Here is a 144,179-nt window from a genome sequence, read left to right on the forward strand (position 1 = left end):
CAGGTAGAAAGCAAAAAGCAGAATGGCAGACATAAACCCAACTATGTCAACATTAACATCAAATGTGAATGGGTTAAACAGTCCAATCAAAAGACAGAGACTGTCAGGCTGGATGGAAAAACAAGATCCAACTAGAAGCTGTTTACAGGAGACAAACTTTAGATTCGAAAATCAAACAGACTGAAAGCAAAAAGATGGAAAAAGATATGCCATGCAAACAGCAGCCATAAGGAAGCTGGAGCAGCTATAATAATGTCATACAAAGTGTATAGTGTTTAAATAAATAAAGCAAAAATGTTGCTAGAGATAGAGAGAGACATTTTATAAAGGTAAAAGGATAACTCCATCAGATATACATGTAACAACAGAGCCCCAAGATACAGGAAGAAAAACTGACAAAACTGAAGCAAGAAACAGGTAATTCAACAGTAATTGCTGGAGACTTCACTATCCCATTTTCAGTAACAGATAGAAATAGGCAGATCAGCGAGCCCTAACAGGACACACCACCACCAGCAGCACAATACACATTCTTCTTAAGTACACATGGAACATTCTCCAGGATAAACCGTATGCTAGACCATAAAACATGCCTCAATAAATTGAAATCCCACAAAGTATGTTATGACAGAGATTATAAATCAATAACAACGATTTGGGAATTCATAAATACGTGGAAATTAAGCAACAACACACTTCTAAAACACCATTGGGTCAAAGAAGAAATCACAGAGCAAATTAGAAAATACTTTGGGATGAAATAAAACAAAAACATAACAAACAAAACTTACAGGATGCAGCTAAAGCAATGCTTAGAGGAAAATTTATAACTATAAATGCCTTTATTTAAAAAGTTCAAACCAATAGCCTAAACTTCCACCTTAAGATACTGGAAAAAGTACAAAATAAATCCAAAACAAGCAGAAGGAAGGAAATAATAAAGATTATATAGAAACACAGTAGAGAAAACCAACAGAATCAAATGTTGGTTCCTTGAGAGAAAAAACAAAATCAGCAAGTCTTTTAGCCAAACTGACCAACAAAAAGGCTCAAATTATCTTAACTAACAAACTAACAAATCAGTATTACTTTACACACCATCAGCTACATTAATTACCATGAATTAGGGGTGCTTATATATGTGTTAACTATGTGATAAAAAACCCGTTTGCCTTTTTTTTCCCCTATGTTAAATAAACAAAACCCACCCTAAATTAAATTTTAAGGTCTGTGAAATTTGTCCCATATCCCTAGTTAACCCCCTACACACACTTTGCCTTAGGGGAGGCTCCTTCCTCAATTGATGGGCCCATCACATACCTTTAACTTTTCTTTCCCACGCCACCATCAGAACTGCATAGACTTGTGATCAGTCATTTGCGCTTTTGCTGATTGGCAAATTACTCTCTCAGCTTCACTCCTACAAAAGCATCACTACAACCAGCATTCATAGTCTGAGTCTCAGGTACCTATTTCGGGGATGAAGGGGTTTCCCAAAATTAAAGGCTGAGATCCACACAGTCCCACCCATGGAGACCCACAAGCTAAACCAAGTAGTTCATTTGTCTTTTGATTCAGAAAATATACAGTAAATAAACTTGATGCTTCAATTAAAATATATATATATTTTGGAAGGGAAACATGAGCTACTAGATATTACCCTGAAAGCCGTTTGAATTAGCTTTGGTGTTACTTTGGTTTATTTTGTATTTTTCAGGGACGACTTGTTGGAGACTGCAGGAACCACCACAAGCTGAGTCTAAAAGAGTCCCTGGCTATTCAGGACCAACCTTTCAGGGGTGAAGAATGTGGGCGCCTGGTACTGCTCACTTCCAGGGCCTGAGCTCAGGGTCTACCAGAGGGGCGCCAGCCACCCACAGCCTCTCACCCATGGGGATACAACTGCAGCCAATGTGGGCAAGTGTGGTATCAAGTTAAGTAAGATATGTGTTTAAATACGTCAAGTTTTTGCAGTCATTTCCTCATTTTTGTGTACAAGAAACCACAGAAAAGAGGAACCCAGGGCTGCCTTTGCCTCTCAGAGGCTCTGCCTGAAGCCACCCTAACGTGGTCCAGGGCTGTGACGCATCCTGACCCTCCATCAGCCTCCGCTTCCTCTCTCTCCCCGCCCAAGGCTCCACCACGAGCCTTCTCTGCTTCCACTTTCAGGGATTCTTGGTGTGATTTTTATTTGTATTTAACACTTTCGTTACTACAACCTCTACCCAAGACATCCAAAATCTCTCCACACACACTTATTCCATCTGTATTATTTCTAACTTAGATATTTTGCATCACAAAACCCCTCCAAAGGGGTCTATGGTATTAAAGTCTTTAGTTTTACAACAATAATTATAACAACAAGAAGTAACATTTATTAAGTATGTGTCATACGCCCGGCCCTCTACTGCTTTACATAAATCATCTCATTCTGTCACATTCAACCACATCTAAGCATATGCTTAAATTTGCCAGTTGCACTTAAATTAATTAAAATAAGGATATTGTTGGTCATCTGTAAAAGAAACGTCTCAATATACTGAAGTGGAATTTATAGAATAATATATTCTAAAGTCTTACAAAATGTACAACACTAAATTATGATAGAAGACCATGAAATTTCTGTTTCTATCATGGAAAATAAAAAATAAAGTATCCACTTTCGTTTTACCCTATTTGCTTCTCATACCTTTCTCAAATTCCTAGAAATGACAGCTTCTAATACATCAAATAAATATGATTAGATTCATATATTCAATTAAATCCCTTAACTAAGAAAGTAATATACAAAGTGAGTATTATGTTCTTGCATGAACTCCCATATTGTGTTCTATAACAAATCACCCTGACATTAATCATGGAATGAGGGTTGAAAAGTAACATGACTTTTACTAACCCTTAACATTCCATTGTGAAGCTGTATGCTGTTCTTGATCAAAACTCTCATTTTATTATCGAGAATTACATTATTCTCCAAATGAGTGAACTTTCTGTTGGGGACAGGAAATGAAGGACTGCTAACGCTGGAAATGTATTTTTCCAGTCTCAGTATTAATACACGATATACATTCATATTAATAGTAACTCTGAGAACTAGTTTCACTTCTTCTACACATAAGCAATGAACAGTCTGTGCAGAAATATGGATATTAGCAGCAGTGATGTGGATATAATAATATGGGGTTTCCTTTAATGTACAGCCATTTCTAATATTTTGTAAGAGCACGTGTACAGGCAGCTGTCACAGATGTCCATCAGAGCTGGATTAGATGAAGGCAAACAATGCAGGCTTCAAGGATAAACTGAAGCTGTAGCTCAGATTTTCCGCCTCTCATCCAAGGGCGCTATAGGACCACTGTCTTCCTCCTTTAGGCAAAAAAGAGGGAACTGATTATGCACGGGCATTTCTCCCCAGCTGACTGAGACGTCTTCTTACCGTCCAACAAGAGACAGTAGAAACTAGAAATTTCATAAGAAAATGTGGAAATTTCAAAAATATCTCCATCCTCAAGTTTGTCATCTTTGCAATTCTTCCACAAAGTCTACCATAGTGGTATTTCTACGGCAGAATCTATTAGCTCAAAATTTTACCAAAACACGTATTTCTCAACCAAAAAAGGAAGTGAATGCCTGAACTGTTTTCTAAACAAAAATTTTATATGTCATGCACAATAATAAAGTTTTTAATTACTGCCATTAATTTCATGTGTAACAACTGCAAATTTCATGTGTGCAAAAGACTCCTTCTTCCAAGTCCCCGAATAACTTTATAATTGTATTAAATTTATGAAGAAATAATAAATACAGAATAACGCAAGGATGAATGGTACTTTCTAAGGTAATGAATAATCTTTCCATTCAGCTAGGATTTTAGTTCAATATATCTACTCATGGTGCCAGAGATGGGACTGGGGAAACCGACACTTTCATACAGTTGCTAAACATAAACCAGTCCAATCTTTTGGGCAAAAAAAAAAAAAAAAACCTAATAAAATTTAGAATGCATATACTTTTGACCCAGAATTATACTTCTTGGACTTATGATAGAGATACAGTCATCTAATCATGCAAAGATCTTATGTGTAAGGATATTCACGACAACAAAAGGCTGGAAAAAACTTAATTTCCTTTCTTAATAAATTATGATACAAAGGAATACTTTTAAATTGTTCACACACGGTGTATGTATGGATTTGCTTGTACACATGGACGTACACGTGTCCACACACGTATGCACATGTTTATATAAATATGTATACTTTCTAGAACAATTTGTTAGACAACATGAATAATGCTAGGATACATATTTCCAAACTAGATTTCAAGTAAGAGTGAGTCATGACCAAATCTTTAAGATTATGCCTCAAAGAAATGATTTCAAAGGTAGAACAGGACCTTGTTTATGTATGTATTTGACAACTATAACACAACAAATTATAAATCAAAAGGATCAACGTAAAACTGACTGACGATGCCTGACCCTGTTCACTGCAAGATACCAGGTTACCTGGAAAAATGTTTCAACTGATCACGGTCTAGGGTGTGGATGTGCAACCAGAAAGACTCAAGTTCAAATCCTAGCTCTGCCACCAAACTCCTGTAAGATTTTAAGCAATCTGCTGACCCCTTCGGAGCCTCAGATAACAGTACCTCCTTTGTAGGGTTTGTGTGAGAATGGAATATGATGACAGTTATAATGTGACAACAGTGCCTCCCAGGCACATAACTGAGCTCCTAGTGACAATTTGACTTTACAGATACCTCACTAGCTGAAAACTGAACTATAGCACGGCCTATTATTTTCCATATCAAGTATTTGAAATTTACTTACAGCATATCAGAGAACGTTTTCATGAGACGGAATCATACTTGATTCCACCTGCACTGTGTTTCCAAAGCCCAACACAACATCTGGCCTCAAGCAAACACTCCAAGGAAATGCATGTGTGTACGTGTGTGTGTGCACACAATATATGCATACAAACACTGAGAAGTGTAACAAAATGACGGTAGCAATTGCTCCTATTTGATTTAACTTTTTATATCAAAATTATACATGCACCCAGTTTAAAGAGTTAACTAGTCCTAAAGGGTTTGTTACAAAAACTATCAGTCCCTTGTCCCAAACGTCACCCACCTTCTCCTCCTCAATTCTTTTAGCTGATTATTTTATTGACAACCATAATTGGTGCGATTGTATTATTCCTTTTCAGTTTTCTGTTTTAGTATTGCCTGTCAACTTTCCCCATGGAGAATGACAATGTGACCCTTTCCTTTCCTCCTGCCAGCCTGTCAGCCCCCTACACACACACACACACACACACACACACATCACCCATACACTGTAAACCCTTCTCTTCACTCCACGCTCCCAAGACAATTATAGAGTAATTGTGGTTGGATCAATATTCAACTCAATCAATAATATTCTATTATTGTGATGATGTAAATGTAAACAAATGAGTTCCATGTATTAATATATCATGAATTTTCCTTTCCTGTACAACTTTTTGTTTTCTCTAGAATGAATAAATACCTTGAGGGTTTTTTTTTTTCTACTTTAGTCTTCTATGGATTCCATCCAAAATGGCCTACAGTTGTCTGACTCTCTTCTCAAGAAGTTAAGACATCATGCAGTCTATCAACTTCATCTTCCAGAAGCTGTTCTGGAACCTTCTCATCTGCTCGCATCTGGACTCACACCCTCTATGCCAACAGCCTCACTTCACCATCATTCTGGGAACCTCCCTTGTCCTTCTCCGTTGTCGGGTTCCCTGTTTCCTGAATCCCACGTATGTTTTCTTGGCTGACTCCATTTTGGTGAAGCACATCTTGCAGTCACTCCCTGGGAAGTAAATTTTCAATGACCTTGGTACCTGGCCATGACTATTGAAAGCATGCCTGGGTCAGGGACTGCAGGTGGGTTGCAAGTTTCCCTCAGAATTCTTAAGATCGTGCTTCCCTGACTTGTAACTTCCAGTATGCTGTTGAGAAATCCGATGATCAAATTCCAAAGCGTGACTGGGACATTGAGCTGCACACTGGAGACTGACACGCTGGAATGGACTGTACTTCAATTTAAAAAATTAACAAATAAATTCCAGGTTCTTTATTTCTGACGTTTTTTCTCCCTGTAATTTCTCCCTCGCTGTTCAGAAGTTTCACAATGATAGTGCCTTGGTGTGGGTATATTCTGACCTACGACACTAGAAGTTCAGGGGATCTTTCCAACTTGTAAATTTATGTCTGAGCTCTGAGAAAATGCTCTGAAAGGCTTTGTTGCTGGTCCTCTTCCAAACCTCCTCTGCTGCCTCTACGGATTTCCTATTATTTAGGTAACAGACCTCCTAGATTGTCCTCCAATTTTCTTATTTTATTCTCTCCTGTTTTTGCCTGAGAGCTCTTATGAGAAATTTCTTCAATTCTGCCTTCTGATTCTGCTATACATTTTTTCATTTTTGCTATAATGTTTCCAATTTCCAAACGCTCTTGTTTCTTTTCCCCTGATATTCCTTTTTTAAATAGCATCCTCGTCCTGTCTCAGGGTTACCATTTCTTTCCTTACCTCTCTGAAGATAGGAATGATTACCTTTTTGAAGTTTTTCTTTTCCTCAGTATTTATTTTTTATCCCTTGCCTTCTTCTGTTTATTTTGGGGTTTTATATGTAATAGGCCTTTTTCAAATACCTTTAACTGTTCATCCCTGCAAATGGGAACAGCTGCTCCAAGAGAACCAGAGCGGAGGCTCTGAGCACCTGGGGAGGCTTACCTGTCCTGCCCTCACCCCAGGGTGAGCCGGCAGGGCTGTTTCATTAGAGAAGTTCCTGGGCTTGTTCAGATCTTCCAGAAAGATACTTCCGGCCCCTACCTGAGTAGAGGTCTTTCTGCCAGGACGCTGATGGCCGGGTCGGGGAGGAGGAGCACGTGAGGTGTGCGGATGTCATTTAATCACTACTTTTGATGAAATACTCTGATCCTCAGTCGTGCCTCTGTCCTCTGAGGGAGAGACCCTCTCTCTGCCACAGCATAACGACCTCCAGGATCCACCACAGACTGGGAGGGGACTTGGAAATGTAAATGATTCTCAAACAGCTATTCACAAATCCAGACAACGTCAGCCTCCTTTCACTCCAACATCCAGAGCTGTCTTGCCACCAGCTCCCGACACTCTGAGTCTGCCACGTAAGCAGCCTGGCCCCTCACATCTGCTCCCTCCATCACCACACAACCACCTGCTTCCAGCTTCCAAAACATTGTTGCTGCTGCCTCCTATTTTGTTTTCTCTACTCTTGTAGGTTTTTGAACTTAAAAAAAAAAGTCTCCTTCCTGTTATTTTAATGCACTTTGTGGTGGAAACGAAATTGCCTTTTTGTTTAATTGATTATCATAATTTGATAAAAAAGTTTCTTTTTGATACCATTGTATATTTTCTAAACTTCCTATAATAAATCTACTTACTTGGTACTCAGGATATAAATTTATTTGGTAAAACAATCTAAAGAAATGACACCTTGAATATACAAAGGTAATTAGGCTGACTCTCTCCCCTTTGGGACTTCCTCCAAATATCCATTTATCTACATATAAAAAGAAAGCTTAACTATAAAAAGGACTTTTCTATTATACAATGATCATTGTTCATAATGAGACCTTGAAGTATGGCCATAATCCTCAGAAGCTGTCTAAATCATCAGCTATTTCAGCATAATTATAACAGACGCTACCTTTCCTATGACTATTTCTGAACCTTAAATTATCTCCTGTGAAGAAATCCTAGGGAATGAGTGCAAATCGAATCACCATTGGAGAATTTCCCAAAAAGCTATCAAAAATAAAAAAGCACCTGTACACACGTGTCCTTCCCAGAGGCCACTGCAGGTCCCAGAGGGGCTGACTTCGCTTCTACTGAGCTGGCTCAGCTAACGGATAACCCACTAACACGACCCTCTTTAAGTGAGATGATTCAGCATAAAACCTCCAAAAGAAGAACCCTTTAAGAAACAGCTGGACATGAAGGCTGCCTTTTGGAAGGCTCTCCTTCCCCTGTCCGCTAGGACAACACTCTGGGGCAGTCTTCTTGTGCTGCTCGGGTTTGGAGTTAGCTGTGTCCCCTGACTCACTCCCAGTGCTAGGCTGTACCCTGATAATGTTGATATTTGCACACAGTCCCTAGAACACTGCCACATATGACACAGAAGGTTAAAAATAAATGTCTTTCTGTTACAAGCAAGGGCAGATAGTCACCTACTTTTTCAATGCACTGATTAATAGCAGTATGCGGTCAGGAGGAAGGAAAATAAAGAGAATAAGAAGAAAGGGAAAGGAAGAGGCTAACAATGTCAACTGCTTCTGAAGCTCTGAAGGACAGAAGATGGAAAAGATGCCACAGGATTTGGAAATGGAAAGCCAGGCAAATCAGAAATAAGAAGGCGGTACCAGATGTCACTGCTAATTATTTAACATTATTCTGTGTGCTCTGGATGGTACAATAAATACGAACAATTAAAATTAGAAAGGAAAAGATGAAATTCTCATTATTCACAGATGTGATCAGGGTCTATTTAGGAAACTCAAAGCAGTCAGCTAAAAATGTTATTGGAAACTATATGAAAGGTTGGTAAGGAAGCCAAGGACAAACTTAAGCAATTATTTTTTTCCCATGGAAAAATACCAACCAGTATAAAAATGTAATGGGAAATGGCACCAGTCAAAATTGACGATGGTAACAAAACAACAATAATGAGAGTCAGAGCCCACATGGATTGAGTGCCAACCCCCTGCTAAGCACCATGCTATGCATTTTACCTTATTTCACTTAATCCTCACATCTCTAGGAGATACGACTCTCCGTACCCCCACTTCATAGATGAGGAAACTGACGCTGAAAGAATGGCAATAATTGGCCCACACTGTGGAGCAGCAGGTGGAAATGTCAGGTTCCCCATCAAGCCACACCCCAGGCTGACCCCGGAGCCCAAATGCGCATCCTGTAGTAAATCTACTGACAGGAGAGAACTGTACAACATCTGAACAACGTAAAATCTTTAGTAAACACAGACCTATGCATTGTTCCTTGATAGAAAAATTCAACGCTGTAAAGACACCAATTCTCCTTAAATCACTCTACATCTTCAACGCAATCCAAGTAGAACATTCACCAAGATGCTTCTTCTCTCGTCCTCTTTCTCTCTCCTTTCCTCACCCTCTCTTTTATTCTTTGTTTCAGTCCTTCTGATAAAATGATGCTACAGCTTATCTGGAAGAACAAAGCACGTGGAAATAGGAAGATCCTGCAGAAGAGATTAGTGAGGGACCTTGTGCTACCAAACACTGGAATACACAACAACGCCACAGATGCGGTCGTCGGTGCCCACGAGTAGACAGGTTAATGCAACACAACAGGGAATTCAGGAATGAAACCAAGTGTTCACCAAAATACTTACTATGTATGTAACAAAGTCATGTTTAATCAGATTGGCAAGGCGTTAAAAAAAAAAAAGTAAAAATACTCAATGTTGGAGAAGGTGAAGAAAATCGTGCAGTTTGGACAGATGGTCAGTGGGAACATAAAGTAATACAATTCGCATATAGACAGTATTACAATGAAAACTCTGACCCAGTAACCTCATTACTAAGACGTTTTTAAGAAAACAGAGGCATATCTTAACCACAGTACCGCTGATTACAGCAAAGTACTGGAAATGACTTAGAATGGACAATGACAGAGGAACAGCTCAATAAATTTCAGTACATAATTAAAGGCAACTTACATACAGTCATTAAAAGTATGACATATCTCTACTGAATGACATGAAAAGATATATCAGACAGAAAAATATCCTGCATAATATAATTCCATAAGGGACATTATATGTCTACATGTGCTAATAAGATAGATGCCCAGAGAGAAATCACAAGAACAAAAATAGTGATGAAGGTAACGTTTATTAAATACTTACACGTGGACCAAAAATATGTCAAGCACTTTAACTGCATTATCCCTTAGTGTTGCCACAACCACCCTATGAGGTCGGTACTACTATGGCCTTCCTTTATGTGATGAAAATAGAGACTTAGAGACGATAGCAACTTTTTCAAGGTCACACACAGCCAATGAGTGGTGGAGTCAGGATGGTACCCAAACCACCCCCCACTGCGCCATGGGGGGGGAGCCTCCGTGTCCACCCAGCGCTGGAGACGGCGGCCCCAGAGAGGAGGGTCTGAGGGATGCTGGCTGCTTCTTCATTTTGTTCTGTATTATTTGAATCTTCTGCCAGGAACATGTATTATATTTTGAGACAGAGGAACAGAGAACAAAAAGAGAAATTAAAGCAATTGCCTCAGCAATTTTAGTAGGCTGATGGAGATGAACACATTTCAGGAAAGCGAGGAGTGAAAAGGAGACGGGAAAGAAGTGGAAAGTACACAGAGTGGGATTGAAAGAGGGCAAAAGCCCCTCCCATCCATGGTGTAAGTATAAACTAGCATGACCCTTCGGCAGGGTGTCGCAGCGGTGAGCCACCAAAAATGAAAGCACGCGTGTCCTTTTCCCCCAGAAATCTCCTTCCCAGGGACCTCCCTAAAGAGATGAGGAGGCAGAGTTACACGGGGACTTCGTAACTGTCTGCCTTTCGTTATCCGAAATGCAGTCTAGTGAAAAGGGCTCCGGGCTTGCAGTTCAGCCTCCCTGGGAGTGAATCCCTGCTTTGCACTATGCTGGCTGTGACCTTGAGGAAGCTACTCAACCCCTCTCAGCCTCAGTGTCTTTATCTCTAAAATGAAAACAAAAACACACGCCTCACAGGATGGCTGTGAGGATGACGAGAGATAAAATACAGCCCAGTGTCTGAAACGTGAAAAAGTATCCGTTATCTCCCCTTCACCGCCCACTAGTATGTGCAACTCAGAGTGGGTCTGTAAACGTGAACCAAAACTCTAGGATACGCCATTCTGCTTGGAGTATTCCACCTCACTCTGCGTCCAAGTACCATAAAACAGTAAATCTGGCTTTTAAAGTCATTCGGAAGCAAACCTACGCTACGATACTTTTGACACTTTCTCAATCTCAATTAGCACTAAACTAATTAACCAAACTGTTGGCTACACTAGAGTGAGTCACATTTTTCTTCCTTCTCCGCCATCCCTGGTGTGTTGTAAGGGTGATTGAGTATCTAATTACTTCTTAATTGAATGCACATATTATACATTTTTCTCTAGTTCGAACTTAATGCTTTTAGTCCAGAAATCCAAGTCAATGATATTAAGCTGGATTGGGATTTGCGTAACTATTACAATGAGAGAAGGTTTGTATTCTGCCTAATTATAAGTAAATGTGGGTTTTAGCATTATTTCCTATGGAAATATTTCAGGTACAGGAATCTGCCATAAATGACCAATTTAGATGATTAGTAACATTGTTATTCTTATTTACAATCTTTTATTCCTCATTACAGTGATTTTATTGCTAGGACTCACTAAGTACAATCATTCTTTAAAGAAAAGATACCATTAGGGAACCATTGGTTCTACTCATACTAAAATCAGAACGAACATTCGTATCTGTGAAAAATTACATGAGTTTCTCTGCACCATAAAGGTTACAGGAACTCTCACATGGTGTAAACAAGAAAAACATAAACCTGGGACTCCTTGGAATGCAACCAGTTACGTTAATCAGAAATACTCATTTACGGCAAACCATAAAAAATATTACTATCAAAATGGTGTTCTGATTCAGTGAATACTTTACCAGGAGAGTATTTCACGAGGCTTTTTTTTTTTTCCTTCTGCAGTATGCAGGAGTCAAAAGCCCTCTGAAGCAGGAATCCCACACAACAAAGATCTGTCTGCTTGCTTGTTTCTAGATATGGAGCAACCATCTGTAATAATTTAAAGATCTCTTCAAGCAGAAGCTTAGATTAAATGCCTTTTGGGATCCAATTCAACTCCATGCTTCTAAGATGCCTATGAAAACAGTCTCTGCAGACAATCCCTAAAAACCTTTATGAGTTTGTAACCACCAAAAGCACAAGAATTCAGAAATTCTGCAGGAGTTTAAAGAAACACTGGAATAGAAAACAGACCCATCCAAAGCCAAGGTGGTCTTATTCTCTTAACAATTAATTTCCTTTGATAATGGTGTTATGCAGAGGCAACAATCTTGATTGGAGAAACCTCCATATTATCCAACAAGTATTTCAGATTCTGTCCAAGATATGAGCCCTTGTCTAGACTATTTTAGCCTGGTATGCCACCAAAACGAGTTTTAACTGGCATGTTTGCTTAATTAAAATGAAAGGAGCCAAAAAAAAAGAATAAGGCAAATCCATTTGTTCTAACATAGAAATATTCCCAAGACCTATGCAGCTGAATTGACAATCTTTCAGTGCAGCGTATTTTTAAAAAATATTTTTTAAAATATTTATCACCCTTGTCAGGGGCATGTCAGTAGCTATCTTTCTTACATGGTTTCTTCTTTCACTTATCCTCTTCCCCTCTTCGAGCGATGGCTTCTATCCCTAACAAAGGGTTGGGGCAGGTAAGTCCCTCTCCAATCTCACGCCATGACCCCATCATCACCCTCAGATCACTCCATTTCTGTGCTGAGATTTCAGATTTCCTAGGTTTTGCTCTATATGTGAGCTCTCTGCTATATATGTTCATCAGAGCATAACTGTCACAAAATAAAGTGAAAATAGCTTTTTTTTTAAAAGGTAGGTCAGGGGACGTCAGTCTTTTGATCACGTCTCTGTATTTCCTTGGTAACTGCTAACATCCAGGTACGGATCAATAGATCTAATGCAGGTAAATTTTCCAAAGCCCACTTTCAAAAGAGTCTTCACCTTCATAGCTGAGACATTTAAATCAGATGCCAGTAAACCTGCCTCCCACTGTGGATGGAAATAACAAACCACAGTACCGCTACCTGCCCCCAACAGATGGCACCGATGAGTCATGTCACTCTTTCCCACTGTGCTCAGCTGTGGATGCAGAATCCTCCTTAACACTCTCGAGACAGTTCACACCAATCAGAGCTGACACACAAGGCTGAGTGCACTAAGTCCTCTGTGTCTTTTATTTTTATAAATCTTTCTCCGTCAATCCTACGTGGAAGAGAGGGAGGGTGTTCCTGCAACAGCCTAAGGGACAGCCGATTTATGGTTTCTGGTTTGTGATGGCAGAGATGGAGACACGGGTGGATGTGGGAGCTTCCAGAAGGCGACTCTGCAAAACTGGATGACAGGTTGGAAACGTGAGGTGAGGCGGGGAAGAGAAGTGTCAACCATGACTTGAATTTCTAAGAAAACTGGAAGAAAGTCAAGTCTGGGAAGGAAGATCACAGATTCAGTCTTTCACATGGTGAGTGTCAGATGTCTCTGACACATCTGAAAGGAAAGCTGTGCAAACAGTTGCGCATCCAATTCTAGAACTTAACAGAGGGACCCGGGGTCGGGGTATAACTGAGCGGCTCCTCTGCATTCAGTGCCAACAGCAGCCGTGAGTGTGGATGCTTCACCCGCAAAGAGAGCAGCCCCGCAGGCTGAGGGGTGAGGACTCCAGCGGCAGGTGGGCTCCTGGGAGGCCCCCGGGAGTGCTGGGCTTCCACTGTTCCCTAGTTCTAGGATGAAGATGCTCTCTTAGTCTCTGCGAACGTCATCATGGAAAAGAGAAACCAGAAAGAACAGGCTGTAAATGAGGAGGACGCTGAAGTGAATGCTTCTTCGTGAATAATGTTTTCTAAACACGTCTCAAACTGGAAAAATAAAATTTAAAAATTGATTTGAGGAAATTACCGGAAATGAGCACCCATGGGGAAAAAGACATAATACAACATGTTTAGATGAGATAATCTGGTCCCAGTAATTTTCTTATGAAAAACATATTAAGTTTAAAGTCATGAAATCTACTGTATTTAAGATATCATAGTATATTAATGTTCAACAGACAAGCTGGCCCATGACTGCAAAATGTTCTCTTTTCTTCGTCCCAAACACAATTCTGTTTGAATTCATCGAGGGGGAGGGCAGAAAAAAAAAATCTTTCAGGGATTTTTATCTACAGTAAATTATTAACATTCCTAATACATAAAAAAGAAGCAAGGACTACTTTCCTTCTTTAGTAATCTCGAAGAAATGTCTATACAGCTTTGATATTTTTGATTCTTGGGTTAGTAACAATTTTTATATCACACAAAGCATAATAGATCGGTTGAGCACCCCTGGTATTTTGGCCTTTTCCTGAAATCATTTTGAAATCCTCAAGGAAATCCATTCCATTGTCAGGAAATTCTATATAAGACAGTAAACAGAAAACAGCTATATCCACTGAGCTTTCATTTCCCACCCTAACGCTGCGCATCGTGTTAAACTATCAGAGTGCGGCGAGTCCAAGTTCTGTTGACTGAAAATATGGCTTTGAGCCTTCCATTCATCCTGGAAGAGTCATAGCTTTTACCTACTTGGTCGTTCAGAGTTGGCATTATCCCTTCCCCACACAGCCCCTCCTTTTCCATCATGTCTTAGCCTTTTCTAACCTGTAACTCTGTTAGGTTAGAAAAGAAACCTGATCTGAAGTTGATGCCAGCTACAGCTTTATTAACGCTAAGAAGACAACATTATTAATTGCACGAATATACTTGGGGAAGACTTCAGTGCAGTCTCCAATGTGACTTCAAAGACCCAGGAAAGGTCTTTGCCTAAAAACGTGGACAAGTTTGACAAAAGGATCATTCAGAGATATTTATTTAATAATCCTTATTTTTTTCTTCTTCCTTTTTTCTGTTTTTTTTTTTCCCCTAATCTATTTAGGACACTTATATTTTCCCCTCTGAAGGGGGAAAGGGAGACTATTTAAAGAGCTTTGTGGCACTGTTTTTTACAGGAAACAAATAATTATAATTAATTACAGTTACTGTAAACATGTGTTTACAATATCTCAGTTTAACAATATTTGAGTCGCAGTAGAAACAGGCAAGTCTTTGAACAGCCAGAACAGCTTTTTAAGATGGGTTCCTGGGGGAACAGCATAGTTCAAATGATAGAGCATGTGCTTAGCATGCACGAGGTGCTGGGTTCACCCCAGCACCTCATCCAAAAATAAACAAACCTAATTATCCCAAAAAAATAAATAATAAATAAATGAAAATAGGCTACTACTTAATGAAACAAACAGAAAAATAATCATTTCATTGGAAGATTAGTACCAATATTAGCAAGTAAGCTGGACATAAAGCTGGGTCTTATTTTGGTTTACTGTTACTAAGATTTGGTTCTCCTATGTCAATCAGAAAGTTCAATTCAAATTGGCTCCCAGAAATCTGAACTAGCCCTGCACCTGGGTGAGTTATATGCTAATTCTTTAAACAAGTACAAAACCATAGTTCAATCTTCCTAAATGGTGATACAAAAAGTCACAGATTATTCATGGGAATAATAAGTCTTGGTTATCAAAACCCTCCAGATGTCTAGACATGTCATGCAAAAAAAAATGTCATTTTAAGTCCAAAAACTAAAGTTATTTTAGTAACACACAGCTGAAATAAATCTGAATTATTTTGAACATTTTTTAGAGAACCATCAGGAAAAAAGGGTTTTTTTCCTTTTCAGTTCCAAGAGCTTAAATGAAACATTCATGCATTAAATTCAAAGTCTGACTGTCAAATCATTTCACTTTAATAAAAATTTGAATTACCTGCCTTAGGGCATTATTAAATATCAAATAAAAAGCACACATCCATAAGTCTGATTTCCCAATATAATTTTTATGTAGAAGTATGACTAGATTTGTATTACACATTTCAAGATAAAAGGTTCAAAAATGTATTCATAAAAGGGTGAAGACAGAATTGAAGTCGCCTTTGAAAGAATTTCTGCACCATTCTTAGGAATTTTTTTAAAAAATGACCCCCTTTTAAGTAATCTCAGCCACGAAAATAGGGAAATAAATCCATCCTCTTTCTTAAAATATCTAAACTATAATTATTAAGACTTTGAAAATTATACATTATCTTCCTGTCATATAATGAAATATGAAGTATGTGAAATATATGTTATCTTCCCATAAACATTTCAGAGAGTGTGTGTCTGTGTGTGTGTGTGTGTGTGTGTGTGTGTGTGTGTGTGTGTGTGTGTAAGAGAGGGATAAAATAGTGAAGGCTATTTAGTTATTTAGAGAGGGGCAACTCTGGTGTAAGGCCAGACATGGATCAAAAATTCAAGGCAATAATCTTATTTCATAAAAAGTATCATTTTCATATTACTCAGCCATAAAAAAAGAATAAAATAATGCCATCTGCAGCAACGTGGATGGACCTAGAGATCGTCATTCTAATTGAAGTAAGCCAGAAAGAAAAATACCATATGGTATCACTCATATGTGGAATCTAAAAAAAAAAAAGGAAAAGAAAAAAAGGACATTATGAACTAACCTACAAAACAGAAACAGACTCGTAGACATAGTAAACAATCTTATGTTTACTGGAGAAAGGGGGTAGGAAGTGATAAATTTGGGAGTTTCAGATCTGCAAATGTTAGCCACTATATATAAAAATACATTTAAAAAAACAAGTTTCTTCTGTATAGCACAGGGAACTATATTCAATATCTTGTAATAACCTTTAATGAAAATGAATATATGTATGTATATGCATGGCTGGAACACTGCTGTACACCAGAAATTGACACGTTGTAACTGACTGTACACCAATAAAAAATAAAATAAAATAAATTTTTAAAAAGTAAGAAGTGTCACTTCCAGTTACCGCCCCAGCAAGCAGGCACACCAAACCTGCCGGCGCAACCCATAAACTCATGTTCAGCAAACCTCACCGCGCCTCACTGCCTGCCCCTCTTACTGCGTCGTGCCTGTGAGCCCCTTCCACCCTCCCTCTGCTTCAATCTCCCACCCTCCCTCTGCTCTCACCATTTTTACCCCATTTTGCCTCAAACAGTAGAGTCATGAATCACTATCTATAAACCACCCCCTCCAGCCTTCATATTACAACACAGAAAGTGTCCTTTCTCTTAGCCAAAGTCAGTCTCTATGTCTGTTTAGGATCCTGCTCAGTTTTTCAGAGACTTTCCTGCTGGGATTAGCCCCTCTGAGAAACAGCAACTTCAGCTCCTCCCGTCCATCGGCTCGTTCCCCTCACAGAGAAAAGTTCTGGTACTTCTTAGCACAGGGAACTACATTCAGTACCTACAATAGCCTACAATGAGAAAGAATATGAACAGGAATATATGTGTATGTATAACTGAATCACTATGCTGTACACCAGAAATTAATACAACATTGTAAACTGACTACATTTCAACAAAAAAAAATTTTTTTAATAAAATTAAAAAGTCTCATTCTCACCTCAAAAAAAGAAATGATATATATGCAACATGATAGAGCTGTCAGTCCACACTAAGGCAGTAATCAAATTGTAATAGAAAAATGTATCAAATCAATACACATCCTATACCTTAAACTTACACAATGTTATATGCCAATTATATCTCGGCTGGAAAAGAAGACTCCTTCAGTCCCACCCCCTCTCTGTTGCTGCAGCCTTCTGCTCCTTCCCCACCCAGCTTATCAAGAGCTGCCATCACAAGGTGTCCCCACCTCCTCCCTTCACGCTGGACGTCTGGCTCACGCAACACGCAGCCCCCATCGGCCTGCCATCCTGACCACCAGCGTGGGAACGCTCTGCCAGCCAGGCTGCCTGCGTCCAGCTTCCAGTTCCGATGCTCAGTGACTGAGTTACTTTGGGCAAATGACCTAACCTCTCTGTCTTTGGTTACCTTGTCCTAAAGTATCACCTAAGATGTTATGAACGCCTGAGGTCAACCCTAGGTAGCGTTAGAACTTTATACGTACACATCGGTGTATAATTTCTATGCCAACGACTCCCCCATTCACTTCAGACCTTTTTTGATCTCCACTCTCGAAAATTCCAGCTGCCTTCATGACAGGTCCACTACTGTGGCTGACAAGTCTTGCCCCTCTCTCCATCTCAGACAGAGCCTCCTCCAGCTTTCCTGTTGTCACGCAATGACACTCTGTTCACACAGTTTCTAAAGCCCCAAGCTCCAGAAGTTTCCTCTGGTGTTTCCCTCTCCCTCTGCCCTTGTCCAATTTATCACCAGATGTCACCTGCAATGGCTTTTTCACGCATGTTAACCTCTCTCCATCTGCACTGCTCCTATTCGAGCATCCAGCCGCCATGCCTTCACCAGGCTACCCAGTGGACTTCTACAATTCCCTTCTACTCCTGGCCTGGCCCACAGGAATCCAATCCACTCATCCTCCAGCCACTGTGATCTCCTGACAACACACATGGATCAGGTCACACCCCTGAGAACCCTTAGGGGGTCTCCACATGATGAAACAAAGATGTCTTAACTTGGCTGACAAGGCCGTCTGACAGGGGCCCTGCCTGACTTCCCCTTTGATTTCCATCCTCCAGACTCTCCGGGCTTCTTCCAGGTACCTCGGTGCTTCAGATTCTCCCCACCTCCACAGGGAGTGGCCCCTCGGGTCTTGGCAAAAGATATTCCCTCTGTCTGAAATCCCTTTCACTCCCTTTCCTTGTTCTTTTCATTTATGGAATTCATCACAGTGTGTTTATGTGTATTTTTGAAGTGTTTGTTCTGCCATCATCAGACTCCCTAGCTGAGACTTTTAGGAGGGAGGGTGGAGACCATATCTGTTCTTTTCAGCTCTGGATACGCAGAACCAATTCCAAAGTCGATGTTCAATAATTTTTTGATTGAATATTATTTAATATTATTTAGTTCATCCACTGTTAAGACCTCGCTTAAAGCGCTCTGGGATTTTCTCCATCTCACCATGGATGAGTTACTGAAAGTTCCTTCTCATTCCCGCCACGGGTGACTTTGCCTGGCCCTCACCATCCCCACAATTAGAAGAAGAGAGAGGCGAAGGGTACTGGCTAACAGAGAAACAGAGAATGAAGGAGCAACTGGCACAGAGCTGGCTGGCACAGGACACAGAGTTCCAAGGAATTTCTGATTTCCCTAAAGACATTCCAGACCCAAAGCGCCACGTGCCATGATGGAGTCAAAGTAACATCAACAGGTTTCAACTCTTAAGCAGCTTGAAGTCTAGCAGAGGAAATAAGAGATACACGAGCAGTTACATGGAAGGAAAAAAGTGAAACAAGAGGCCCAATTTAAGGGACAGGCAGAGCATTTGTGCGGAGGGCGGAGGCTGGGGCCTGTGGGCGCTAGGATTTCAATGGGCAGAAGAAAGGGGGAGGAGGACTTGGGTAAGCAAAGCACATTCACAGAAGAAAAAAGACAGGGAGCACAGGGCGCATCAGTCCAGTAATAACAGAGGCGCGAGGAAGTGGACAGGGAAGCACGTGGACAAAATGATCCATCACCCTTTAAAATTCCTATGCTGACTATCTAGCTCGTGAGACTGCAAGCTCGAGGCAGAGATGTCTGTCCCTTTGTGACTCCCTGGTCCACTGTGCCACTCACAGGGGATGAGAGGCCCGACTCCCAGTGGTCCATTAAACAGCCAAAGCTCTGTCCTGCACACAGAGGAAACTTGCAACAAACGCTTCCCTCCCACGGGAAGCAGTGGTTTGCCAGCAACGCACACTGACCCAGGTACGCGCTCCTGGGCCAACGACAAGGTGAAGAAGTCATCCAGTACACAGGCGTTTATGTACATTTTATCTTTTCCACGTGTATGTTTTATTTTGTCAGTCCTTAAGGGTAAGGAATACATACATTGAATTCAGTATATTAAAATGTATAATTCTGTTTCGGTCAATAAAGAAACATACCATACTCAGAGGATGAGGAAGTGTTTCTTGACCTAGCAAACAAAAGCACTTCCATGGAACAAGCATTTCCACTGGTGCCAGCTCTGCCCTCACCCACCCACCCAGGTAAGCAAGACGGCCAAATCTGCACTGGACAACAAGGGCCAGCCTGGAGGCTCATCCCCTCCTCCAGTCCCTTCTTTTATGTTCCCCGGTCATCAGGAGGTGACAGCTGCACTTTCAAGGGTGCAGCCACAGAGGAAAGCACTAAAGAGGCATGGTGTTATCACTGCTTCTCTGCCTGGGGCGCCTTCTCTTATGAGAGCCAATATTAAAGCGAAAGTAGGATGAAAGGCTGCTCTGCTGGGAAAACATAAGGACTGTTTTTTTTTTTTCAACACAGCATGAAATTTTTTAAAAACCACCTGACTCATAATTAACAGGGCTTGAGAATGTGTCCCAAATTTAAACGCAGTGCGTTTGTATTGCTAAATTATCAGGACCATCACAAGAGCAGCTTTGGTGGAACAAGGCTTAACCGTGCGCCGCATTTTCCTTACTTAATCCGCACGTACCCAGACGAAGACGCCCTGGTTCCGGTTCTCTTTGGCTACTGAAATGCAGCTCTTATGACTCTGTCACTCAGTGGCTGAGTGGGTCTAAAATTGTCTCCCAAAATCCCATCACAGCCTTCCACAAGCTCCGCCCCCTTCACATGTGTCCTCAGCCTTCGGAATTCTTCAATCTGGAAATAAAAGCAGAACAAAACAGATTAATCACTGACCAGGCGTTAACGAGACTGGGGCTTCATAAATGACAGAATGTGCACCAATTACAAGAATTTAAAAAGAGAAAAGTGAGATTAAACGTCAAAGAGACAAAAACACTTCGTTCTTGCAGACCTAAGACATTAGACAAGACTCTTGCAAGAGGAATGAAGACACCAGGAGTAGAGCTGTGAAGCCCAGCCATCAAAACCTGCTGGATTTGTGAACACGTCTCTCAGAAAGCTTACCTTTGCGTAGAACATAAGAAAGAGCAGACAAATGAGTAAGTGTTCTGAAATGCTCCCCACGCACGTCTTTAATGAATGAATGCTGATGCTACGGTATGCTAACTTTGATTAGACGTTAAATCTATTAGGTGGAGGTTTCTCCACCAAAAGGGTCTTTTTGTGGCTTGTCTAGCCCTTTGGAGAGCACAGATCCAAAGACTGCCTCGGGTTCTCCAAAAGTTTAAGCCCACCTTCCTCCCTTGGCAACGTCGATTTTCAAATTCATCGCCCTTTCTCAGATGGCCTTCCCAGATCGCATGGTTTCCCATGACCCACAAAGAGGTCCCCACAGACCTGAGGGACCATTTCCATCAGCTGCACAGTATCTCTGACCTGCCAGGTCGGCCCCTCCGAAGACCCTAAGTCTGCCAGACATGACCCTCTGAGAAGTATTTAAGCAACAAGCAAACATGTGATGAACATTCACCAGGCCTGTTTCCATCTGCAACTGGTTTGCCTATAGGTCTCATCATCTGTTACCTCATTTAAATGCCACATGAAATCACATTGCACACAGTCTTCATCCCTTACACAAAAGGAGAAACTGAGGCCAGACAGGTTGGGTTTCCAAATTAGCTAGGTCTGACAATTCCAAGTCCACCTGCTCTTCTCCCAGCTCTGCAGCCACCTCTGCAGAAATCCCGGTCAAGTCAATGGACCCGACAACCTGCAGCAACCCCAGGAGGCTGAGCAAACGCGCTCTGACCAGCGCCAATCCACCAGAAGTCCACCGTCCACGAGCCACAGGCTTGGATCTACGAAGGTTCACTTAGCCCAGCTGTAGACATCTCCCAACCAGGAGGCCCCAGAAATGCAAGAGACTAAGTAATTCAAGGGCTCTGGCAAGAGTCTAGAAACCCCTAGGCTTTAGAGGACCCATGACACTCCTGCAGGACCTGTGACATCTCACCTGTGCGTTTACCTAAGACACTCCCTGACTCCAAAGAGCTGAATTCCATAAGATTCTAATTCTGTCCACCTTCAGACATGTTGGAAAGCAGAGCTGGGGACAACTCAGTGGCTTGCTAGATCAGAACCCAGGTTAGAAATCTGACTCCTAATGTTTTATTTTTCCATGTCTTTAAATACCATCTGATTTCCCTAAATGGGATAAAATATGCACATGCTGTATGTATACAGAAGTGCCAAGCCATGAGCGGTTTAATCTACATGAGGGTTGTTCACCAGACCTTCTTAGGGTCTTAGCGGGGGGAACACGGGCAGCATCGATCGCTTGCTGCATCAGAAAAACTTCTAGAGCCAAGGCTGCATAGGAACCACCTGTAAGCATTTCTGGAAAGTATTTTTACTTAGTTTTCCCTAAGAAAGGACTGCTCAGTCAGAGGAGCCCCTGCTTTTTTCAAAAAGAAGATGACGAAGGCCATAGACTCTGCATCAAAAAGCCGGTTCTCGTCCAGGCTCTGCCACCTAAGAGCCAAATGACCAAATCACTCCACCTTTGCAAGCCTCAGCTTCCACCCATGTATCACAGCAGTGATGATCCCAGTTTTCCCGAGGCTGGTGTCAGAAATAAACGAGATAATTCATGAAAATCACTCTGCAGCGTTCCAAGCACATGGGAAACGTTCACTAAATAGTCTCACAACTTCTCCTGAAGTCTAACTTTCATCATTTTAAGACAATTATTGAGCTACAACTTGATATGCAAAAAGGAGACCAGAAATGATAAGGCCGCCGACAGAGAAGACAGAAGGTCCTCTCTCCCCCGTCCCCTTCGCTTGTCCTCCCGTGGGAAGCTGTGACCAGACTCTGTGGACCACGGACAGGGTCACTGACAAGCACTGTCACCAGGGACTTGGCCGCCTTGACGCGCCGCAAGGAATACTCCACTTTTAAGTGACTTTGAAGCTTATTTTAAAGCTAGGTTAACTTTATATTTACGCATTCTGCACTGAAGATGAATCTTTCAAGCCCCAGGTCTCGGCCTGGAAGCACAGTCTCTGAGAGCAGCTGCTCCTAGAAGGGGCGACCTGAAGCAGCCGGCCTCAAACCGCCGCGTCCTCGGCGAGAACCAGCTCCCGGGAAAGTGCTTCTCTCATTAGAGCGACGCTTTGAAGACTTCAAACGCCAGCAGAGATCGAGGGGAAACACCATCGCTCTGAAATGCCAATTTTTCTGGAGCAACCACTCCTCAGGGCTTTAGTCACTTCAAATGGTTTTGGGGCGCACACGGCGGCAGCCCACAGAAACGAGAGAGCGTGAGAAGTGAACAGAACAATGTTCCGGGATAAAAGCCTCCCACAAAATTCAAATGTCAGGGGCCGCACAGAGACTGTCCCCATCACAGGTACCAGCACGTACGGTCTCACCGACTTTGACGACTACTCCACTTACACATAGTATTTGTTTTATTCAATTGAAAAGAGAGGGGTGGAAAGGACAGAGATCCAACACTTCAGAGTCAAACCTTCATCCCATGAAGGCGGAGCTGAGAAGCCCCTGGTCTCTGAACCCGGCTTGCGCTTCAGTTGGTCTAAGACCTTTATTCCAACCATCACTGACACAGGAACCAGATTATTCACCCAAAGTTCAGCTTTAACACTGCTTTCTCCATGAGTGCATTTAAAGGGCTAATTCCCAGGGCTTAAGGTTTGGAACGCGTTCCTTTTATAGTCCTTGAGGATCTATGTGCATCCTCTCGTGGACCAACTGGACGTACCTCTCACGTGGCATCAAGTTAGAAAAATAACACGTAAAGGTCAGTGTTCTCGTCTTATTTTCTTCTATCAGCAGGTAATGATAACACACGCATCAGAGTAATGTTTCCTCCCACAAGGGCTGCTCATGTCATGCTTCCATCGGACAGGGCAGGTCTAATGCTGCCCATCACCCTGGCCTTCAGAAACTCAGCATCCCGGTGTTCGAGTGCTGACCTCACTTAGCCATGGAGGTCAGTGCAAGCTGATGAGAAACAGCGGTTCTCAGGGTGTGCTTCCTGGAATAAGTACCCAGACCTACCAAATCAGCACCCCCAGGTGGAGCCCAGCCGTCTGGGTTTTAACACCCCCTCCAGGAGATTCTCTGGTGCGCTCAAATCTGAGAACCACGGATACCGAAGAAAATATACCACATCTGTTCCAAATCACTTGGAAACATTTTCACACACGATCGTGTTGTGGTTAGTCCCGTAGCATCCGGGTCCTTAGGGGTAACGGCCCCTCAGCCCCACACAGAGCAGAGGGAAAGCCAGCTTCTCAGCCGTCCAGGACCAGACACGCTCCAGACCCCACAAGCCTCACACGCAGCACCTGAACTCGGGCGGCCAGGGCTCGGAAGAGTCCACTTTTCAACCCACAGAAAATAAGGGTTGGAGAAGGATGACAAAGAGGCCAGACTGCGAAGAAACAAAATTAAAAGTGGCTTTCCATTTCTAACAGGTGCACATCCACACAACGAAAACCAATAAAAACACCCATGTTCCTCTGTTCCACTGGTGTTACTTGACTTTGAAAGAGAAAGAAATAAACAAAGACAGACACATCTAACTGAGACAGTAGGTCAGTTAAATAGAAATAGATAAATAAGAGGGAAATGCAGAATCAGAGGGGCGGGGAAAAAGCAGGAAAAGGAGAGTAACACTGAATGCTCTGTCACTTCTGTGTGTGTGTGTGTGCGCACACATATTTGCAAATAAGCCATTTTATCAAAATACCACATTTGATCAGTTCTGAATATCATTCACATTTTAATGCCTCTGTGCAGTCAGAATGTGTCTTAGGATTTCGGTTGTCAGATCTAATGAAATTTGGTATTTTGATTCTGTTCTGGGAGTCCCATTTCCAAACATTACAATCCAGCTGAAAAAAATTTTTTTTTTAATTTCAGCTTCCTAATGCTTAGAACCACTGTTGATCTTAAAGTAATTTAATGGTTACAGATCACTTTTTAAAATGGTTTAAATTACACTCATTCAAACCCATCCAGTTGTGCAGGTTTTTTCCCCCAGCAGCTGGTGTGATAACCAGGAGAAATGTGAAAAATTCAACCAATCAGGGGCTTCCAGCCTCCAGATGCTCGGTGCTCAGGGTGACGTCAAGGCTCCACGTTAGGCTTAGCTGTCAATGCTACTCTTCAGCCCAGGACTCCGCCTCCTTGACTGAGCTTCTGGGCATTTCCGAGGAAAGCATTATGATCCAGAGCTTCCTCCTTAATTAAGTTGCCAGCGCAAGCATTATCACCCAGAAGAAAAGCAGATGATGCATTTCAAGATACCAGTTGTTTCCATAAGAATCCCCAGCAGCTTAATTACATATGTTATCCCTCTAAGAGGAAACATTTTTTCCTTCAACCCAAAGTTTTGTATTTTTCAATATAATCAGCTTTGCAGCGGCAGCACCGGCCACCGGCTATTCCTTTTGTTACTTTCTGTATCAATCCTCTCCCTCTCTCTCTCTCTCTCTCTCTCTGCCTCTGTGTTTTTCTGCTCCTCTTTCAGGGCAACAAGAGGAGGCTTCCCAATTTTTCTTGGTTTGATTCTAGAATCACATCCTCTCCCTTCAGTTTCTCTCGTTTTTACTGCCCTCTCTGGACCATCTCTATTTTTCGCTCTGCCTTCTCTGAAATTATATGAGTGGCAACAGTGAAACCTTCAAGTCAAGGACAGACTGATTTATATTCTCCTAAGATTATAATTTTTTCCTAAATCACTCTAAATTGCTTTTTAATATACATGCGTGTGTACATTGTAACATTCCAGCTCTCAGAACAGAAGCTGGTAATGGAGCTCTGCGCTAAAAGCACCTACATCTTTTTCCTCGAAAAGCCACAGCTAACGGGAAGGTCATCACCTTCAGGAGCAGCTGGGAGTATTCCTTCCGATACACACTCCTTTGGCTTTGGCTCCTTTTTTAGGAAGATAAGGCTTACTTCCCAATAATCGAGGAGCATGATTTAGTGAGTTTGGGCTCTACTGGAAGGGACAATACAAAGAAAGGTTCCCTTGGAAGCCGGTGAGACCCAAAGACGTGATGGTTTGTCTCCTGGCTTTACTGTAACATTCTGGTCAACGTGGTAACATTCCCCATCAAGCCTGTTCGTCCTTGTTTATTCCCTGTTATAGTAAAGAGCAACATCTTACACGCACCAGTCACCCAAGCTGGAATCCAGGGGTAATATGTGGGTCCTCCCCCCATGAAACCCCTCCAGGTCTCCGGATCCTACTTCTTTATTATCTCTAAGGCCATTCCCTTCCTCTCGTCCCACTGCCACAATCTTGACACAGACCCACATCTCCATGCTGTTTCGATCATGCCTCTTTCTTTCTTTTAATTTTTATCTTTCATTGAAGTGTATTCGATTTACATGTTAGTTTCAGGTGTACAGCAAAGCAGTCCAGTTACACATATCCACATATATATATTTATATTCAGATTCTTTTCTATTACAATGCATTATAAGATCACGATAAGAAATTGAATGTGTCTCCTTCTCACTACATTCCGGGGACTCCTTGCTGCCTTCAGGAGAAAGTCTGCCTTCCAGGACACGGCACCATGGCCCTCTGATGAAGGTCAGGCCCGTGTGCCCCTCTCCAACCTCGCTCAGTCACTGGCTGTTTACACTGACCTCCTGCACTGCCAGAAACAAGGTGCTTTCTCTTGCCTCTGCGCTTCTGCAGACGCCTCTCCCCCTGTTGACCCTTAATACCCATGCCACACCCCTCTACCTGTTTGGGAAAGGCTACCAGATGGCTCAATCTCGTTGGGGTACTTTTCCTATGTGATACCACAGGACCATGTTCATGCTGTACCAAAGCACTGTGCTCACGAAATTATTGGTTTTTAAATGTGAACCTATTTGCCTTTCCTCTTAAATGGTTAATTCCTAGAGGACAGGGCCACATCTTATTTATCCTCCGTTATCAGGGCCTGTGGTGTCTGGCACATATCAAATGTCAAGTAATAACCAAATGAACCAATGCACGAATTAATAAATAAATTATCTAGCTCAGTCTCAAAGGAGCAACTCCACATGCACGTCAAGGATAAAAGAAACGATAGGGTTATGACATATATTACCTTATTTTACCAGTAAATTCCTTGTATTAATAGGGTCAATGACAAGTAAAGGCCAGTGAATGTGTCCCCAGCATCGTAAGACATTCTGAACATTAAGCCTCTGCTTTGGAAACTCGTCATCTAAGATTGTGTGCTACCTGCCACAACATAAGGAAATGTCTATCATCGTCCTAGCATCCAACTGGAGGAAACATACACGGAGAGGGATTTTTGATCTTTTACATCTGTCATCCCCAGAACAACAGCCAAGGCGCCAGCCCAGCTCTGACAGCTCTGACCACAGCTTCTCACAGTCTGACCTGGACGGGGCAGCCACCAGCAAGCATGGCCTTCACATGCCACCTGCTAACCCCAGACCTTCTTCCTGCTTTAGAAATATGATGCCAGTGGGAGGAGTGACCTGGAATCGGCAGATAAGTTCCATGGGACCCTACCAGCTAGGAATAGCTTTCTTATAAAAGAAAGGGCACCCTTGGGAAATGTCCCAGGAGAGCATCTGTGTTTATCCCTGGTCCCCTCCCCCTTCACCTCAGCATTCCACGGAAGCACCTCACTTTAGTTAACAACTCAGTTAACTGGTGACGAGAGTCCTTCTCATGAATCTTGCTTGCATGATGGCAGCTCTGATGTGAAATGAAAGCTTTCTCCATGGTTGGAGCCCAAAGCAAACTGGCTGGAGGGGGTGTTCACCTGGAGCAACCAGGGCAGCATGGTGGAAGGGATCGGGGGACAATGGCACTGAAGAAGACAGCCAACGCTCGGCAGCAGAGAAGTACCAACACCAGGATCCACCAGTGAGCACGCATGACCACGAAACAAGAGTGAAAGGTGAGCACCGGGAAGCGGCGCCTGGACACGTTTTTATGAGGCGTAGTTACTTTCCACTCAAATGGGCAGCACTCATCCTACTTAGATGTTGTCACTATTAACCTCCCTTCTCTGCATCTTGGAAATACTCCCTCTTGTCTCTGGATCCCAGGACCTCACTCCCTCCCCAGGTCCCTGCATGGTGTGTCCTCTACCTGCTCTGAGGCTATGCACTCAGCTGGGTACCATGCCTCCTCCTCAACTTGAGCTGATCTGATCATCAAATTCATTTCTTCTTCTTGGACATGAAGCCAGAATTCAGTTCTCAGCCTCCCGTGCAACCAGGTGTGGCCATGTGACTGAGGTCTGGCCAACAGAAAGGAAGCAAAGGTGCTGCTGGCCATTCCCAGGACCAGTCCTTCAAAGGAAACCCCCTTGAGAACTTCCACCTCCTCCCCTTCCTGCTGGCTGGAAATCAGTCTCTACTGTCATCAGCCACTGAAGTTTTGAGGTGGATCTGTTACAGCGGCTATCATCTTCGCTGTTAAATTCCAAACCTATCTCATTCGTCTGAAGCTCTATTCTTAACATTAGACGCAAATTTCTAATTTCTTCCCTCTCCTTTACTAGACTAACTCCTAACACTTTTCAGGAGTTGTTCCCTGGACATTGCAGTCTGGGTCGGGTTGTTTTCTCCCTGCATGTTACAGGAGCACCTTCCTTACCACCATTAACACAGCCGTCTGCCTAATCACCTCCCCAAATCTACGGTGGGCCTCCTGAGGGTCGAGGCTGGGCTTCAGCCTCTACGTCCCTTGTGCCCGGTTGGGGCTCAGGAATAGTGTCTCCTCTGAATGAATAAATAAAGGAACTGGGATTTGCCATATTAAAAACACGAAGGCCCAAAGGTGGCGTGATCAAGGTTTATAAAATAATGCAACGGCAGAGATGCTGAATGGGGAACTTTTAAAAATAATCCTTAGGAAAAGAGAAATAAGAAGAGATTGTTAAAGGTTGAAAGAGGGGTTTTAACGATTTAAGGACAAACAAAAGAAGGCTTCCCTGGGTAGTCGGTAAACTGGAACTGCTTATAAAATGATAGGGGATATAATAAAAGTTTATAAAGAGTTACTAAAGGAGACGTGGCTTATTTGTTGAGAGTATTACCCAAACCTTTTCAGACTGATCATGAAGAGAAAATACAGCCTTCCAGAACACATTCTTAAACAGATCTCTGGGGTATAGGAGACGTTTAAAGCACCTTTTTTTTTTTTTTTTGTAGTAAATGTATCAAAATCATTGTTTAAACACGTTATAGTGATACTGCCGTACCATCTGACATCCCAGGGACACGTCACCTCGGTGCCCCACACACTGTGCATCAGCATTTAGAGCACCTATTCCACACCCACGGTGGGAGGCAGGTAACCAAAAGTGCGGCAAGAGAACAATCCAGAACCTTCCAGAGCATTCCTTCAAGCTCCCACCCCCTCTACAGACAGAATTTTCCTGTGCAAGCCAAGGAGGAACTATAAAACCCGCATGTGGCATGCAGAAACAACCAGCATTCTCACTCTACTTCCAGGAACTTTCTCCTCTCCGATGCCTGGGAAAACCCACGTGAAGGAATAACTAACCGGAAGTTTGACTATCTCGGTGACTTCTATTTACTCTATAAAAACTGACTTTAACAATACAGCTCAGAAATGATAGCTGGGTCCTCTTCACCCTTTGACCTTGCAATTGCTTTCACTGGCTTGAGACATTTAGCTTCCCTCTGAAAAGGTGTGACCGATCGAACGGACCCCAAGGGGGCCAAAACACAGAACAGACATTGCCCTTCTACAGAAACAGCACGTAACCTTGAACTCAGAATTCCTCTCCCGAACATTCAAAGCACCGCACTCACCTGCAGCTGGGATATGGTTAAAGGGTACCGGAAGAGAATCCAGGTGACCCCCTCGCTGCAGGGCGGGACGGTCAGAGAGCCTTCGTACACCCAGTAATCCCGCAGCAGCGGGTCTGCGTGGCCACACGGACGCGTCGTGGAAAAGCAAGTCAGTTAAATGCAGTTTTGAAGAGTTCAACAACTATTTTCAAAGTTACAAACTGTCCAAAACACACTTCTTCTCAGATTGAGGCCACTTTTAAAGTAGAGCCTCACCTATGTATTTTTAAACTTATCAGATGGAGAAAAATAATCAATAGAAAAATATAACTAATCTTACTATTATTTATAGTGATTTCTATCAATGGATCACCATGCGTATTTAAATATGGTTATATGAACTGGATATATATAAACTTGATACACTCTGCTATATATAGGTATACACTTGATGTATATACAGTAAGTTAATTAACTTATTTAACCCTTGCGGCAAACCAATGAGATAGGCCCTACTGTTTGCCCCATTTTTCAGATGGGGAAATGGAGTCACAGAGGGTTACCTGACATGCCCAAGGTCACTGGGATAGTAACTGGCAAAGCCAGGACTCGAACCACAGCAGTCTGGCTTCAAAGTCTGTGTGTTTATATTATCTTTTAAAAATTCATTTCTATAAATATTTTTGTAAAATGCAAAAAAAAAAGTCAATAATTTGTAACTACTGAGATTTAAGGAAGAGACTGCTTAAGTTGTTCCTGGGTGTGATTATTTAGAGCTTTTGATTCTTTAAAGAATGTTAAATCATGTATCTGATTTTCATAATAAAAATGAGAGATAAAGTCTGTGTGTTAACCATTCTGTTCAACTACTTCTATATTGTTCTTCACCAGCAAAATATTAAAATCGTCTTATGATGGAATGAAAGAAATCATTCTTATGAGATCCTTTACTCCTGTGTTTAGAAGAATTTGTGATTAAATATGATGGGTAAACATTTAACACATGGCAAAAACTTGTTTGTTGTAGAGCAATTAAATGTAGAAAGTAGAAGATATAATGCATTTGTTTTGTTAAGAAGATACAACGCTTTGTTTGAAACACTAAAATATTTCACCTAATTTAGGCAGAGAAATGTGAAGACCAGAATTTTGCACAAAACAACCTTTATCTACAAATTATATTCTAAGTATTTTATACACAATTCTTACCTGTTCAGGCATACCTAAATTTTTAGAATAATCGCTAAATAACATCATTGCAACACAGTATCACTGCAGTAGCTACATAACAGTATCATTGCAAATAATATCTAATTTCAAAATTAGATACAGAGTTTATTTCATGCCAGAGATTAATAAGAACTTCACTGACCAATCATAGATGGTTATTATGCTCACACTTTACAAAGAGGTAGCAATTTGTACAAATGAAAACCCAAAGGAAACTCTTCACGGATTAAGGGAACTAGTGGCAAAGTGTTTATTGTTTCAAAAGATTTACTCCCACGTTTCGAGCCATCTGAAACTGGGACCAGCTACAGAGAATACAAACTGTAAAGAAACTTTACTAACTGATACTACATAGTTGTGTATCTTCTGAGGAAAACAAAGCAGGCATAGCCACAGTCAAAACGCATCTCAGGCAACCTGGTAAATGCTTACCTGGCAATAAAGTGTTAGGATTAAAGCAGGGTATTATTTTGGACTTCCCCTGAAAATTGAAGAAAAAATAAAAGTTACCCCATAAGATTAACATAAACCTCTAAATTTTAGAATAAAAAATTTCATTATCACTAAAACTCCAGGTTGAAGTCATTTCTGGATGGCAGTATCAGAACCCATGGATGTGTGGTGTGTCAATCAACGTCTCCCCATCGGAGCCACCGTGGCCGGTTCCAACAAGACAGCCCTGCTCCGAGTCTGTCGCGGTTTTCTTTGCTGTGGCAGCTCAAACTGCCCTGCAGTCCCTGGTGTGAAACTTAAAACTGCCCCATGTTTGTCCGTCCCATGTCACTACCTTTCCTGCCGCGGGCACACCCCGACCGGAGACCTGGGCCTTGGCTCAGGGAGTTCTTCTGCAGCGACTTTCCTCCCGGTACTCGGATCTCAGTCCCTAACCTTCTCGGCAGCACAAGCTGCCTCCCAAGTTCTCGTTCACCCCGAGTGGGTTCGGGAGCTCAGCTCCAGGCTCTGGTCTACACGCTCTCCTCTCCCCGAGAGAGAGGACTGACACTCAAATGAAAATACTACATTTCAACATACATTGACCAAAACTAGATTTAAATTTCAATAAAATATGTATGCCATTATTCAACAATTCACACTTCTGGCCAATGGTTGGAAGAGTCCCATTTAAATTGTCAGGACCCGGACGTACCATGGCAGGTGGACGTCTCCTACAAGGTCGCCCTATTAACACAGACATAACAGGGAAGAATAATGCATAACCTCTTAGCATCTTCCTTACTTCTCGGGACGACTGGACACACGAAAGAATCCAACATACTTGCCTCCCACCACCCTCCTATAGTCCACAGTGACTGACGTCATACGGATCAGCTGAAGCAACAGAGGAAAACTTCTCCATGTATTCCTATCGGACAAATGTCAGTGAAAATGTGTCCTTGTCCCCTTTTTACCAGCTTCTGTGGCCAGTCTGTGCTTTCCCTTGGGAGCTGGATTCCCTGTGAGCCTGCTCAGGGCACCTTCTGCAGAGGTTCTTGCCCAGTTCAAGACGCTCGGGGCTCGCGCTGGTGTAGAGCTAATCAGACTTCATTCCCAGATGGGCTTTAGGATTGTACCTTGGGTCTTGGGGTCCCTGTGCTGTTCCGGCAGCCATATAGGATTGAACTACTCCCCCCTCGAAAGCCACTCGGATTCTACTGGCTCAAGGTGAGCATACAAGGCACTGTTCGTGATAGAACTTGGCTTCCCTACATCACCAGGCTGAATCACTACAGGGTCCAGTCAACCCACATCACCCTCTCTGGGATATACTGTCTTACGGCTTATGTGGACTTGCCCTTTTTCCTTTTTACATAAACACTTCAAAGTGTGGTTGCCACAATTTTTGTTTCATTTACACTACTTTCTTACAACCAATGGGTGGAAAGGGTTAACTCAGCAGGGCTGGATTGCTCAAAACCTGCACAATCCAAAAAAAAAAGGCCTGTCTTCAAGACTGGGCATCCACCTTTTTCACTGTGCTGACTTCTGATCTAGGTCCCTCCACTGGAATAAACCACAACCAGGGGAATGGCAGCTTGTCTCTGAGCCCTTCTCGTGAGTCCTTAAGCCTGACGGCGGACTTGGAAAGCCCTTACACAACCTGTACCTCTATTTTCTCTTAAATAATGACCTACCTTATACTGGATGTCTTGGAGGATTTCAGTCACAGCCTTCAGGCCTACGTGTTCTTTCCCTATCTGAAATGTATAGAGCATAAACCATAACCGTAACACTTTTAAATATTTTCAATATGTAGCTTTTACTCAAAAAGTTCACCCAAACGTCCTTCTTAGGGAATAAACGACCTTTTTATTTTTTTAATTTTTTAAATCTTCAACCAGTTTTTTATTTATTTATGTATTTATTTTACAATATCATATTTTTAAACCATAGGTGATGCACAGTATTACGTTATAGGTGTACAACATAGTGATTCACAAATTTTTAAAGGTTATACTCCACTTATAGTTATTATAAAATACTGGCCGTATTCCCCACAGCGCACAACACACCCTTGTAGCTTATCTCATACCTGACAGTTTGTGCCTCTTTTGCTCCTCCCCCCTTCCCTCTCCCCACGACAACCATTAGCTCCTTCTCCACCTCTGTGAGTCTGTTTCTTTTCTGTTACATTCACTGGTTGTATGTTTTTAGATTCCACAGGTAAGTAATATCTTACAGCATTTGTCTTTCTCTAGAACGACCTTTTTATGAGTAACCAGAACAATGTCTACTAAAGGCGATTAAAGTTGTAACAGAAGCCAGCACAAGCAAGTATTATATATGTTCCCGGACATTTCCAAGAATCCGTTCTGACTTCACCTTGCTAGGTCAGGTTTCACCCACTGTGCTACATACATATATGTGTATATCAAATCATATAGCTATATATATATATATATATATATAAAATCATATAATACTGCAATGTAAAAACTTGGAGGGTATTTCTGAGTGAAAATTATTCATCACATGCCCAAAGCCTTCCATTTTCCCTTTTGGCATTTCTAGGTCATTGCTATAAAGATTTTACCAAAGTTGAAAAAATGTTATTAACTCAGAAAAATGAGTTCGTGATTTCATATGTTAAAGATCACCAAAATCAGAACAACATTCCCTGATTACCACCGGCAATAGTTCTACAATCGCTTTTTATTCTTAAATAAATAAGAAAATGCTGTCCGTAGCTGTCTATTTTAAAGCATCCTACACCATTCGTTGCAGTTTTCATGTATAAAGTGTTCCAAAGAATTTGAGACTTTAAACAGAATATGATATTAAGTATCCTTGATTTTAAAAATTCTAAGTGCAATCTGATTTCCACTTTTTAGCCAAGTTTCAATGCTCTAGGACAAAGGAGGACAGAGACAATTTATAACATCAGATAAACCACCCTTGTTACCGTTCGCCTTTTCTCTTCCACATGAATTTTGGAGAATGACCTACAAGGAGCTAGAAGAGCTGTCAGTCACCGTGTTCACATCCCCTGTTTCTCTCCACGTGAACCAACCGGGAAACGTACTGGGTGAAAAAGGCATTAGAAAGGAAATAAACGTACATAACCTAAAATGAGCCAATCAGTTCAAAATAATCAAGACTTTATTTCCCAAGTGTTTGCAATTCCTGAGATAGGTTCTAAAAACAGAAAATGAATTTTCTGTAGTTAGAGAAAAAAAAAAGATGTCTTAGGGGAATGTATTCCTGAGCGGTAAAGCCTGGACCTGCAGGCAGACCCCTCTGCCCAGTCTTTAGGGGAAGGACCCTCTGTTGTGCTGGTTCAACCACGATGTCTGTGCCTACAGTTGGCGTCTGTTCTCGCTTCCTGCGTCTCTTGTCAGATCGTAGCTCCGAAGAGTCCACGTCTGAACGCTGTAAGGCCGCGTAACGTAGTGGCTCAGGGGAGCACTCCCACTGGACGCTGGGTTCGGATCCTGACTCACTTTTTAGCCCTGAGCTAGTTTCCTTAACCTCTGTGTCCTTCAGCCTCCTCGTCTGTCCAGAGGGGAGGATAAAAGTGATGGGGTCGAAGATAGGACTTAATCAAGCAAACACCTTAGCCCAGGGCACAGTGCATCGTAATTCAGGGAAAATCACCCGTATCACTCTTGATCAGAATGCCACACAGCACCCGATCCAGTTTCCACATAAAGCAGCACTTCATTACTGGCTCCTCCTATATTTGTATCTAACTATAAAATTCTCTACTTTATGGGCAAAACTCTCAATCTTGCCCCCAACTCCAGCTGTCGCTCCATCTCTTTCCTTTCGTTCCGTGTCAAATTTTTGAATGAAGAGGTTACAACTACTCCCAAAAGAAAATGTAGCTGACACTCTGCATATCCCAGCCCCTAAAATCCTACAGCGGTCCGGGTGACCACAACCCGGTGCCAAGCGTCCCCCAGGAACCAGGCAACGTCTGACCTCTCCCTTTTGCCATCGTTCACCGCCACCCAACATGCCAGCCCTCTGGTCAGCTTCCTGTCCTAGACCCTCAGCCCCCCACAGCTCTGCATTTTTCCACTTCTAACTCTAGTCTCCTCTCATCTTCCACTGTGCCTTCTGAAACAGGACGATGCCACGTCTCTGACAAGCTCTCCATCACCTCCTGGTCTACGCCAAGCCCTCAGGTGTGCTCAAGGTCACAGCCCTCCCATGCCTTTTGAGGGGACACTGCACAGTCTCCCTCAGAGACAGGACTGAGAACCTTCAGGTGGGTACTCAGACTCTCAAGCACAGGGCCATCCTCCTCTGAGTGGACTGTCTTCCTCTGATGCTGACCTGCTCCGCTTGTCATTTACTGACCCCTGGTCACTCCCTGCAGTCATCACCTCCGGCCACCACTCTGGAGGACTTCAACATCCACGTGGGTGACCTGTCCCCTCCCCGGTCTCTCTTCACCCCTCAGTCCATGCCTCTCAGTTCCATTCCCCCTCAGCCAACCAGTCCTGAGAACACACCCTGGATCTGTTTTCACTCTGAGAACTGCAACTCCAAAGGCCGTCCCCTCTGACCGTAACGGCTCATCCATCCAGCCCTCTCCTCTTTTCTCTCTCTTCCCATTCACTGAGCCGGGGAAGCCAAGCCCCCCGCAGGTCCCTCTTGGCTTCGTCTCGCCCCCTTCCTGCCTGAATGACATCTCCTCAACCATTCTTGATTCCCTAATCCCCTTGTCCTCCCATGCCCTCTCCTCTGCAATGATGGATCGATGCAGCAATTTGCTAGAATTCTCTCCTCCTCTACCTGGATAGAGAACTGCCCACGATACACTCTGTGATGTCCAACATCAGGCGGGTCTCCCACACTGACTGTCAAGTTTATTGTCATTCCCCTCCTGCGCTATTTCAGAACCCAATCCCACACCCACATTTCCTTTGCTCTATAAATAAGCTTGCTTTGCATGTCTCAGAGATAATAAAGGTCATCAGGCCTGAACCCTCCTAATTTCCTGGCTTTCTTCACCTACAAGTTCACCCCATTTGTGCCCACCCTTTCCTCTTGGCCCTCTATTTTGGAGAAAGGGTGGGTCCCCTCCTGTCTAAGGTTAGTCCATCCAGATGCGTGCTCCATCCTGTGCCCTCTTCCCTCCTCTGGGACTTCCCTGCATCAGTTATCCCCTTTCTGGCTGATATTTTTAAACTGTATCTGCACAAGTTCATTTTGCTCAGAGTGAAAACACAGACCCATCTCAGATCTCAAAATGAAACAAACAGAAGCTCGTTGGTGTCTCACCACCAGGAACCCCCCATCTGTCTTTCCTGAGACAGGCTTCTTGAAAGGGGAGTCCACACGCACCGCTCCGACCCCCTCCCCTCCAATTCTCCCAGCCCTCTGGCCAGAGAGCAAGCCCCCGGGATGCGGGTCCTTTCCTCTGCGCCTCAGCCGACACTCCTGAGAAACCCTTCCTTCCTCCGTGAACGTCTGCTCTCGTAGTTTCTGTAACTTCGCTCTCTCCTGAGAAAGGCGTTTTCACGTGGACACCCTGAATTGTCCCTCTAATGGGAAGTCAGAACCGTGTGCAAGCGTCTCTTGCCTCCAGGAACGAGTTTGTTCCAAGAAACAGGGATGTTGGTTCCAAGAGACTTGGCTTCCAATCCAGGGCTTGATTACGCCAGTCAGCTGGTCTACGCTGAGAGGCAGTAAGGGAACATATCACGTTATCATTCTTAATTCCACTCACAAGTATTTATCGAGTGCCCCCTCCAAAGATGGAACTAACCTGTTCCTTTCCCTTCTATACATGACTGTTTGGTTATTTGTATTCTTATTTTTATTTGTATTCCTATTTTACTCTAATTTTTTTAATAATAAGATATTAATTTCTACTGCCTCACGTTGTGAAATTTGGATGCTCTGTTAATTTTTTCAGGTTACAAAAAATGGATTTTAACAGTTATTACTAAAATATGCTAAAGATTATCCAAATACATATGTAGGGTAATTTAAAACGTTTTTCAAGAATATTTTGTTATTCCATTCTATTTATACAATGTGGTCATAAAATAGAAGGAATATAGGGCCCTTATCTGTGAAGAAGCCATGAAATAAACAGTGAGAAGAAGATTCATTTTAAAATGTAAGTGTTTCACCAGAAACTAACACAACACTGTAAGTCAACTACACGTCAATTAAAAAATTAAAATAAAAATAAATAAAAAGTAAGGATTTGTTTTTAAATTTGAGGGCATGTCTCACACTTTCAATTTTAAAATATTAAAAGGCTAAAATTGAGTATCAAAAAAAAAAACTCCACAAACAATCCAATCAAAAAATGGGCATAAAACCTAAATAGACATTTCTCTGAAGAAGACATACAGATGGTCAGCAAGCCCATGAAAACATGCTCAACATCACTAATAATTGTAGAGAAATGCAAATCAAAACCACAATAAGGTGACACCTCACACCAGTCAGAATGGCCATCAGAAAGGTCTACAAATAATATATGATGGAGAGGGTGTGGAGAAAAAGGAACTTTCCTACACTGTTGTGGAAATGTAAATTGGTTCAACCACTGTGGAGGACACTATGGAGGTTCCTTAAAAAAACTAAAAATAGAGCTACCATATAATCCAGCAATCCCATGCCCGGGCATATATCCAGAGAAAACTCTAATTAAAAAAGATACATGCACCTCCTAATGTTCATAGTAGCACTATTTACCACAGCCAAGACATGGAAGCAACCTAAGTGTCCATCAAAAGATGACTGGATAAAGAAGATGTGGTACATCTATACCATGGAATATTACTCAGCCATAAAAAAGGAATGAAATAATGCCATCTGCAGCAACATGGATGGACCTAGAGGTTATCATACTAAGTGAAGTAAGTCAGACAAAGACAAATATCGCATGATATCACTTATGTGGAATCAAAAAAATGCTAAAAATGAGCTTATTTATAAAACAGAAATAGACTCACAGACATAAAAATTGAACTTATGGTTATCAAAGGGGAAAGGTGGGAGGGGACAAATTAGGAGTTTGGGATTAACATATACACACTATCATATATAAAAAAGATAAACAGCAAGGTCCTACTGTATAGCACAGGGAACTATGTTCAGTATCGTGTAATAATCTATAATGGGAAAGAATTTGAAAAAGAATATATATATATATAATCTGAATCACTTTGCTGTACACCTGAAACTAACACAACATTGTAAATCAACCAAACTTCAATTTAAAAAATAAAAGGTTAAAACTATAAGGCTACTTTCAAATATCAACAGAGAAATATCTTAGAGGTATCTATAAGAGGAAATTATTATAATTAAAATTATTGAAATTATATGCCAGCTAAAAAAAAGCAGGTTTCAAAAGGCCCCTTCCTCAACTCTCTTTGGAAAATCCAGCTACTAAGGACCACTATGCTAACGTTGCTGTTCCAATCCCAGGTAATCCAAAGGCAGCCCAGGACCAGACAGCGTGGGCAACGGTTTCTGGCCCTGACTGGCGACAGTAAATCCCTGTGTTACTATGAACAATGACTCGGTCTCTCCAGCCCTTGGTTTCTTTCCTGTAAGAGCGGGAAGAGGAAGCCTAAAATTTCCAGGGCCTGTTTCACCTCTACATCTTTCATTACATCAAGCAGATGATAAGACAAAGTTTAAAAGATTCACCTTAGGAACTGGATTGAATTCTTACCTTTGAAAGCGTACGGCCTGCTTTTGTACATTTCACTAAACTTATATACTACTCTTTGCCCACCAAGGGGCTCAGATCTAAACTTTATATTGTCTATATCTGCCAAGGTCTTTGCTGGTCTTATTTTATCAGTGTTTTCTACGAGGCACTTCGAATCACCTTAGAGTGAAAATTATAATAATAGATAGCGAAAAGAATCTACTACATGATTATAGTATTGATTTTTCTTAGATTTTTGCAGTAAGCCAGGGTCCAAAAATATTCTCCAAAATTCTTTCTCATTAATAAAATGAACTCTGTCTTCAGAAGACATTTTCTAAATCATTTCTCTAAAGACCCTGAATGTCACTCTGCAGAAAAGTTTCCAATAAGCAAATGAACCATTTTCTACCGATGAATGTGGCTGCTCAGACGTGACCCCGTAACGGTCAAGTTTTCTATTTTTAAGGTATCAACAGTTCCCTGTAAAAGTGTTTAATGTCACCTCTAGGTAGTAAAACGGAGAGAGAACAAGAAGCATTTTTGCAAAGTGAGTTAGAAATGAGCATCTCTGAACAACATAACAAGCACTGCCGGGGGCCACTTACCTGAACAAACAGAGCGATGATGGCGATTCCATGGGTCTTCCCCACAGCCTCATCAATACTGCCGAACAGGGTGGCGTTCCAGTGGATCAGGTGGAGCTGGGTGAGCAAGGACAGACACGTGAGCTTGTCACTTCATGTAAAGATGCATCAGCTTCCCTTTGACCTTGACCTTGACCTTGACCGTATCAACATGGTACCAGACGCAACAGGAGTATCACAAATAGACACAGAGGGACTGCTGGTTCAGCACTGGTTCTCTGCATGAATTCCTTCCTTCTCGTTTCTGAGCAGAAGCAGGGCTTAAGGGATCACGTCCTCTCAAGGCCTGCCTTAGCGTTCATCAGGAGCACATCACAGGGGGCTCATCAGGAGCACATCACAGGGGGCTCTCAGGTTTCACACTGTGTCAGTCGCCCTTCCTTAAACGCCACCCCCTCTGGCTCACTCACGCAGAGGCTAAGGACCCGCATACTCCAGGACCCTGTGGCCCAGTGCTTCCATCAAGGATAATACAAAGCCAGTCTCGAATTCTGTGAACGATTTCAACTCAGAACTATCCAGAGATAGCATCCTAGAAAAAGTGCTGCACCTTCTTACAGCAGGGTAATATAGTGGGTGCCGATGCAGCGCTCTTCCTGCCCTGGAGATAAAATGCTATCTGTGAAGGAATGACGAACAATGCTCTAGAGAACTCGCTCACGCCAGCCGCGTAAAACTCCGCAGCTTTCAAGTTTATCTGGAATATGCACTTGCTCCCACAGCGCTGATAAAACACTCGCAAGAAGCCAAATTCAATTGCCTGGTTAAAATCAGACGGCCACGGAGGGTCTCAGTGTAACGACAGCCAGGTAAACCTGCCTAGAACACTCATCTTCACCACTTCAGCTTTAATCAAGTCATCATGACACACCACCTTAAAACACAGCCTCACTTAAAAATTAGTTTTAATCCAAAAGGACATACTAAAATTCAATCACCCTGTCATTTTAGCATCCGTATTAAAATATTAAGGAAAATTGTCATGAGGATTGCCACATATTTGAAATTTCTCCTGCTGAATTTGTCCAACTGGAATTGAAGATTCTGAAGCTGGCCACTAGAGGGAGGTAATGAGAGCTCTGCCTATACCAGAAACCCTAACCCGGGGTAGGTCAGGCTGTGAAAAGCCCACGTGGACTCTGACCGCCCAGTAAATGCAACTGTCAAGGCACTGCCTTTAAGGAAGCGATGTTCTGTTACCTCTCAATTAATAATGAAAGACAGATCCATTTAATCTTTCCTTTTCTGGCTGCAACAATCGCTGTGGAGTCCCAGTGGTACAGATAAGTGTACAATGGTACAGATAAGAATGGATGCCTTAATGAAATCAACAACAAAAGCCCAAGGTCGAAATCTATTTTTATTTGACAAATTACAAAGTTCAAATCAACACTTTGCTTGCTTCTCATAGTGACAGTATGGAGTTTTGTTCTTTTTCTTTCTTTTTTTCTTTTTCTGTGAAACAAGCCAAAAAAGCATATTTGGGGCTTTTGGTGGGTTTTTTTGGCCCCTCCTTGTAATTCAGCAACATCCCTGATCACACCTGCTCTTCAGAAGTTACTTCACATGTTTTTGTGTTTAAAAAATTGAGGGTCCCGGAGCTTCCCAGCTGGTGAACACGTGGAGATTTGGGGAGAGCGGTGCACTCGGAGAGGGCCTGGGAGCCTCACAACTTTTCCCCATGCCTTGCCCTGGCTCTCCTCCATCTGGCTGCTCCTGAGATGTATTCTTTCACTATAAAGTGGTGATATAGGAAGTACAGTGTTTCTCTGAGCTCTGTGAGCTGCACTAGCCAGTTACTCTAACCCAAGGAGGGGGTCTTTGTAACCTTCAGTCTATGATGGGTCCCTCAGAAGCACAGGTGACAACCAGGACTTGTGACTGGCTTCTGAAGTAGGGGGAGGAGGGCAGTCTTGTAGCACTGAGCCTTGAGCCCGTGGGGCCTGATGCCGCCTCTAGGTAGACTGTGAGAACTGAGTTGAACGGCAGGACACACAGCCGGTGTCGGAGAACTTCTCGGTGGTGTGGAACCCCCGCTACCCCACGTCGGAACTGGGCATGTAACCACAGAGCCATGCCATCTGTGGGAAAGTAAAAGTAAAGAGGAATGTCTGTCCCTTTATCAGATCCATTCCTAACCGCCTGGAATGCACCACAAGAGGAGGTTGGAAGGATGGAGAAACCCTCATTCGTTTTGCATGAAGAGGTGGAAGTAAGTGGCTTTAAAGTCAAGTAATACAGTGAAATGTTTTTTGGCTAATTACAAAATTGAATAAAACCAAGGAAGATTGATAATAAAATACAGAACTACGTTTTTTTTTTTTTTAAATGAAGGGTCCCCACTCCTTAAGTGTGTGCTGCACATGGCGATTTAGTTTCCAAGGGTACAGCCTGAACGAGAACCTTGACAGTGGGGAAACATGGCCACAGGACCCAAGCCAGGTGATCAAGACCATGGGCATCAGACATGCTGACATCTGCCCCCTGGACACGATGTGATAAAAATGACGTTTGACCTGTGTGGTCTTCCTCCCAATATCCTGGGACCCCAGTAACCATGAGGGAAACGTCAGACAAATCCCAGTAGAGGGACATTCTACAGAGCACCTGGCCAGTCCTTCTCACAGCCGTCAAGCTCATCAAGAACAAAGAAAGCTGAGAAAATGTCACAGCCAAGAGGGAGACGTGAGCACTGAGGAACGTGGTGCCACAGGTCGGATCTCGGAACAGAAAAAGGACGTTAGGTAAAAACTAAGGAAACTGGACAAAATAAGGACTTAGTGTATCGATATTCGTCCACTAACTATAACTAATGTCAGATGTTAGTAACAGGGGAAACCGGGTGGGGTTAGTTGGGAATTTTCCATACTGTCTCCACAATTTTCCTGCAAATTTAAAACCATTCTAAAAAATACAATCAATTTTTTTTTAAAAAGAAAAATTAAGGGAAATGCTGGCACTTCCATCAGTCCAAGCTAAAAAGGCTAACAGAAGCTCGCTGTGACCTTTGTGTGACTAGAGCAATAACACAAAACAAAAACATCAAGGGAATCTCTACAACCTGTTGTTCATTCTGCCATCTGGGTCTTAAATAGGGACCTGAGACTTGACGGTCCAAGAGCAAAGGAGATTCCTCCCCCACAGCCCACAACGAACCCAAACTTTAAAAACTACACTGATCTAGTACTTAACTGAGAAACCGCCTTCTCTTGGACATGCCTCCTCTCTCATAAGACCAAACAAAACATCATCAGAGATCCCCTTTCCACACCCCTAGAGGATGGTTAATTCCAGTCCCAGGCAAGTTTCCAGCACATCCTGGAAACCAGCTGCAACCCAGCAGCAGTGACCAGGATGCTCGGTCCACAGCCATAAGTACACTCTGCATCTCTGCTGCCTCTCGCCTTTAACTCACTCTGTCCTCCCTGAGCCCTTCCTCACTCCAGCTGTGTTAGTTTGCTGCCGTGACAAAGTGCCACAGACTACGTGGCTTAAACCACAGAAATTCACTCTCTCAAAGATCTGGGAGCATCGATCCAAGACCAAAGTGTGATCAGGGATGATTTCTCCTGAGCTCTCTCTCGTTGGCTTGCAGACGGCTGCCTCTCCCTGGGGCTCACATCATCCTTCTGTGCGTGTTTGGGTCCAGGTGTCCTCTTCTTATAAGGACACCAGTCACACTGGATTAGGATCTGCCCTAATGGCCTCCTTTTAGCCTAATAATCTCCATAAAGATTCTGTCTCCAAACGCAGACCCATTCTGATGCACTAGGAGTTAAGATTCAGCGTGTGAACTGGTTGGGGAGGGGGGACACAGTGCAGCATCTAACACCGTCCACCTCACCCTTCCCTTTCTCCGCAGCTTAATGAGGGCTCTTCAGATCTGAACAGCTTGGCTTCTTCACATCCACTTCCGGTCTCCCACAGCCCCTTCTTTACTCCCGTCCTCTTATATTCTGCCTTACACTAGTGTCGGTTCTGTTTCATAAAGCAAAGCCATAGAGACAGGAAAATCATCAGTGCACGTGGAGAACTAAGAGTACTTTGGGGGTGACAAGAGGGGACATAAGACCGGCAGTGACAAGAGAGATGCAGCTGGAAAATTAGAGGGGTTCAGAGTGCACAGAGATTTAAATTTTAACCTATGTTTTGGGAAACACTAAAGCAATATCTTACTGTAGTGAATATTATTACTATTTATGCTGCTTAGAATGAATCAAACTCCCCTACACTGACGTCTTTCCTTCAAAAGTCCTTTCAGCAGAATGGGGATGAACGAAAGTATTTGGCACTGGAGGGTGGAAGACATGCGAGGAGGCTGCTACATTTCCAACAGAAAAATTATAAGGGTGTGGGATGGTTAATTTTGCACGTCATCATGGCTAGGCTACGGTGCCCAGTCATTTGGTCAAACATCAGTCTAGATGATGCTGCGAAGGTACTTTTTAGATGTGATAACATTTAAATCAGTAGACTGAGAAAAGCAGATTACCCTCCATAATGTGGGTGGGCCTCATCCAATCAGTTGAAGGAGAAGGCATTCTACTTCCAGAATACAATTCCACCTGTGTTTCCAGCCTTTGGCCAGCCCTGCAGATTTTGGATTTGTCAGTTCCCACAATCACATGAGCCAGTTGCTTAAAATAAACCTTAATTCTTCTCTCTCTCTCAGAATATGTAATTTTGCTTCTCCAGAGAACCCCTGGCTAATAGATTGTACAAACAGACAAACAAACAAAAAAGTGTGGCAAGAAAAAAAAGCACAGAGATGAATGGAGGTTTAAATCTGAACAAGATTCAAAGCACCAGAAATAAAGACAAGAGGCTCTAACAATTAAAGTGATGATGCTTAAAACTTATTCTTTTCAGACTAAACTCAGCTCCTCCGACGAAGGGGAAGAGGGGGACAAAGTGGTCCACAGATGCTCAGAAAGAACATCTTAGAGCTTCTGCTTATCTTTATTTTTATCCAATGTCCTTTTATTTCAATTTTCCTATGTTTCACAAAATAGATTATGTATGTATACATACACATATAAATAAAATACATATTAGTGCATGAATTAATTTATTAATAAATATGCACATTTTAAGGATATGTGCTCCAGCATATGTTTGGGGACAGATGAGTTGGAATGGGAAAGCGTGTGATACTAAGGATGTGGTTGAGAAAGCGATGAGGCACCCACGGAGCCCAAGGGAGGCACAGGAGAGGTCCAAGCAGATGGTTATCCACCGAGGGGACCAGGAGGGTTCTTTTCAAAGTCTAACTGGGCCGAGTGGGTCTACTACGGCAGGGGGCACTATGGAGAGGTGGGAACACTGCACCTTTGCCGCTCTAACGCTAACTTCTTAGAGGCACCAGATCTCACGCCAGTCCCGGGAATCACAAGCACAAGATGCTTGTTTCAACTCAGCTCGGGGAACGTCACACGCCACCACCCTCCTGGAGCATCAGGCTCCCTGGAAAGTCGGGAGAGCCACATCTGTGGCTCGGCTTCGTCACAGCCTTCTCCATCCTCCCGTCGGACCCTCATTCCTCCCGTATTCCTGTCACATCTTGCTGTCATGAGCTTTAGTGATAGTCACCCGCAGAGGCAGGGAAGCGGGGTGATGACTTTGAGAATGGAGAGCAGCTTCCCCACTTACGGTGAAGCCCAAAATTACCAACGCCGCTCCGTTTCTAAGGAGGATAAGGGCGGGACGGCAGGGTCACTACTCCTGCTGCCTAGACTCGAAGGGTCCCACTCTGCTTGGTCACTGCACTCCTCCCGTGACCGCAGGCAGGACCCAGCCTCACCAAGGACTCCTGGAACCTAGACCTTCCTTGTCTGTAAGTGCACAGGACAGTAGGTGACAAAGGGGCCGCCTCTTGCAGTTTGAACCCAAACTCCTACCAAGCCTGCCAGGAGCAGGAGCAGAAAAACAAGGGGACACGAATTCTTCCTCAGCGGAAACGTGGGAGTGGAAACCCTTCTCCACCCCCTTCGGTGACTCGCCTTCCAGAGACAAAAGACAAAAGGTCTGTCTTCCTCCCAACCTGGGAAGTCAGAGCAGAGGACCGTGGTTTTCCATCGCAGTTAAAGCCAAGTCTGTCCTCACTTACTGCTGCTCCTGGCCCGCGCCCCCCTCCCCCCCAACCGTGGCCTCTGTGTCTGTAGCCCGGTGTGTTAACCGTGGGCATGTTATAGGGAAATAAAAAAGCAAAGATCCATTATGACTCGGTCAGCATCACAACTATCACCCCTTCCTATTAAAAAAAAAAATCTGACCCTAGGACAACAACGGTAAAGCATCCTTTTGTAGTTTTAGAGAAAATACCTGAGCTTTTGCTAAAGGGCTCGCAAATTCAAATCTCCTGCCGCTGATTATGCTGCCCGGCCATTAGCACCTGAGAAACGTTCATCTTAATGTACTGAACTCAGAGCAATAGATAAATCTGTCCAAAGTTATGAAACTGTGACAAGCCGTAGCCTTATAATCGTTTATTTGTCACCGAGAAAAAATAAGTTTGAAGATTTCGTGGCAGCCCAACAGAACGCTATCTTCAAGACAAATGAGGTTTATTATTAACATAAATAACATGACAGCATGAAAGTACAAAAGAATGAATCATGAGGAATGGAAAAAGCAGTAAAAACTGAAAAGGCAATTATGACTCACACATTTCTCTCCCCAGCCCTGCACTCACACAGGTTCTGCGTGTCTCCTGTCTTCAGATGCTGAACGGACATTTCCTTTCAAATGGCTTCGTGTCCCCTCAAGCTGAATATTTTGAGAACCGACATCCATTCCCTTCAAAGCCACCAGCTCACTGTTTTCTCGACGGAGCCCCCATCCTTCCAGGCTTGAGACCTTGGACCCCCCACATCCCCTTTCTCTCCAATGCACCAAGGCTTTCCTGACCCTGAGTCATTTGTCTTTCAAGCTTAGCCAACCTCTCTACCGTAGCTCTCACCGCATTTCTCTCAAACTCTCTCCTTTCCTTTATTTCTTACCCATACCAGGCTTCAATGTCTCTAACCCATCCTTCCCCAGCCCAACCAGCCCGAAAATACTCAAATCAGTGTGATTCCTGACCCCTCACCACGCCCTCCCCATTCCACATCTGTTCCACTCACCTGGAATGCTGTTCCCCACAGTCCTACCATTCATTCAAATTCTACCCACACTCCTAGCCTTGACAGACATTTGACGGATAGATTGGAGGTGGAGATGATGGAGAGGGAGACAGAGATAACCTGAACCAACAGATATGAAGGGAAAGGGACACCTGGGGTTTCCACTCTAAATCACTAACAAAAGCAGGATGAGTCCAGTTTTGGGTAAGAGTTGAAAGTTTCACTGTTACAGTCACACTGGTTTCCATCAGTACGAGATGCAGAACGCAGACTGCCTTGAGAAGCAGGGGCCAGAGGTACAGATCACAGACACCCCGAGATACCCAGCGAGCCGGCCTTACAAGGTCAGTTCACCCAGGATCAAGTCACAAGAGGGATGGACAGAAGGGCAAGGACTGAGCTCTGGGAAAGGGTGAGATGGAGAAAAGGGGAATACCAAAGACGCAGGAGGAAATTCCAAGGTCCTGTTAGGACAGAAGAGAAAACACTTTCTAGAGGAACGTGGGGCCAGCAGGGTCAAGGCTGTAAGACCAACGAAGCTGCAATAGCTGGGAAGAAACGAGAGACAACGAGGACAGAACGAGACTGGGACCGACTTCTCTGTGATTACTGAGAGGAGCGGAGGCAGGAGGTAAAGGCACTGGGATGAAGGACCAGGGTAGGGCGTGGGCCGTGAGGATCAGAAGACAGACTTCAAAAGGCAGCTGAAGTGAGGGCTAGGAGATTTTTTTAAATAAGAAGAATCAGGATGCCTGAGTCTAAACGAAACTCACCTTTCACCTGCAGTTTTAATCTGTTCTTTTACTGGGCAAAAGTAAAAGCAGAAAGAGCCATAGGCTGCTATTAACTTTGAAAAATCAGAAGTCCTCAATGCACCTAGGAAATCGGGTATAACCGAACCTGAAAACCATTCTTCTGCAAACTGTATTCATGAAGAACCTTCCTCTGAGCTAAGCCACGACACAGCACAGTGACAGAGGAAAAGGAGTCACCAAGAGCAGGTCCCGGTTTCTGGGTCCTGATTTTGCTTCATTGCTTTTGTCGGTCCCAAAGAAATCCAAGCATGGAGAGTTGTAGCGGCTCTCCCACTAGATTCCGAGTTTCAGAAGCTGAGTTTCTCACCTCCCCTGTGCTCTAGCACAGCCCAAACGTCCATTCTCAGCACACTCGGAAAAAGGTACCAAACTGGAAAAGGAAAACAATTAGGAGTTTGGGACTAGTGTAGACACACTACTATATATAAAATAGATAAACAACAAGGACCTACTGTATAGCTTGGGGAACTATATTCAGTATCTTGTAATAACCTATACTGGAAAAGAATCTGAAAAGAACATACATGTATGTATCTACATGTAGATGTGTAACTGAATCACTTTACTGTACACCTGAAACTAACACATTATAAATCACCAAACTTCAATAAAAAATGAGTAGATTTTTTAACAAAAGAAAACAAAAAAAGGTTGACGTCTCAATTTCATTTACGACACTGAGGGCTGAAAGAAAGACGATATTAAGTACTGGAATTTTAAAAAACGAAACGGAGACTGGAAGGGAAATGTCTGAGTAACAAAATGGGAGCGTGAGCAACTGGAACACGGCACAGAAAGCACCTCTCTCTTTAGAGCCACTCCTAACCCCACGGAGCAGCCACCCATCTGCAGACAGACTGAGACCTAGTGCCCAGCATTTTCAGGCGCTGCTGCACTTTACGATGTCACCGTCAACGTATTATGCAGCTATTACTCGGAGAAGGACGATCAAGGTGTGGACAGATGTAACAGTGGCAAACCGCTGTAAAGTAGGGAATTGAAAAGAAATTATTTGAAATTCTGTCACCGACTTGTCATGTTTGCCTAAACTTAATTATGTACTTTCTTATATCAGAAAAAGAGAAATAGGAGGCTGCACTGGTGCATTTCAGAGCAACTTCATCTATGAACACATTAACATCAAAAGGTGTTTGTCGTGTTCTTAAGGCTCTGAATCCTCAATTTAAAAAGGCACTAGTTCTGTGTAATTTATGAAAAGGCTTTTTTTCCAAAGCAGAACAATTTCCTCTTTGAATGCTAATTTCCTTTTGTTTACTTTGATTTTACTGCCCTCTTAGGGACAAGGTATCGTAATACTGTTAAGACTTTTTTTCCCAAAAAACAAAGCTTCCTTTAGGAAATCCACGATGGAAAGTTAGAAAGGCCTTGCTGGGGCAGTCATGGGCATCAAAGGAAAAGAAAAATACATCATGTTGAAATATATTATATTTAATGCAAGATCAGGAGCAACTGAAACCAATTCATTGACATTGGTTTCTGGGTTTTCCAAGAAACATCCTCTGTCTAATTTTCTGAAAAAGGAAATCTGAATTGTGGGATACAGTTGCAATTAAAGTGGCTGTAACTTACATTCTCTAAATTTCATGTTTTATAAAATAACGAAAGTAAAGAAGTTGTCAAAGGGTCTTGATGTTACAGAAGGTAAGTCATCTATTGGTTACGTCTGCGCACTCCGCACGGCGAACCAGTGAGCAATGGCGGGATCCAACTCCCTCCGCCCCCAAAACACACCTGACAAAAGAGCTCTAAACTAACGGCGGCATTCAGCGTCACATCTACTGGGTTTCAGCGTACACGGCTTTCAACGCTGGAAACACAAAGACCTCAAAGGGTTTTACAAAAGAATCCAGGCTGTGAATAAGTAAAAAGGTGAGCTGATAGGTCAGCGGAAGGAAAGGACGAGCGACAAGGGTCTGCGGGCTCTGTGAGTGGCAGACGCCACGCTGGGGAAGTGCACCTGCTTAATGAGCACTGGCGTGACTCGCTCAGCCGGCCGCGGCTCCTTACAGACCTGCCCTCACCCGGCCCTCGCTATCACCTTTACGACGGCAGATGCCTTGACTGCTGCTCACATCCCATCTTAATAAGAAGGGAAAGGAGGCACAGAGAGTGAAGTGGCCGGTCCAGGGCCACACACAGCGGACACGTGACAGAGCCAGGACCTGGCCCAGGAGGTTTGGCTCCAGCACCTCTATGCGAGCTCTCTCCAAAGAGGGAGGGGAGGCAGACGACTGATGGGGGTAGAACTCACAGAACGCGTGGAGGAAGGACCCGCGGTGTTCTCTAAAGAGATGGGAAAAGCCAGGGAAAAGGAATGGGGAGTGTGCAGCCCAAGAAATGGCAAGACCCCGGCCAGGCCGCGCGCGCCGTCGACGCACACGGCACCAAGGGCACACCTGGTGTGAATGACCCGTCGTCTCACTACGAGCTCCTGGCAGAATTACCTGAGTCCTCGGCGTCTCAGCTGCACCACGAAGGTCAGACACCCAACACGTCAGGCAATGACAAGGGCAAGAGACCTTATCTGCAGAGCTCCTGGCAAATATCAAGGAAGTGCTGGCGAGAGCCAGGCAGAGCCGAGAGAAGCCGGAGGTGCCGACGGAAAGGCGGGCAGGGTTGTGTTTAAAGAGCTCGGTCTTTGAAAACGAAGGTGTACTCATCAACCTTCCGGCTGGGTATTTTCTCATTATGCCGCTGAACCCAGCCACTTCTTTTCTTAAGGTTTGATGGTAACTTAACAATGCTTTCCATTATAGAGAGCCAGGTCACTTCCGTCAGTCGCAAATTCAAACGCCTCCAGGAAGCAGGCTGATAAACGAGGCAGAGATGGGGTGAAACGGGGAGGAGGGAGCTGCCCAAAGGTGCTTAAATTCCCAAATGTAAAAAACACAGTGCCCTGCCCAAAGGTGCTTAAATTCCCAAACGTAAAAAACACAGTGCTAGCGGGATCCACCCCTAAATCCAGCCCCAAAGAGCCCCAGTTTGCAGCCCCCTTGAGAATATCGTTCACAGTCTCACACAAGGGCTCCTGCCCGGCAGTGAAGATAGAAGCATCAGCAAGGAGCTGCCTCTGCCTCCTGCCAGGACATCCGGCCGTCCTCTCCTTCCTCCCCATGTGATGGTTGAGCCAACATTGGCCCCTGCCCGGCTCCATTCTTCACTGCCCCTTCGAGGGACCTTGGTCCATCGCTCTTTGGCCAGATGTCTCCCTCTCTGTTATCTCCTTCTCATCCTCAGTTAAATACGCACAGATTCTTCTCACCTTTAAAATATACAAACCCTGCCTTGACCTCACATACCTTCCTACGACTTTCTCTTCCCTGCAGACGTTTTCAAAAACTCAATCTACACAACCCATCACTGCGATCGCCCTGCTGGTTTCCTCCACAAGCCCTGAACTCCACCATGCATCCTTTCCCTTTAGTGAAACTGCTCTCTCCAGTTCGCCAGAGCCTCCTCTGCTAACTCATACCCGTCTGGCTGGGGCTGACGAGACTGCTCTACAGCACCTGAGCCCACCCCCCGCCTGCTCTTCCCAAAAACCCGCCCCGTCCTGTGGGTTCCATGCATCCCCCTCTCTGGTTTCCCCCTCCTCCTCGATACACGGGTTTCCTTCCCTGGCGCGCCCCGAGCGGCACATCTACCGAGGCCCCCGTGCTCTCACCTCTTCCCTTCTTATGAGCGTATTCCTGTCGGGTGACTGTGTCCACATCACGTGCTCATTTGTCATCTAGACGCCCATGATTCCCAAATCAACGCCTCTAAACAAAAATCTCTGTCCTGAGTCTAGACTCCTTTACTAAACTACCTCCTAAAAAATTTCCAACTTGGCATTTCATAACCGAAGTCCCACCCTTCAGACTCCTGTCTCCCTCTTTGCTCCCAACTCTGTTAACAGACCCAAGCCAGAAATCTCTGCCATCCTCCTCTTCCCTTACAAACAACCAAGAACTGTGTCCAGACATTTTCTACTTCCTTAAAAATCTCCCAAATCCATCCACCTGGCTTATTCCCATGAGCAAGTCCTTAGTGTAGATCGCCCAGGCCTCTTAACCAGTCTCCACGCCTCCAAAGTTGCCTTTTCAAATTCATCCTCCATCTTGCAGTTCCATCACATCGCTGTCCTGGGAAAGTCCATCGCAGGCTTCTCACTGTCCACAGGGTACGGTCCAAACTCCTTAACACCCAATACACTGAAGGAATATGTCTTTCCATAGTTTTGAAAGTGTGGCAAATTCGGTTCATTATGTATTAACTGTTTCAGGTAAGCTGGCGGGAAGAATTATAGTAATAAGCAGTCAGAACCCATTTAAAGCATTTTTAATTGGATTTAAAATTTAGCACTCTTTCATTCCTCTGTGAAACGCCACTGTCAGTTTCCACACTCCAACCTCATACACCTAACACACGGTCTAATAATCTGATTTTCAGGAACAATATTTTTTAAATCCAATTACAATATTCAAATATTACAGCTCGTAATAGAATGTACTTATCTGAAAATGGTAAAGAAAATCCACCTTAATCCGCACTGTGCCTGAAAAGGTGCTTGTCCGTGAACACAGCACACTCAGAGGCTTTTCCGTTTTGAATGCAATTATCTGGAGCAAAAATCAGGACTGTTTTATTAGAAATAGGAGAAGGAGCATATTGCAGAGGGAAAACAATGATAGTTGGTCCAAGTCCTAGCCGTTACCGACGTAGCCTTGCGCAAACTGTTGAACACCTCTTGACCTGATTATTTGGCTGAAAACAGATAGAACATCTACCTCTAAGGGATACTTTAATGATTAAATAAGATGTGGCCTGTTCCTGGCACGTGGATTGCCTTCATATGCATTCACACTGTCCCCACAATTCCCTGAGAATTGCAGTGAGATGAATCCTTCATGAACTCCGGGGCCATGAGATAATCCAAGAGATCTTCCAACAAGAGAAATATCTTGTATCTTTGAATTATTAGGGAAGAGTGAGCTCTGGCAGGTTAAACAAACAAATGTATACACGGAGACACACGTAACAGAATTTTACCAAAAGCATTCCCTGTGGGTGGGAGGACCCCCCCCCCTCCGTCACCCACAGCTGGGTAAGAACAGAGGAAGGCTGCCCTGACCTTACAGACAAGAAGCCCTGCAGAGCTACAGCTCAGCCCTTGCTCACAAAGTACTTCCTTATTTATGTAAGTTTTGTTCTTAACTTTAAAATCGTAACAAATTAATCCAACTCACTTGTTGCTCAAGACAGCTGCACAGAGAACCATCCTTCAGCAAACCCACCACCACCCGCATCACTCCTCAGTGCTGAGGGCGACCAGGCTTCCTAGAGATTCTCCTGAGACTTCGCTGCCAGCACAGGAGCAGGGCTATCGGGAACCAAATACCAGTCAACTTATTTTCAAGGACATTGTAGAAAACTGGATTTTGACTTACTCCTGACGCGAGTCCAAGTTTCTTTTCAGTGCTGTGATAAGGTAAAGAATCAATTTCCTTGATTGCGCTTGTCCCCAAACAGCCCGGGTGAAAAAAAGGCCAGCTAGGAACAGGAAAGATATCAATGGGTGTGAGCCAGAAAGAGCACAATTCAGACAGGAAACTTCACCTACATTTACAGGGCCGTGCACGGCAACGCTGTCCAGCTCGCGCTGACAGAGGGGGAGAGCATTTCCAAAACCAGGCGGTCTCACGCTGCACATAACCCGAAACGTCTCATGATCAAGGACGCAGCGCCCGGGGGGCGGGCAGAGCTCAGTGGTGGAGCGTGTGCGCAGCATGCACACAGTCCTGGGCTCCAGCCCCAGGGCCTCCATTAAAAAGTAATAATAAATAAATAAAAGCATAATCACTACCTCCCCCCAAAAAACGATAAAATGCTGGGCCTTCAAAAAAAAAGAAGAATATGGGAAAAAAAAAAAATGACGTGCTTTAAGCATCCAGAGGGCAGATATCAGGGAATGAGGACTCTGCTTGTGCCGGATCCCGGCCCACCTCTCCAGAAGTGGCTGGAGCCTCCCCTTTACGACACCCCTCACCCCTCCGACTCTCCAGTTTGTGCAGTCGTGGTCGTCTAACTAGGACATCTGCCCCACTACTCAAAGCCTTTATCATCCTGGCCATCCAAACCATTCGCCAAAAACCTACGTAAATTCAAATGATAGGAACAAAATGGCTGTTTTCTAAAAGTTTTTATTACAGATGGCACACGTGCTTTAAAGAGATGAAATACATTAATGAACTAAACCCTACCTTCGTGTGTGGATGTACTCACTGAGACAGGCCCCTTAGAAAAGCAGAAGCCTGCCTTGCTCTAAAGTAACACAGCTCAGAAGATAATGTTGCTATCTGAAACTATTATAAGTGGGGAGGGTGTAGCTCAGTGGTAGAGTGCATGCCTAGCACACACGATGTCCTGGGTTCAATCCACAGTACCTCTGTTAAAAAAAAAATGAATAAAATTATTATAGAGGTACACAGTTGTTTTATTACCTTTGCTTTTATATAACATGGTACCAGGTATTTTCAATTAATTTGCTGTTAAGCCTTTAACAGGATAAAGAGTTTAATAAAAACATGTTTCTCTGGGAAAATGGGAAAACTTGATAGTTGGAAGCGAGGACCTCAGAGCACGTTTTCAGTAAGGCACCGTGACGGAGAGCCGCGTGAGGATGTAAGGACTGGACATACTGTACCAAGGTGGACATTCAGTGTATAATGGCAGGCCTTATGAAAATACAATGTTATAAAACTATAAATAAAAATGAAAAAAACATAATCACTGCAAAAAATATTTACTGAGCACTTACTATATTTAGCTGAAACTAAAAGACCTGGAAAATTTTCACAATAATTCCAGAAGAAGTATCTTGTGGAGCAGAAAGTCACTTTTTCAGATAAGCATCTAATTGGTTTAACTGGCTGTTCCTTCTCTCTGGAGACACAGCTGACTTAACACTCACCATCCATTCCCTACCCCCTTCCCCCAGGCAAACAGAAACCCACCTGCATTTACACAGCAAGAGGCCAAGTGATCTGGGGAAGGCCAGATCCCTCCTCAGCTCCAGGAAGTGAATCTTGATTAAGCTAAAACAATTACACCCTTTTCTCTTCCCTTGAGATGACTATTTCAGGAACTTGCATGCACAAATTCTAGCCAATGCTACACGAGGGAATTCTGCTGGAGGGCAGGGGGTGGGAGGAGACTTCTAGGGAAACGTTTGCTGGTTCCGAAAAAGAGATTCAAACCCTGGTGAGCATGTAGGTTACTGCAGCCACTTTGGTTAGCTGCCCAGCAGTACCCACTGGAACTGAACTACGCCCATCCTGTAACTCAGGCTGCAAGTCGACGTGCACGTGCACCAAAAGGCTAGAAGAGTCACAGAAGCTCTCTTCTAACAGATCAGATCTGAACACAGCCCAAGCTTCGATCAACGTTAGAAAAACTACCACGGAAAATTCACACAATGAAATGCCATGCATGAAAGCAAGCAAACCAAAAGTACACACCACAGTGTGGATGCATCTCTAAATGTAATGCTGGAACAAAAAAAGAGCTGGACACAAAAGAACGCAGTAGCACGCAGCAGCGTGCCTCCATGTACGTAAAAGCCCCAAACAGGCAAAACCTACCTATGGCCTCAAAAGGCAAGATCAGGATTAACCTTCAATCAAAATCAAAAACGCAAGCAGTAACAAGTGTTGGGCAGGATACGGAAAACCTGGAACCCTCATAATACACTGCCGGTGGGGTCATTAAATGGTGTAGGCAGTTTGGAAAACAAATTAGCGATTTCCAAAATGTCAAACAAAGGTTTACCATATGACCCCGCAATTCCACACCAAGGTATATACCCAAGAGAAATGAAAACATACATCCACACAAAAACTTGTATGCAAATGTTCATGACCACGTTATTCATTAATAGCCAAAAAATGGCGACAAACCAAGTGTCGATCAATTGGTGAATGGATAAACAAAATGTGGTATATCCGTGCAGTGGAATACTCTCCAGTAATCAGAAGTAATGAAGTATGGACACAGGTTACGACATGGATGAATAAACCTTGGATGGAAGTATGCTCAGTGAAAGAAGGCAGTCAGAACAGACGGCATATTGCATGATTCCATTTATATGAAATGTCCAAAATAGGAAAATCTACACACAGAAAGCAGATCAGTGGTTGCCTAGGCGAGAGGGGACAGGGAGTGACTTTCTTTTTGGGGTGATGATAATGGCCTAAAATTAGAACATGGTGACTTGCAAAACGCCGTACAAGCCATTGGCCTGTACACTTTAAATGGGTGAATTTTGTAAATTATATCTCACTACCTGCAAGAGGATAAAGTTCCTCCTCTTACGACCTTTAACCATTAATTTGTGAGGATTTGATGCTTACAGGTGATACAGCCATTTTGCAACCATGAGAGAAAAAAATCAAAAGAGAAAGAGCCAAAATGCTGAAATGGCAGAAAAACAGAAAAAACCTGGCCTTTGGAAACATGGCTGAGCAGCTGGAACAACTCTGGAACCCTGGACCTGCTCTTCGGGACTTCTCGTGATTGGAGAGGTAAACTTCTTTATTTCTCAGCCATGTCTCCCATGTCTTCCCTGAAACCAAGGCACACCCTTAAAAGAACTGCAGGACGCTGAGCAAAAGCACTCCGTTGGTCACTTACATCAAATTTTTCAGATTATGCATAGCCTAAATAACTTAATAAACAAAATTGTCACTACAACCCAAATCTGGGCTTCTGATAGACAAAAATGTCATAGTTCTTAAAAATAAAGTTATACCGAAGAACAGACAAAAGTGGATTGAGTTTTTTGCTCTGATAGAGAGCTTTGCCCAGAAATATTCTAAGAGGCGTTTTCATCATTTTATAAGACCCTGAAAAATAAAGATGTGAAGAATGTAAACCAATTATCAATGAGCATAAAACGTATCAGCTAAGGGGATTTTAGAAGTATAAATCAAATTCTAAATCTCTTCTACTCCCATTAATATTTCTGAATAATAAGCAGTAGATTTCATTAGTTTATTATTAAGGACCCGCACAGGCTTTCCTACTTTCCTATCTATGTCTTCGGCCCAGTTTTGCAAACCTTCCCCTTATTAAAAAAAATTTTTCATTGAAGTGGAGTTGATTTACAATGTTAGTTTCAGGTGTACAGCAAAGCAGTTCAGTTATACATATGACTACAAATCTGTATTTTCTCTTCAGGTTCTTTTCCATTTTATGTTATTATAACAAATTGAATATAGTTCCTTGTGCTCTACAGCAGGTCCTTGTTGTTTATCTATTTTATGTACAGCACTGTGTCTGTTAATCCCCAGCCCCTAATTTACCCCTCCTGGAGGGGCTTTTTCTTGATGTCTGTGCTCCGGGAGTTGCTACGTGGTGCTGTTGTCAGTTGCTGTTCCCAGAGTCTCTCTTATTAAGGGGAACAAGTATAGTTAAGTTTCAAGAATGGATTAATTATTGATGTGGATAAAGACAACAGATGCTATTATTATAGCTACAATCGGAATAAATTAAACTAAGGGGGTAAAATAACCACTCCCTAGGGTCAGGAATATAACGTCCCCTGGTGAAGCACTGCATGACTAGGCTTACTCGGGAGCATTACACACTCCTGTGACACCCATAAGCGGCGGTAACAGGAGACCAAATGAAAGTTGCCACTGGTATCCCATGACATTAGATGAAGAAAAGACACCGTGAGTCCTGATATTGACCCATTCACCCAGAGCCAGGTTGAAATGGATACATCAGTAAAGAAGATCAACACCAAAGTGGAGAGCTTCTTCTGAGTTCTGCCTAGAAAACCCAGGCAAAGCACACATTACCCTGTGACGGTCAATAAATTCAGATTCTTTTAGACTAAAGAGATGGAATGAAAATCACAAAGCCAAAAAATTATTCTCCCTTGAGAACACAAAGCAACTCCAGCTAACGATAAATAAGCACTAAAATCTAGTCATCTTTAGTTTAATTCACTCTTGTGTCATGTAGAGAAAGATGAGCTCTAATGAAGACTCAATCACATAAGGTTTAAAAAAGCACCAGTTTTCTCTCCCCGCTACCCGCAGCAAAGGGCACCTTCACAACTTTTCAAAGGACCACGACCCCCAACTCCTATTGTTCTTTCCCTAATTTGAAAGTGTGCTGGAATGGAAAGCATCATGGGTACCAGCAGGGTAAAGTGACACAAAATAGTATCATTTCTTACTCCCGGTTGATTAGCTTCTCCCCACCATGGTCCCTCACTTTCTGACTCCCTTTTTTATCTTCCTATTAATTGTCCCACCACTATTTCAATTACTCAAGTTCCATTTCTCAGCATCATACTGGCCATTTTTAACCACTCACCAAGCCCAATCTCCAGGTCCTGTGCTACATCTTTCACAGCCACCTCTTCTTTTCCCACCCATAACATTTTTATCCAGCAAACTCCTACCCAGTCATTAAAGTCCGGCCCCAAAATCCACCTCTCGCCAGTTTTCTCTGAGCCCAGCAGAAATCCACTATCCCATGATATGTGTCCCCCTTTATATTTCATCCCTTACGGGTATTTTCACATATAACAGCCATTTGTAAAAGGCCACACCCTGCTGAAGAACGTGAACTTCTTCCAGACCTGGATTACTTCTCATTTATGGTCCTACGTCAGCACCAACCACAGCGGCAAACACACAGGGGCTGCTTCCTCCGGGCTTTGTGAACTGTTTTACCACTGTTATGTAACCCCTCAACTGGTATCTTTTCACAGGTTTCTATCTTAATTCTCCCTCTTCCAACCAGACGATAGAATCATTAAAACAAAGGGCGTCTTCTTACCTTTCGTATTTCCCACAGAGCTTGGCCTTAAATGCAGGCACTTAACAAACGTTGGCTAACTGAATGGTTTATACGCCTCCACCATCTTGCCTTCCTAACAGCCTCAAAATTTAGCAATATCTTTCTTTTCACTTGCTCATGGGGAAAAACGGACTCTGGAGAAGAAAGAGCTATAAAACAGCCCACTGAGCTCAGCTGAGGAAAAGGTGGCACACATTACTATCGCCTTTATCGCACCGTGACCCAAGCCACTGAGCCAGCATAGTCAAGCTCTCTAATACAGTCAAGCTCTAGATTAGAACATAGTGTGAATGAAAAATGTTGTCTGCCGTATCAATAAGCAAAGGACGCTGCAGCCATCAAGCCACTGCAGCCGCCAAGCCACTGCAGCCGCCCCCAACGGTGCCCCCTGAGGGGACTCAGGATGGGAAAGAACAGGACAGGCCCTAGAGAGCTCAGGTGCAGATCAAAGGAAGGACTGCAATGAGCCCAGACCCTTGCACCTTCCCATCCACAGAAAAGCGCTGAATTTCTTAACTTGAGATATCTGGTTTTCTTTAATTCACAGAAATCTTTTGATGTTCCAACTACCTGGTCTTTGCAGCAAGAACTCCTATACATCCTGGTTCCCCTCTCACCTCTTTGGAGCAGTCAGCCCCTCAAAACGCTCTGAGAAGCTGCTTCCCAGCCTTGACGTCCTCAGAAAGACCACTGTAAAATTCTCAGCTTTTAAGTTGTGCATTTTTTTTAGTCGACAGCAGCAAGACTGGGAACACAGTTAGAGCATGTCAGGGCTGGTAAGTTAATTAGGAACAATGCCCACTGATAAAAATCTGTAACATTTGTTCTCCGTAACAAGGTGAGTAAGTGATATTTGTGTTTAAAAATTATGGCAAAATATTTCCAATGTCGTACAACCTGAATGCGGAATAGGATTCATGATTTAAGCCCTGATCCCAGGTCACAAGTTTTGAAAAGTGAAACATTCATAAACTGCCCTTAGTTGTGTCTTTGGATTAAAGAACTGGTCCAAGCTGAGATGGTGAAATGGGCAAAAAAAACACCCAAGTAAATTAGAAAGAAAAAAATCCTCCGCATGTTTCAAAATGCTCGCTCACTCCGAGCCCCAGACCCTTCCAAAAAACGGAACAGTGTGTGACTATCTTAGGTGAAACGGAGCTGCAAGCTGCAAAGGGGACGTGGTCCCAGACAGCTGAATGAACAAACCTGCAGTGAAAGGAAGCAGGACTTCCCTCACTGATCCCACGTGGCTGGGCTCCTGTGTCACGTGCTGCATGATTTTAAAGGCTCCGTGGGAGACCTTGGAAGAGTTAGTCTTATTAACAGGAAATGCCTCTTCCCTGTTCCTTGTTCCCATAAAAAGGGATTTTCCCTAAACAAGCTGGCCTTCCTCTCCACTCCTTCAGCTAACTCCTCTCTCCTTTTTATTCCTCTTTTGAAATTTAAGCTACCCCCAGAGAGCAGGCTAATGCACCCAACCGGGAACGAGTCTCCTCTCCACCAACCCTCCCCCTCCCCCCACCCCCTGCCTATAACCGAGCGGGCCGACCCTTTCTCCTCTCACACTAAGCTCTGTCTCCAGTGTCCTTTCTCCACAATGTTCTCCTTTATCTGGTAACTCAAATGATGCCAATTTCCTATTTGTTCAGAGCTCAGGCTGCAGAGAAGCGATCTCTTCATGGGCTCTCCTCAGAGAACTTGATTTGCACACCCACCAAGGAATATTCATGGGAACTACACTAACTCTGAAGCCAAATAAATTGGTTCCGCGGAATAAACTCTCTCATCCAGAGCTCTAAGTGATTCATGAAGCTGGGCTTAGAGAATGTACTTGTCTTAGGGTTTCCAAGTAAAAACATTAATTGATTAAACAAAAAAAAAGTCCATCTTTCATTTGTCAGATCTCACAACTACAGATGTCTTCCTTCTATACTTAATGTTTATATCCAACAGTTTAAAATTTGAATTTCTTTTTTCTACTAAATTCAAGGCTTCTAAAAAAATACAAACCAACTGTATTGTCCCAAGTTACAACCTTTGCCTTCAATACAGCTAACGATGGCCCTTAAAATGCTTCATGAAAACACTTTAAGTGAATACCAGATTTTGTAAATAATAACAATATTTTCTACCACTGTACTTAGTGAATGGTGCTGCTAATATTATGCCATTAATTTTTACAGCCTCTCTCTATGTTTCATAAGGGCAGGTACAACTGTATTATCCTTACGTCCTAATGAAGGAATTGAGGTTAAACAACCACACAGAAATCGGACAGGAGACACCACGGGAAACAGGGACCAGAATGTAGCCCTGCCTGACTGATAACCTACATCACCAGGGCCGGCTGCCACCCGGGGAACCACAGCACCAAAAAGTCAGGTTTCCCACAGGATTCATGGCACATTGTTCTAGGATTCCACGGTGAGTTTCGGTTGTGTGTAGCCCTAAGAAGCTAAACGAAAAAAATGTGTTCAAGCACAGCAAAGCAGTGGCCAGGGCAAAATTATCTCACTAATGTCACTCTGCCACTTTAACCCATCACTCTTAAATCCGAAAATATAAAAAAAAAAACAAACAAAAAGAACCAGAAAGATGTATATCATTTTTATACTGGCGAGTATCTTATGAAGTTAAAAATCTCTTAACATCCTTCTATTCAGTTAGAAGTTTTATCACACTGTTAGTCAGTTATCTCACACAGGAAATATTTACTGGATCTTCACTACAGAATAAGCTGATGATCTAAATTCTACTACAACCGCATACAGAGCAATTATAAAGAGATGTGTCAGGAAAAATGACCAGGAAATGTCACATGGACTAGACTTGTAGAAGACAATGTGCTTACCTAAAGGAGGGGTCCCAGAAGGAGAAGAGAGAGAGAAAGGGCCTGAGGAAATACTTGAAGAGATAATAGCTGAAAACTTCCCTAACTTGGGAAAGGAAGCAGTCACCTAAGTCCAGGAAGCAGAAAGTCCCTTACAAGATTAACCCTAAGACAAACACACCTAAACATATTATCATTAAAATGACAAGAATTAAAGATAAAGAGAGACTATCAAAAGCAACAAGAGGACAGTGACAAATAACACACAAGGGAACTCCCATAAGACCATCCACTGATTCTTCAGCAGAAGCTCTGCAGACCAGAAGGGAGGGGCATACCTTTAAAGTGACGAAAAGGAAAAACCTACAACCCAGAACACTCTACCCAGCAAGGCTCTCGATCAAATTTGATGTAGAAATCAAAAGCTTTGCAGACAGGCCAAAGCTAAAAGAATTCAGTCCTACCAAACCAGCTTTACAACAAATGCTAAAGGAATTTCTCTACACAGAAAAGACCACAATTAAAGGAAGGGAGAAGAGGTTATAAAGAAAAAAAAAAAAAAAGACTTCAAACTTTTTCCTCTATTTATATTCTCTACATTGCCTATTTGCAGAAACAAACAAACGAAAACTTCTGGTTTCCCTTCAGGGTATTTTCACAAAGGGAAGGATGGATGGAAAACAGTGAAAGATGACAGTTTGGTTACAAACTACATATTTAAATCAGTCTATTTTTTAATTGGAAAAGGAGATGTATTTTACTGTAGAATTCAAACCTGTTAGAACCCAATGTAAAATATTTTCCAAATGCAGCAAATCTATAACCACCTATAAATTAATTATACATCAGATTCACTGATAGGGACGAATTTTTCATTTTGCACAAGTTTGCCTTACACAGTAAAATCAGCTATTTTGCCAAGAAACCTCTCGTACACCTTTAGACAACGACGATGAATAATGTACTATAAGAAATACAAACATAAAATTGAAGGTAGGTTCAAAGTAACTACTCAAAGGTCAAGTTGGCTTCATACAATTCTGCTTCTAAGTGGAAACCGCGGATTGCCACATCGTGTGGTACAGCTCAAAGAACATTTCTGTTTGTTCAACACTGTAATTTATTTTCTGTTTAGTAAGCTGTGAGGTTTCTGCACTAAATACATTTTAAGAAGTGAAAAAATAAATAAATATACCGAATCAAAGCAGGAGCTGTGATTTTCATGGAATAAAAATGCAAGCGTTCGTGAGAATCCAGGGAACGGGAAAGTCATTCTTATTTTTCTTTACCCAGATGTGAAAGAGAGTTCCCGCAATTATGACCACTGAAGGGGCCACAGCCCAAGGTTCTAATGCCTCCAGGTGCTTACCCACAAGGCATAATCTGCTAGTCCTGTAGAAGACTCCAGGATACCAAATGATAAGAATCCTTATATTTAGATTCCTTTTTCTGGTCAAAATGATAAAGCTTCCCCGAAAAGTGAACACTCAGATTTGAGGTTCTTTCTTTTAGCGTCAGTCTTAGCTCCTTTTCATGGTGAGAGTCCCTTTTTTTTTCCCACGAGGCAACCCCAATCCAAAGTATTACCTACTGCTGCAAATAAAAATCTCAAACTGGAGCTGACTTTCCTAGTAAGAACTGGCTTTAGAAGGTGAAAAAGCAGCACTCCACAGAGCAGAAGTCAGCTGACAGGTCTCGCGTGCCCTCTGCCACGTCCTAAGGGGGGACCCTGAACTCACTGCTTCCTCTCCAGACCCTGGTGAGCACTCGGCAGCGTGGGTGGGACCACACGGTCCATTCAATCCACCCCCGGTCTTGTGTCCCAGGTGGTCCTTGACGGCAGCTCAGGACGGGGGATGGTGGCAAGCTATCCACCTGTCTCCGCGTTAGCCATCTCATTGCCTCCTGGGCTATTCCACGTGGAGTCCCCCTCTCCCCTCAGCACCGGGTCAGCCCTCTCCTCCTTCAAACCCAGCTCAGTGTTCACAGCCTCCACTGAAACAAAACAAAACACACAAACAAACCAAAAGCACCTGGCCCACAGGTATCTCCCTCTAACTCCGCACACCCACAGCACTTACGCACTCTACAGGATACAGCGCTAAACAAACGTCAGACGACTCAACTGAAAGGAGGATTTTCTCTAGGACTGGATCAGAGATGACCTGGGATAACAAAGAATTTAAATACCATTCATCGCCTATTTTGGAAAAATTGAGGCTGTAATTTCATTATCCGAAATATAACTATTTCTGCAGAAATAAAGCCTCACTACTAGAATTTAATCTCCACTCAGCACAAACCATTACCTGTGCTTCACGGACCGGGGCAGTTAAAACTTCACCAAGTAGCAGGACCAGTCTGAACATGCGGTCCAGAAGCTCTATGCAGCTTCAGAGCAACGAGCACACATCACCGACGCACCTCATCTGATGAAACTTCCTGAGGCTGTAAGTTCCATGTCACAAGCAAGTCCACGGAGTCCCCATGCAGAAGCTGCTGTCTGTCCAACTATTCCCACGCCTCCTTAAATGTCTGATGACCAGAGCATGTCTCTGAGGATCGGTTGAGAGCAAGCAGCTTCTCAAACTCAAAGAAGAGGGCGGGGCTGAGGCTCTGACAGTCAGGGGCCCTCCTGCCCCTCCTCCGCCCTCCAGCCCTCCAGCAGTTCCGTCATTTTGGATTGTTTCGTGTCCTCTCTCCTCTTCGATATGTTCTGCTGTGAACTCTTCCTTCTCACGTTGGGTGGGGACAGGGCAGCAGCCGGAGCTGACACAGAGACAGGGCAGAACTGTTTGCAGGCACAGCGATGAGTGGATGTCAGCAGGACTGAGAAAAGAGCCCCTGGAAGGTAACATCCGAAGGCCCAGCCTTGCCCATCAAGACCTTAAAGAAGCTGCCTTCTCTGCCTCTCTCACCATCACAGACCTCATATACTCTTTCACGAACTGCAATTGTGTTTTTATTCCCCTCCATCCTTAAAACAATCCATACTTCACTTTTAAGACTTGAGTTTTTTTTTTTTCGTGCAGGGATATTTTGAGCTTTCAAAAGAAATTTGTTAATTAGTTTTAAAGTAACATTGAGACATACTTTCTCCAATGTCATCCTGTCGAGTACGTGCATCATTTATAAAAACTATAGAGTCGTGAGTTCCAGGCAATGACGCAGCTCTGGATGTGGTATCTGGCCCTGAGCAATTCTGTACTCAAGTCTGTGCAGTTGGAAACGACGGAGAAGGAAGACTGGCATTTCGGCAGCCCCGAAAATATACTGTTACCTGCCTCTGACGGACTGTTTCCTGGAGAGAAATGCAGGTCCTCATAGAAAGAAATATGAACAAGGCCTGGACCAACAGAGACATCCTCTCAATTTCACCAACACGGGTTGTCTCTGATGCACCCAGCACCAGACTAAACACTGGGTGTCATGAGGAGAGGGAGACGTTTGCTCCAGGTGCTCTCCCATCAGCTCAGGCTGCCAGAACAAATTACCAGACTGTGTGGCTTAAACAACAGAGTTTATCTCTCCCAGTTCTGGAGGCTGGGAAGTCCAAGATCGAGGTGCTGGCAGCTCTGGTGTCTGGTGAGGGCACCCACTCCTGGCTTACAGGCAGCGGTCTTCTTGTGTCCTCACAGCAGAGAGCAGGGAGACATGAGCCCTCTCTGGAGCCTCTCGAGGGCGCTAATTCCATCCGTGAGGGCCCCACCCTCATGAGCTCATCGAATCCCCTTCACCTCCCAAAAGCTCCGCCTCCTAGTACCCTCACATGGGGGAGTTTCAACATATGAATTCAGGGGAAGGGGAGTGGTCACCAACACTTCCATCCATACCAGGAGCCCACAATCAGAGAGAAGGACTCTTTAAACACTAAAGGTTACAATCTACACAGTCAATTTCACTGCAGCAATCTATCAAGTGTGCTCGGAGCACAGAAGAGGGGAAATTAGTTCTGCTTATGGAAGGAACTCAGAAGTAAGTCCTGTGGGAGAAATGATACCTCAACCAGATACTGAAGAAAGAGCAGGAGTTGACTAAGAAGACGAGTGGGGGAGGGGATTCTTCAGACGAAAGAATGACTCTAAAAATCTCTCTGTCTCCGTCTCTCTCTCTCTCATTGCTTAGTATGAATAAAACCAACTTACCAGTTTTAATCAGAGCTAAACTAGTTCTTTTAGTTACTCATGAAGTTTCTCCAAAAGTTATTTGTTTTCAGCTTATCCTCTGTTCATAGCATCTACAAAAGTGACCTCCTGAATTTGCAGACTGCAGAATTTTAACAGTAATAATAACAGAATGAAATTTAATATTAAACGTAAAGTACCTTTGTGGCCAACAGCCCATGTGCGTTCTCCAGCCCCACTAAGGCTGATGGGAAGCTTCAGTTGCTGCCCCAAGCTTACAGGTCATTGAGCACTTTTTAATTTTACTATAAGTCGATGAAATTCAAGAGCCATACATCTACTTCCAAAGTAAATCGTTTTCTGGAAATCACTGAATACTCTGCATGAACAACAAGCGTTTTGCAAACTGATTTGCTCCTCTTACCTCCATGGGGAAAGCTTTGAAGTTAACTGTGTGCTCCGAGCCACGCTGGTTTTCTCTTCCCCAGTGAAATCTAACCTCATACAGCTCGAACTCATGCCCTTGAGGTAATGGGCCTCCTGACAGAACTGGAAAAAGAAAACAAAGTCTGTTTAATCATATCTCAAACACATTCACCAGCACAGCTTTATAAACATTGAGAACTTTTTTTTCAGCCACAAGGTCTCACATGCTCTACAGATTAAATCCATAAGCCAAAATGAGAAGGGTGTTACAACTGGGCAGCGAATCTGTCCTGTCACCTGGATACAGCAGAAGTTCCGGGACTCTGCAACACTTGGCGATGAAACATAGACGTTAACCTCGTGAGCATTTTAGGCACAGGTGCAGAGAAAGTCAACAGGTCAGGGCAGTAGCCACACGCCCTGAGAGTTACACTCAGCACTGATCGGGGGACAAGACGGCGCTCTGGGTCTCAGACTGACCACTAATGTGCTCGAGGCCTGTCAGCAAGTTAAACCTTGCTTACAGATAATCCATTTATACGAGCAGGCTTTCAATCTAGAGAGCAGGTATCCACTGACAAAACTGTCCATGAAGAGAATTATTATGAAGCCACCTTGATTTTTCAACAATGAAAACACATTTTTAAAAAAGCAATCCATCATCCCGTATCACAAATATTGACTACACAAAATTGTCATAAAATATTCACAATACCTAAAATATTAAATTTAGTTCCATGCGGCCTTGTCTCTAAGTCTCGTTTCTGGATGTAACCTGTGTCCCAAACAAGGGCACGCTGAAGGATGGTGAAAAATGCATCTGTTTAAGAACCTGTCAGAGAGAGGGTGTATAGCTCAGTGGTAGAGCGCACGCTTAGTGTGCACAAGGTCCCCAGTACCTCCATTAAAAAAAAATAGCAATAATAAATAAATAAATAAAGCTTATTAGTTATAATACTTAATTTTTAAATATATTAATAATTATTAAATAAATAGTATAATTAATTATAATAATTAGCAATAATAAATAAACAAATGAACCTAATTACCTCCTCCCCCTCAAAAAAAAGAATTTAGAAAAAGAACCTGTCTTGAAGCAACAGAACACTTTCATTAGTTAAACACACCCTGATGTCGTACAGAGAAATGTGAAATAAAGTTTATTACATGTGGCCAATTTCAACACAAAGGTTATTTGCATTTTTCTTATAAAAACTGTTCATTCTAAATGGTATCAACTAAGGATTATTGGTTCTTGTCAGTCAAGGAGCTGACCAAGTTCACACCCCGTCGAAGGGATCCCTTTGAAAGAGGCAGGTGTTCACACTCAGGCTGTAGTCGTGAAGGCAGCAATGGAGGCCAAGGTGAGTGCCGCCTGGAGGAGCAGCCTTGTGGGCCATCCTTACTCTAAACTCAGAGGAGAAGAAACAGGGCTGGCGCAGCCATATTTACTTATTTGGTTGGTTCTTCATCTGATAACTCGTCCCCCAAAGAATTCAAGGCTGTTTACAGCAAGGTTCCTATCCCGCAGCTGGACGGCACCAATTAGGAAGAAGAGCAAAGGGAAACAAAGACAGAAAGAGACGGAACAGTGAGGTCCTCGCCCACATGAACAGCATCGAGTCCTTGCTAAAAGGTCCCCCCAGATTCAGTGCCAAGCCTTCCTCCAGTTCAACTGAGGAAGAAAAACAGCATCAGTGGCAAAAGCTATTTTAATTTTTCAAGGGCTCAGACCTCACATGCGGGGGGAAGAGAAGCGAGGTGCCTGGCCTTTAAGATGCCACGGTGGCACGCACACTTTTAATGTCTTCCTCGTCCTTGGTCTTATTTTACGTTTCGCCATGACTCGGAGGGGTCAGTGTCATCATCCCCATAGACAGGGGAGAAAACACGGCCGAGAGCGGCGGGGTGTGACTCGCCCCGGTCCCCCAGCTAGCCTGTCCAGGAGTCTGGAACTCGAGTCTTGTGACCCACATCCCACAGTGAGACAGGGCCAGGGAACCCCAGCTTTCAGAACCTGCGAGCACAAACCAGAAAATGGTGAGTTCTTTAAGCCTAGATTTCTAAACTGCAGTCCCCTCCTTGAGTATTACCTCTCATCCTATTTCCTAGAACAATCCAAAAATAAGATTTCAATACGTGGATTAAAAGGGATTACTGATATCCAGAACCGCGATGCAGGCTCACTGCACCTTCTTCACTGAGCACCCTGCCGTGGATTAACAAAGGAGTAGGGTGTTTTTATCTCAACCAGGGTGCCACAGCTTCCGAAGAACCCCAACACTGCTTCCTTGCCCTTGGCTGGGTCCAAACTTGGTCTTAAGAAAAACTGGGAAGGAGGCCTAGAGCCTCCCCGCTGTGAACTCCACCTCTCAACCAAAAAGAACAAATGGGAAAGGCTTCTTAGAAGTCTCGGACCTGCTGCTCCCCAGCCTGCAGCATCAGAAGGGGGAACACACCCTCACCTGTGCAGCTACAAACTGGCCTGAGGCCCGGCGGGGAGCGGGAGGCGGGGGGGAGGGGGGGATCAGTCACACTCCACTTTTAAGAGAAAGCAGAAAATCGTCTTGGAGGAGGCATAGCTACACTCGGCTAAGGAAAAAGAAAGGGGTGTATTGTAGACTGAAGCCCACGTGAGATGGGAAAGAGTATTAAAAAAAAGAAGTATTTCCCCAAAACATTTTCATCAGGTACACACACATAATTTCTGAAACTGTTACAGAGCATCCACCAGTATTTTCTTACAGAAAGAGATGAAGAGGATCCTGGCAGTGATTTCAGGGACCAAAAAGAGACCCATGCTTCAAACTCACCCCCCGCCTGACCAATGCCCAATATTCCTTTAGCTTAAAACTTGGGAACACAGCTGACATTTTAAATGCCCTGGAAATTCAAGCTGCGCAGATCTATGTCTTGTTAGGGAGAAATTCTAGCCCCGCAGGGGTTCCCTCAAAAAATATTTCAACAAATATTTTGTGATCACCTACATTATACCCAGCACCATCTTCAGTGCTTAAGATAACACTGATTTTGACAAAGCAGACAGAATTCACAGGCCCCTGGAACTTACATTCTGTTGGGATGAAATGTCAATTTATACATTTATGAAGATCACATTTTTGCTGTGATATTTGGTCACTACATGGCAGTTTTGATGGCTGTGACGTCATTGCGTTCAATGAAATTATCATGAAACCATAATCTCAGGGTCTTAACGTTCTGTTGGGTTGAACGTGAATGCAAAGGAGGGGAGCATTTTGCCCAGGTCCCGTCCCCAGGGAGGTGACAAAGGGGCAGCTTCCAGCCAGGAATCAGCTCTGGGGCTCCTCACTTTTGCTGCAGATGAACAACCCAAAGATAAGCCCCCTAAGATCGCACGGCTGTGCAAAGCCGTCAAGAACGACAAAAGCCTGAATGCAGAATTTTATGAGGTGCCAGGTAAAAGCATTTCCTGCTCATCCCCCAGGAATGACCGTGTTTACAGACCACAAATAAAGAGCAGCTCTGTTTTACCCATTTGGCAACATCCTCTTAAGGCATTTTCCTCCCTTTTCACCACTTACTTTTTCCATAGGAAAACTAGTCACACCAAAAGGGGAACACTTTTCCTGCACTTACGAATATCACTCAAATTTTTCTGAGTGATCTCTTATCACTATGTGGCAGGTTTATTGGTTGTGATGTCATTATGTCCAATAAAATTACAATGAGACAACATGAAACTCACACTGATGACAGGCTGCATTTCCTCAGAAGGACGAACTCGTGAAAAGAATACAGTTTGAACCGGTGTCATTACTCCCACCTCCGTTTTCCTTCACGCCTTGCCTTTGACAGGCCTGGCCACTGTTTATAGACATAAAAGAGCCCCTTTCAGAAGCTACTGCAAAATTTGAGAATCCCTTAAAGACGTGATGTATATACATTTATCTAGATCTATCCAAGCTTCTATCATCTTTTGCTGAAAACAGATTTGCCAGATAGTTCAAAAGCTTATTCCTCCTCGTTCCATTGGTGTTCAACACATACGTGTTGAGATGGGCTCCACGCCCAGCCCGGGTGGACCACTGAGTGCATAAAGAGCAGGACATAATCTCCGGGCTGGCGGGGGGATCTCAGTGCTTAAGGAACTAGATGTAACAGCAGGGACTGACTGCATCAGAGCCGGTGAGGGAAAGTGCACCAGGCACTCGGAGGGGCCCCCGCAGGGGCTGAGCCAAAGCCAAGGGGGCATCAGAAAGTCAGGGAAGACTTTCCGGGGGAGGTGACGGCTACGCAGAGTCTTGAAGAGAAGGCTAAGGGAAGAAGGGAGACAGTGCATGCCGAGCGGAGAGAAGAGGCTGAGAAAGGCTCGGAGATGTGAACCCGCCTGAGTGCGTCCCACGAGAGCACAGTTGGAGGAGTCCGCCAGCCCAGGGCCAAAGGATCTGAAGGTCAGAAGAGGATTGTGGCCCACGCTGAGGGGCTGTAATTTATCATGGGGGGAACCATCGATAGCTTTTAAGCAGGAAACTAATATTTTTGCATTTTAAAATATTACTCCCAGGCCTGCCTGGATGGTGGACCAGCAAAGGGCAGCCTAACCATTTCAAAAGTTATGTGACAGCCAGGTAAAGACGGTGAGGCCGGGAGACACAGCCCGCTGGAGCCACGACCCCAGCACGCAGGGAGACCAACGCCAATGGTCCCCAGAGGATCAGGGGCCTCCAAGGTTCATTTGCAAAAGGTTCAAACATTTTTTTTTTTCTTTTTAGTTATTTTTAATGTTGGAGGAGGGGATAATTAGGTTTATTTATTTATTTATTTAAATGGAGGCACTGGGGATTGAATCTGGGACCTCGTGTACACTAAGCATGCACTCTACCACTGAGCTATATCTTCCCCCCATCTTTTTCTTTTTTTTAAGATTCAAAGATTTTATAATCTCACTTTAACTTTTAAGTTATCCCAAATTTATTCATAAAACATTGCAAAAATAGTATTAGTTCTTTTTTAACATCTGAAGTCTTGAAAGCAATAATCAACATTTTTTATAGTCCTGAGCTTTTAACCCACAGCTTTACCTCATATTAAAGAATAAATATCATCGGCTTGTATACCGTGCAACGGTGGGATCCACAGTAGGGAGAGGGGGCCAGTTAAACTGGGTCTGCATGAGCAAAGTCAGCAGGTGAGGGCAGCTGTCCAGGTAATTCTAGTCCCCCAAAATTAGCTAATAATAAATGTAATCATAAAGAAATTCAACCCTGATGTTTCATATAAAGAATATAGAGCCTCTTCATAAGTGAAAATAACTTTAAGATATTTTTTGACGACTTCATCTTTCAATCAGCAAGTTTGCCTAGGATATACCATAAAAAACTGTCCTATTTTCAGATTGGGATTTCAAAATGTAGAATAGATAAACAAGATTATACTGTATAGCACAGGGAAATATATACAAGATCTTATGGTAGCTCACAGAGAAAAAAGTGTGACAGTTCATGTATAATTGAAAAATTGTGCTCTTCACTAGAATTTGGCACAACATTGTAAAATGATTATAACTCAATAAAAAATGTTAAAAAATTGTCCTATTTGGGGGAAAAAGTATGATTAATAATAATAATAATAATAATCTACTCTAAATTTAATATTGAGAATTATCAAAGACCCAGAAGTAAGTCTTTCCAGTTAAAGTTTCTATAAGAAGTTGCACTGCAGGGCACAAATGACCTACCTTAATTTGCAATTTCTCCGATACCAATGGTGCATGAAAAAAAGTGGTCACGCACCACTTGTTTTCAGACAGAATGACATTCTACTGCGTAAACCTGGGCAGCCTGACACCTTTTTCACAACTTAAGTATAAAACCACTCGGGCTAGAAATCTGCAATTAAATTTTTATACTTAAGCTGCTTCTTACACCACTTAAGTATATTCGGTTTTAATTTGTCCGTGTTTGCTAAAAATGCTAATATTCCCAGGGGACAGCGATTCGTGGATCCTAGGGAGAAATTAAATGACACATGTGGCAGCTTTAATAAGGCTGTCCCTCCTCAGGGAGATGGCAGGACCAAGAGTCTGGCCGGGTCACGCCCGGAATGTGATGCCGGGCTCAGCTCCACCTGAGGGGGGAACTGTGCCACCTTGAACTGTCACAGCACAGGCTGAAGGAGGGTGACAGGCTCCAGACTGTGGCCCAGCCACAGGGGCTCCACCCCGGCGAGGCCCTGCTTCCCGTTCCACACAAGCGATCACTGAGGTCGGCAGGCGGCTTCCCAGAAAGCTCTTGGGCCCCCTTCCTTCCAGCACCTCCGGCACACAGCAGCGGCAGCTCTGGGCAACTGAATCTCTTACAACAACCTTCAGACGCTCCCAGTCTCTCCCAGATCCCGTCTTACTCAGTGTGGCCAGGTTAATTTTCCTAAAACAACATGCTAATTATGACTTTATCCTACAGAACAACCAAGAAAAGGGTTATACTCTTTAGACCTAATTTAAGATCCCTGGTGAATTTGCCTTCACACAGCTTCTCCACTATATTATCTATTAACCCCATTCAACGTGAATGAATCTCTCCTTCCAGATATACTGAAGAATTTGCATTTCCTCATCCGCTCTCCAGACCTTCCCGCAGCCTCATCTTTTTCATCTACTGTCCTCTCTTTCCACACATCCCAGTCTTCCCAGTCCACATGCGAGTCCCCCTTCAACAATCACTGCAAATGCTACTTCCTCCGCAAATCCTTCCCTAATAATTTCAGTCCCAAATAATCCCTCCCTGTATGCCTGTCTCTCACCACCTATCCTTGTAACCTCCCTGAGGGCTGGCTTTGGGTCTGATTCATATCAACTTGATCCCAAGTATGGAACACTTCACATAAAGCAAAACGAAGATTGCCAACTGTGCCCTGCAGGCCAGAAAAGCGCAGGGAATGTGTGTGTGTGGTTCACAGGTCCACAGCTCCAGCCTCTCCAGACAGACTCGACATCTGGCAAACAAGGCGTGCTCTCTGCAGTTTGCTGATTTCCCACAGACCCCACCAGTCCCTACTGCCTTCCAACACTGCAGATAAAGCAGAGGGTCAGTAGCTATTTACGAGTTTTGCTCTCCTGCTTGCCTTCATTTATAATACCTTACCTGGCTCTCAGAGACAAGTGAATTTGTAATTCCTGTAGTAAATGATTCATAAACGGGTATTAATGAAGGACTCTCGCGTGAGGAGTGGTTGAAGGAACTATGTCAGGAAGGAAAAATGGTAGCTCCATGATATGACGGTGGTGGTCAGTATTTTAAAGAATGACACGTGAAAGTACAATCGCATGTGTTCTGTGGCAGTCCAGAAAGAAGACACAATGAGGGCAATCACAGAACTTCTCGATTTGGAGAATTACTCAAGAGCAAAGTGGATTTCCTCAGTGAGGAATAGATTTCCTTTCCTGAGCTGTTCAACCTGAGGCCACCCAGCCACCTGCCAGAGGGTCTGAGATGCGAGGCTAGACGGGCAGGCCTAGGGGCCCATCCCACTAGGTGAATCTAAGATTCAGGCCCTTTCCTGAACTCATCTGCTCCCTGACTAGAAATCAGAACAGCGAACAAAGCCGCATACAGTCCATACGAGTGAGCCGCTTCTAGGGCGACTGGGTCACAAGAAGAGAAGGGGGCTGAGGAAGAAACTTCGAGGAATTCCATCATTGAAGGATAACAGAGAATGGAGAAGTGGCAGAGAAAGGGCAGCCAAAATTAGGAAGAGACAGCAAGAAGTGCGTGTCCCAGAGACCAACGGGAGAAAGAGCTTCCAAAACTTCCAGCAGACGCAGCAGAATTGAAGCATTTTAAGAATTTTAAAGTGGTCCTCTGCTTGTGGGATGGGAAGATCGTCGGTGACCTTGGTCTGGGAACTTTCAGCAGGCGGCTTGCCTGACTCGCACCCGTGACACACTCAAACTGAAAATCCCGGGTGAGGTTACTGCATACGGGAACTATAGCCTTAGGATTATGTTAAAAGCTTTACTTTCATACGTATAAGCGCTCAAATTAGGCTACAACTCTTGTAACTCTTTTTGGTAATTCTGTATTATTTTTTAACATAAACGAAGCCAAACAATCAAAAAAGAATTGTGCTTATTCTATGAATTTTTTATTTTAAAAAAAAACAGCATCCAAGGAAACTTAAATGCATTATCAGCAAGTGAAAGAAGCCGAGTGAAAGACTATGAAATGTGTGACTCCAAATATATGACACTCTGAAAAAGGCAAAACTAAGAAGACGGCGGTAAGATTAGCGATCGCCAAGGGGTGGGGAGGGGCGGGGACACAAGGAGGAGCACGAGGGTTTTGAGGGCAGAGAAATTGTTCTGTATGAAATTGCAATGGTGGATACACGTCATTATCCATCTGTTCAAGCCCATGGAAAGTACACCACCAGGAGTGAACTCCAGTGTAAACTTGGACTTGAGGCGACGGTGAATGTCAGTGGAGGCTCATGTGCCCCCCTGGTTACACTCCTCTGCTTGTGGTCAACAACCAGAAAGCAGGACAGCCAGGTGGGAGCCACCACACCTTCTCCCCCAGAGAAGCCGACATGCCCACAAAGACTCCTCCAGCCACACAACCTGGTCCTACATTGTCACGTCACTGTGACGTTCCCCAGACCTCAGTCCCTGCCCGTGTGCACAGAACCGCTGATCTGACTTTCAGACCCATTCCTACATATGACCAAAGAGCCAAAGATCGCTGGGCATCTAAGAAGACCTCCAACCTAAAAGAGACAGACCAAAACAAACAGAAAAAGGATCCCTAATAAATAGGGACATACAGGGAACAGGGAAAGAGCAATGCAGGAAAGAATGGAGAAAGATCCTGTAATTAGGAAATAAATACTGGTAGCTGTTTGTTTTTTTTTTTAAAGTCTTTCTTGACTCATAGAATAAACACAATTTTTTAGAAAATTACAAATGTAAGAGCAGAAATTAAAAGTTTAAGAGAAAGAAAAATCGAAATTAAGAAAAGCTACCAGAAAGTAGAAGAAAAAGACCAAAAGATAAATAGATGTTATGAAACAAAGAGAAAAGAAAACTTAACAATGAATTAATATAAGAAAAGTTCTAAGAAATGAAACACACACCTGTCTTGATTGAATGCGGCCACCAAGTACCCAACACAGAGATACCTTCTTTTCAGAAAGTTACTGGAAGATGAACTGCAGAAGGGAATAAACCAAGAAACTCCCTGAAATGAGGGAACAACCTCGAAAGACGATGTCACAGCATCCAGGAAACACGGGACTGGACACGGAGACAAGCCAAGGAACTTCCTAGGCTCGAGGTCCAAGGAGCTGGCCGTCCACATGGGGCAGAAGAAGGGAAGGGAGGCCTCAGAGAGAGGAAGGACGGAAGGACTTCAGAGGGCTTTCTGAATCTCCTGGGAGAAGATCTGCCAGCCAACCATCAGAGAGTTTGGAAATGAAATCATAAACAAAACACCAAATAAACAAAAATACACTAACCCCAGGGGGGAGAAACCCCTCATTATTCAATCAAGGAAACAGAATATAGTCTCAGCTGGAAAGAACAGTTGCACATTTATAATTAAAAAACACTGAGTTAATTTAAATGACAACTGTAATTTAAGCAGACAAGGACATGGGGTGGGGGGGCAAAACCATGATGGGGAAGAGTCATAAAAGGACTAGCCTCGTCTTCCATCCAAAGCACGTCAGTATAAATGTGTTATTAAGAAATGTGGATGAGGCAGTAAGAGAAACAGGTAGGAGTCGAAAGTGGTTGTCGCCAGGGCAAACAGTTCGAGGTGGGGAGGGGTGGCGTGCAGCCAGAATTACAGTACCGGTCAACTATTTTAAGTTTACATCCTATTTTGATACAGACAAAGCTTGAATTAAATAAATGAAAGCTTAAATTAAATAGATGAAAAGCCCAGAGTGTCTGGGGCTTGCAGATCATTCCTTTGAAAAGCTTGTATATGTTAGAAAACAAATAAACAAACTAGTCCAGACATGGTATTTTCGTTACATTTTTTTTTAATTCGGAGAAATATTAAAAGAGACGAAACAATGGAGAAGAAATGAGTCTAGTGGCAGAAAGAAGACGGGGCATCTGAAGGAGCAAGGTCTCCAAGGAGGCAGGAGTAAGGGGACTAGATTGTGTGCGTCAAATTAGACCCAGAGAGAAACACAGACAGCTCCTCCGTGGTGGTCCAGGGGGGACACTGTGGTGTAAGGGCTGAAACGTTGCTTGATCATCTCTATTTTGGGGTGAGGTAGGGGACGAAGGAAAATTGTAAACATCTGAGAAGGTACTGGGGAGAAAATGGTAAACTCAGTTTGAGCAAGCAAATCTGATCTTCGAGTAGGAAAGGAGACACACTGCCTTAATTGACAGCACTGGTCCTCAGTCACCCCTCTACACTCCTGTAATACTGTGACACTAACCACGTCCTATTTACCCTGACACTTTGAAAGTCTCTGGTTTCACTTATATGAATCCTCAAGAACCATCTTATCCATGTGTATAAAACCAACACTCAGTCACCTTGGTGCCTGATGTGAAATGTGTGTTTGTTGCACAGACACATGTTTATTTCCAGAAGTACAAAGGCATGCCAACATGTTAATACACCTTAAAATGTAATACCAATATTACCTTAAAATGTTTTTTATATATCAGAACAGTCAGCATTCAATAATTTTCCTACACATTTAAAAATAATGCATAATGTCCCATCATAGATAACCCCCCTGACAAAAAAAAAATCTGAAGTTCAAATGTACATCTGAAGCTGTCTCTTTGGCCACATCCATATAACACCTAGATTCTGTTTTGGGTGATGCCCAGTCTTTGAACTTGGGATGGCAGGGAAGACTACATGAATCTATATCTCATGGATTCTAAATCCAAGCTCAGGAACATTCACAACAAATTAAGCATCCATAGTTGGATATCAATACCTTCCCTTTCTAATAATAAATTCAAAGGTTTTATGGCTTGAAATACTAAATTTATTGATTCAGAATTAATTTGAGTACAGTCAGTCTCTGTTTATTAAGCACCTCCTAGTATTTCAACACACTCTAATTTTAAATCCTTCCCAAGGGGGAAATACAGTTATTATTCACTATGAAAAGTATGATGCTAATGCTCACTTTAAAATATTCTGCTTTCTCCTCCACTACATTTAAGCCAAAAACCACTTTCCTTGGTAATTGCCAAGAGCTTTTCTAAAAAACATTTCAGATCCATCTCAAACAAGTTTAGATGGGAGGAGGGGAGTTAAAAACACATAAAATTAAGAGCTTTGTTTGCCATCTAAATCTTTTGTTGAGTTTAACGGATGTCTTTGACTGCTATTAGTAAAATTCTTGTTGTATAAATATAGTAGAGAAAATTAATTTGAAAAGTCTCTGTTGAATGCCATATTATGTCAATAAATCCTAAGCTTTAGTTGCATAAAGCAGTAAGATAGAGAATTATAATTATCTAAATGATTTAAGCTAATCAACAATTTAGGATAAAATGCAGGTTGGTGCACCTGCATATACTTTTCCTCAAATTCCACACAGTTGCGATTTGACCAACTAAGGTTGTACCAGTAACACCATACAACATACAACAACCAAACTGACACCTTCGTCATTTCATGCTTTCCTCTTTTCAAAAATGTTTCAGAAAACAATTCCCCAAAATGCATTTTGTAGTATATAAAGGTATCCTGCCAACAGAGTTAAGATAGCTCTATCTTTAAGGTCATACAGGCTAACCAGCTCCATGATGACTTCTAGTTTACAGGAGTGCATAAAAACATCTCAAGTACCTGATTTCGACTTCAGGATAACCTGAATGGTATGTCCATCGTTGGTGACCTCGCAGTCCCGGCAGACCACGTAATTCGGGGAGAGGCGGACTTCCAGCAGAGAGGGGTCGTATCTGGCTTCTCGTGAGTTCAAGTTAATGGGAGACTGGTACTCCCCGTTAGCATCGGGAAACACCAAGCCCCACTCAACACCTGAGGACAAAACGAAGCAAATTTAGAACAGATTTAAAAAATAAGTTACAGCAGAATTTAGCATGGGAAAGCTAGCTTAAACACTGTTTATGATCCTTGCCATTATTAAGAAGGTGATGGCTACCACCTCTTTACAGATACAATGTAGTAATAATAATGTGTGTGAATTTTTGCATTCACATATTTTGCATTCATATTTTGAATGATCTACTGTTATCAAACACCACATTCAAAGTCCCAGACTAACAAAATATTCTACTTGTCCACACAGATGTAGTAATCTATGGGTCTAGGAAATTTAGGTCATCTTTAAGTGATCAGGAAAAAAAATGATACCACAAAAATTTCCTCTGCTCATTAGTTCAATTATGTGCAGTACCTGGGAGATTCCTGTAACTCTCAGCACGCTTGGTGAGAGCCAAAACGCATAAATCTGCTGCTAGTGAATAAACACTTCTTATCAGAAAAGCAAAGACAGTATTTTGAAGTGTGCATATGCACGTACACACGTATCTATATACCGTGCACATACACATAATATAATTTCCATATTTTTATAATAAAATTTATAAACTCTACATTTGTTTCAGCGTACGTAGTCAACATCAGCGCCAGTAGTCAGCGCTGTTAGCAGTCCTAAATCTTCAAGGATACCTCAAGGAAACTAAACTTTTTATTAAAAGCTCAGCCCCCTTCTCGCCAGGCCCACCGATTCGGCTGGAAACTGAGGACTAGTTTAGAGAGAGTGGAGCGGCGGCAGCATCCTTCCCGCAGAGTCGTGGCTGAGACACTTTCTCCCTGCAGGGTCCTCTGAGCAAGCAAGAAACTAAGTTTCACTAACGCTGTGTCCTCACGGTGTTCAGTACCGTGCGACGATGCTCGTCTGAGCTACTCGCAAGACAGAAATGTCACCGCCTGAGCCTTCAGGCTCGCCCTCCGGATGGCGGCAGGTGCCAGCCGCTGCCCGGCAGGAAGGCCAGGCTCCCGGACGCGAAGGCAGGCGCCGGGCACGCCCGGTCTCCCCGAGCGCCTGTTGCCCCCGAGCGGCCAGGGCTGCGGGAGAGCCGCGGAGACCCACGTGGGGAAGACGCGCCGCGGCGGTGCCAGCCCCCCGACGCCGCGACGCGCGGCCCGGTTACCTTCCTCGTAGCCCCACTCCACTCCCTCCTCCTCTTCCTCGTCGTCCTCCTCCTTCTCCGGGAAGGCGACAGAATCTTCGATGAAGCTCAGGTCAGCCATGGGGAGGCCGGCGGTGCCCGCGCCTCGGCGGGGCGAGCGCTCCGGGCCGCGAGTGTGAGCGCGCGTGTGTGCGCGAGTGTGAGCGCGCGGGGACGAGTGTGAGCGCGGGAGGCGGAGGGCGAGGCGGGCGGGGAGCGCGCGGCCGGGCGCTGGGCGCGGGGTCCTCGGGCGGCCGGCGCGGGGAGTGGGGCGCGAGTCCGGCTGCAGCGCGAGAGGAGCCGCGGCCCCGGGAGCGCGAGCGGGCGAGTTATAAGCCCGCCGGGCCGGGCCGGGCTGGGCAGGGGCGGGGCGGACTCGGGAGGGACCGCCCCCTGCCTCGGGCTCGGGGCCGGGGTGCACGGCCGTCTGAGGCCCCGGGGATCCGGGCCGAACCGCCCCCCACTACGCGCACGCACACACACACACACACACACAGACACACACACAGACACACACACACACACACACACACACACACACACACACACACACACACACACACACACACACACACACGGCACCGCCCTAACCGCCGGGTCGCCTCCCCACCCGCTCTCGCTCACCAGCTGCTCCCGCTCCCCCGCGCCTTCCTTCCAGAGCCCCAGGGTCCGCCCTTAGGACCCCTGGACGCAGGGCCTCGGTCAGCGGCTTCTTACCCTTAGTTATCGCATCCTTCCTCCGGAAAATACCACAAAGAAAGAAAGGGGTCGGGGAGGAGAAAGATGAACTGCAGCGGATAAGCGAACAGAGAGGGCTGGGAGACCCCGTAACAAAACAAAAAAGTTTCCCGCTCCGAATATTTATTATTGAACGTTAACTTTTTGATTCGGCCTTGGAGCACAGTGGAGAACAGTAGGGAAACATTTACAATTGTGGTTACTAAAAATATTTTTTAAAATTTTTATTTTAATCTAGACAAGTAATTTAGGGACATTTTTCCGTTAAAAAAAAAAATTCAAAGGCAACAGGAGTGAAAGACAATAAAGAAAGGGTGTTTGGTTTTAGTTTCAAGTCTGGGGTGCTCCCGCAGGCGCAGCTTGCTGTGTACACAGCTCCAAATCGCCTGGAGAAATCGTGTAAATAATGAAATGCACACATTGCATAACAAACAGGAACCTTCCTGACCCAAACAGTTACCTCTTCAATATGCTCCTCAGTCCCGTGTGAATGGCTTCAACCCCCTGTTCGAAGGCCTTTTTAAATGAAGCTCTAGCCAATAACCCCGGAGCAGGCTAACCCCGCAGTTTTAGAAGGTATATGTACGTAATAAGCTCAGATTTGGACTTTAAGTAACACTTGTTTTTATGTGCTCTGTGCATACAACAAAACGTTAGCGGTTTGAGTAATAGGTTCCTAAACTGTACCACCCTCTGAATGTTTAAGTCCTCTGTATAAGGATGGAGATGCTCTGTCTGGGAGATTCTTAGGTTCTGTGTTTCTTGCCCTCACTGCCCACTCAGCCATGCACTTTTATAAAAAGCCATTTCACAGGCTATTAGAAATTTCTCCCAAAAATGGATTGGGACTAGGCAGGTGGGGAAGTACTCAATCATTTCTGCAATTCTGCCACTTTCTGGAATGTTTAGCAAAATAAGTGAAAACTATTGGTCAACTTAGCTTTGAGGATCTCAAGCATTCTTGTAATTTCTCGTTCCCCTTAGCACAGAGATCAGAAAGCCACCAATCAGAGGACTGAGCCACAGTTTGAGAGAGACTAACTTCGCTCTTCACTCACTGCCTTTGGTGTTCTTTAGTGGAAACTCTCCCTCCCCTGCATCTTCAGTGGAGACCCTGTCTCCCCTGTACCTCGGTAAGCCTGGGATTTGCAGAAGCAGAAGTCAACTAGCTTTTAAAAGTAATAAGCACAACCCAAAATATTAACCACTTTCCACTGAAGTTCTTCTGAAAGGAACACTTTATTTCTTTTTCCATTCTTGAAAACTCTCACATTCTTGAAATTTTCAATCCAGTTTCTTCTTAGAAGTATGTTCACACATTCATCCAATGCTGTAGCTAATGGGAACTCAGGAAGAATATCAGTAACAAAATCACTTTGCAAGCCTGAGCTCCTCAGCAAGATCCATGCCCTTCTGCCCTCAATCCTGCGTAAGTGCTAAATTGCAACCACTGTGTAACAACCAATTTCATTTAAAGGATCACGTAACTTATAGAGATGTTTACCAAGCCAGAGGACAGCAAAATCACATGGAAAAAGCTCAGTTTTTCAGGAGTAAGTAGTGTGCCATATTTACAGCAGGCAAGCTGAGATAGTGAATTGTTGATACTGAATTTTGCAGCTAATAGGCAGTTTAGCCTATAGCCCACAATGCATCACCGTTCATAAATGCAGTTAACTGCTAGACACACATATGTTTATCCATACGTATTCTTTGTGAATTTTTCAACATAGTGTGTGTAATGTAACTCCTCTCTGCAAGCCTGGGGTGCCCTACCCAGCAACATATGAGCCATTTCACCATACATCCAAATATTCAATTAGCAGCCTTAATTGCTTTGAGACTGTGTGCTTCAGATTTCTGCTAATTAACAGCACCTTAAGACCTCCTCTTCTCAAAACCCTGCACTGTATTATCACTAAAGATGGAATTTCTATTTCCAGTTATTATGAGATACCTGTCACCAGAAAACTGAAACACACAGATGAAAGATATAGGCCAATTTTTTGATTTACAAAATGGAACAAGCACACCTAAATCTAGTATCATAGAGTCTAAAAATAATCATGCCCTATATTATGAACATAAGTATTCTGTGTATCACTCTGTATAGTTTTAACACATTTCAACCTAATGTCATATCTGATTCCTTAAATTAACTTTGTATTACTCACTTCTAGTGTTTGCCTAAGAGGTCAAACCACATCCTAGAAAAGTGTATTAACACTAAGAGCTATATAACTAACTACTATTTGATACTATGAAAATAGGAATAGAAATGCCTAAAAGAAATAAAGAGATACTAAGATTGCTTCACAGCACCCCATATTTAAACAACCCTCTCTCCCAGTCTTTTCTCACTCTTTGCCTACCTTCCCAAGGCTTTCTTACTGTGTTGGTGAGTTTGAGGCCTAGATTAGTCATAAACAATTGTTACCTTTTGCTTGTGTGTAACTTATGCTCTGGGAACACCTCAAGGTTGGCACTTATATGTGTGTGTCAAATGGCTCTTCCCAAGATGATCAATTTTTGAACTTCAGCAACAGTGAGTTGTGTTCCTTTGTGTGCGCTGCTCTGCCCTGGGCACTGTGGGAGACCCCAAAACAAATAAAATCCTGTTTCTGCCCTCAAGGAATTCACAGTTCTCTTGCGAGTGGGGTGGTGGGAGTTAATAATTAAAGATAATGTGTTAAGTAGAAATGCAATTGCCATCACATCTAAGGAAGATGCGATTTAGACACATGACAATGACCCAGAAAGGTTTCTGGGAAAAGATGGCATTTGAGGCAAACCAAAAAAGATGAGTAGGATTTTGGTGGGTGATAAGGGAGGGAAGAGCATTGCCGGGCCAAGAAATGATGTTGAATCATGGAAGAGCTGGTTGTAGATCCATTTTCTCCCCTAAGTGCCTTCTGTGGCCTTCCAAAACTCATCTGCATCTCTTGGAACATGTGTGCTTCCATGTGCTCAGGTCTGAAGTAAGACAGTTCTCTTGTTGTTTCGTTTGTTAGTCTGATTTTTGTTTTCTCTGTAAAGATATTAAAATTTTCCTGACCACATCCACTGATTTCTGAAGGTTTCAAGCTTTGCTTATAAGGCAAGATGTTCTGTTTCTTTTGTTTACATTTCTTTCTTCAGCAGATTAATCTCATACCTTACCTGCTTCAAGTTGAGTTTATCAACCTAGTTCGTTAGCCCTCTTCTTGCTCTCTTGTCTTCAGAAGCATCAGCTTTTAGTCCTAGGGTTCAGCAGAGCTGTGTAGATTGTGTTATTGTTCCTGTCATTCACGATTGTACGTCGCTGCTTTGACTGATTGAATATGAATATAAGTGCATGCACCACTTTCCAATAGAAACTTGAGGAGTTACTGTGTGGTTTCACTACCATGTTTGTCCCTTTGCCACAAAATTACCCAGTTCAGGAAAGCCTCCTTCAGTTAGTCTGGATCCTGGAATGAAGAACAGCCACAGATGAATGAGAACCACAGCCATCCCAAAGTCAATATGTAACGTCAGTGAGAAATCAATCCCTTTGTTTGCTACAACACTGAGCTTTCAGGGCTGTTTGTTACAGTAGCATAACCTAGCAAAAGCTGACTGTTACAGTAGCCCATCAGGTAAAGGTGATTTCAAGGGTAACCTTCATTTGCTCAAATGCTTTTTGGTATCTCTCTTTTTCTCAAAATAAAAGTACCTCTCTGGCCTGTGAGGAACTAAACAGCTTCAAACAGTGCCCTTCTCCCCACCTTGCAAACTTCTCAGAAGGCCCAGCCCAGTTGGGATTCTCACAGCATCACCACACAGTGAGAAAGCCCTTATGCATGGAAAACTCCCATCTCCTCTAGTGGACACAGGCCATAGATAGCTCTCTGGACTTCTCTAAGATCGCACCAGGTAGGCCTGGGACCCTACACCTCCTTCAACATCAAAATGAAAGAGGCTGAATTTAGGGTGTCTGAGATCATTAGGTTTATGTCTCCAAAATCTATGTTCATAGCAAGCAAAACCTTCTCTAGGTGCCTTCCTGGTACTCTGCCAAATGAAACCCCTGCTCGAGTGGTTAAAGTGTGTCCATGGTAACCCCGTGCAGATCTCCAGCCCTGAAGTGAAGATCGTGTGTGAAGTAGGTATCGTAGGACCTCCTCCAACAGACAGGGAGCTCCCGGGGCAAGAGTGCTTTATTTCTCCTTGTATCCCCTTACGGCAGGACTCAGGAATCAGCTTCCCTGCGCCACCCGACTAGCATTTATCAACATACTGGTGCAATAAAATTTCCAGCAACGAGGGTGGCAGCTTTCAGGGTGTAGTGGGACCACCAAAAAGGGAATGATCAAGAGTACTTGGTGGCAAGTGTGTCAATAGGGGCTTCATAAAGGAAGTGACACATGTGCTGGGTCTTAAAAGGTAAATAAGTACTCTTTTTGCCCACAGCAGAGAGAAGGAAGGGAGGAAAGAAGGACATTCCAGTGAAATGGAAAAGTAAACAACAAAAACTCAAATATAGAAGCGAGTCCGGGTACACTTTTCGAGCCAACTTTGTTTTCTTTTCCTGTGGCGTTAAGGTTTTCTGTGGTGTTAGTAAGAGTGCAAAATGACACCTTTAAATAGTATGTCTGTGTTTTAGTGATTTTTTTTAAACAACATGTCTCAGAATAATCTCATGTCGTGAAATAAAATACAAAGGAGATGCTCGGTGACTGCATCCTGTTGGCAGAACAACAGGACTGAAAATGCATTGAGCGCTCGCGACATTAAGACAAGATGCCATGGCCAAGTGAGAGCAGCCTGTGGGCCACACGTATTCCCACGCGCCTGCCGCCCCGCGTGCTGACGTGCTGTTGGCTGGAGGGGCCGCGGGTCAGCCTGTTGTGCACTGTGGGAAGCCAGTTCCCAGGAAAAGAACGTCTGAGCCTGGCAGTGTTCTCCAAAGATCGCAGCTGTCACTCCTGCCCTCCTGTAGTCACAGGCTGCTCTTCCCAGTGGGAGGGGCAGCTAGTTCCCCTTCCAGTGAATCAGGGCTGGCTCTGTGACTTGTTTTGTCCAGCAGACTGTGGTAGAGTGACCCTGTGCCCCTCTAAGAAGGCTGGCCAATTCCTCTTTTGCTGTTAGGAACCAGTCATGGTGTCAGAAACCCCACCACCCAGAGCCCACCTGCTGTGAGGAGGCCCAAGCCACCCACGCCACACGGGAGCCCCAGGGCACAGGTGTGGGAGACCTTCCAGCCCAGCTTAGCCCCCAGCTGAACGTGGCCAAGTGAGTGGCCCCAGCTGGCAGGATGCGGAGCAGAAAAACTGCCTGTCTGAATCCTGCCTGAATTCCCGGTCCCCAGAATCATGAGAAACCGTAAATCATGGTTTTAAGCCACCAAGCTTTGGGGTGGTTTATTACGCAGCACAAAATAACGAGCGAGCACTGACTGTGTACCAGGTGCTCTGCCGCGAGCATTTCCCAAAGACTCTTTCCTCTGCGTCTCATAAGAGATTCAATAATATCATCTCAGGTTCAGATGAGAAAAAAAAAGGCTTAGACTTGCCTGTGGCCACAGATAGAGGGGGCAGGTGACCCGAGGTCTGTCTCTCTCTGGAACCTGTGCCCTGAACCACCAAACTGACTGCCCATGGAGCAGGTGAACTCAGCCAGTGTGCTCTGTCTCCACGACCAGGAGAACATGGGCTGTAGGAACAGTTAGGAACCACACAGCAATTATTTTTATTGAAGCACAGTTGAATTGCAATGCCGTGTTAATTTCTGGTGTAGGGCATAGTGATTCAGTCATACATATATACATATTCTTTCTTATATTATTTTTATTTTAAGTTATTATAACATATTGCATATAGTTCCCTGTACTATATATACCATTGGACTTTGTTGTTTGTCTATTTTATATACATTTGTGTCTGCAAATCCCAAACTCCTAATTTATCCCTCTTTCCCCTTTCTTTGGTAACTACAAGTTTGTTTTCTATGTCTGTGGGTCTGTTTCTGTTTTGTAAACGAGTTCATCTGTCTCATTTTTTTAGATTCCACATATAAGTGATATTTGTCTTTCTCTGTCTGACTTACTTCTCTTAGTATGATAATCTCTATGTCCATCCATGTTGAAGCAAATGGCATTATTTCATTCTTTTTTTATGGCTGAGTAATGGAATACTTATTTTATATATATTTATATGTATGTATACATACACATACAGATACACACACACACACACACACCCCATAACTTCTTTATCCAGTCATCTGTTGGTGGACATTTAGGTTGCTTCCATGTCTTGGTTATTGTAAGTAGTGCTGCTATAAGCATTGGGGTGCATGCACCTTTTTGAATTAGAGTTTTCCCTAGATATATGCCCAGGAGTGGGACTGCTGGATCATATAGTAACTCTATTTTCAGTTTCTTAAGGAACCTCCATACTGCTTCCTTACTGGTTGTGCCAAATTACATTCCCACCAACAGTATAAGAGGAGTCCCCTTTCTCCACACCCTCTCCAGCATTTATCACTTGTGGACTTTTGAATGATGACCATTCTGATCAGTGTGAGGTGATACCTCATTGTAGTTTTGATTTGCATTTCTCTGATAATCAGCAATATTGAGCATCTTTTCATGTGCCTCTTGGCCATCTGTGTGTCTTCATTAGAAAAATGTTTATGCCTTCTGCTCATTTTTTGATTGGGTTGGTTTTTTGTTATTGAGTTGTGTGAGCTGTTCAGACAGAAATTTAAATGCACACTCCAGCCCTACTGCATCCTTCCTCTGGGCAAACAGGGAGGTATACTGGACCAGTCTTGGCAGCCGGGGTCAGGAGGGTCAAAAATGGAAGTGTCAAGGAAGCTAAGAAAGGAAAAAGAGAGGTACAAAACTGAAACTTTTAAAATTTATTTTTAATTAAATAAAAAGATGTTATTTTTGAGCAGTTTTTTGTTCCAAAGCAATTGAGCAGAAAGTACAGACAGTTGCCACCTCCCCCCTCACCTCAGCCCAGTTTCCCCGGTTATTAGCATCTTGCATTCGTGTGGTACATTTGTTACAATTGATGAGCCAATAATAATGATCCATTATTATTTCTTGAGGGGGTAGGTAATTAAGTTTTATTTATTTATTTTAATTGGCAGTACTGGGGCTTGAACCCAGGACCTTGTCCATGTTAAGCATACACTCTACCACTGAGCTATACCCTCCCCACAATGATTCATTATTATTAACTAAGGTCCATAGCTTACATTAGGGTTCACTCTTTGTGTTGTACATTCTGTGCATAATTTTAAGCCTCTGCTCAGATATAGAGAAGGGACTTTGTGGCTGGAATCCCATGTTGAAGATCAACCCTCCCCTGCAGCCATGATTTAGTCCACCTCTGTTGCTCCTCTGACCTCTCTGTCCCTCTGGCCGGTTTGTCTGGACCCCTGCTCTGGCTTTGCTGCCTTTTGTCACATGGCTCCCAATCCACAGCTTACCGTCAACCTCCTGCTTCCTCTGCTCAGACTAACAAGCCAGGATCTGAAGTCTCCTGTTGGACTGCGGAGTCCTTGCTCGTGGACCGATGATTTGCTCAAGACCTATTATGTATCATGTGTGTCATGTGATTTCACTCATTAATTCATAATAATATGACAGGAGGTATTTTTTTTTAATAGATGAGGAAACTGAAACTCAGAGAATTAAATGTTCTGCGAATGAGCACACAGCTAGCAAGGGGAGGAGTGAAACAGGTGTAACCAGCTCCGCAGCCAACACTTACCGCGTGCCCCTTTCTCACCTCTCACCTGCGGGTCAGGTTTTTGTACCAGAATCCCACTCAAAGTGTCATTAGTTATTCATCCATTCACATTTGCAACCAGCTCTCAATGGGATACGAATTAAGTGGCTCCTTAACAATCTAACATGCTCAGCAAAAAAGGCAGAAAGCCTTCAAGATGCTTTATATGAAATGTTTCTGTTTCATAAAGAGCCTGTGTAATGAGGAGGAACCAGGGACACTAATGAAATACACAAAGCAGTAAACATTCCTAATGCTAATGGGCACAGCGTGTTCACATTATGGTCGGAACCCCACTGACTGGGCTTCGCTGACTATCACTTTGAGCATAATTTTTGATGACGGAAGAGAGAGGCTAGCGTGATGCAGAGCACACCAAGCGCTGAACGAGGCTGACCGTGCTAGTTTCAACTGGGGCTTCATTCTTTAAGGGGCAGTAACACACGACATATTCCCCACCTGGCAAAGGAGATAACAGAAAAAGAGACTAAAACTACAACATGAGAGATTTTGGTGAGACACAATACTTATCAGATATTAAGAATTATTTAAAACAGTCCTCTTCAAGAGTCTGATGGAAACACATACCTTGTTAAACGTGTTATTACCCTCAGCAGAATATACTATATTGGAAGTGGGTATAGTATAACGGCTTTGTGGCTTAGTAAGTTTTGATCTTGATCAAGACATTTAAGCTCTCTTTGCCTCAGTTTCCTCATCAGTAAAATGAGGATAATAATAAACTACAACAGTCAGTTCTAGAGTGCTTGTGAAAATGCAAATTTGTTCCGATGCCATTGATATCGTAGGGAACGATTTAAGCACACCAATACTTCCCTGTGTGCTTGTGAGGAACACGAGACTAAAGCAGAAAACCAGACCCAGTAGAACCAAGTCATGTAGGACATACATACACAAAGGCACTCATGCACCCACCTCAAACATCTGCCAACGACACCTGACTTTCCAACTCCGCATCAGATCTCAGCTGACCCTCCTTCCACCCCTTCTCAGTAATTCACAAGCTGCAGACACATCCCCAGGCAAACGTCAGATCTTTTCCAAGTTAAAATGCCACCCTTAGTTTAGCATTTATGCATTTCTTAACCTTTGAATGTGTGTAAAAGCTGCTACCATTTTATTCGACTCCTTTGTTATTTTTAATGTGTCACCATTGAAGATTTTTGAGTGTTGTGCCCCTAATCCCATTTTCTCCAGAAGCCCTGGAGCTGTTTTTGCCAATTTTGCATAGCACGGTGTCTTTTAGCAACACATGTATCACATTATAGCAAAACTGACTGTATCTGCCACTAATAAGCACTCAAATAGTGTATTATTGTTGTAATTATAAGAAACTGATATTTCTTAGATCATTTTCTCTTCGAGTTAATCTGATTATTGTCATCATTAGTTTGAATACTGTCCATGTTGCTACTATTATTATTAATATTATTCTTGTTGTATTCATATTCGGGAATGTCTTTAGGATGTGCACACTCGTGAGATTGCTCAAAGTATATGAACCAGTACGGGAACAGTCCATCACTTAAGAATTTCAAATGTATTGCCTACAATTGCCTTGAAATTGCCCTACAAACTTGACCGTATCTCTTTGAGACCACAGTGCAAAACAGAACCTGCTGGTAATCAGCAGGTAGCCCTAAGTGTTTGACTTCAAGATAGTTTGATTTCAGACATCCAGCTGTATTCTGGACTAGTTATCCATAAGCCTGTTTAATCAATTATCACATAGATAAGGGCATGATATTTACATTTCGGGTGTAAGCAAAGTAATCAGCTGAGGTCACGGGAGGAAGACAAGATTATTCGAGAAGTGAGCTTTTTGCAAATTATCTGTCCTGCTTGTGCACCTTCAAAAGCAAAAATCACATGTGAACTATCATTAAAGACATGATGAGAATGCAAACACTAAGTCCTAAGATTCATTCACGCATCCCATCAGTGCAGCCAACCCACCACAGATCAAAAATATTCCAGGGGAGAAAAGAAATTCCAGAAAGTTCCAAAAAGCAAAACTTGAATTGGCTGTGCCTTGGCAACTATTTACATAGCATTTGCATTGTATTAGTGTTATAAGTAATCTAGAGATGATTTGAAGTGTACGGGAGGATGTGTGCAGGTCATACGCAAATACTACACCATTTTATACAAGGGCAACCTTGTGTGTGTTCACTGCGGGAAGAACCACACACACCTTGCTTCATCCACATTCATGCACCAGCGATGTTGACAAGGATGGCATTCTCTTCTGTACGAAAGGCAAACATATACTATAGAGATATCCCCTCACAATTGTAAGACAGAAGCTAATATATGTGAAGGTTCTTGAGAATCATAAATAATTATACAAGTGTAGATTGGCTTCGTAATCATTTTTAAGTTGCTTCCTAAATCACATCTAGAACTATCTTTGCAAATAAAGCACTAAGTGCCCCAGAATGAGCAATGACGTAATAGAGGAAACTAATAAAGACTGAGAAAGAATCATTTGGAGTCAACCCTGAAATTCTGAATTTTACTGAACAAACACCATCATCTCACAAAAATGTGACAGATGCCCCAAATGCATACCCATTGTCAAAAGAAACATTTCTCACCTTTTAGGTAAAGTTCTTCGGTTTGTCTAAACCAGTGGTTTTTTAAGTGTGATCCTGGACCGGCAGTATCAGCTTCACCGGAGAAATTGTTAGAAATGCAAATTTCTGGGCTCTGCTCCAGACTCACAGAATCAGAAACTCTGAGAGTGGAGCCAGTGATCATGTTTTAACAAGTCCGCTGGGCTGAAGTTTGAGAACCAGGGGTCTGACCTGTGTTGTCCAACAGGGTCATTACAAGTTGCTATTAACCATTTGAAATATGGCTAGTCCAAACTGAGACAAGCTGGCAAGTGTAAAATTCACAATAATTTCAGAAACATAGAAAAAAAAACCCATAAAAGATTTCTTTAATGTTTTTATATTGATTACGTGGTGAAATAATAATGATTTGGAAATGTCAGGTTAAACGAAGTATATTATTAGAATCAATTTAATACGCTTTTTAAATTTTTTTAATCCAACTAAAAGAAAATTTATAATTGCATATGAGCTGCATTATATTTCTATAGGACAACACTGCTCTAGACCAAACTTCTTAAAAATGTCAAAATACACTTCACAAAATTCCTATGGAAAATTATGTAACCTCTGCCTGAATATTTTCAATGGCAAGGGATCCACAATCAACACTTTCATTTCTGAACAAGTCTTTCATATATTGAATTAAGATCTGCTTTGCTGTAACTGCCTGTTTGTTTTAGGTTGTTTGTTTTTTTTTTTCCTTTACCCTGGCTCTGACCTCTGGAACTACATATAATAAGAATAACCTCTTGCTTCATGACAGTTCTTCAGTATTTTATAACCTGAATCAATGTCAACAATGTGTCTTTGTGTTTGCCAGGCTGAAAATATCCCCTGCACCATCATTTGTCCACATAATGCGTGATTTCAAGAGCTTCTGGTTTCCTGGTTACTCTCTGCGAAGCATCCTCCTCTATGGTAATAGCCCTCACGTAGGAAAAACGGTCCAAGTGTTGGAAATGCGCCAAAGTGATTTCTGGTGTCTTTTCAGTGGAGCTCAGGACATTGTTAGCAGACCCTCAGGGTTGATCTAATTCCATAGGGGTATGAACGTTCAATTGCCTCATGTTGAGGAGGCTATTTCACAAATGTGCTGGAAGAGAGTTTAAATTCTAGAAAAAGGGTAAGAGCACAAATGCTGTATGCCCACAGCCGTGTGAATGACTCCCGTTCATGGCGATGCAAGGGAAGCTATAAGTCGGACTCTCATCTTAAGTGGATTTAAATTAGTGAGTTAAATAATATATTTGACATGTGTTCATTTTGTTTTTGTGATTTTTCACCTTTCTGAAAATCATGCTGTTAACACTCCTGAAATAGGATTCCCAGCACACAGTAGGACACACCGGATGTGGTCTGAGCCCAGCGGGCTCCTCTGCGCTTGGCTGGTTACTCCATGTCTCCCAACGCCAGAGCTTTCTAATGACCTCACTAGCACGACTGAATTCTTGTCTTCACAGACGCTGCTCTAGCCCAGTTTCCCCTATCCCATAGCTTTTATTTTATAACTCAAATGCTAGCTTTTTTTTTTCTGATGTTCTTGCCTTTTAAATTTAATGTTGAGAATCTAAGCACATTATTCGGCCCGAGAAAACCTCTGTCATGTCACTGATGTCTTTATCAAAGTGCACACTGGATGCCAAGAGCCACTCAGAGCTCAGTCAGAACTCAGAGAGGCGTTTGGTGAGCAAAATCTGCTTCCCCGGGTGGGAGGAGAGAGAGGAGGGGGGGAGGCGCTCTCTCCAGACGCCAGGGGAAGCACGGAGACCGCTGCAGGCGTGGTCGGGCTGAAAAGCATCCCGTCTGCGGGTGGGGCCTGCCCTTGGGAAGACTAACGCACAATTGTCCTCTCTTCCCTAATGCTGTGCTTCGATAAAATTACTCTCCTCCAGGGAGGGAGTGTAAAATGAAGACTATAAAATTGCTGGAGCCCCTCCCCAGGGCCTCACATGAGGCCCCATGACCTTGAGGGACCCTGAGTTTCCTTGGCTTCCCCGCAAGTCTGCCCCGCACTCAGCTGACTTGCTGGTTCAGAGCGAGTACCTGATGGTGCTCACCGCATGCGCAGCCTCGGCTTTTATGCCGCTCGCTTCCGTGACTCCCTAGCTCCTAAGGAGGATGTGTACGAGACTCCACGCACCTATTTTTTTTTTTTTTTAGACTCATTTAAGTTATTCTGTGTTCCCTTTTAGAAGTCTCCTGTGGACAGCTACTTTCAAGTGTCTTAAGTTTACTTGGGTTTTTTGCAGAGTGAAACGATGGGGAGACGACTGCTCTGAAATCAAAAAGTAAGTGAAATTGAGGACCAACTTTATAGAAACGGGTTGTCTCACTTCTGTAATTATAATCCACTCATAGGAATTTTCAAAAGAAACTGATCCGGGGCCCTCGAGGGCTGTCGTAAGTCCTAGCCCCCACGGAGCTCACACTCCCAGGTGACACTGCAGGTGGCGATGAACCCAGCAGACTCGGATTTCCCCCGCTGTGCTCCCAATTTTCAGCTTCTAATTCAGTGTCTCTGAACACATGACAAGAGAGTCCAAGAGCCTGAAAGTAAAGACAGATCACAAAAGGGAAGCCAGAGAGAGTAGGTGAGGGTGAAAGATCTCCCCTTTGCCTCCGTGGAAGAGGGGAGCAGAAGAACCGTGTGCTTGGGTGCTCATGGAGTCTCCTGTGTCTTTAGCAACATGAGGGGACACCTCCTTCCAGGGTCCTTTTCTACCTGCTGTAGTCCCGTCCCGTCTTCCCGAGTGCTCCCGCCCCGTCGGCTAGGTTGCTTTGTAAGAGGTAGAATGCCATGCTACTAATCTAGCTCTGTGCTGCCTTCCCAAGGGTAGGAAGAAGAAGATGGTCCTACTGCTACGCGTGTGTGTGCTGACAGTTATTTGGGTAGGATATTGTTCTCATTGCTGTAGGGTGAATGGAAGGGTGTGAGATCTCCCCGTCCCTGAATCCCAGTTTCCGCCCAGCCCACTTCTGGAACAGTGTATGACTCCGAAGAGCCCCCTCTTCCATATCTAGGCCCCCCACTTCATGCCAAGGGAAGGGATGTGTAAGTCCACAGAAGTGTAATGGCATAAATATGTCATAATCAGAGCATGTGTTCAATAGCAGTAGAACTTGTAAGGTTCTTCCCTTTTACTCTCACCGTCCATTGTAGCCTGGTCATGTTTAAGACCAAATTTCAGCTCCACCACTCACTCACCGGTTGTGTAAACTGGGCAGATGACTTGAACTTTCTAAGCTTCACTTTCCCCATCTGTAAAATGCTGTAAGATGCAATGGCCACACTTACGTCTTATGTGGTTATGGAGAGGATGTATTTAAATAGTTTCCTGCACTGCCCGAACACCTTCAGCGCTCAGGGAAAGGGGAGCTGCTATTATAACATTTGTCACTTGTCACTATGTCTTGTAATGACTTTTGAACCCTTATATTAAAATATAATATATAACATAATGTTTACCTGTTGTTGAAAGTATGCAGCTCAGTGGTTTTTACTGTATTTACGGAGTTGTGCAACCATCACCATAATCTGAGTTGAGATCATCTTTTATCGTCTCAAAAAGAAACTTTACTCCCATTAGCATCACTCCCATTCCTCCTGCCTGAAAAACCCTCTGGTATAACATTGAATATAAGTGGTGAGAGTGGACATCCTTGCCTTCGTCCCAATCTTAAGGGTAAAACCTTCAGTCTTTCATCATTTAGTATGATCCTTGTTGACAGTTTTGGGCATATTTATCAGTCTGAGGAAGTTCCCTTCTATTGCTAGTTTGGTGAGTGTTTTTATCACGAAGGAGTGGTAGATTTTGTCAGAGATTTTTCTGTCTATTGAGATGATCTTGTAGTTTTTGTCTTTTATTCTGATAACATGGTGTATCACATTGATTTTCTGATGTTAAACCAACCTTGCATTCTTGGCATAAATCCCAGTTTCTCATGGTGTATCATCATTTTTATATATTGCTGGATTTTTTGTGCTAGTATTTTGTTGGGCAAAAGACAGGATTGCATGCCTTAATTAGGCCTAAATAGCTCAGTGCTTAATACATGCCATAATGTGTGTCTAAAGGGGCTAAGACTAGATGAAGTCATATCCTGCTGTTGGTGAAGGATACAGGGGCCACACTTACTTAGAGCAGAAATTCCTCCCTAGAATAATCGTGTTATAGAAATCTGGATTTTGCATTATCAGGACTGCCAGGCACCACTTTCAAATATAAGTAATGCAAAAATTTATTTAGTAAATCAAGAAATTATACAGCTGCATATAATGGGTTCTCCATAAATATCAACTGATGGCATTAAAATGATATAAAGAGAAAAATGCATGAGAAAAGCAAATGACTGGGCCTTGAGAAAGATGATAACAAAAGTGACCAATCAAACATCTGTTCACAGATTCCAAAAGCATTTGTTGACCACCTGCTTGTGCCAGACTCTGGAGGGAAACCAAAAAGACTAAGATACAGCCCTTGTTCCTCACAGTCTAGTGCAGAAGGCAGAGCAATAAACAAATAGCTACACTGCGGAGTGGTAAGCCCGGAGTGCAAGTGTGTGCCAGGCTCCGAGGCAGCCCAGAAGAGGGAGTAAGGAAATAAGTCAACCCTCTGCACTGAGTATGTGAATTAAGCTCCCTCCGTATTAAGTACGTGAATGGATCGCAGGGTCCACCGAGGGAGAGACAGGGTGGAGTCAGGGAAGGCAAGGGAGGAAGTCAGGAGAGTTGGGGGCAGAACCAGGGAAGCAGGAAGAAAGAAAGAAGTGTGGGAGCAAATACACCCACGCCTCTTGTGCAAGTTCTGATACGTGTGTGTCCGTGTGTGTGCTGTGTGTATGGGTATAATCCCTATCTGAGGTTTAATTCTAAACCAGATCATCCATTTCCGGGTCTTATAAACCAAGCATTCTATACATACGCATCCCTTAGTCTGCTGAAAACCACTGCTATTAATAACATGTAGGCAATGAGGTTATTGTGAATACCTGTGTGTCATCGCCGGGTCCAGGTCCATCTCCTTGGTAAGAAACAGCGAAACAAATCTCATTCTCCTTTGGCTACCAGAGCTGACTTTTCCACACTGCCTCGTTTATTTTACAAATTGCATTTCCTCAAAAGTTCTGTAAAGGATTCCGTAGAGTTCGCATCTCACCCATTAAAATAGGCGGTTTCTGTTTGCTCCAAGTAATCCAGGACTTATCCTGACTCTTTGAACGCAGATGCCTTCCAGCGGCTGGGAGGTCTTACTTCTTTTGAGCGACCTGAGCCACGAACCAGTCTCTAAGCATCCAGTGAGTGTCAGCGGGCTATTTCACAATTCACAGCAAATTCCAAAAATTTAAATTGGAGAAAGTAGTCCCCGCTCAAGAAAGCATTCTGAGTTTAAAATGATTGCTTTATATGCATGCCAGATGACACCGTGATAATAGTAGCTGACGGTCACAGAAGGCCCCAGGCACTGCTACACGCACTCGTTAACTTCCTCAGGCCGCAGCGCCCTGCGGGACTCCTCCGTGTATTCCTGATGGCTCGGCACTCTAGAACAGCTAACCATTTCTAGTCTTTATCGATAAAGGACACGTGGTTGTTGGTACCCAGTAACGGTTATTATTATCCAATGTCTGTCTGAGCGCACGGGTGCACAGAGAGGTGAAGCAGATCGCCCAAGGTCACACAGCGGGGGAGCCTGAGAGCAAAACCGGAAACCAGGAAGTTGAGATCCAGAGCCAAGCTCTGAGCCACCAGATTTCATGGCCTCTCAGGAGTGAATGAAACCAGGTAAGAGCCCTTATCAGAGAGAAATGGTGGCCTCATTAATCCATGACATAAGCTGTGCTTTAAAACCAACAAAGCGAACTGTGCGATGGGCCAGCCCGGAGTCTTACTGGCCAGCGGCAGGAAATGGAACCACTGCTCTTCAAACACAGTAAGAACAAGCGCGCCGCCTGCCTGGCCCCGGCCTCGGCCCCAAGTGGAAGGGACTGGAAGGGCTGGGGTCTTGGGTGGAGGACCTGGAAGAGGGTCCCATCACCGAAGAGCAGTTCCGTGAGAAGGGGAAGGGGCTGCACGTGAGGGGCCCAGAGGGAGCCTTCTTGCTGACACGTGAACTGTGAGAGACTTGGGACACAAGGCGAGGAGTGCCCCGGGCAAATCCACCAGGATGAATCCTTCCACCCACCAAACACACCCTCTCCCTGTGGCCGTTTCCCTCATAAACTCTTGAATCTCTGTCCCCTGCTGAGCAGCAGGCCTGGGAAGAACGCTGTACAGTGACAGCCAGTTGTAGCATTTGCTTTAGTCACAGGTGGTCGGTGAGAAGTAGGGAAGCTAATCCACAAAGCCGGCAAGGGGACAGAAATGATGCTCATCTAAGTTATCTTTTGCTAATGTAATAAATTGTTCCAAAATTCGAGGGCTTAAAAAACATCATCTCGTGGTTTCTGTGGGTCAGGCTCTGGGCTCAGCTTGGGTGCCAGCCCGTCTCTTATGAGGCTGCAGGCCAGGTGAGGACTGGGGCAGGGTCCGCTTCCTGGCTCCCCCATGGGCCTTTGGCAGCCTCAGTCCCTGGTAACTGTTGGCCAGAGACATCCGCTTCTTTCCATGAGGGCCTTTCCATAGGGCAGCTCATGACTTGGCTGCCAGTTTGAGAGAGGAGAGAGAGAGAGAGAGAGACCGACCGAGGGAGAAAGAATCAAGATGCATCCAGAGTCTTTTCATAACTTAACCTGGAGGAAGCAATCCCATCACTTGTGCCCCATTCTGTCTGCTAGAAGCCAGTCCCCAGATCCAGCCTCCACCCCAGGGGAGGGGCTCACACAAGGGTATGAATACCACTGGGGCAAAAGGAGGACAGAGACAGTGGGAGAGATCTGATGAGGGAGAAGCCTTGTTGAACTTTAAGATGATCATTTTTGATACAGAAACACTTCTCTGTGTAGCTAATCTGCAAGCAGCCTGTTGCTCAGGTCATAGAAATATACAAGAAAAATGCAGTGACCTTTTCTTCCTTTTTGTCTGAGTTATCTTCAAACCCTCAGCAGTCTCCCGTCCCTGGCTGCACCACTGATCCTTCAGAGTCCCAGGACTGGCTGACCTCTTGTCAGTGACACCACTGGCACTTGGGACATATCTAGGGTAACAGTTTGTCATCCACACTTGACACTTTTAGAGTGAAGGGACTTTATTTCTAATTATATGGGGACAACAGGCAAACCAGGATGCCTGTCACCCTCCTCTGAGGCCACGTCCGTGCTTTAAGGAATGCCTTTCAGCCCTCCCTCCTCCTCTCTCCCTCACCCTCCATCTCCTTCTGTCGTTTGCTCCCGTCACTCACTTTCCACTCTCTCTCTCCGTATCAGTGCTGTTAAATGTGAGCTGGAGACGGAGGCATCTTCCTGGAGCAGTGTTGCCCTCCCCCTCTCCTGGGTAACTTGCTCGGCAGCTGCCTTCGGAGATGAGGGAGCACCACAGTGCTCCCCGCCGTGACCCGGATTCCCGACCCCATCAGCACCACCACTGCTGCCGCTGAGGGCTGTGTCCTCCTTCCTCACCATCAGCAACTGAAGGGGCGTGTGCGTGCGCGCTCACACGCGCACATCTGTGTCTGTGCGTGTGGACTGTTCCCAGATAGGATATCAGAGATGGGAAAGGATTATGAGAAATATTATCAGTGTTAATGAGTGGTTTTTTGTTTTTAAAATGCATTTCTTAAGCATCTCTGTGTGCAGAATGTCTATTGGCTAACATGCCATCACCTCGTGGTGTTTTTTTTAATGATGCATGTAGAAGTTAATATATCATTAAAAATACGTACGCTGGTATTTGCCCCAGTCAGGAATAGGAACTTTGTTACTAAAATTGAATATTAAGCTGAGAAACCATTGACATCATACCCAGTATCTCCAAGCCTTGTGCCCCCCTAAGCAAACAGGTTTTTACAACCTTTCAGTTGTCACCAGTGGAGAGACATTAGCCAGATTGTTGTTAAACAGATAAAATTTAGGAAACTACATCTGTGAACTGAGTTGTTCATTAAAATAATGGTGCTTCCTACTGCTTTCCTTTCTCTCTTAGTAAACATCCTTTAATTCATTCAAGAAAGCGTGGATGTGAACAGAAGAATGTTTTCCTAAAACTGAAAAAGAAATTTCTTAGGATCTTCATCGCAGTCACTTCTGGGTCATAGGCACAAGAGCAATTCACGTTGAAATGAGCAGTTACAGTTTCTAATGGTCTGGAGAAGCCATGTGTCTTTCTAACTATGCAGTCTTTCAGGACAGGTGAATGTGAAAGTGAATTTTCTCCTTCTTCTCAACTCAAGCAAACCGCATTGGCAACAAATAGGAAATCATTGTTCAGAGCTACTACAGAGTGTGTGAATGGTGTTACCAAATGCAGTCTAGACTGCTACTAGTTTAGCAGCAAAGAAATGTTTCTATCATACGGTTTTTATCAAGAGGATTAAATAGAAGGACTGATAACCAGTGGGTAATATTCTCTCTTGAGTTAGCTTTTAAATGGGTCACATTGTTCTCTGTTTCATCGGCAACTGAAAATCAATGCAATATCAGCAACGTTTGTGAAAAATAGCACGTTATCTGGGACTGACGGAGCGGGGGGGTGGGGAAATGTATGCCTTTATAAATTAAGTTTTAAAATCTGACAGGGGCTTCTTAGCTCATCTGTTCCAAGCCCCTCATTTTTTACCTGCAGAAGTAGACGTCAGAAATATTAAGGGACCAACGCAAAACAACTATTCAGCATCAGAATTAAGATTTCAGCTGTAAAAACCTGTTTCAATTTAAGCACATAGTGTGTGATTTTTTTTTTTTTGAATCAAGATAAAGAGAGAAGACAAGAATTTATCCTGAGATGATTGTCTCTGATAAATACCGTTGAAGATTCTAGAATTTTTTATCCCCTCGATGAGTCTTGACTATAATAAAAGTCAACAAGTTAAAATAGAGGAAAACAAGGCAGAGGAACAATTTCCACCCCAAATAAGATGGAAGTAGCCCTTTCCTTCCCAATTTCAGCAAACAGACCCTGGACCCCGCAGTGGTGTCCCTGTCCCCTGAGCCCTGGAGGAGCTGAGTGTCGTGTTGCCCGGGCCACGGGCCGCACCACAGTCGGCCCTTCTATGCATGGAACCAATGGACCTGTGACCTCAACGACGGCCACCTCAGTCGGCCTAAATCAAACATTAAGAAACAAGGAAAGAAAGGAGAGGGTTTTGTCTCCCTGCTTCAAAGGGGCCAATACTAACCTCCCTGGTCCTGCCCCCCAGAACCCAGGTGACACTGGGGCACATTCGTCTAAAGCCAGGCTGCAGGAGCCGCTTTTGAACAAGATCAGATCTCCCCTCGAACCAGACTGCCTTTGACCTCTAGGCCACTCACCACGGACTGAGGACCTTACAGGTTGTATTTCGTGGATCTGGGGCTTGACAGGGCTGAAAGTGAAAGTTCTGTGTGCAGAACCCATTAAATCAAGTTTCCAACGTAGAACATGCTTTTTCCTGCCTCCTGCTTGCTGCTGAGAGCGGTCCTGGAGAACGAGAAGTTGAACAGCTGGGAGACCAAGCAGTTCGCGTTTTCCCTCCCTCCGTACTCCATCTCCTAATCGCCGCTCAAGGACACACCGGGAGACGTGGGCCCTGCTAAATTAGTAGCTGATGGAGGTCCCTTGATAAATTAAAAAGAAATGAATTAGTATCAGTGCTCTGTAAGGTGCGGCCTGAAGCACCTCTCTGGCAGAGATAACTTAGGATGGCCCAGTTACGATTATAATGAAGGGCTCAATGAGGTGATATTTCCAGGGGAATTTTTAAAATTAGAAGACTGCACAGTGATGATAACCCACATATAAACAAGAGCTAACGTTGCTGAGCCCTTGCTGCCTAGCAGACGCTGCTGAGCTATTTACAAACCCAATCTCGTTTCTTCTCATAACAACCCTGAGAGATGGGTTCAATTATTAGGTCCATTTTAGAGGTGGTGCCCGAAAGCTTGGAGGGTCAGTAACTTGCCATAGGTCACACAGCTAGGAAACTGGGGGGTCGGGTTTTGAATCTACGTAGTTTGACTCCAGAATCCACCCATAACTGCTTTGTGTAACTGTGATGAAGACGTTTATCAAGTTGTGATGTGTTCAAACATTTTTATCACTACACACAAAATCATCTAAAGATCAGAGTCAAAAGAGTTATTATGGATCCAAAGTTGAAAAGGGGAAGGTTTGGGGGGATTCACAGACACACATGACTATATATAAAATAGGTAAACAAGAGAATGTAAGAGAATTTGAAAAGAAAATATAGACATGTATGTATACATGTAACTGAATCCCTTTGCTGTACATCTGAAACTAACATGGTAAATCAACCACACTTCAATAAAAAATTTTTTAAAAAGTGGAAGGTTTGCAAAAATGGGCCAAGACATAGATATGAATGTAGGAAAGCCTGTGCGGGCCAGGGAGGAGGTTATTGTTCAACTATTTAGGAGAAAAGGAAGCACGTACAATGCTGTCTGTGTTTGCTCATTTTGGGCAATTTTCCCCCAAATGACCCTAATTCTGAGTAAGTGAGTAAAAGTGTGTAAATCCACACAACCAGCTTTCATTGCATTTCAACCTCATTGTTCTTCTCTTGGAAAATGTCAGGCGTGATTAATTAGGAAGGAACTGGAAAGGGGAGGCCTGCAGACTTCTAAACACAGGCAGCAGACAATCTCCACTCCAAACGTGTGTCTTCGCGGGAGTGAAGAAGCCTGGTCCCTGGTTTCTAAGAACATTCCAAAGATGCTGTGCAGCTGGGAGAATGGTGAGCCAACAGCAGCCCTACATTAAACTGAACCAAATTTTAACTCAGAAAAAAAAAAAGCCCCTATTTTATTTCCATGAAAAGACCTACTTTAAAGAAGGGTGAAGCCTTTCCCCCGGTTTCTGTCAGTCGTGATGTTGTTCAATCTTGGGTTGGCGCATCTGAGAAGGTCTAAGATTTAGTGTTATTTTATGTAAGCTGTTTCTAAACTTAGGGAATCGGGTTTCACGGAGGCCGAGAAGATGGAGCTCGCCGCGTTCACGCCGTTCGGGCGAAGTTGTCCCAAGTTCCATTTTCCTCTGCAGAACAGCTAGCTGGTTGAGTTAGCAGTGTTTACACTGAAACACATTGCCAACTCTCGTACCACATCCTGACAGTTTTATTACAAATCACAGAATTAGAAAACCACAGGTGTAAATTGTACATATGTCTAATGTATTTAGGTTGGCCCATGATAGTTTTCAGTTTGCTGTAATTCCTGATTTTCACATGTTGAGAAGTTATAGGAATACACATTGGATTACAAGTTGCTCCCAAAGATCCTTTTGTTAAAGGGAAAGTTACCTTGGAAAAGTACCCTGTGTTCATTTGTGGATCTTGCTTCTAGTCCAACCTTGTGGCTTTTGCTGACTCAAGAGAGGCCAAATGCCTACAGAAGTTCACTCTCGACTACATCAACAGTCTGGTTATCTTCCAGCGCGTTTCTTAAGTCATTAACAACAGTGCCTGGTCTGTGCTTTAGGAGCCCTGAGCTGGGCTGAGACAACAATAATATTGTTTCATTTCCAAAAGCACTTGACAGATTGGAAAGGTTTATTAGTAAATGCAGTTTGACCCAAATGAAAAAATTGTTGTTCATTTTAACACACTGTGAAAGGAAGTGCAGAGTGATGAAGCAACAACAAGTATGTGTTCAGTGCCTCCCATGGGTCATACGCTCTTCCACGGATTTGAACACTGGATCCAGTGACCCCCAAGATGCTTCCAGAACCACCACCGCTCCTGAAGTTTACAGTCTGGCTGAGGGATGGGGTGGGGTTGGGGGCAGACAATTAAGCCCTTAGTGGTAGGGGTCTGTGTTAAGTGTAGACATCCAGGGAGTAAGGACCTGCACAGGCTGTGTGCACAGGAGGGGAGGGGACCAGAGAGAGGGAGGGAAGGGAGGGGAGGCGAGGAGTCCCTGCTTCAGTTTGTGACTCCAAAAAGGAGATACACTTGTACTGAATAGGTTTTGTTAACGCAACTGAACGTGATGAGTTCTGTGTGCTATGAGTCATCTTGGCAAGGAGAGACTGATCCTAGTTTCGGGGACCAGAGGAGGTCTCTTCAAGGAAGTGATATTTGAACTAGACCTTCAAGAATGGGTTGGATACCAGGAGACAGGGATGAGAGGGGAGGATTTCCAACAGAGCAAAGACTTGGAAGCTGTTAGGACCCAGGGAGAACGGAGGGCGCAGCAGGCGCACAGCGGGAGAGCTGAGAGCAGGCTGAGCGGCGGAACTGGGGAGGCGGGTGTACCAGATGTTCAGGAGGGTATCGGAGCCCCAGGAAATGCAAAGCTAGGCCTTCCCTGAAGCAAAGATACAAGTTCCTAATATGACGTCACCCACTGTTTAAACCATGAATTCAATATGAGAAAAACTGATTATTTTGCTTCCGAATTCTCTAAAAGCAGAGGTCTCCCAAAAGCATAATTAGTCTTTGGAAGATGCCTGAGGCAATTCCTGCTCTCTGTCATGTTCCATTTGCCATTGGATTATTTATCCGGCATCCAGGAGTCGGGTTCTTCTGTCTGGTTGCCTGGGGTGAAAGAATGTAGCTTACAGGGCCACACTGCGATTGTCTCCTACCACCGAAAACCAGGGAAGCTCTTGACCTGAGCTGTAGCAACACCACACCCCCCGAGGTCAAGGTAAGATGCTGTCTCTTTAGGGCCAATTGTATAAAGATTTTTTTTTTCTGCTTCAAAATACAGGGCAGGGCAAAGTTTTACAAGTCTTGAACCCCCAAAGCAGGCTTATCCCAAATACGCAGGCTTTATCTGGATGCTGAAATTCCAGATAATACCTTAACTGGCTTAAAAATTACTTTTCCTTTGAAATTGCTCTGCTGCCAAGAATAGTCTTCTCCGGAGCTAGGCTTCTATGTATTTGCCATCTTGACAGATTGTGGATCTCACGATGGACAGACCAGATGAATGGTCACTGGGTGTTCCAAAGCCCGGATCACACCAGGAGGTGCTTTTCAAAAAGCATATAATCCTATGCTGCTCATGAAATGGTGTGACTCCAGAATGCTGGGGGCCTGCCTAGTGATTTTCCCACTGGGTCTTGTGACACGTTCCACACAGCATCTGTGCCCACTGTGGAGACATCCCACACCATGGCTGGGAAATGCATGTTTACTCCACTTTTGCTCTGTGAAATCCCACAAAGATGAGCTTACTCCAAGAAACCAACCAGAATCATGTTGATGATGTTGGTGATGATGGTGTTGATGGCGGTGGTGGTGTGAATGCCCTTTCTAAATGCTGTGATCCATTTTCAAAAATAGCAGGATGTCACTGTGTTAATGGAACTTGGTACAGTGAATACTGTTGGTATTTGGAGAGAATGAATCAAAGAAAGTAAAACAGAGCAACAGTGGATGCAGCTTGAGAAATTAAATGACTTCTTCAGAAACAGCCTAAGAAACAGAACCTCTGGCCAGAGACTTGTGTGATATTTAATACCTTTATCTGGATTTTAGCTCCTGAATTTTTCTGGGCCAACTCAACAAAAGCTACAAGGCACGTACTCCTTTGCAGCACTGAACTATTTTCTCACACTGATGAAAAATCCTTGTAGCTTGGTCTACCCAAAGAGAAGCTCCTGAAATAAAATGAAGTCATTAAAAATTGGGTAACAAATAAACTGAAAATCTCTATGGAACTTTTTCCTGTCCAATACATAGTAATAACTGTCCTAAAAGACCAAAGAAAGTATTTTTCTTTTTAGAGTTTACCCCTCTAAACAAAATGAAAGACAAAAATACACGATAATGCGTCCTGTAGATTCTAATGTATGCTACCTATTACCAAAAGGATAAAGTAAAATTTTCTTCTAAATAAAAGCACATAAAATAATTTAAAAGATATGTACCATGAAATCACACTAGAAAAGCTCCTGTTTATTTGAATATAGTCTCTTCAATCTTTCTTTGCCTTTTATGAGTAGATATTTGTGCCTAAAAAGAAATTTGAATTCTAAAAGAACAGGATACCCTGGAGTATAAATACAGGACCAGATACACTTATCTTGTTGATCGCTTCTAAAACCCTACGTGTTCCACTAGTGAGCAGGAACAGTAGCAATATTTTTCCTAGTTCAAAAAGAAAACAATGAGTTATGCAAACATTTCCAGGATAATCAAGCAGAAATTTGGTGAAATGAAGCATGAAGAATTTTTTTTTTTAACAATGCAAGAAAATAGTCACTGATTTGAATAGTAATCAAATCACTAACAGCTTCTAAATTCTGCTCCTGTAATAGTAGGGGAACGGATGGAGTTAGACAGAACTATAAATGGAAAAGGAATGAGCCTTCCACCAACTAAGTGACTGTTTGCACTGACAATTTGTCAGATCAGTCAACAATCCTTGGGCCAGATAAAAACAACTGCATTACAGAGGATGCATTCTTCTATGATTGATTCTGACATTTCTCACCCTCTTCCCACCAAAATAAATCTACACCTCCATAAACATGTGCGTACATCTGGAAATGGCAGGGGAGCAGGCACTGGAAATTAATCACTCTTTTGTTAAGGGTCTCTGCCTTCTTGTGGCTCTGCTTTAAAGTCAGAATAGCCATGGAGCAGTAATAAGCATTATCAACTTACTGAAAGTTTATCAGATCTTTCTTGTCTGCGACTCAGACTGTGAGACAGGAAGTGGGAAGGATAGAAAGTGGAGACAGAACAAGAAGGGGTGGGAGGAACCTCAGAGACAAACAGCCCTCCATACCGCATTGCATGCCCTGACAGCCAGCACTTGGGTTGCTGGCCAGTGCATGAGTGAGTTGCCCTGCAAGCACAGTTCCCAGTGTAAATACCATCGCTGCCACCACCAGCTACTCAGAAGACAAAGGACCAAATTCTTGCCTTTGTGACAAATTTGGTCGCATATAAATGGAAACCGTGCATGATACAAGTTTCTTTGGTGAAAAGGAAGAATGCCAGTGCTCTCTGCCATCTGATTTGTTCAGGTCCCAGAAAGAAATTTTGATCTGACAGAAATCAGGGCTAATGTTCTATTGGATCTAATTCATTTCACATTCACATTATGGTAGGCAGAGCTGCGGGCGCCTATTTCTTTACTGCTAGATGTAAACAATACATATCTTGCTTGTCCTAAGAATCGATCGTTAATTACTCTCTAAGCAGAAAGACTGATGCGGTGGTGATGGTGATAGTGGTTTTCTCTTGCCATAATGGTTAAAAGTTAGCCAATGATTTCATACATGGATGACACAATGGCTGTCTTTCCAAGAGATGGAAATAGATTCAAGCAGCTGCAGGTACAAATCTTCTGTAGTAAATGATTCTATTTCATCACTATCGAGAGCTTACCCAGTGCAGCTCTACCCTGCAGCAACTGCACCTGCAGAAGTTACTTTATTCCTAAGTGTTCTGATCTCTAGATGAGTGTTGTTTGGGAATTTGGCCAGTTAAAGGAGAGGTCCTGAGTATAAGCTGTTCGAAAGTCACTGTCCCATTATAGCAACTATTCCAGGCAAGTTCAAGTACACATCCTAAGTCAGGACGGTCTGGAACATGCTGTGGGGGAAAATGGGCCCCTTAGGACAGCTGTCAGAGACGTCTGCACACACATTCAGTCTGGTTCGTCTTTCTGCTATCAATACTTGGACGATTTAACAGGTAGTGATCTTAGTCCAAAACATCATCCTTGAAGTTTATTTCTCTAGGCCTCTCCCTACCTGCCCACTGTACTGCTAATATATTTGCTGGCATACAGGAACTTCAGTTAAAGAGTAAAAGATGTTTGGATGCTAACCAATATTTACACTGCTGCTGGGTGTGAGTCTTTCAAAGGCCTCAAAAATCTGCATTTTGTTGATCTACCAATTTCATTTCTAATAATTTTTCCAAAGAAAATAACTAGAGATTTGTGCAAGGATTTAGCTACAAGGATTCTTATTGTAGAGTTGTTTTATAATATAAAGAAAAATAAGCAAGCCACCTGAATATACAGCTATATGAAATCTTTAAATAATTTATGGGGAACCCATGCACTACCTTATTTTGCTATCATTTGATTGTAATAACTGTCTCTAAAGACATAGAAAAATATTTATAGCATAGCATTCAGTGAAAAGGGTTGGAATGCACCATTTTGTACTATATAAACTGTAAGGGAGAGAAAAACTGAAGAGACACACGCCCCAACACTAAGAGGAATGATACGTGAGGAACGGGATTAGTGGTGCCCTTCTCTAGTCTTATCTCTGCTTTTATGTATTTTCCAAATAATCTGCAATAAATATGTATTAGTTTTATATTCAGGGAAAAAAAAGTAATTTCCAGAATAACAAAGTAAATTTAGGAGCACAGATGCCAGTCCTGGAAGCTCCGAGCTATTTGAGAGCAAAGGTTTGCAAACTAAGGTGCGTGTTGACTTTGTATTCTGTTAAACGGAAATGCGTGCTGTCGCTACTTTTGTGTTCACACATTATAATGCTCCAGTTCCCTTAAGTGGTTGAAAACAGATACGTTTTTCTCAGGAAGTTTTGGATGAGTATATACTGTGGCGGGTGGATTAAAGCAAACAGCCAAGGAATAAAAGTGTTGGCCAAGGAGGAACATGTAGGCAGAACAGTTTCCTGCTGGTGTTGCGCTCAGAATTCCTGGGCATGAGGACTAAGGGTGACAGTTCCTTTGACCGTGTTCACGGACTGACCTTCCTTCCGCCCGGACAGCCTGTGGCCCACGCGTCCAGGTGCCGGGGACACGCGTGCCCGGGGGACCCAGCAGAGTGGGTGCCGGCGCCTTCGGGGGCGGAGAGCCCAGGGCTGGGTACCAGTGCCGGCAGGAAGTGAGGCATCTCAGACTCCAAGCGGAAGACAGCGTCCTCAGAATGCAAATGGTCGCAGTAGAAAATACAAACCACGGGAGGCCGTGGGGAGGAGCAGAAGAACCATTTTACACTGGTTTTTGGAGGCGGCAGAGTATCAGAGCCGTTGCACCGAACGGAGCGGAATCGCGGCGCGGCGCTTAAGCGCGGGCCACCCCCCGGGCGCCCGCGTCTCCCAGACGCAGACACCGCAGGATCCTCGCCTTCACGGTGGTTATGCTCTAAGCAGTCGCTGCAAACACTGAATTCGTGAGCTTGGAGCCGTTAGCCCTACGGGAGACACGGGTTCGGTTCCTCTGGTCACAGGAGTGAACCCATCAACACCCGGCCTTGTTGAATCTACGTTGTCGTTGACTGGTTAACACTGAACTCGCAGCCTTGCACCCTGTAAGTCAGGCCTGAGCGAAGCTGACCTGACACGCGGGCTCTCCCCACGAGGCCCACCGCCACCTGCTAGCACTCAGGCGCAGGCCGCAGCGCTGTGCTTGGGGGCCGTTTCAAACAACCGGATCACCAACGCAAAGCACGAAAATGCAGAGGCAGCACTAGGGAGACCCCCCACAAAGGACACCTGTTTACTTGTGGGGCTGAAACAAGGTGATCAGAGTGTCCCCTGGGAGCAGGGGCATCAAGCAAGCAAACTTCCGCCTGCTCCACACAGGTGCGTGTCCGCGAATGACCGCGAAAGTGCGGTGAGTACCCCTGCGGGATGATAAGGACATTGGAGCAAGTGAATCGGCAGATACAGAAGCTTCAAATGACACAGATGGACCGCAGTGGTAACCCTCTTCCGCCAGTTGTCGAAAAGACACGTGACATAATTCCTGTCGAGCATTTGACAGGTATATACTAAACATGAGCTCGAAGAATCACTGCCTTTGTAAGAAGTGTGAAGTCCCTGTTAAAGCGTTGGGTATGGAATGGTGTATAGCTCCATGTACTCTATTTCTTCTTCTTCTTTTTAATTTTTTTGTGGGGGAAGGTAATTAGGCTTGCTTATTTACTTTTGGTGGAGGTACTGGGGATTGAACCCAGGACCTTGTGCGTGCAAAGCATGCACTCTGCCCCTAAGCTATACCCTCCTCCCTCTCCCTATGTCCTCTAAATAAATACTTTAGAAAGGCGATTACAAAAGCAACCTAACGTTAACACTAACTGATAAACCCGCAAAAATTTTTGGTCATGATTTTTTTCAAAAGAGCTGAAAATAACACTTCCAGCAGTTTCTGTGTTTTCTGCAGCAGGCTTGTTCAGTTATAACTACGACCTTTGGGAGACCTGGAGGTGGGAGGGGGGAATAAATTAATTGTTTTGCAATAAAAAGTGCTTTGATAGAGATAATTCACCCTTGTTTAGAAGTAAATAGTGCGATTTCCTTAATAAAATATTAATAGGAGTGCTTTGGTGTAATTTTTTTTTCTTAACTTTTAAGAGCCACCTTGTTTGGCATTTATTTTTATTTAGTTGTAGTAGTAAACAAAAGGGATCCTTTCATGGGGCATGGAATTTCCTTGCCAGAAAGTAAATATTGAAGGATTATATAAGAAGCTATAAAGTCAATTTCCTGAGAGATTTTCTAGGAAGATGTTTACCTACCCAAGCCAAATGGATTGAGAGCATTTAAAAATTAACCTTCCTTCCAAATGTGACAAGGTGGGCATTTTCCTCTGAATTATTCTTCACAATTCTCTGCAGTATTTCAATCCTCTCCTCCTTTGGAGTTCAAAACCTGGCCAAACTTTTGCTGTTGTTCTTAATCTAAAATGTCTGTAAAGCTCCATCCACAGTAGCTATAACATCTCTCTCAAGCGTCCCAGCTCCCAGACCCTCTCTGCCCGCGTTCCTGATTTCTGTTTATGGGATCGCCATTCTTGCAGTCACTCAGGCTTAGAACCTTGGATACACCTTTGTCTTCTTCCTCTTCCTTGGCCCCTGCCAATCCATCCAATTATTTCTTCCTAATGAGACCACATTCGCAGTGTTTGTCCCCATCTCTCCATCCTCATGGCTCTTTTTCAAGTCGAGCCCCTTAATTCTCTTTTTTTTTTTTTTTTTCATTTTAAAAATTTATTTGTGCATTTATTTTACAACATCACATTTTTTAAATTGAAGTATAGTTGATGTACAATATTATATGTTACAGGTATACAATATAGTAATTCACAATTTTTAAAGGTTATACTCCATTTATAGTGATTATAAAATACTGGCTCTATTCCCCATGTTGTACTACACAACCTTGTAGCTTATTTTATACCTGATAGCTTGTACCTCTTAATCCTCCACCTCCATCTTGCCCCTCCCCCTTCCCTCTCCCCACTGGTAACCACTAGTCCTTCAAGACCCTTAATTCTTATTACCAAAGCCAAGGCACTTGCTTTGTAACCACCACCCATCACCACCCTCCAAACCATCCTACCCACAGCTACCAAATTCATTTTCATGAAGGACTATTTTACTATCACACCCCGCTCAGAATTCTTCAATGGCTCCCCAGCGCCCAATGAATACAGTGCTGACTCTCCTCTGCCGAGCAGGGAGAATCTTCAGGGACCTGTCTACAATCCTCCCTCACAACCACGTCCCTCACAGCTGCCTTCCATGAAGCCTGGGCCAGACCGACCTCTTGTACCTTCCATCCTTGTACCCAGAAAGCCTGACCTTGGTCCTCTCCCGCTACGTTCCTTCCGCTCACATTCTCCTCTCCCCTGACTCTCGGGTGCCTCACCACTCAAGTTCATTTTAAGCCCAACTCAAATACCACCTCCTTCCTGACATCTTTCCGAATTCAGGCCACCACAGCCACCTCCCTCCTGAGGGCACAGGCTCTGAACCAGACGACAGCCTGGCTGTGCTGTCATTCAGGGGTTTAGGACCAGATTCTTCAACAAGGTCGGAAGGGATTCTGTGTACCTTCGGGGGGGGGGGGGGAACGGGAAGTGAAACACCCAAAAGGAATGAAACTTGAGGTGGAGAGATACCAACTGTATCCCAGGAGTGCTGTGGGCAGGAAAACAGGGGTCCTTTCCTTGGTAATCACCTCCAAACCTCTTTTTTCTTTCCTTCAGGTAGTCATTCCCTGTAAGAGAACTGAAGAACCATGCCTCCAACTCTTGTAAAAGGCCTATCTTTTATCTGCAGGTGGGGGACCTACCCTCCTCTGATATTTCAGATAAAATGGGAAACTCTGTTTGGGCTCTGAAAACATCACAGTGACAAAGCAGCAGGATTTCTGATGAGAGGGCCTTGGGGAATCACTCGAGGGGTAAAAGACCATCTCGTTCCAGGACAGAACCAGTCACATGGCTACGAGGTGGGGACCTGAAATGCCTCAAGACAGCGTGGTCCTGTGCATTCGAAGGACTGAGGTCTCGCTGCTTCCTGGAGGGCAAGACATTCTGTAGAAAAGGACAAGGTGAGGAAAGAATTTAAATAGGAAACCATGGGTTTGAGTGATTGCTATGAGGTTCACCAAAGTCAACGCCCCGCCCTCAAAGATATCCCTGAGATTAAATGAACCAGAAAGTTAGGAGAGGCGGAGAGGAAGAAACTCATTGCTCAACAGATTTCATCATTGGCTTCCTGAAACTAAGGTTCAGGGTTTAAGTAGTAAACTCTTTTGTTTGTTTGTTTTATGAGGGGGAAGTAATTGGGTTTATTTATTTGTTTATATTTGGAGGAGGTACTGGGGATTGAACCCAGGACCTCGTGCATGCTAAGCATGCACTCTACCACTGAGCTATACCCTCCCCCCAAAAGTAGTGAACTCTTTAAAAAGAGGAGGCAAAAACTTCAGGCCTCTGAATAACTGCCACCTCTCACTCTCCACCTGCGTCTGGAAAAGAAGCAGGCAGAAAGGCTTAGAGAGATATGGTGGTGTCCCTGGCACTGTTCTTACTCTTTGGTTATTTTTCTTATTATTTTTGAAACCCTACATGTGATGAGAAAAGTGATGAGAAACTTTAGAGGAAAAAGAAAACATGATGTTCTTCATTAATTTCTATTTTTAATATGTAGCTTCCATCCCAAGTGAGGTTTTGGTGCAATTCTTTGACGATTACTATGAATGCCCTTGAGAAGCGTGTATCCGAGGAAGCAGGCTTTTTTTTTTTGTCAACCCCTGAATATCTGAATTCCAACAACAAACAATCTGGATGTGAATTCAAAGGCATTAATGCAGGGAAGTCCTGAAAACCTGCTTCCCAAAGGATTTATCTCCCTTTTGATGCAAGGTTAATTGAGGAGGTGATGAAATTCTATGACTTAGGACATTGGAAAAATAAAATGAAATTCAGACTCTACAGTTCATCCCGATTTCTCTGAACTAAATTGGCTACCCTTTGGGTGTGATGACTTTTTTTAAGTTCTAGAATTTTTTTTAAATGTAATTGTATATAGCAAAAGCAAAGGTTTTAGGCAGTTCTCTGTTCTCTGTGCTCACTTGGTGAATTTTACATCTATTTATTTTCAGTGACTGCTCTGAATTTAGGCGTTCCATCCAGCTTCACTAGATTGCAAATTCTCCAAGGAGCAAGAGCAGAAAAGTGGTAAAACTTGTCCCTGATTCAAAATCCTCTCTGGAAAGTGATGTTAAGGATACTGAATCATTTGGTAAGTGGAAATGAAATATGATCGTTTCCACTGCCTGCAAGATATGATGTACCACCTGAAAATGAAAGCATGACTAACTTGACTCTTGAATTCACGTGAAAATGTTACAGCTTGTTCCAATCCTCCATTATCCCATCTCAAGGCTAAATCAATACAATATCTTTACTTTAATACTGAGTACAGAAAAGAAAAAAAACAGGACCTATTTATTTGGGTGATTGGACAAAGGGACAAAGAGAAATCGTCCCTCCCCTGGTCTTCAAATGACAGTTTCATGACCTGAGACTTCTTCCTCAGCACAGCTAAGACTGACGATGCGTGAGAAGTCAGGGTTGTTTGTTTTCTCATCTTGAGTCTGTGCCTGACCAGGGAGACATATTTAGTCTTGGGCTTGTTGCTTGGGGGAAGTTTTAGTGTCTACTTAGACCTCAGGCAGAATGTGGGCAAGTCAGATGTGCAAGACAGAAGCCCCACCTCCTGGCTGCCCTTCTAAGGCTTCTTGCAGTGCACCCTCCCCCCCATCCCCTCTGCTACACTTGAACCTCTGTCTGTCAGAGAAAGACTAGTTTTCTAGTCCACTGGTCTTTGTCCCCAAAGGCAGAAAGTTTTCCAGTATGCTTGGGAAGAAAAGATTTGGCAGCAATGGAAATCAAAATATTTCTCTAGTCAGTACAGAGTTTTCTGTCATCCATCGTATCCTTCTAAGCCAAAGCACACTTGCTTAATAAGCCCTGTACTTATCTCTCTCTTTGTGGGGAAGAAAATATAACAATACCTTATGCTGAAAAAACTCCATACACAGGCTGACAATTGCATCTTTTTCTTCCCAGCTCCAAGCTTGGATAATTATTAACAGAACTTCTAAATCTATTTATCTCTAACATTTGCAAGCTCTATCATCATCCCCTTTGGGTATTTTAATTAATCAATTCATAACTCAAGCTATAGCTTCCATGTACCCAATATATTTTGTATTTGTAACACTATATAAAGTTTCTCTTAAGTCTAATAGGTTTTGTTTGTCTCAGAGACCAGGTATGGACAACCACCATCTTTGTTGCTAGTTGATATGAGCACAGAAACATAAGCAATGGGATATGATAACCAAAATGCTTTCTTTTATCCCCAAGTGGAGAGGAAAAGGTGAAGGTTTCCAGTACCGTAATAAGAAGATGTTAGGTGAATCTAACATAAACTTATATAAGGGATGCCCCTTAAATCTACATCTGAGTTTTGTGACAAAGGTAAATAAATCATATTGAACTGAGAAACACAGTCCACAACAGCTGGTAATTGGAAGTAAGGGAGAGTTGAAGTGGGGGTGAATTTTAGAATAAAATGTGTTCATGGAAAGTGGAAGAGATGTCATTTGTCACCAATATGTTGTCCACCTTGGGAGACAAGCCAGAGCAGGATGTTTGCAAGTCACTCTCGGATGTCAGAGACGTCTCAATTTGCATATGAAGATGCCTTTTGAACTCTTGATTTCTTAGCTGAAATGAAACAGCACATTTTTCTCACAATGGCTTCTTGAGAAAATTTTTTCTAACTACTTTTTCCGTTCATACACTGACAGTTAAACAATGCATGTTGAAAGGAGGGTAAGAAATCAAGACCACACTGCACCCTCTCCACTTCCACCCTCCTCTTATCTCTCCCCTGACGCTCACTTCCCTTTTTCTTTCGATTGCCCTGTTCTGGTCAGTCATGAAGACATGGTTGATTTCATGCTTTAGTTCATTTCCATGCGATAATCCTATTTCTGAAAATTAAATGACAGTGAAAGAAAAAAAAAAAAAACACAACCTGAACAAGACAGAGATCCATAAAATAAGTGACTGAAGCCACAGGGTCAGTGTTAGGGATTTTCATTCTCTAATCTAATCCTGGGAAGAAAATTCATTCGCCTTCCTTTGTCTCATGTCCGTTTGTAAAAACCTTGTTTTATGTATGTGTGTTTCTGTTTTTCAAAAGTCATCATAAACAGAATCATGGACTAGTATCTCCCTTTTATAATGAAAATAACTGTGCTTGAATCTCAGAAACAGCTGGTGGGGCAGGAGTTCTTATTCTCCCATTTCAGAGATGAGCAGACCAAAGTCAGAGACGTGATTCTGCGGGGTCACTTCTGCTGACTGTACATCCCGGGATATCCTCACTCCAGCACCCTGCTTCTCAGGAGTGGGGATGAATCACCGAGTTTCCTTGTGTGACCGAGGGACTGGTAACTCCTTTTTAAGCCAGTGGGTGGGCTGTGGGAAAATGCAGGAAGATTTGCTTTGGCATCTGAAGTAAAGAGAAGAGGCAGGTAGATGTCTTAGCTCATGAGTTGGGCGGTTTAAACCACAGACAGTTACTTTCTCACAGTTCTGGAGGCTGGGTAGTCCAAGATCAGGGTCTGGCTACCAGGGTTTGGTTCCTGGTGGGAGCTCTCCCGGCTTTCAGATAGCTGCTTTCTCGCTGTGTCCTCCCAGGGCAGGGAGAGAGGGAGAGAAGAGAGAAGAAAGAGAGAGAGAGGGAGGGAGAGGGAGACCGTGACCACTCTGGTCTCTTTCTCTTCTTAGAAGGACCCTAATCTCATCATGTGAGTCCCACCTTCATGACCTCATCAAAACATAATTACCTCCACAAAGTCCTACCTCCAAATACCATTGCACTGGGGGTTAGGGCTTCAGCGCATGTATTTGGGGGGGACACACACATTCAGTCCACAATAGTTTAATGCAAATGTATGTGCAGGGTAAATTATAAAACACAGTAACTAGTAGAAATACAGAGTTATCAGATGAACTTAGAAATTGCCTGGCCAGTTTCTCTCTCTACCTAAGGAGACCTGCTGATCCTCACACTTGACTTTAAAAACTGAGATGAACCAAGCTGAGCCTGCCATGTTTTTCCTTCCGTGCACCAGGATCCAGCAACAGCTACCTGGCTCCGCCACCTCTGTATGTCTGCTCCCCTCATACTTTCCAGATTCCACAGAGATAGCACAGAGCCACCTCTCCTTCCGCTGTATCTTGCTGCCGTTCACCACATTTGTCGCAGCAACATCTTAGCAACGACACCACTGCAGCCTTCTGGGGAGCATCAGTGTCTCCCCTACCACCAGGAACAGGTCCTCACGGCCAGCCAGTGGCTAATGCAACTCCAGTGTCCCACTCTTACTGACTCCCAGCATACTTCTGCTGCTGGCAGTGTCTTGGGTTGAGTTTCCTAGAAGCAGAACCAAGGACAAAATTCAGCTGCATTGGATTTACTGAGGGCGTGCTCTTCAGGAAGCACCAGGAAGGGGTGGGAAGCGTCACCATAAGGAAAGGGAAGGAACAGAGCAAAGCTGCTGTCTCGGAAAACTCAAGCGTAGCCTGAACCCTGGGGAAATGGGTGTCTTGGAACCTAGATTGCATTGTGGTGTTGTCCCACCTATGAAGCTGTGGGGTCAGGGTTTGTACCCTAATATCAGTCATACCCTAATCCAGGCAATATTGAATCTGGAACTGTATGAATTGTCTGTGCCTTGGAGTCAAGCAGACCTCAGTCTCAAGCTTTCGCTTGTTCCTAGGTCTTTGATCTTGGGCAAATTATTTACCTCTTCCAAATGAAAAGAAACTAACATATCTAACATACGTGGACAATATACTCTCTCCAGTGCTATAGGGGGCATTATAAATGTTCATCCCTGGTCCTCTGCCTCCATCCCAGCACACTCAGGACTGTCTGAATTGCGGCAAATTAGTTACCCTTTCTGAATACGGATAAAATGTGTCATTTCTCCCTTCCTGCAAATCTCATAAAACAGTTACAGCACACACACACACACACACACACACACACACACACTCATACAAATGAGAGTGCTTTATTTTTATTGTTGTGAAATATACTCAACATAAAATTTACCATTTTAACAATTTTTAAGTGTACAGTTCAATATTAAGTATATTCGCATTGTTGTGCAGCCAGTCTCCAATCTTGTAAAACTGAAACTCTGTATCCAGTAAGTAACAACTTCCCAGTCTTCCCAGCCCCCCACCCACAGCCCTTGGCAGCCACCATCTACTTTTTGTCTCTGTGCATTTGAATAATCCAGTTACCTCATAGAAGTGCAGTCATATAGTATTTGTCTTCTTGTGACTGGCTAATTTCACCTCGTGTAATGTCCTCGGGGTTCATCCATGTTGTAACATACATCAGAATATCCTTTACTTTTAAGGCTGAATAATAAATACCCCATCTTATGTGTCTGCCACATTTTGTACATCCATTCATCCATCCATGGAGACTTGTGTTGCTTTTGCCTTTTGGCTACTGTGAATAGTGACGCTATGAAGATATCTCTTGAAGAATGTTCTTTTAATTCTTTTGGTATATACCCAGAAGTGGGATTGCTGTATCATAGGGTGATTCTGTTTTTAATCATTTGCGGAATCACCATACTGTTTTCCACAGCAGCTGCACCATTTTACATTCCCACCAACAGCACACAAGTGTTCCAGTTTCTCCACATTCTTGCCAACACTTGGTATTTTCCAGTTTTGGGGGGCGGGAGGTATAGTAATCATCTTGATATGTGTGGAGAATAATTTTAAAACTAGTTAGTACCATTAAAATAATATTTTGTTACTCTGTAATGGGTTAATTTTATGTGTCAACTTGGCTTAGCTAAAGGATGCTCAGACAGCTGGTAAAACATTATTTCTGGGTATGTCTGTGAGGGCGTTTCTGGAAGAGAACAGCATTTGGATTGGAAGACTGAGTAAAGATCATCCTCACCAATGTGGTTGGGCATCACCTAATCCATTGAGAGCCTAAATAGAGCAAAAAAGCACAGGAAAGTTGGTGCAAAGTCCATAGGGGTGTTGATAAGCTCTGACGTATTCCTGGAAATCTGAACCTGACATATTCCTGGAAATCTAAGAGACCATGCTCATAACTAGGGGTCTGTGGATGCTGGGTAAAGAACTGAGAAAGCCCTAAGCTCTCACCTGTGCATGACCCTGAGCCTCTGGGCAAGGAGGAAGTGAAGGCTAAGGCAGAGTTATAAACTGACTGGCAGAATGTCGAGGGCTTTCCCTAACACACACATAGTATAGCTCAGTAAAGAATGAGATTCTTACTGATTCCAGGTATTTAGGGAAATCTTTGTTCAATCATTAGCTAGATTGAACTAAAGGAAATCATGTTTAAAGAACTAAAAGAATAAACAAGATTATACTGTACAGCACAGGGTAATATACACAAGATCTTGTGGCAGCTCACAGTGAAAAAAAATGTGACAACGAATATATAGCTGTTCATGTGTAACTGAAAAATTGTGCTCTACACTGGGATTTGACACAACATTGTAAAATAACTATAACTCAATAAAAAAAAAGTTAAGAAAAAGAAAAAAAAAAGAACTAAAAGAGACGAGAACAATGTATCCCCAAATAGAAAATATATATAAAGGGACAAAAATATTTTTAAAAAAATAGAAATTCTTGAGTGGAAAAGAAAAGAAAAATTAACTAGGGAGGCTCAACAGTAGATTTGAGTAGGAAGAAGAAATAATTGGCAAACTTAAAGATTTTATCTTGGCTTTTCTTCCACCAAAAAAGTGAAAGCTATGGAGAATATTGTGGAAAACATTTTTGTTGCTTTCTTAACTTAAAAAAAACCCAAACTTATTAAAAAAAAAACTTATAATAGTATAAAGATTCCCATATACCTTTTACTCAGTTTCCCCAACTGTAAATAGGCTACACATTTGCATTCTCATTTCTTTATCTCTGTCTGTCTCTCTCTCATACATACACACATATACATAAACTTTTCCTGAACTAATTGAGAATACAAATATGATGCTCTAAATATTTTTATGGGTATTCTTAAAATACAAGGACACTATATAATCACAGCACCACCATCTACATAATGAAATTAACACCAATACGTCATCATTATCTAGTCCACAAGACCAAGAGTAAAAAAGCCTGTTATTTTGCATAATATTTCTTCATTTTGATGAATATGATAAAAAATATAATTAACAGCAGAAAGAAACTTCAAACTATTGTAAATTAATCAGCACTCTGTATTCCATAACTCACCTCAATGCTTCAGCTTGAACAAGAAAGAACGTTCTTCTGTGAGAGAGAGAGAGGGAAGGAGAGAGAAAGAAGGTGAAAGAAAATGAAATCGTTAAGAAAAGTTTCAGAACAAAAGGAATCACTTTCCTATAGCCACACACTTTATTTAAAGCATAAAAATCTCAGAAATATTAACTCCTAGACCCAATCCAGTAGAAGTAACCAGTATCCATGCATAAATAGGCCACTCTAGTAACAGTATGATGTCTCTCGGTATCGAATGTCTCTTTCCAGACTTGAAATTCTGGCTTCACCTTTGCACATTGCATAGCCTGAAGCTTTTGCAAAACCAAACTGTAAATGGCTGTCACTCAATTTCCCCATGAAAAAGTTTTCACCCTAAGAGAACTTATCACTTTTCCTTCTTCATTGCCTGATTTCTAGCTGGTCATCTTAGCAGTTTAACTGCTGGGCATCTCAGTTATTTCATGACTGTAGTGTCATTCTGTTATCATTTATTTTGCTAATTATTTTCCAATAAATGTAATTCAGTCAACAAGTAAACATCTCCTTCATGCAAACACTTAGCATTCGTAATCATAATCATTATTTTGGGGAGAAAATTTTCCATTATATAACTGTAGCATCATACTACAAATTTCTCAGAACTATATGCACAAAATCTAGGAGTGCATTTGCAGTGGTGACCTCATCAAGTTTTACATTTTATTATTTCTAAAAATTATGCAGAGGTTTGATGAACATGGCAACGATGCATTAGGCTTCTACTTCGTCTGTGAATCATGTGGTTTGTGATATTTTACTCTCTAGTTCAGTTCACCAAGATTTCATAAAAATTTTTTAAGGATTAGCTCTGAATCAGATGGAGTTTTTATAAGTCACAACAATATTTTAATAAACCTAAAGGACATATAGATTGATTCTTTTGAATTTACCTTGTAATTCTTGTGTAGTCTCCTTTTTCTATGCAGATTTATCATGCAGCTCCATATGCCAAAGAGATGGAATAATATATAGCAGGCAAGAATTTTTAAACTAACTTTATTCAACACCCTCATTTGGAAGGCAACTGAGAAGGGTGCAGAGAAACTAAGCCTCCGGGTTTCCCGACACCAGGTCTACAGTTACACACAAAGGGACTTGCAGTATTCATGAAGACAGTGTCTACTGCAAAAAAGAAAGAAAGATAGAAAAGAAAAGGAGAAAGGCACTAGCACAGACTATGTTCTTAACAGAATAGAAGAACGTCCTGGATTCGGGAGGCTGATCTGCTCGTTATGAATGCACTTTGGAGAGGACAGAGTCTACAGTCAACCATCAGGACCCATCCCTCAGACCAGGTGAGCTGCCCAAGTCGTGATTCCCTTCTGCAGCTGCACTTTTAACTATTTAACAAATAGGCCATAAATATCATAACCATAAATGATTATCATTTTGCAATATATGTTTAGCACCTTAAATTTATATACTGTACACCTTAAATTTATACAATGTTATGTGTCTATTTCTTATCTCTCAATAAAGCTGGGAAATTTCAGAAGAAGAAAGAAATTTTTAAAAAAGGAAAGAAGGTTGGTTCATTCAGCAATTTGTTCAGGTAATGTTTACTGATTACTTCCTATTACTGAGCACTCAGCTAGGTCGTTTCATCTGTGTGATCTTATTTAATCCTTATAATTATTTAAAGAAACACAATTTCTATTCTATGTGCAAATCCTTGCTCTAAATGCTACAGAGTTTAAGAGTTAGGATAAGAGGAGGAAAGATGGAAAACACATGTATACATGGACCCTCAGGTACCTGTGTGCTAGTTGTCTATTTCTAGGTACATAATGAGGTCACTAAAAACTTAATGACTTAAAACAACAATAGTCATTTATTATCTCTCAAAGCATCTGTGCATCAGGAAATCAGGCAGGACATGGCGGAGACGTGTGGATCTCTCCTCCTCAATGCCGGGGGCCTCTTTTGGAAGAAGACTCAAAGGCTGGTGATTGAAATCACCAGAAGATTCATTCACACAGGTCAGGTGTTGATGCTGGCCGTTGGTCACAGATCTAGGAGCGTCCTAGGCTTCGTTACAAAACCAGCTCTGGGTTCTGAGGGTAAGATCACAGGGGGGTGGGGGGAAGGAGCACTCCCCTTTCTATGATCTAGCCCAGAAGCCACCCTTCAGCCACACTGCCCTAAGTCAGGAGGAGGGGACATAACCTCCCACAGCCCCATCTCTGGGTGGGAAAAATGTCAGTCATATTGTAAGAAGAGCATGTGGGGTGGGATCAAATACATAAGAGCAGCCAACGGTGGGAGATACAATTTCCCACAACCTTACACTCTCGTAAAGGGCTTAGGGTGGGCCCTGGATTGGGCAACACCAGGAACCATGTCTCCTGTCAGGACTCCAGGGAAGGGAAGGATCAGAGGTTGCTTCTGAGTAGGGGTCGAGGCAGGCTTCAAAGAGGAAGCCGTGTTTGAGTTTTATCCTGATTGGACAGAATTTCAGTTCATTTATTCATTGTGCCTACTTGGTGTATGGACGGTAGCATGCTAAGTGGAAAAGGTAATGGAAATTTCTACTTCCAAAGGCTCAAAGCTGACAGTGACCCCTAGACAGGGGGTCAGGACTCCTCAGCGGTGAAGAGCCCATTGCACTCTTGCTTGCACGAGCTGTCCGTCTCGTGCTGCTGGAAGCTTACTGTGCTGCAGACTCGTGCCTCACTCCTTCCCGGCTCCCTTGTCTCTGCTCCTACAGATGGCGGACCAGGGGACACATACCACTAGGGAATTTGGGGACCAAGCTAGAAACTGTTTTATATTACTAAGGAGAAAAAAAATTATGTAAAATACAGTGAATGAAATGAAAAAGTCAATTTGTGGACCATTGAGTTGCCAGTTTTTTTAATCCTCAAAAAAACCAAATCTCTTTGTGAATTCAAGAATTCAAAATATACAGAAGCAAATCTTTTTATACTTTCCATTTTCTGTTTTATTTCACCCTTTCCCATTCCTTCTCTCTCCGTCTCCATGCGATTCCACAGAGGATAGAGTTCAAAAGCTGTTACTTGTTGATGAGGAAATACACAGGCAAATCTAAATGAGATTTACAGTAATTAGTAATTGGACCAAAGAAACTAGGAATGTCAAAGTCATGGTTGTGATTTTTTTTAAATCCCATCAATTATTCTGTCTCTGAGCAAATGAAACTGAATGCACTAGGGCATTGGGTTTTTTTAGTAGCTCCAAGTCTTACATTTTATTACAGAACAACTTCCTAAAAATAGGATCTGCCCCAGATTTATACATCAGCAGTTCAACAAAGAAATATTCACCGTTTTTAACCCCTACACATATAAAATAACTCACTTTGGGGAACTCACTATAAATTCAAAGCCTCACCTCTGATAATGAAAAATAGACCATAATTCAACTGTGATTTCTTTTCTCATATATATGATTAGCTTATAGCTTTAGACTTGTCTTGAAAGTAGATCAACAAATACCTTTGCAGTTAAGGACTTTTTAAATTTAGTTCTAATTGATGATCAAGGCCTGGTTATTTTAAAACAGTGATTTCAAGAAGCTAACAACTTCATAGGGTGAAGACATTACTTTTCTTGTTTGGAGAATATTTTTTAACACAGAAATGGAATGGCCCTAAACTCTTCATTTCTCCTTTCTGAAGCTCTTTAGAACTGAATCAGAGATAAAGTTCAAATACAATGAAATTTTGATAAACCCGCTCATCAGGTTTAAGCAGATTCAGAGAAGAGACCTCACCACCGTGAGAAAAACTCTAGAAAGTCTGTTATGTTACCTCCCCTCTGCTTACAGGCAGTATTCTGTGCTTCACATCAAGATTTAAAGTACAAAATTATTTCTAGGTGTGATCTAAAAAGCTCAAAGGAAACCACATTTATCTGTATAGTGATGTCTAGGGTAAAACCACGCTATCAAAGGAATGTAAGACTCTACAATAAAACTGACTGATAAGAATTCCAAAATACGAGAAGTGGGGGTTGAACCACCAACAGTGACAAGACCCATTTGATATCTACATTCATGTGGAAAAAGGCACATGGGGTATCTGAGTGCCTAGAGAACAGGAGAATTCAAAACCACCCACAGTAAGTAACTCCCTAAACACAGCAGCAAAACTGTCGGGGGTTCTGAAGATTCTGATTCACAGGTGAGAGCGAGGGGACCCGCGGGAGGTCAGGAGGTGCTGAAATGGGCTTGGTTCTAGGATTCCCAGAACTTGCAGTCCTGAGCTCACTTCTAGAGCAAGCCTCTCGCTAAGGAGAAATTGAAGAGAGCAGAGTCTAAGTCGAGCAGGACAATGATACGTGGGGCAAAGGAAAGAGAAGTGCGGATACACGTGAGGAAAGCAAGCAGAGGAGACGGAGCTGAGCTCAGAAACACAGTCTCAAGCCATGTTTTAATCATTTCATCAAAACAAGAGCCTCCAGAGCAGTGAAGCTAGAAAAGACGTCGTGGTCCACCTCTGCCTCTTAGAAGTGCAGGAAAATTAACTTCACTTAAAAATGAGCAGCAGAAAAGAATTACAGTCAATTTCTATACAACATTATTATCACAAAGGAAGGAAGGATGGAATATCCTTGTATGTTTTAAACAATGAAAGCATACCAGAGAAACACACTCACAGAGCAAATAAAAACTGTTACCTAATACTTCAAAAACTAAAATAAATAATTGTAGAAATTATTAAAGAATAACACAGATCAGAATTATGAAAGCTTAGAAATAAAGTGATTGGAGAAGAAAAATACTTGAAAAAGGTGATGGGACTCAAAGAACTCAAAATAAAGGAAAACCATGCAAACCTGAATAAATACAATACAAAATGCCCTGAAGATAGTTATAAGATTGAAATAACAAATATGTTTAAACTAAAAGTGTAATTTTTTGAGGGCAAAAATAAAATCCAATGTACATATTAGGAGTCCCCAGAGCAATGAACAAAGTAATGAAAGAGAATAAATACATCTGTAATTTAAGAAAATTTTCCTGAACTAAAAAAAAAAATGACCCTGCCTTGTGTACTTTGATAAAAGTGTCCCAAAACCTTTAAAGTAGCTAAATGTTCAAAGAACAAAAGGAAACTCAAAAAAAAAAAAAAGAGAGAAAAGTAAATTAAGGTATGCAGACAATGCAAAGTCACATACAGTTGCTTGAGGTGGCCTGAATATTTGACTCTGAGCTTTCCAGGGGTCACTACGGCACAGGGAATCGTAAGCCAAACCTATTGAACGTTGAGTATCTGAAATCCGAGTGAAATGTCTCCTGTGGTAGGTGTTTATAAAGAAGTTTCCCTTTAATTTAGCACCTGTACCTTCACCAATATTCTGACAGTAAACACAAGAATATTCATAAGGCATCTCTAATACATTTCTTCCAGGTGTATCTATGTCATGTCATATAAACAATTCAATAAGGTAACTTCAATGCAGAACAAAGACAAGGTGGTTTAGGTTTGACACAGAAATAAAAATAGAGTATCTAGAAAGTGGGCTGCATGGCTTTTAAGCACCTGTCCATAAAGGCGGCCTCTGAGCGCACTGGGATTGGGGAACCCTTCTTGCCAGGACTTAAAAGTGCAAGAACTCCCTGTTGTGGGGGGAGAGTACAGCTCATCAGTAAAGCACATGCTTACCGTGCACAGGGTCCCTAGGTTCAAGTCCCAGTACCTCCATTTAAAAAAAAAAAAATTTTTTTAAGAATTTCCTATTGCCATTTAGAAGCCCACACGTGTGTGTCTGTAGTCAGCGGAGCAAGGGGTAAGGGTGTAAAAGCTGAGACACTCGAGAAAGGTGACGTGCAGAGAGGAAGGCCACCGCTCCTGCACTGACGGGGCTGAGAGCTCAGGGCACACAGGCGAGATTTCTTGCTCAAAGACACAGAAAAATGAGCAGCTGAGTCGTGAAGGTTTGTTATTTAGAACATGAAAACAATTATCTTTGTGTGGAAAATTATTTGCCAAAATCTCAGGGAAGAAAACCAACTCTCATTGAAGCACCTTTTGAGATCCAACTCTACTCGCTGACTCTCCCCAGGTAATTGACTTAATTGGCCCCAGTATAATTGACTGCGTTGACCTGCTTTACAGGGCTGTTGACCATCGGCCAGTTCTCAGTTGAGGGAAGCTGTTAAAACTTCAGAGTTTTTAGTTTCTGAAGTCCTTCTTTCTGGAAACACTGGTAGAGGAAGACTTTCCAGTTGTCAGTTAAGGGCACTCTTTGTTCACTGAACTAAAACATGCGATCTGCTTATAGTAAAATCCTCCTGTTTATTCTTAGGGACTCAGGATGTGAATTTTATTAAGTCCCTTTCAATTTAGGTATGTTCAACTGAAAAGTAAGCATTTTGCTTTAATCTAAACCTTTTTTTAAAATGTAGACCCCTTCCAAATCCAATTTTAAAAAATCAGTACTTTTTAATTAAATTTCACTTTTTATGTTTTATTTACAAATTAATTAAATCAAATGTAAACATTTCACATTAAAAGTAGTAATGATAAATCTCACTAGAAGGTGCTGGTCAGAACCGCTGGTTTGACTCTGAGTTTAGGTAAATGAAAGAACAGACTGATTCCACGGGAGTACGGGCTTTGCTTATTCATTTATTTACAACAGCCTTGGCCAACAGGAATATTTTTTCCCTTAGTGAAGATCTCAGGGCCCTGTGATTGGTGATTAGACCTCCCTTCCTCCAGTTTCATCAAATTAGTGGCCCAAAGTCAGAGCTGAGGTGAGGACCCCTGATGTGGAGTTCAACCTTCAGTCTATGCACCTTTCAAACTCTCCGGGGTTAAGTTATGTCAGCTTCCTGTAATTTGCCCTGTTTCACCATCTGTCCATCTTTACCAATGCGAAACAAGAGAAATGCCTATTTACTTTAAAGTTCTTCCATGCAAAGTCCTGCGAAGATGTAAAATAGAAAAGATGCAAACTGACCATCTCACTGTGTTTCGTATCTGCAGACTCTCATTCTGATGTCAGTTCTAGGGCCAAATTCCTATTCAACCCTCACGGTCCTAGCATTATCTCAGTATCATTTATGATATGACTATCAAAGCCAGATGTTTTGGATTATGAAACTCTGTTTCCATAATAAAGGATTTCAAAATCATTTATGCTTTATGGCTTAGGAGAAGGAAATCGCAAAACGTAGTTCCACTCCTGAATGTCCAAGCATCATAGATATAATTCTATTTTTGGCAGTAAAGACATTAAGAAGAGAGAAATTCAAGCCCTTTTCCAAACCCCTAAAGGGGGAAAATAGTTCCCAAAAAAAAATCAAGAATGAAGCCAGCAAAAAATGCTCCAAAAAAAATTGGAGACAGTGACAAAATAGAAGATAGTATTGTTCTGATAGAAAGGTGAATCCCAGGGCTGTAAGCATCCAATTAATAGTTGAATATTGCTGCTATAACGTGTGTTTACAAGATGAGACAGTGCTGAAAATATGCGTGAAATCTGCACAAGTAATCAACACTTGATATTTTGTAAAGTCATTTTAGATCAAGACATTCAAACCCGTAACTTCCAACTCATATGCTGTAGTTAAGAATCCCCAACAGCTAAGAGAGAGGCCAACATTATCCATCACTGCCAGAGGTGAGACTGATGTTTAAAACCCAAGACTCTCACACTTCCTTTTTTGATTCATCCCGTGTTGAAGAAAGAAACGTCGAGAGAGCAGAAGACCTTTCAACTAGATAGAACGCTGTGTTAAAATGGGAATTAAGGGAATTGGATTCTGACATGACCCCATCAAATCCCAAACTTCATTTTGCTGATAGAGATCGGAGGAAAAAAATGAAAAGGTTGAATCTACACTTGTGTGCCAGTAAAAATTCCATTGCCAGTTTTACAGAGAGAACTGACATTTGGGAATGTAGAGGGCACGTGGTTGGAATGCCAAGTAGAAGTTGGCGGGATTAAACTTCTACCTCCAGCAGGTCATTAAGCAACCTTTAAAAAGCAGAGTGAAAACTCACTGTCAGGAAAGCTTTGTTCCTATCAGCAGCATATCCCAACCTGAGCTGTCATATTTGTTCATTGGGAATATATAATACAAATTACCCGGAGCAGCCAAGGTCCTGACAGTCAAGCCCACTGTTTTCATGAAGATCTTGGTCTTGGTGATTGTTCAAAGGACAGTCTTCAAACTAGGGTAACAGAAAATTAAAAAGGTTGGTGAACTTCGGGAACCATTTTGCAAACTAAACCAGATTCCTGTTAATAGGTTCTTAGGTCTTGTTTTTAAAACGTTGCAAGAATGTTCTAAAAAAAAAAAAAAAAAACTTTCCATTTCGCAATACTGGTAATTTATGAGGAGTAGCAAGTCACTTATACGCAGGTTGCTCTTGTGACCCTCATGGGTCCTAAAATCCATGTCAGAGCTGAACAGATTCACAGGTGAAAGTTTTCAGGATCTCACGCAGTAGCGTGATTCCAAGAAATTCATCCAAAGAAAGAAACAGTTGCCAGCGTTTGTTGGGGAAATGGTCACTTAACATCCAACAAACTTTCCAGCACAGCTACAGTGTGTTAGGCCCTGGAGTTGCGACCTGCCCCTGGATGCTTCAGGAGCTAGTTTGGAGACAGACACCAATCAGATTCAGTGACAGTTGCACACAGTGCCACTAGCTTCTTGTAACCAACCCAGCCATGGCTCATGACCAATGTTTGAGAACAAACGCAGTTAAATAGGGATGTCCTAGAAATGAAATACAGAAGTAGGCTTAACATGGTTTCCCTTTTTCCACAATAAAACTGAGGACATGAAGAGCAAAATGCTGAATCTGGAGTTTCCCAGGCAGAAGGTGAAAATCCACACTTCAGGACTTTAAGAAGCCAGTTGCCAACCAATATCGCACGAGATTCAAGGATCGTGTTAAGGGCTTAGATCTGCCCTGCCCAGCGTGGCTTGTGTCCAGTGTGCACTTGAAATGCCACGAACTGAGCAAATTCAGCAGATTCAGTGCCCCCAAATTCCTGAGCTTTTGAGCTGCTCACAGAGTATCCGGAGCACGCCACGACCACCCTCCCACATGCCAGAGTTCGAGTGGGTTTATAAAAACTATCAGTTCAGTAGGGTGCTCTCAGTGTCTTTCTTATGTTCTTCATCTTTCTAACCCAAAAGAGATAAAGAATACATAATATTTAATTTAATGTTTCACTCTGATCTACACTCTTATTCCCACTGTCTCTTTGTTAAATCCAAGAAGAAGGCAGAAGAGAAGAAAAAGACAAAGCAGGGGAACCTCAGAGGTTAAAGGATGAGTCATAGTTTGTTTGGTTCCCAGGTAGAAAGAGGTGTGTGGTTTGCAGGGTTAAGAAGTTTCCATTTTTACCTATTTCTCTTTGTGGCTAGTTCCAGCCTAGTTTGTAATCTTCCGCAGTGGAATAATTCAGCTTCCATTTGTTTGTTTTTCCACCAGCTGCAGCTGTTTTTCTACTGTTCTTTTATTCGAGTAATTAACACACTGATTTATTTTGCCTTGACAGCCTGGGGCAGTGGTACTAAGGGTACAAATTTTTAAGTCAAACAAATACATGGACCTTTTGAGAATGCATCACACTGGATTTCCTTCTCTTCAGATTCTCCTGAAGTCAGACGATAGGAATTCCAGGGACCATACTCTCCTGGGCAAAAAATATATATATATATTTCTTTAATGGAGGCACTGAGGATTGAACCCAGCACCTTTTGCAAGCTAAGCAGGTGCTCTACCACTGAGCTATACTCTACCCGCCGTGTGTGTGTGTGTGTGTGTGTGTGTGTGTGTGTTTGGAGAGAGAGAGCACGAGAGTGAGCCAATAATGATCTATACAAACTATTCCACCCTTTAAGACAGTTCACCTCAGTCAGCTAATTATTCTCAGGGCCCCCCTTCAATGAGATGGATGTGACCTGCTCATATTTCAGCCAGTAAGGAAAGCTAAAAAAGTGACTCCAAAAGTGACATTGACCAGAGTTCTCTGCCATCAGATGACAAAGGGAGGGTGTTTTCTTGTTCATAAAATGCTTTTGCTCTTGGCTGAGACTAAGTATAAAGCAGCCAGACTTCAGGATTCCGAAACTCCACTCTGCAGAGCAAATCCTCAACTCACAATGGTCCTAATTAAGGACCAGTGAGCTAAACTGAGTATTTAGAGGCCAATTTTTTAAAAATAAAGAACATTTGTTCAGAGTGAACAAACTCTGAACCATCAGGAATGCACTCATTGTGCGGTCTCCTTTCACGGCGGCCCACGTGCACAGGCCACACCCCTGTCGTCCGTTCCAGAGCCTCACTGGGGACCCCAGCATGAGTCAAGTGTAAGTCTGAGTGACACAATCATTTGTAAACAGCACTTCCTTAATTACCACCAAGAATTCGCAAAAAATAATAACAACAAATAATAATAATGGCTAACCAGGTGTGGCCTGGGAAAACCCACTGATCACTTTCAGCGTACAAGCTGATACGCAGCCCATTCAAAGGAACGCCACTCAGGACTCCGCCCACCTGATTCTCATCTCCGTCTTGTTGTTTATTCTGTGTGGTTTATTCTTGTACTAGTCAGTTGACCTTTTGATTCCTCTGTTTTTCTCCTCTTTAGAATGAGGGGCATACACTCATGATCTCAGTGTCCTTCTTTCTCCAACATTCTAATTTTACATCCCTAAATCATTTAAAGGGACGCATTGCCTCCCCATAAGCTAACCTTGCTAAACCGATTCCAACCTGACTTCCGCTGACTTGCTCAAGTAGGCTAAACATCCCCACGTCAGGAGCTCGGAATCATGTTCTCCCCATTAATTTTCTCCTAAACAGCACAGAAGTAAGTTGCAACGCAGTTTTGCCTGCAGCGTCATAAAATCTAAATTAGTTGGATTTAAACTGGTGACGTGTGAGTGTGTGTTAGATTAAAACGTAACGTCAATTAATGGTGTGTGTTCTGTCCTGGGTCGTTGTCTCTTTCTCGACACAGTCTGCCTGGAAAATTATAAATTGCCCACAGCTTCCAGACATTCCCGACTCCTGAAAGTCTAACTCCAGATGATTTCTCCTCCGAGCTCCAAACTGATATCCGCTAATAACAGTCATCATTCACCGAACGCCTCTCACAAGTCTGGTGCAGAGCAGTCACTTTAACAACCTGGTTTCCCTATACTCAGGGGAGACCTGGTGATCTCCACTGTACAGAGGAGGAAATTGAGTCTCAGAAGGATCAGGTAGCTGATCGAAGTCACACAGCTGATCATTGTCAAGGCCACGGTTATAATCCAGGTCTCGCTGGCTTAGAAGTCCGCGCCCTTTGGACTCTTCCACACGAGTGAACGGTACGGTTGGAAATGCAGGATAACAAATCATGATAACTGTTGTGGATGAAAGCTTTCTTCTTGGCAGAGAGGGGGCAGGCTGCAGGGAAAGGCACTTGCGTGGTGAGGACAAGGTCTGGGGTCTGAGGTCACGGGCAGAGAAAGGGGAAGCTGACAAGGTGGGTCTGGGCCAGACGCGGAACAGCCTCGCGGGCCAGGACAGAGAACGCAGGCTCCTGTTAGACAACGCGAGTCACCCCAGGGTCTCAAGGGGGTGCAGGAACTGACTACCGTCAGCTTCACATTTTAGGGGGGCATAGTCTGAAAATAACTTTAAGAAGAGTTTAGAAGGAAATATAGAGAAATTAGAAGTAGGAAGGTCATTGGGGAACCTATTCCAGGTGAGAGGACATTCAGGCCTGAAACGGGACAGTAACAGAGGAAGGGGTGAGAAAGGATTCACAACTCAGTGCACAGTTGAAGTGGAGAAGGAGAGGAGGACGAGGGTCTACCGACCGCAGGGCCACCCGCCTTGTCTTTCCCCGGTTGCCTCACACAGCGGGTTCCCACGGCCGACCTGCTGCAAAGCCCCCACCTCGGTGGAGACAGTCGCCGCGCTGGATCGTACCGGGCGCAGCTCACTCCCCATTTATCTGAATGTCTCACCGCCTCCATTCACCACCCACGTCTCAGAAATCTCACCATCTCTGCCTCTCAGCTGGACCTTTACAGTCACCTCCTCTCCCATCTTCCCACAGCCACCCTGGCCCCTGCTTCCAGACTGTTCTCCACACAGCAACCCCCAAAACTCTTGAAAACCTGTATCAGATCATCTCATTCTTCTGCTCGAAACTGCAGGATAGCCCCCTGGCCAAAGACCTCCCAGTGGCAGTAAGGCCCTGCGTGTCCCGTGATCCCTGACCCCGTCTCCTTCTGCCTCCTTCTCCTCACACTGCTCCAGCCTCACCGGCCTCCTCCCTGCTCCTCGGACCCACAGGTCACACTCTAATTCAGTGCCTTTGCGCTGCCTACACCTCCCTCAACATCGGTAAGTCTCACTCGCTCACCTCCTTCGAGGTTTTGTTCAGATGTCTCTCTCCTCTGCAGTGAGTCATACCCTGAACCGCCTCATTGAAAATCGCAAACCTCCCCGACCCTTGCCTCGTACACAGATGCCCGGCCCAGCACACTTAGGATGCCGTATTTTGCTGCAACATACCGTTATGGGTTGCCTTGTGCCCCTCCAAAAGAGGCTGAAGTCCTCAGCCCCAGTACCTGGGAATGTAACTTTTCTAGAAGGGTTTTTGCAGGGGACTGAGTTAAGACGAAGCCGTTAGGGTGGGTCCTAATCCAGTATGGTTGGTGTCCTTATTAAAAGGGGAAATTTGGACCCAGGGACACACACAGGGAGAACACCGTGTGAGGATGGAGGCAGAGATCAGCGCGATATTTCTGCAAGCCAACAGACACCAGAAGCTGGGGAGAGGCCTAAACAGATTCTCCCTCACGGCCTCAGAAGGAACCAACCCTGCCGACGCCTGGATCTTCGATTTCCAGCCTCCAGAACCATGAGACAATAAAATTCTCTTGTCTAAACCACCCAGCAGGTGGCACTTTGCTATGGCAGCTCTAGGAAACTAATCATCTTACCAAACAACCTACCTGTCTTCACCTGCAAAGGTCAGCTTCCCGAGGTGGGGGCGGGGGGAGGTGGCAGCGATGTGTTTATTTTTCTTTGCTCGTGTGTCTCCAGCAATAATGAATCTCGACAGCTGTGCCCAGGCCGCAGGGCTAGCCTCTCCCCCCACGTCTCTCCAGGACAAAGTCCTTTCAACTTTCACCCCAAATGCCATGGACTTTGATACCTTCTTAACTTAGCTTGAGCTGTTTCCCGGGCCTGGGATGCTCGCGTCTGCGAGTTACCATCTCATCATCAGTTCAGACACATCCACGTCATCCCTCCGCTGATAGGTCCCCTCTGCCCCCTCGTCCGCTTTATTGTTCATGCAGTTGTGCCTCCCTCCTGTAAACCGGGACCGCTTTGAGTTCTGGAATCATACCCTATTCATCTTTCCAGCCCCAGAACCCAGCCCCACGTCTGGCACCCGGAGGGGTGTCGTAAATGTTTGCTAGATGGAATTAAATCTGTATCCTGCAGCGTTGGCAAGAGCTGCCCTTCCCTGGGCCGCTCGCCACCGCAGCGGGTACAGGGGGCTCAGGGCGGCCCGGCGAACGGAACTCGGGGCAGAGCATCGGGGCGCTTCGGGGCTGTGGCTCCCTGCAGACCCTCTGTCTCCCTGCCATCTCGGGAGAGTTTCTTCAATCAGAACCATCAGTGATGTGGTACTTAAGCCACTCAGGTAAGCCCTGGAAGACATTTGCCAGAATTCACAAACAGCTCGATCAGAGAAGGTGTGTGAATCCTCCTCCTTTTTATAAGCTCCAGCGAGGAAGGACAGTCCTCTGAGACAGCACTTCCCAGGCCGCTGGGCAGGAATATGCTGGCTTTGGTTCCAGGCAACGGCTTCACCTCTGTTTCCTGTTCTCCTCCTGTTCTTTCCCGGGGGCGGGGGGTGTAAAGGCCACGCGTCTCCACCCAGCTTTGCAGGAAGGAGGAGCTGGAGCCAGCATCAGAAATGAAGCAGGCGTTTGGTGTGGCCAGCCTGCCTCTGAGCCCCCCGACTACCCGCCGGATGTGGCCTGAAAAGGCTGGGAGACCAGCCTGCCAGAAATTCCAAGCGAATGGAACCAGGGTATCAGACTTGAGTCCTCAGGAACCGCTGTGGGCTCTCCGAAGGCTCTCTGACCCTCTCTGTTTTCCAAAAGCCATGAGCTCCTCTGTCTCACAGCCATTGCCTAGACAGCAGAGTGGGCCCAACGGAACGTAGGAAATGCCAAGATCTTTACAGGCTGACTCCTTGTAGGTGCCATGCTGGTGGGTTAGCTTCAAATGCATAAGAATAAGTGATCTCATAACCCTAACTACGTGCATTTGGCAGGTCAGATGTCCAGTTAATTGTGCTCAGGTGGCTCAGTCAGTCATGGGCCCAGGCTCAGCACCCATGCCGCGCCAAGCTCTGCTTTTCTCAAGGGCATCGAAGAAGAGGGCTCTTGGGAGGGAGGGTGTAGCTCAGTGGTAGAGCATGTGCTTGGTATGCACGAGGTCCCGAGTTCAATCCCCAGTACCTCCATCAGAAAAAAAAAAAAAAAGAAGAAGAGGGCTCCTGTTTTTCACATTATGTCATAAAGCTGATCAAACAATAGCTTACGCTATTCCCAGCAAAATGTAATAAGCTTCGTGATCATGACTAAAGAGTTGCTCGCAAATTTTTAACAATTCAATTCAGCCCTACCGTTTGCCCCCTTAAATTCACATGGGCAATGTGTCGATCATTCTTTGTACGCTGGCCTCATAATGCTTTGAATTATTGTTCTTATACATACAGTACGTGTGAAGCGTTTGGGGCAGTGGGTAGGCCCTCATCCAGTGAGACTGGTGGTCTCAACATTTGGTCACGCGCTCCTTTCAGATCAAACAAAGCCAGGAAACCTCGCCCCAGAAAAAAAATCCACACACTTCACACGTGTTTTACGTATAATTTTGGACAGACCTGCTCCAACAGGAATCAGCAAACTTTTTGCTATAAAGGCCAGATAATATATATTTCAGGCTTTATAGGTCAAGAGGCAAGATGTGAGTATTATCTAGGTATTTATATTAAAAAAGAGAAAACAAATTCCCACACATTTTAATTGACAAAATCCAAAATACCATAACTGCATATGATTTGTTTGGTAATACAGGTCTGTGAACAAAAAGAAAGGAATTTGGCTGGAGGGGAAGAGAAGGGAAATATTTCACTCCATCGTGGTTCAAAGTGAGTGTTTCCCGTCATAAAATCGATGGACAACGTCCATCTGTGAAAACCACTCTGAGTTCAAGGACTGTGAAACCCAGGCAGTGGGCTGGATTTGCTAATCACTGCTTTAAAGTGCACCCAGAGGCAGAGACGCACATCTAGACTATTTTAGGGGGTCCCTGCTGGGACCGTGTTGCTGTCCAGGGCTCCTGACCCTCGTGGCAGGGAAGACGCCCACGCCGAGGCCCCACCTGGAGCCAGCGAGGAGTCCTGGGGCCCGGCTCCCACCACAAGGCTGGCTGGCAGCTGAATTGGGGCCACATGCCTTCCTCTCCCAGCTGCAACCAAGACCACACGCTCTACTCAATTCTATTAACCTACATTCTGTGACCTCAATAAAACTTTCCCAATAATCAGCAAGAATAACAATGCACAGGAAAAGAAACTCCTTCGCCCAGTGCTTGAAAGTTGAAATGTAAAAAGCACACCAATGCATAAGGCTTTTTAATGAATAAAATTATTTCCTTAATCTGCAGTTATCTTTCAATCAATACTCACTTCCAGAGAGTCCAAAAAAATACTGTCTTGCACATCTAAAACAGCTTTGAATAAATCATAACAAACTCATCAAGACTCAGCGTTCAACAAAAATGATTATGCAGAAATTTTAGCTTATCCTCACCCAGTTAATCTTTTTCTCCTAAAAAACATTCCATAGAAAGTCAATCGCAGGAGAAATGTAATTCTATATAATGTTTTCCGGCCTGTAATGTTTGAAAAGCTTAGGCCACTAAGAAGAGCCATAAATGCATCTCACTGTCGATTAGAACCCATCATTTCATCTCGATAATGGTTAAATAAATAAGTAAATACAGACATAAATGCAGCTCCGTTGACAGGCTGGCGGGGCGGCAGTTTGAGCGACAAACTTGATGCAAGTTCTCCACCCAGTGGATCTTTCGAAAGTTGCAGGTACCTGTGTCAGCTACAGACAAAGAGATACAGACCCACCGGGGAAGCATCCTCTCTGTTAATCAGTGACAGCATGTCGGATGTTCATTTTCTCTTTTTTTATTTTCTACTTTCTTTGGTGTCCCTCCCCGTCTTAGCCCAGGTTCCCCAGGGACGATTCAAAGACAGATATTTGCCTACAAAACATTAATTGGGGCACACTGTCGGGACACTGGTGAGGGAGCGAAGGGAGCAGCGCTGGATGGAGGAGGCGGCTGGGCTGTGTTGGACCCTCGCAGCCAGGAGTCTTGGTGACAAGGAGCCCGCCAATGGCCCACACTTTGCCTCCAGTCCTGCCAGCAGGGCTGCTCCATCCACAGGCCCATCCGGGAGGCCGATGAGGAGGCTGGCTGGCCTCAGCTGTGTGTTTAGTGCCTCGTGCACAGTGGAAGCTGTCCGTAGGTCTCACATGAGGAACAAAGCCATTCACACTTGGTACCCATCCACCTGCTTCTTCCCTAGGCCCACTCATCCCTGAGGGCCCAGGCTTTCTCCCTGAAGGCCTCTGACCAACCACCAAGCCATCTGGCACTGCTCAGGACTCCGTGTTCCTCCAGCACTCCCCTGCACACTGAGCACATCAAGGGCCAGTGGGCTGGATGGTGCATCTCACCACCCACTTAGCGGTCCAGTCTCAGCTCACGTCTCACTCCAGTCTGACCCATCATGAACTTGGCTTCCTTCTTCCCATCAGCTGGTCAAAGGGACCCCTGCCCCACTGTCCAGCCACGGGTAGGAGGCAGGGAGGCACCGGCACACCTGTGACGGACGGATGGAATGGAGGTCTGAAATCCCATCTTTTGTGCCTCACACTGCTCCTGGGACTGACACCGCGATGTGAGGTGATGAAATGAGGAAGACGGTGAGAAGGGGAGAACAGAGAGCAATAAGAAATGATTGAAGGGAAGAAGTGGCTACATTGGAGGATGCAGCTGAGACCTGGAAACTCTCCACCTGCCTGGCGGGGACGGTGCTGTCTGATCTCCCACCTCTTCTCCTCCTCTGACCCACAAGCAAATCCTGTCGGTCAGTCTCATTCAGACACGTCCAGAATCCAACCACCTCTCACCCTCCTGCAGCAACCACTGTGGTTCAAGGTACCATGGCTCCTGTCTCACTGCGTATGTGGACGGCTCTCCTAGTCGCTGCCATTGCCCCTTTGTCTGCTCTCTGGCCTTTTCCGTCCTTGAACATCACAGGCTCATGCTCGAATCGAAAATATGTCAATTGGTGATTGAATTTCAAATATAGACCCTTCAAAATCACCAACTGACATGTTTTTCAACACTGACATTTCATTCAAACATCAGTTCTAAATCTCTAATGTCACAATGTTTTTGTCTCATGACATCTTATTAATTATCTTTTAGCCAGCCTCTCTTGCACCAGATGTTTTATTATATAAAATCAAAAATACAACCTAAATATCCATCGACAGATGACTGGATAAAGAAGCTGTAGTTTATTTACACAGCAGAATACTGCTCAGCCATAAAAAAGAATAAAATAATGCCATTCGCAGCAACATGGATGGACCTGGAGATCATCATTCTAAGTGCATTAAGCCAGAAAGAGAAAGAAAAATACCCTATGATATCACTCATAAGTGGAATCTAAAAAAAGAAAAATGAAGACATTAATGAACTCATCTACAAAACAGAAACAGACTCACAGATATAGTCAACAATCTTATAGTTACTGGGGGAAAGGGGCTGGGAAGGGATAAATTGGGAGTTCAAGATTTGCAAATATTAACTACTATATATAAAAATAGATTAAAAAAAATTTCTTCTGTATAGCACAGGGAACTATATTCAATATCTGTAGAAACCTATAATGAAAAAGAATAAGAAAACGAATATATGTATGTATATGTATGACTGAAACACGCTGCACACCAGACATTGACACAACGCTGTAACTGACTATACATCAATAAAAAATAAAATAAAGTGATTGATGGATGGGTAGATTTCATCAATATTTTCCCCTTTCTGTATATTGAGGCAATACCACTGATCAGAAAAGAGGCCAAGATTCACATTATATAAAGGATAAGGGGAAAGCCAGCAATAGCTCTAGAAAACCTCAGGGGCAGAGTGGACACTCCCACCAACACAAGCCACAGAGCATGCATCCTCCCTGAAGCACTGACCACCACCCGAGCCCGCCAGACAGCAGGGCCCACTCTGGACCCATAGGACCAGTGAGCGGACGCGTGCTGCTCCCTCTCTGGTGGCCTGACTCCCCCCACCCTTCCTTCCTAGGTCCCCATTTAACAAGGCACGTCCACTGCTGGCATCTCCTAAGACTGTTTTGCCATGCTCCCCTTGCTCATGAAAGACAGAAAGACAGACAGACAGACAGAGAGAAAGAAAGAGAGAAAGAAAGAAAAGAAAGAAAGAAAGAAAGAGGAAGGAAGGCGGGAGGGAGGGAAGAAAGAAAGAAAGAGAAAGAAAGAAACAAAGAAAGAGCAAAAGAGCTATTCACAGTAGTTCGTAGGCATTGAAAGTGGAGTAGGTCTCACCTCTCTGCATAGCCATTGGAAATGTTCATGACCTCTTTCCAATGATAAAATGTCAGTGTCAGAGCTGTTGTTTATTTTGCAAGATTTGCAGAGCCTCAGTGAGAGCCTTGCAGATGAGTGTCCTGGGGCCACGTGGGTTGCACCACCAGCGGACCCCCACCAAGCTCAGACAACCTCATCTTCTTGGTGGCAGCCGGAGGCAGGCCGGCATCCTCCTCGCTCAGTGTCATCAGGCCACTTCCACCTCAAGCTCCGATGCATTTTTGAAAACATCAAAGTTGAAAAAGTCCTCATAAAATCTGAAAAAATATTAGCTTCATGGATGCAGTCTGCGCTTGGTATTGATTTTTTAATGCGCATCGAGTGATGAGATGAAGCTATATTCTTGAAATATCTGCTGTATAATTTGTGTTCCATACCCTGACATACAATAAAGCTATTTTCTTTCTTTTTTTACTTTTGAGTTCATTTTCATTCCAAAGTCAAACTGAAAAGCTTGAGTTATTCTAAAATATTGTATTTTTCACCATGAGTGTTAAATTGTACTTGCATATTTCACAAGTACTTTAGGCAACTTTCCTTTTATTCACATGTCTTTTAAGACAGAGAAGTTTTAATTATGTTCATAAAAACCCTGGGGTCTATCATGGAAAAGAAGTGACTTTTGACACCACGAAACATTTACAGTTAAAGTCGTCCGGATAGACTGCTGCTGCACCTGCACACCTCTGAAAATCCAGGAAACATTACTTTTTTGTTTCAATTGAAGTCTAGTTGATTTGCAATGTTGCGTTAGTTTCTGGTGGACAGCATAGTGATTCAGTCATACATTTTCAAAAATGCAGACAGAGATTGTGAGCTAATCTGAATCAGAGACACCACAAGGTGACTGAAGTTCGTTTTGGCTAAGCTGTGGGTTTAAAGCACAGAATTAGCTGGTCTGGAACCGACTTCCAGGCGACCGTCACTTCCTAAATCTGTGCCATCTGACAAGCTTTCAATTTCTGTGAGCCGCGGTTTCGTCATCTGTCGAATGGGGATATTATTGGCTACAGTTTCAGTAGAATTTACAGAGTAATGTTAAGATCTCAGACAGAGCCTGGAACCCAGAAAGTACTGGATCATCGGTAATTATCACCATTTCATTCTGGGAGCTGAGACTCATTAGTTCTGGAGTCGTCACATCTCAGACAAGAAGGGGCTTTCTAGGTCCCCCGATCCAACCACAAGCACCCAGCCCCCGGCCATGCGGTCTGCGCAGGGCACCTTCCAAGACACTCACATGGGACAGAAAAGCATCAGGACTTCTGCCAACAAAGGCGAACAGAAGGTCAGGTGGTGTGCAGGCATGCTTGCTAAAATGGACTGTAAGAAAATACAGCCTGACTTTCCTTGTGGGCTTGGTTTCCTGTTGGGAGTCGTCCTCCTGGAACAGAAGGGAAGCCCCCATCGAAGGTGATACTTTCTGAAGGGCACTTTGAAAACAGCCCCCTCCCAAGTCCCTTACAAAGCCACAGCTGTTAAGATCCAGAGGTACCCGGCTAGCTGTTAGTGACTTCTTTCCAACACAACTAATAAATGAAACGCCGCTCGGAAAACCTCCACCGGCTTCAGATAAGCCCGGGCGTTGCGCTGTGACACTCAGCCGGGACCTGGCGCCGACGAGATTGTCACTGACGCCTTGAAGGTTACGCCAGGAATCACAGCACCGCCACCTGCACTCTGGCTGCGAACCACGAGCCTGCCAGGAAAAGTCAGCGCCAGCCTCGCGTGTCCTTGCCCAGCGCCAGAGGCTGGAGGACACGCTGAGATATCAGCTCTGCCTCCCACCTGTCACTCGACCTTGGTCATGAGTCATCAGAGCCGTCGTCCTCCCTGGGCCCCAGTGTTTCACCAGCCAAGTGGTGACAATCGTGATCACCTGCCTTCCTCACCTGATAATTAGGGCCTTAATGGATTTCGTTTTCGTAGCGTGTTTCCACATCCTTGACAGGACCTTGCTTCCCGCTGTCAGGAAAAAGCCATTATCATTATTGACCTCAGAGCCAAACGTGGGATACTTTTTTGCAGGCTTACTTGCTAATAAGGTGATGGTATCTAACACTGACACCATGCTTTCCATCACACACACACACATACACAAGTACCTAGAAGTTCGCGATTTTGAAATATGAATTTAACGTTGCAGTTGTTTTCTTTGCGAGGCAGCGTGCTTCAGTGTAACCAGTCACAGTACAGAGCTGCTCCGGAGAGCCTCAGTCCAGATGGCCAGAGCTGGCCTCTGGTTCTCAGTTCATTAAACAGTCTCCCTTTGACCAACAGGCCTCTCATTGTAAGGCGGCCCCGGCCTCAGCTGATGTCAAAAGCTCCATTCTCTCACGGGTGGATTGCTCTCCTGAAGCATGCCCACACGCACTCCGCGGCAGACAGGGACGGGGCTGGCTCTGCAGATGTCACTGCCACCCCACTGACACTTCTCCCCATCACACGATCCTGGGTGTCTTTCCAGAGACGCGCACAAAGCCCGATTCAGAGTTTGCCTTTGACGGATGCACACTCAGCCTGCAGATGGACAGGGCGGGGGGAGAGAGAGAAAGACGTCCCAGTGTGTCTCCACGCTCGCCTGGGAAAGCTTGGGAATTCCTGGCTTCGTTACCAGCCTCCACTCGGGCTGAAAAGCATGTCAGAAGGCTGCCAATGGTGGCATTCAAACTCCAAAGCTGGGTTAATGCGACTCTGTGAGTGAGACCATCAATGCACAAAAGTCAGGAAATCCGAGGCCGCCATTCCCACAGCCCACGGAGGCCTTCCGCACACGGGCGACGGTGGCGCCGCCTGGACCGCGAACCGCATCCTCACCAAGGTGCAGGGTCGCAGGGGGCCCACCCGGGGGGCGCGCCCACCGCAAGGGGTCTGGCCAAGGGAAAATCGGGCTCTGCCTTCACTACGTTACACCTTCAACGCTAACAGGATTCATTTATTTTTAAGTCAACCTTTTATCACATTTAGGGAAATGAGCAGCACGCTGAGCTTCACAACGTGAATGCCCCCATGTAACCAGCAACCAGTCACAGAACCGAGCAGAGCCAGCACCCAGAAGCCCTGGACCTGCCTCCTCCTCCCAGCCTCCAACTTGAGGATAAAACCAGATTATAAAAATTAACAGGAAATAGGATGTAAAAAGCCTCTGGGACGCTAGAGGAGGTTAGAAAATTTTATTTGAAAGTATCTCCCAAAATTGAGCCGCACTTCGTGGGGACACACAGATGGCTCTTTGGAACTCAAACTTCCCTTTTAATGTAGACCCCAACCCTCCTTCCCACCTTTTAAGGGAATAGCCAATTCGTTGCCATTTCAAAGGCAACTGGAAACTCTACACCTTCACTGTGCAATTATTAGCTACATTTCACCTTCCTCTTTAGCATCATTACTCTCTCAGACTCACTTCCAAAGTCTACCATTCCAAGGGGCTTTTTGCCTCTTTCTTTTACCCCATATAGCAAATGGAGCAAATAGAGCCCTTGGAAGTAGCATCTAGCGGGTGTACCCGAGAACCGCCAGCCGGGGAGCAACGGCATTGGCGCCAGCTCCCTGTCTACACCAGCATTCAGCAGGTGGTTCACTTCCTGCCAGGTGCCTACACACAGCAGTTGATTTTTTGGGAAGAGTAAATCACAACCAGCCCGGGCGGTGGCGGGAAGCCGAGCGCGCTGGCGCAGTCCTTCCTGTTTCACAGGAGCCAGCGTTTCCTGGATGGAGAAAATGGTTGGAATCCCAGTCCCAGCGTGTGAGGCATGTCTTCGTTCCAAGACCAGCCAAGTGGCAGAAGCATGGTCAAAATAAGGCGCTTGAGGATGTGAAGAAAATGGAATAAAAGTTGTAAAGGTTCAAGAAAGAGAGAATTGAACAGTAGGAGGTCAACGATGTTAACTAGGATGTTCCTTTCCAAGGGGAAGCCAGTGTTGGAACACATAATAAAAGCATGTCAATCACACCATTAACAATGCATCTGAATTGCATCATTTTAGAATTCCAGAGCCAGAAGGAATATGAGAGACCATAGAAGTCAAACCCATGATCTTATGTATGAAGTGACTGATTTACTCACAGTGAGCAACCTAATGAATTTCAATGTGTCATCAGAAGATCCACCCACCTCAAAATATTCCCACCTGGTGTCTGTTATGATGTCTCATATATTCCCACTATTTTTTCATTCCTTTTGGTAAATTTGCTGGGTTTCCAGAAAAGGTGCACATTAAAAGTAAATCTGTTTTCAAACTGAGGGGCTGTGTTCAAAATAAGAACCTGTTCTCTAAAAGTGTCAACATCATGAAAGACCAAAAAAAAAATTTTTTTTTTAATTTTTTAAGCTGAGGAATTGTTCCAGATGAAAAAAGACTAAAGAGACATGACAACTAAATAAAATGTGGGTAGGATCCCAGATTGGATCCTGGACCAGAAAAGATTTATTGGATTTTCCTACAAAGGGCAGAAGTGAAACAGCTGGCAAAAATTCGAATATGGTCTATAGATGAGATATTGTATCAATGTTAACGTCCTGATTTTGATCCTTTTACTGTGTTTCTGTAAGAGAATGTCCTTGTTTTTAGAGAATGCACACTGAAGTATTTAGGGGTAAAGGAGCACATGACACACATGTGAAGATCACCCTCAGGTGAGTCCCAGCAGGAATGAGGTCACAAGTCCTTGCATAAAATAGTATCACCAACAGAGGGCGCTAGAGAACCCAAGTAGCCTGCCTGCCTGGACTCCCCCTTCACCATGGTACCCAGGGTATGGAGCAAAGCGCCCAGCACCTCTGCTGTCCTTCATTTCCTCCTCTGAGGATGTTAAGAAAAACACGAGAAGCCTACGCTGCCTAAAACCATACTCTGTGCCAGGCACCATTTCAAGCACTTCATGTGCATTAACAACAACCTTTTTTTTTTTAATTGAAGTATAATCAATTTACAATGTTGTGTTAATTTCTGGTGTAGAGCATTATGATTCAGTTATAAATATATATATATATTCCTTTTCATATTATTTTCCATTATAGGTCCTTGCAAAGTATTGAGTATAGTTCTCTGTGCTATACAGTGGGACCTATATATAGTAGTTACATATTATAGTTGGTAGTTAGTATTTGCAAATCCCAAGCTCCCAATTTATCCCTCCCTGCTCCCTTTCCTCCCTGGTAACCATAGTTTGTTTTCTGTGTCGGTGACTCTGACAACAACCTTTTGAAATAAGAAAACTGAGGCACAGAGAGTAAAGTAATTTACTCAAGATCGTAAGGCTGCGTAGCAGCGGTGACCAAGATTGAATTGCCACCTCATACACCGTCTTACCTACTAGTGTTTCGGTGGAACCTAGGTGACACTGCATTCAGTGCCTTTGCCGTGGGCAACGCCCTGGAAGGATTAGCTCACCAGCAGTGTCCACCCCGTCACCACCGCTGGTGACCCCAGCAGGATGCCTGAATTTGCTGGACTCCAAGTCTTGGGCGCTTAGGCTCTTTTTTTTTTTTTTTTTCTTAAACTAAATCTTTTGTAGAGTTTCATCAAATAATGTAACCTATAAGCTAAACACCAGCTATCTCAGGACAGCTTAGAGAAAGATTAGGGGAAATGGAGGTGAGTACTTTTTCTTGTAATAATTGATCACTGTGTGGCCAGGTTCCATAAAACTTGGCTGTATGATTCATTTTGAGTTGAAGACATTCTTCATCCCCTTTGGAGTCCTCCCACAGAACACTGCAGAGCCAGGGTGGGGGCGGGGGCGGGGGGGGTTCTATTGGATCATTCCTGCAGTGTACATATTTTGGGCAGGTATTTGGGCTTTTCTCCAGAAATCATGCTAATATACCTTGTCTAGTAAAAGACACTGATGCCATTCAAACCAGAGGTTACTTCACAGTCACTCTTCTGTCTTTTTTGAGCCTCCTTAGTTCTTACAGAGCAGTTTGGTGGTCTTGCCTGGTTGGTGTTGGTGCCGACTGGATGGACGATCTAGTCCCGTTCCCTAAACTCAGAAGAAGCCTGTCCCAGTCGGCTCGGGCTGCCAGCCACGTCCGCGGACTGACAGGCTGAAACGACGCTCGCTTACTGCAGGCTGAAGTCCGACGGCAAGGTGTCCGTGGGCAAGCCTCTTCAGGGGCTTCCTCCTCGGCTTGCAGCTGGCCGTCCTCCCCTGTGTCCTCACGTGGACTCTGCACGTGTCTGCGTCCTAATTTCCTCTTCGTAGAAGAACAGCAGGCCATACTGGATTGTGACCTCATTTTAACTTAATGACCTCTTTAAAGTCCCTGTCTCCAAATAAAGTCACGTGCTCAGATACTGGGGCTGGGACGTCAACGTGTGAATTTTGGAGGAAGACAACACAGTCCGTATCAGAGGCTTAGAGGGACTGGAAGAGAGAATCCCATAAAGAGGTGGCTTCAATTCCAGGAACGAATATTCCTTGGAGCCACTGTTTGCAAAACGCTGTAGCTCTAGCTTCTGGAGCTGCTGGTGTCCTCGCATCAGCCTCTGGGGTCTAGTCCAAGGGAAGTGCCATCCCAGCAAGGTTTCCAGAACCTTCCCTTGCATCTCCATAAACCCCTTTTTGAACCCTGCTGACCCCACCCTCACCTGCATATCACACCCTGCAGACTCTGCACCACCTCTACCGGCGTGATTCTCAGAGCCCGAGAACACAGGATCCTTGTCTACAATGTGTTGGCACCACTGCTAAATCCAACACCCAGCCAGTACAGCTAAGCAACCTGGAAATAATCCATCCTCTCAATAGCTGATATAATTTTAGTACTTATTTACTACAAACACTGAGTTTTGCCTTCAGGCCTCGCAGAGAACAGCCCTGACAACTTCCAGGAACATATTTGAAATGCCTAGCATAGTGTGCACAGCTGACAAGAAGTGCTCCTTGCATGTGCGACAGAAATAAACAGCCGTGAAGAGGGTGAGGCCGCAAATCCAAAATGAAAGGCCTCCAGGGCTGCCCTGGGCGTCCAGCCCCCGATCTGGCTTCTGATTTAGGACCCAGAGACCTGCACCCCTGACTCTGCAGGGACTTGAGGCCCCGTCTCTTGTCTCCACATCAGTGAAACAGGGATTAAAACCACATCGTTCTATTCCCCTCAAACTATTGTAAAACAATAACTATGAGACGGAACTTGAAAACAAACTTGGGTAAAAGTCAAAAGAGACTAAATAATATAATTTTAATTGTTAACTGTCAAAGCCAATTTAAATCCATTAAATGTGTTATTTTTTATTCTGGCATTGTTTGCTAGTTTGTAAACATTGCCAGATAAAGACTGAATGGCTCCCACAGTAAAACTTCAGTCTTCAGTCCCATGAGAAGATTCAGAGATATGTTTTCACTGCCCCGAATCTATCTTTACCGACTCCTCCAGGCTCTAGACCTCCTTGCTGTAGGACAGAGGGAGACGGAGGAGTGGTTGGAATTTTACAGCGGCTCTGGGAGCCGGGTGTAGTACAGCACATAACCACCAGGGGACAGCATAGATTGACGCTGCCTTGGATTTCATTAGGTTTTTGCCATTTGCTTTCTCTAGTCTCAATGTGCCCTCCGGTCCCCCAGGAAAACCTCTCTGTGCTGCAGGATCTGGAGGTGCCCCAGGAGCAGAGGCCCACAGCCCCTGGTGGCAGCTCCTTGCCTGGAGCAGGACTCCAGCCCCTTCTCCTGCGCTAAGCAAGGCACAGGA

The 144,179-nt window shown here is 43.7% G+C and overlaps 1 protein-coding gene, 1 long non-coding RNA gene and 1 other non-coding gene across 3 annotated transcripts in view; 1 reads left to right on the forward strand and 2 right to left on the reverse strand.

Moving 5' to 3' along the window:
* Window positions 1-2,250: 2,250 nt before the first annotated feature.
* CA8 (carbonic anhydrase 8) lies at window positions 2,251-79,126 on the reverse strand. The gene is made up of 9 exons (XM_031441585.2): window positions 78,905-79,126; window positions 77,574-77,765; window positions 65,759-65,883; window positions 39,531-39,626; window positions 32,930-32,992; window positions 31,230-31,278; window positions 29,589-29,701; window positions 20,356-20,525; window positions 2,251-3,366 (listed from the first exon to the last, which is right to left on the reverse strand). Exons 1-8 carry the CDS (start codon window positions 79,002-79,004, stop codon window positions 20,391-20,393), a joined length of 873 nt encoding a protein of 290 aa, XP_031297445.1. The 5' UTR covers window positions 79,005-79,126; the 3' UTR covers window positions 2,251-3,366; window positions 20,356-20,390.
* A 33,818-nt stretch (window positions 79,127-112,944) lies between these two features.
* LOC116149656 (uncharacterized) overlaps window positions 112,945-144,179 on the reverse strand; it is a 47,797-nt gene continuing 16,562 nt past the window's right edge. Inside the window, exons 3-6 of the long non-coding RNA XR_010378469.1 lie at window positions 125,818-125,903; window positions 117,716-117,751; window positions 114,558-114,842; window positions 112,945-113,122 (exon numbers count right to left, since the gene is read on the reverse strand). This is a non-coding gene — a long non-coding RNA (uncharacterized LOC116149656). The remainder of the gene's footprint in view (window positions 113,123-114,557; window positions 114,843-117,715; window positions 117,752-125,817; window positions 125,904-144,179) is intronic.
* On the forward strand, window positions 132,165-132,237 carry TRNAT-GGU (transfer RNA threonine (anticodon GGU)). The gene has a single exon. It is a non-coding gene; the product is annotated as a tRNA-Thr (tRNA).

This window comes from Camelus dromedarius, chromosome 30 (assembly GCF_036321535.1).
Source record: "Camelus dromedarius isolate mCamDro1 chromosome 30, mCamDro1.pat, whole genome shotgun sequence".
Taxonomy (NCBI): Eukaryota; Metazoa; Chordata; class Mammalia; order Artiodactyla; family Camelidae; genus Camelus; species Camelus dromedarius.

Bases quoted from the DNA above. Each gene is read 5' to 3' on its own strand.
- CA8 (XM_031441585.2), bottom strand. From the start codon at position 79,004: ATGGCTGACCTGAGCTTCATCGAAGATTCTGTCGCCTTCCCGGAGAAG. The intron at 77,766-78,904 runs GTAACCGGGCCG...TTTTGTCCTCAG, and splicing joins GGAGTGGGGCTACGAGGAAG to GTGTTGAGTGGGGCTTGGTG. The intron at 31,279-32,929 runs GTAGGTCATTAT...TTCAATTTTCAG, and splicing joins TCCAAGACATCCAGTATAAG to GGGAAGTCCAAAATAATACC.